The sequence below is a fragment of the Plectropomus leopardus genome, chromosome 2, assembly GCF_026936395.1.
Source record: "Plectropomus leopardus strain MGB_pleo_1.0 chromosome 2, ASM2693639v1, whole genome shotgun sequence".
Classification (NCBI taxonomy): Eukaryota; Metazoa; Chordata; class Actinopteri; order Perciformes; family Serranidae; genus Plectropomus; species Plectropomus leopardus.
The window spans coordinates 19,916,626-20,030,910 of record NC_142177.1 but is presented as its reverse complement, the minus strand read 5'-3'; the positions used below and the strand labels follow the sequence as shown (position 1 = coordinate 20,030,910).

At 40.3% G+C, this 114,285-nt stretch overlaps 1 protein-coding gene across 3 annotated transcripts; it reads left to right on the top strand.

The window, feature by feature from the left end:
* Positions 1 to 38,775: 38,775 nt before the first annotated feature.
* Positions 38,776 to 113,511, top strand: col7a1 (collagen, type VII, alpha 1). 3 transcript variants are annotated; one of them, XM_088087578.1, is made up of 114 exons: positions 38,776 to 39,244; positions 48,761 to 48,833; positions 49,320 to 49,497; positions 49,613 to 49,769; positions 50,698 to 50,791; positions 50,913 to 51,071; positions 51,226 to 51,383; positions 51,699 to 51,828; positions 51,962 to 52,081; positions 53,661 to 53,816; positions 54,072 to 54,191; positions 54,276 to 54,425; positions 57,726 to 57,842; positions 58,247 to 58,393; positions 58,559 to 58,687; positions 58,803 to 58,949; positions 59,931 to 60,053; positions 60,267 to 60,533; positions 60,728 to 60,871; positions 60,989 to 61,120; positions 61,331 to 61,477; positions 62,322 to 62,459; positions 62,554 to 62,703; positions 62,798 to 62,934; positions 63,066 to 63,192; positions 63,285 to 63,428; positions 63,751 to 63,920; positions 64,258 to 64,299; positions 64,439 to 64,465; positions 64,554 to 64,598; positions 64,709 to 64,828; positions 64,913 to 64,984; positions 65,512 to 65,547; positions 65,638 to 65,691; positions 65,834 to 65,905; positions 66,115 to 66,228; positions 68,149 to 68,175; positions 68,274 to 68,327; positions 68,437 to 68,508; positions 68,592 to 68,651; positions 69,456 to 69,491; positions 69,573 to 69,617; positions 71,013 to 71,048; positions 71,158 to 71,202; positions 71,327 to 71,362; positions 71,504 to 71,539; positions 71,678 to 71,710; positions 71,806 to 71,877; positions 71,984 to 72,040; positions 72,232 to 72,267; positions 72,349 to 72,429; positions 72,926 to 72,961; positions 73,078 to 73,122; positions 73,229 to 73,300; positions 73,438 to 73,482; positions 73,569 to 73,604; positions 73,734 to 73,775; positions 73,934 to 74,014; positions 74,184 to 74,219; positions 74,342 to 74,377; positions 74,753 to 74,833; positions 74,945 to 74,980; positions 76,617 to 76,688; positions 76,837 to 76,881; positions 77,284 to 77,319; positions 78,314 to 78,349; positions 79,898 to 80,002; positions 80,096 to 80,161; positions 80,588 to 80,623; positions 80,719 to 80,754; positions 80,851 to 80,898; positions 80,986 to 81,021; positions 82,000 to 82,125; positions 82,286 to 82,495; positions 82,853 to 82,888; positions 83,007 to 83,051; positions 83,712 to 83,828; positions 83,930 to 84,001; positions 84,457 to 84,501; positions 86,025 to 86,060; positions 87,704 to 87,739; positions 87,830 to 87,874; positions 87,981 to 88,013; positions 88,352 to 88,414; positions 88,532 to 88,567; positions 89,148 to 89,228; positions 89,336 to 89,404; positions 96,198 to 96,233; positions 96,451 to 96,510; positions 96,622 to 96,666; positions 96,755 to 96,790; positions 100,241 to 100,276; positions 100,360 to 100,419; positions 100,487 to 100,612; positions 100,701 to 100,772; positions 101,529 to 101,564; positions 101,651 to 101,710; positions 101,804 to 101,848; positions 102,209 to 102,244; positions 102,386 to 102,421; positions 102,761 to 102,817; positions 102,932 to 103,003; positions 105,155 to 105,226; positions 105,324 to 105,359; positions 105,463 to 105,543; positions 107,527 to 107,580; positions 107,864 to 107,917; positions 108,030 to 108,092; positions 109,314 to 109,376; positions 109,508 to 109,624; positions 112,056 to 112,133; positions 112,838 to 112,891; positions 113,034 to 113,082; positions 113,307 to 113,511. In XM_088087578.1, the coding sequence occupies exons 2-114, from the start codon at positions 48,770 to 48,772 to the stop codon at positions 113,321 to 113,323; spliced, it is 8,676 nt and encodes a 2,891-aa protein (XP_087943704.1). In that variant the 5' UTR covers positions 38,776 to 39,244; positions 48,761 to 48,769; the 3' UTR covers positions 113,324 to 113,511. The 3 variants fall into 3 exon arrangements, with proteins under 3 accessions (XP_087943704.1, XP_087943709.1, XP_087943699.1); XM_088087583.1 differs by lacking the exon at positions 86,025 to 86,060 and adding an exon at positions 85,667 to 85,702 and having other exon boundaries at positions 58,806 to 58,949; positions 113,307 to 113,447; XM_088087573.1 differs by lacking the exon at positions 86,025 to 86,060 and adding an exon at positions 85,667 to 85,702 and having other exon boundaries at positions 113,307 to 113,447.
* The last annotated feature ends 774 nt before the right edge of the window (positions 113,512 to 114,285 follow it).

Sequence of the window (114,285 nt, the reverse complement as noted above, 5' to 3'; positions counted from 1 at the left end):
AGTTATCAGGAAACTATCACTCTGGCCCTTACACATCACAGAGTCCAGTGTAAACTGTTGCAGAATATATTCACAGCCGACAGAGATGTTTTGAACTAATGTAAAGTACAGACACAGTGTAGCAGTATTTTAGCAGCCAGCTTCTGGCTGGCAGAAAGACGCATCCTCCTCGTGGCCCCTGTGTCAACACACGGCCCAGTGGAGGTGGCTACTGCAGGCACCAGATGGCCGTCTGCTGCACCTGGACTGCTGTTGATTTTAAACAAAGCTGTCAGTCTTAATGCAGACCACATGACCGAGAGACCGCCTCAGTACTGATAGAGTCAAATATTAAACTTGGAGTTTAATAATTCAACCTCTTTCACCTCTTGCTCTCTCTCACTCTTCTGTGAAGATAACTGAGACTGTCCTCCCGCCCAAAAAAAACCCAACACCACGGGTCATTCGTACAACCAGCTTATTACGAACTATAGTTCTGCTTACTGTAGGCAGTGCCCTATAGTAGCTGTAGTAATTAAGATGAGAAAAGGAGGAAGTTACATGGAAATGAAGTAGGAAAATAAATGCCACAGGGAGGAAATCGGGTGGTAGATGGGTCAAAACAAACACAGGAGTTTGACCCTGGAGAGCGTTGTTCATGGCCCCGGTTAAACCAAAAGTCAACACTGAGTTATTTTAAGCTACATATGTACATAACATGTGGACTTATAAAGAGAACTGGATACAGTGTTGAAGATGAGGCCCTGTTCATTTTTATGAAAATTGCTCAGTGGCCCCTGAGGTCAAAAAAGTCTTCTGCCAGCTGAGTCAGCTAACTTCTGTTTTTTGGACTCTGATTACAAAAGCTAAAACTAAACTAAACTTCAGACTTTTTAATGTTTAAAAAACGTATGCACCAATTTAGAGAGGTCTCTATCACAATCTAAGTCTAAGGTTTAAAGTCTTTTTGGGCCACAGGGCATGATTGATGTGGAAATTGGACATCTGTTTGGCCGCTATATCAATTTGGCTATTAGGTGGTGCTGTTCCTTGGGGGCTTGACGTAACGTCACGTTGTGTTACTTACTTAACGTTAAGTCATTACGTAACATCTTGTCGTGATGTTATGTGAAGTATCCTTACATACAGAAGTTAGTTGTGTAAAAAAACGTACTTATTTGAACCCAAATTTATTTCCTTTTCTAAAACCTAACTTAACCAGAAAAAAAACTGCTTTACACAAGCTGGAACTAACAAATGTCTGGTACTTTTGCTTTAAAATGGACTCTACAGTATTTTTTTTTAATGCAATTTAGCCACGAAAACAATCAGGATGATTCTATTCTCAGATGCTCAGATTCTAGACAAAGCTTCTATTTCTATTTATGATAAGTAATATTATAAGTCAGAGTGAAACCTTAAACGTTTGTCAACAACAGCCTGTTTTTCAGCTTCATAACCAGTATTTCAAGCCACAACATGGCCTTTGATTAGTTAGCTGAGTCAAGGATGCACAAGAAAGTGACAGGTTGGGTGACTTGTCATAAAAAGATTGTTTTAATTGTGCATATTAGTCATATGTGGCGGGACAGTTACTCTAACTGAACGATTGCTTTCATTTTTAAACAGTAGTTTTTGTTTGTGTACTGGACTCGTCCAGTGATCTCTTTCAATAAACCAGTTTAATCAGAGTCACATTTTTGTGTCAGAGGACAGACAGACAGACGGACAGATGGACAGTGGCATGCAGTCATGTGGTAACTGGTTTTGTTTGACCCTCTGATTGGTTTCATCTGACAACAGTATTTGAGAACTGATCCTGGCAGGACTGAGTCTATCACATGACCAGACATTTTCACATACATTCACAAACAGATGCACACATGTGACTGTGATAATGCTCGGGAACACAGAAGCTTAATGACCTTTACTAGAGGTTTTGAGGAGGATGGAGAGGATGGGAAACTGAGATAAAAGACCCACCACACAACACAATCACAACATGGGTCCTCAATACAATTTTTTCAGAGATGTCAGGAGACAGTTTTGCTAATGGTTTAGTTCATTGCTCTGCAGTAAACACTTTAGTTGTAATTTCCAGTCACCATCCAATCTCTAGATGGAATAAAACTTCATGCATGTGCTGTTTTTTGTTACATATTTGTTGATCTTTGCTCGCCTCGAGGCCTCTCTCAACCAAACTGCCGCCGCAGATCAGATCTTAAAATAACCTGCTGTCCCTCCTCTACCTGCTGCCCCACCCTCTGTCCCTTAACAAGGATGTGAATGGCAGGATAACCGAAGATCTGATTTGGATGATGAGTCAGGAAACGGGATGGATCAGTATTCCACCCAAGGCAGAGCAATGTGGGAACTGCGATCAGACTTTAGACCGGCTAAACCAGCTCCGTCATGAGGGGAAACGGCAAGCAGGATGCAGCGTGGGAAAAATATTACCAGTGTCATTGTCACTTCACTCATGCATGCATGTTGAAAAACGAAAGTTAAATGTTGGAATAGATTTTACCAGAAATGCTAGTGGCACGGCTCCAGAGGTGGCACTGCTATTAGACTATTAGATTGTTGTGAAATTTGGTGCAGGATAAATTGTGATTGTGATTTGGTACAATACTTTAATTTATGACTAAGTACTTAAAAATTAAAGAAATTTCCCATCAGCCTCAGGTGCCTTCTTTGTAAATTTTGCCATGCTAAAATGCTAAGATGCTGAACATCGGCTATCATCTGATAATGATAAAGCTTCTGGGGGCAATGACCAATATTTTTGGAGATTCGGTGTAGCCAGCTGATATCCAGCCAAGACCTCGTCTTTCATGCACCACCATTGTTTATATTTAACAACGTTAGACAGGTTCAGACAATAATTCTGCTAATTTCTACAAAGAGATATCTGCATGCGAATGCAGAAAGCTAATAAAAACCTTAATAGTCTTTATATGATAGCTGATGTGTTCCCAGATTGCGTTTTAGCCAGTGTGTTTCGCCTTTTTTGTTCTCCACATTGATTTTTTTTAACAGCAGGCAACTGCTGTACTACTTAAACTAAAAATTACAACCAGAATGCTTGCGATATCAAAATACTTTACCAGTTCCTACAGATTGTGCATACATATGCACATATCTGTGCAGTTTTGTTGGATTCTAGACAAGTAAATTGAATCTCTTCAGACTGTTTGGGGCTGCTATTTGGACATTATTTTTGGTTCAAACATGGAGAAACAAAGGTGGACAAACTCATACACACACACGCACACATACACACAAGCAATTATTTTGCGATGTCGACCACTTTATGACCGTGGCACCGAGGCGTCTGTGTAGCTGCAGGGCTGAACCGTACAGCAGCTTTTACATCTGACAACACAGACTGACCACTGTGTTGCTAATTACTCGGCTGTTGAGCTCCGTCACCTCTGTGTCCCCTTGTGACTTGTCACCACCCACCCACCACACAGCCGTCAACCCTCCCTCACACAAAGTGCCTGACCCACGACAAAGGTGAAAGTCTTTGACTTGACAGGAGAACTAAAACTCTCACTCAGACCGGATGATAAAATATGCAGGAAGGAGCTTTTCAGCTTCTAAGACACATTGCATAAATAGATTCCCGCCTAGCACAATGTATGAAAACGGAGTCTCCCTTTGGGGTTTCCACAGCACCACATCAGCTCAAATAACAGCCCTCATTTACCCCTGCATCATCTCATCAGCACTATTAATCACATTAATAATCTGTGATCTAATCAGGAGTCAATTTTTGTTCCATTTGTGTTATCTGCGCTGCTTTTTCACCCTCTGTATTTGAATACAAACACATACATCAGCCAAACTAGAGCAAATAAACTCCCAGATAATGCTTGTGTTTACACAGGGAAATCAGGCTGCGCTCTTGGCTGGTTTTCAGAGATGTGTCTCTGCAAGGCTGAGTAATGCACGTCGCTTAGTTCAGATCAAATGCACTGGCTCAGCGGCAATTATCATCCACATTCCTACTGAGTGGTAAACCCACAAGCATGCTGTGTTTGATGTTTTTACTGCAAGTTCAGCTGAATTATGCCCGGAATGGGTTTTACTCTCGGGACCAGATGAGGTTTTCAATCTTTCGATCAAACTGCAAAAGAAAAACAAAAAACTTTTTTCATAGTGGGATGTATATCGATTACTGCAATATGGTAGTGACCCCTATATTTTGTAAAGGAATAGTTTCACATTAGCAATTTATAAGAGGGATATTATTTGTTGCCATGGTGACGACACACTTCAGTGGGTCCTTAAATTCTGTCACAATCAATAATCTGAGAACACTGTTTGGGCCAATTGTTTCACGTAACAAAGTTACAAAGTCTAATGTTATCTTGCTTTGTTAACTATTCGTAAAATGCGTTAAATGTATTCATTCATTCATTCAAACCTTTATTTAAGACTCAAATCAATAGGAGACTCTCATTTTCAAGGATGCCGAGCATCACAACGTAACAATCAAAAAGCGAACAAATAACAGAATAGTTAAAAATCATACAAAATAACAAACAATAATAGCAATGTAAATAGACAAAAATAAAAAAAAAGGATGTTATGGTGTAGAAAGAATTCAAAACATTTACACTCAATTAAAACAAGATCTAAAAAAAAGGCATTTGAACAGCCATAATGGTGGAAGAGTGTCCAAGTTAACGTTCCTTTGCACTGTAAGAGAACTTCATTCAAACTCAACAAAAACAAAAAAAAAAAAAACACTCATCAAAACCGTCTTGGTCAGTCATGTTAGTCATTTAGTTAGTTAGTCCACTGCAACAATCACCAGCTCTGGTTTGGTCAAAATCAACCCTAAATAAAACTAAAAACACCCTAAATAAATGTAAAAACACATTGATCTACATGCTGTTTATCCCCACTGTTGATTTGATCCTCCTAACTGTCAGATGAGCAGCGGCTACAGTGTCATGGTCTTGAATTACACTTTGTTTATTTATCATTTATTTACTTATATGGCTTGTTTATGCATTGCTTTTTAACTCGAAACAGAAACTGTCATTTCTGTCTCTGTCAACTCCTGCCATTCCCTCGTCAGTAGATTTTCTCCACCTGCTGATCATCACCTGCTTCGCGTTCCCCCATTAGCTCCACAGTATTTCTACAGCTCCACTTTCACTAGGTCTCTGCCAGATTGTCTTTGTGCCCCCGTGTCTTAGCTCTTCAGCATTTCATATCTGCTTTGTGATTCTGATCTAGATTTCTACCTCTTGTTATTTAGTCGACCACCTGGATCTTTTCGTAATCTTGTATTTTTTCTCAGTAAAGACTCCTTGCTTTGTTCATCTGGCTACTGAGTTGTACTCTTGGTTTTTTTAATTCTCTGAACTGTGACATAGATTAATGTTAAATCATGATTAATAAACATGAAAGTAATGGCAACAAAAGAAACAGGGGAATAACAGTTACAGTAATATCTTAAAAGTAACGCATTGCTCATTTGAAAATGTTAACTCCACTGCTCATTTGGTGCAAAACCTCAGCTCAGTGAGTTTGCAACTCGACACCAGTTTTTCTGTTTACACAGAAGTTCATATTGAAGTGAGCCCACTACAATTGTACACATAAAAATTACCGTCACTCTGATTATCCAGCTATGCTGATTTGAACTGGAATGTCCGTTTTACTCTCATTTAATTTGTATGGTCAAACACTTAATTTCCTGCATTCTGCTGAATTTTATGCACCACTTTGTGCATTTACTGCATCAGTATATGGTTGAAATGTCTGATTTAATCAAAAGTCACATGCTACTTATGTTTATAAAGAGGAGACAATTGAGGTGGTCGATGTCAGTGTCAATTATGAACTGAATTAACCTCAGACCTGCAGGGCCTGTTGTGGTAGAGTGCAATATGACGTGTTGCTTTCTCTCCTAATTTCTATGGCAATAACTGCCATGGCATGAGATTTGTTGTTTTTCCTGAAGCGAAGACTGCATATGCTTCGTCAATCACACTTTGACCACACAGGTGTTAATTGAGCATGATCCAATTATGAGGATTTCAACCTGGGAGTTGTCATCAAGTCAGCAAGATGTTCCCTTATTTCACACATCTCTCTCAAAGGGGGTGGGGGGTGGGGGGTGGGGGGTATATTTCCACAGTAGGTCCAAAATCTGTTGCTTCCACATAAAATCTCATGACCAAAAAGTCAAAAAGTCAGAGGTGATGCTTCTTGTTTACTGCTCTGCCCCACTTCCTCCATGAGGCAAATGAGAAACCACATTCCCATCACAACCATCACAAGTATAAATGTACATCATCTCCGATGGGAGCAGTCTGAAGTGCTGCCTTTGATTAGATGCTAATGTTATTATCACACCGGCATCTGGAAGACTCTATCAGACCAAAGAGGTGAACACTGTGCTCCTTTGTCTACAGCTGCTTTTCTCCACATGCACTCTCTTAATAGGGTTGATGTCATCACATTAGCCCCCCTCCCCCTACTATGCATACACATCCTGACTCTGGAGCCCAGCAGGCAGCAGCGGGGTGGTGATCCCGCAGCCCTGACTCCAGAATGACAAGAGAGCTTTCATGTCACATCATCAGACCACACCAGAGTCTTTCTCACAGTCTCCGTGCATCGCTCTTTCTTGCTCCCTCTATCTTTATCTTTCTCCATCTCTTTCTTCTGACCTCGGGGGACTTTCTCTCACCCACAACAAACATAGAGCTGCCCCACAGAACGTCACATAACCAACAAAATGACTTAAAATGAGCTGTGCATACTGGATTCTGACAGCTAAATTATTGGTGAAATGCATGTTTTATGCTATACTTAGCCATAAACTGTTGTTCATGGACTGGGTACAATACCCTTTGTAAGTCTCAAAAAATATTATTCAGTCAAATATTTGATGACAGAGGCCTTTACTCAGTTAAGAGCTTGGAAAGTATTTTTTACCCCCTCACATTAGTTCAGTTCAGTCAGTAGGCTACTGCCAAATACGTCATGTCAGTGTATAATGTGACACTCTTGTTAACTTATCAAAAGACAATTAATAAATTTAATTAAGCTCGTTTATGTTCTTTTCAATCAACATCTTAAACAGAAAGGACATCGTATGAGCTATATTATGAAAAGGGACTTGTTTGCATTAACCTGTTATGCAATATGTTATCTTAAAGTTATGCAATATGCTTTCTTTTTAACTGTTTTAACATGCTATGTTGTTTAAAGTTGTGCAATATGTTTTAAAATCTAGAATGAATAATGTTTCTTAAATGCAGAGACACTATATATATATATATATATATATATATTTGCTTGCACAAAGCATCTATGTCTGAACTTTTTTCCACTTCATCTATCAGTTCACAACAGTATTACTGTATTTCTAATTCTTCCAATGGGGGATGTAGTCGGTTTAATTAAAACCATAGCAGGAATGTCTAATACCTGTATCGGTCCTTTCATTTGAGTGCTTTATGCTGGCCGATGACATCTAAACCTTATTCACGAGCCCATCAGTCTTTCATGCACTTTGTGTGCTTCAGTGACAGACTGCACCGAGGACTCTGTCAGGTGAAACATCTGGTTTAGGGTGATGCTCTTTGGTCTTTAATGGCCTCTGCGAGAGGCCACATCAGTGGCAGGGATGATAAATCTGAACAATGAGAGAGCCAGTAAAGCAGTCAGCAGGGGTTCGACGGTGCAAGCTACAGGAAGTGTGGCTCCTCATGACCCCTGAACCCTGAGGTGATGTGTGCCCTTCAGTCTGCTCTTTTTGCTGGGATATCTGATGCCCATGTGCTATACAGTGCAGATGACAGGCTGCACAGCGAAAAGACTTTTCAAAGACTTACATGGTCACTACTTGCAAGACTACAAATAGATTCCTTTTGATATTATTTTCCATCCTGCTCTGGGTTGAAAATATAACGCCTTTTGAATTACAAAACTGTTTCCTCTGGCCTTTATGCTAAGCTAGGCTTAGCCAGGCTAGCTAGGCTAGCTTAATACTTGAAAGTCTTCTCATCCAACAAAATTGCAAAGAAGCGCCTTTCCCAAAATACCCTGCGTGTCTTTGAATTTTCATAAGGAAAAGATTTTCTTGATTTCTCCTTTAGTACCTGCCTGGTGCCTGTCAGTAAACAACACAGACTTGTTAACACAATTGAGAGAATTAGTTTTACAGCAGTCTGGCAGTATAGTGGCTGACAGTTGTACACATGAAACTTCCCTCAATTAGTGCCGAGCAGATGTCACAGTAGTTGGAGAAGATCAATAGGGTCAGTGGTGACAGACTGGTCCTCAGTGAAGCCTGGCGTTTTACAACATGGGCTCCTGCAGACCACTGGGGCTTCAGCTGCTAATAACATGAGAGGGAAGTGTGGCAATATTAAGAGCACAAGAACAGAGGGACTCTCACAAAGACAAAAGGCTCCGCTCGGGCTAAAAGGCGCCCGCAGCAAGTGACCTCTTGGACCCTGAGAGCTGCCCTTTGAGAGGGGCTCGCTGTCCGCTGCTCTGGCGGAAATGAGATGCTGTGGCCAAACTAACTGATGATGAAGGTCTATATAAGGAGAGGGCTGAGGATGCTGCTGAGTTTAAACGCTGTGGCTACCTTCTGCCAGTCCTCCCTGTGGCCAGACGTTTACAGCAACTTGTCTAAACAATAGCAAGTGAGGCGGATATGGAGAGGAAAGGTTTCACTTTATGTATCCAAAACCATATTTGGATGAAAGTGACAGCTGCAGCTTATCATGCTGTTTATGATAAAAGTGTACCTGAGCGCCATAAGCACGACATGGGAGTTTTGAACAGATAGTTTCTCTATAGTTTGAAAAGTGCCTTGTCTAAAAAATGGTTGTATATAGCAGCATATTTTAGCATTTTTCTAAATATTTGGCCTTGGGCTGCAGGATGAAGTACTTCCTGTTTGCAGATATTATTGAGCAGTTAACTCTGCTGCCTCTGGAAACACTTGTATGTTTGTGCTTGCCCAAAATTAAATCTGGCTTCAACTTAATCTTCTGTGTCCACTGCTATTTTTCAAGATAAATGGGCTGCACTTCCAAGGAAGAAACACATCCCACATATTTGTTTTTAGTGCAAACCTCCTTGTAAAATTGAGTTTGGTGCAAGCATCAGGGAAATGAGAGCGCTCTGCTTTGACACTTTTGAAAATGCACCGTTTTGTGAAGGAATCCCATTTCAATTACTCTGGCTGTGAAGACTCTAATTTTGTTGAGTGAATCACAGCTGGATTGCACCAATGTCAAACTGCCTGTTCCCCCCACCCTTTACTGCCCATCTCTTATTTCAGGTTTTTCATGTGATCCCACACCTGATGGTGTGTGGCTTTGGTGCTGGGTTGTAATCACCTTCACACAGCAGGCCCCGGCCAATCAGGATAATTGGCACCAGACTGCAAACTACAAAGAAGGGTTTGGTTCTTTGGTTCTTTGCTTCTTTGCTTCTTTGCTCTCGTTTGTGTTTATTAGTGCATAATCTGGATCAAGAGAATATACTGGCATCGATTAAGTCAATGCTGTGCTATGGTGGTAAAGATTAATTCACAACTATGTTCATGTGTTGTTTCTGAAACTCTGTTTATCTATCTTTACATGTTTCTACAAGGTATGGTGTACATCTGCTGTGAGCTTTTAAGCACTGGGAAGTATTGACCTTAACTCCCCCAAGAATGCTCCTTATGCAATACGGCCGTAGTTTCACTTCACAGTTTATAAAGGTAATTGCCATGTCTAAATGTCAGCGACATGCAAACATGTTATGTGACCACATAGATATTACACATAAAATGCCAGCTCATGTTCCATCAAATTCCCTTTATCAACATGCAGTGCACATGCCTTAATATCAAACACTGTGGAAGTTACAGCCAATCAAACCACTTTGAAAACATCCCTTAAAGGGATATTTTAGTAAATATATTTACATATTTGCTTTCCTTGTGAGAGTTAGGTGAGAAAATCGATACCACTCTTTGGCATTTAAGGTCCAGTGTGTAGAATTTGGGGGCATCTATTGGCAGCAATGGAATATAATATTCATATCTGTGTCTTCATTAGTGTATTACTGCCCAAACCAAACACTGACTCTAGATATGGCCATTTAAGTTTTTTTCATCAGCCTCCATGATTCTCCTACACACGCCAGAGGTTCTGTAACCTCATCGCTAGATTACACAAAATCCTACACATGAAACATTGAAAGTTTTGCACATCTTAAACAAACCAGAGGAGCACTCATAAAGCGCACATCCACCAAGACCAAATGCCCCATCTTGCTACATAAATGAAAATGAAAAATAAATCTTTTAGCTGTCAGTGATAAAGTTCTGCTCCACAATTAAACAGATTCAACTTTGGCCAACGCTACACCCTTCCATCAAGATTCAATGAAAACTGGGCATGTAGTTTTTCCATAAACAAACCAACAATCAAACTGAGCACCAAAAAAATAACCCCTTGGTGGAGGTAATGATGCTTATTGGTGAGCTTTAGATGTGCTGTTGAGCATTTTATTTCTTTTCTTTACCTTCGGACTGATCCAGGCTAGCTGTTTTCCCCTACTTTCAGTCATTATGTTAAGAGCTACATTTGGTGTAAAGACTGAAGAGTGGCTTCAACTCAAGTAACCCTCATTAATGAAGCACATATCTTAGGATAGCTGTTAATAGGAGTGCTGCACTGGGCTGTGCAGCCGCTGCCCCTCCCCTGACACCCAGGTGTGAAAAGCTTTTGAATGCACTGGGGGACTGGGCCACCCTCCCTGGAACCAGGCCAACCAAATCACAACCATATGCACTCTCAGGTTCACACGGGGATGACGGACCTTTATAAGATAAGGGTGATAGCTAGATGGGGATACAAAATAGAAACTATGCGGAATGAAAATAGGAGGCTGCAGTATAAACACAGTGGCTCACTTGCTTTTGCTTAAAATCACTTTGCTGAACTGACATGTTTTTCTTACATTTGCATTACTATTATAAACAGATGTATGTTATTTACAGAGGCCTCCTTATCTTATACAAATGCACGTGTTTGTCATATCGTACTTGATAAGGGACAATGAAATGTTGATTTATTATTCTTTATCATGGTCAAACAAATAAGGCATGAAATGTAAAACAAAAAATACTTTGCATACAGCAGTTTGTAAGATAATAGCGTTCATGTAGCTGTGACCACAGGGCAGGTTGTGCAGTTTGGGAATCCTGGCTTGTGGTGAGAGATCCAATCTGCTCAGCTGCTCTCCTCTCTCCCAATATTTAATCACCAGGCCACGCCAAAGGAAACCTCCCAATCTGAACCCAGAGCAAAGCATCTGGTTTACCACAGTGGAGATTCTCATGTTCAAATATAGACAAGAACAGAGGCACAAAATGACACAGAGAGCACATTCTTTCCCAGCAGGTCACAGTACACACCCTGAAGCCGCGTCCAAAAAATCAACATGTAGTTTGGCAGCGTGGCACTCCTGTGAATAAACTATGATGGAAGGTAAACCTCTCTCCCACTAACCTCTGATTAGAGCTCCCTGACTACATGTTAGGGCTTTGCGAGCACACGCACCCTCTCCCGCAAGGAAAGCTGGAGAAGCCTTTCCTTTCCTGCTGCAGAGGCACCCTCTCTCCTGTGGTACATTTCTGTCCTCATTTGGTTATCATGCATCTGTGTCTTGCTGCGTGGGGTTGATTGTCAGGATTGTGCCATAATTAAAGCATAGCAGTTGTGGTGTGGTGTGGTATTTGAAGCGTGCATGCATTTACGGCTTGGTGGGAAAACCTAGGATCCAGCGGTAGAGTTGTTTTGAATGATTTCAGTGATGGAGGGTGTATGTGTTGTGCACCCACATCTGCCTTGGCGCCCTGAGATACAGCTCACTGCCAGGTTGCTAGGATACCTGCGGCTCATTTAGAACACCTGGAAGGTAAGATGAGGCCTGGCCCACCACGGCAGGACAAAAGCTATGAAGTCGACCAAATCAGTACACAGCAGGAGGGAAGAGGGCTGGACTGAAAGAAAATGATTCTAACTGAGATGAGGATTAGTGATAAAAAAAAGACAACACCAAGAGGAAAAGGTGGGAAATCCTCAAGGATCGAGCAGCAACATTACAAACACCAACGGACCATTCACTGAACCCCTCTCTGCACTGCTTTGAAACAAACAATCTCTTTTTCAAATTTTTCATATCTTCATGGATCTTGAACAAGTGGAAATGCTGACCTTTTATCTGAAAAGCATGCAGCTTTAACCTAAGTCATAAAGCACGATTATCATGGATGCAGCCATGACAGGCCTATTTAAGATTCCTTTTTCAGACTTCTTTGTTTTAAAATAAGTCGACTGGACACATGAAATAACATTTTCAGCTATGAAGGTGGCCAGTAGATAATGCAACGTTTATAAACTATTAGCAACAGTTGTCATTTCAGCCAACAAAATCTACTATCAGGGTACAAATACGATGTAAAAGAAAATGAATGGAGACAGGTGTGCTCAGTGTGTGTCGAGTTAATTGCAGTAAAACAAGGTGCTCTGTGGTGGGACGTTGTGACTGCATTGTGAACGTTCTGACAAAGGCTGCTGTGCTGAAACGCCTCAGCGTTTTTTTCCTACCTGTCTATCTTCTCCTACTTTTTTCTCTCTGATTACTAATTTATGATTCTTACAAATGAGATGTCTTTTGTCTGCAATTTGATCTCATCCATACTTGCCATATTTTGTTGCTTGGGCAGAAGCCCAGGCAATACCAAAATAACATGGGGAGTAGCCTTTTGCGTTGTAACTGGATACAGAAGAGGTCTGTGGTAAGAAGAGTTGACGGTTAGGTTTAGGCAACAAAACTATTTGGTTATGGTTAGGAAAAGGTCACAGAGGTCGGCAAAAAAAAAACCAATATCCCGGCTTTGAGTGGCAAAAACATGGCTGGAACGGCTAAAAAGACTTTAAAACCTACACCACTACAAAAATGCCAAATTTTGTTTGTTGATCTTGAATACAGCTCTCCAGAGACAAATTCAATATTTGTTAGACCCCTCGCCCAGCCCACACATCCACTCTGAGCTGACTTTCTCTTCTTTGAACTACATCTGGGGGCTCGGTGTTTGCTTCCCGAATGAATGTAGAGCCAAACCAGGATGTTTTTTTCCTAAACCTAACCACCCAGGGCTTTATAACCTAATCCTGACCATGTGCTTTTTGTTAAAGTAAGTCCTGGCATTGGTTGCCATGTGCTTTTGTTGTCAAAACATAAATGCATGTTTTTGTTGTCTAAACCTAACCATGTGCAGAGTGTCAACAGCAGGAAGATACCTAAAGCATAATATGCAGACGTGGAGGTCCACTGACAGAGCGGCAATATGTGACAACTTAGGATAAGCACGTGTTTGACAGTCAGTTAAAATAATGGAAAATACTGCATTTAATTGGGAGACAGATTGGATTTCAATCTGTCATATTTTTTTCAATCTTAGTAGTTTAAAAATGCTGAGGCAACAGTCAAAACATCACACAAATCATACACTGTTCATAGGGATTATTAAGTAATCCCAATAAACTGAAAGGCTTAAGAAACCTCCCACACGGTTAAAGACTGCGTTACTACAATGAAATATTTTTCATCAGTATTTAGCCAATAATAGCAGTGCTGTAAGCACAATCCTCTGGACAAATGCTTTTCAATAATTTCCTCCCCAAAGAGCTTGTGACAGGAGAAATTATTACAGACCTGTTGTTTGTATTCTGCTTGGTCCATTTGGCCACTTTAAAATAACATGAGGTAAACAATAGCCTCCCAAGAGGCAACAGTGTGGCCCCTGGGGTCCCTGCCTGCAGCGTGGGGGGTCCCACCCCTGGCACACTTCCCTTGACCTCAGGGTTATCACCATGGTAATCCCAGCTACAGCACCCATGAGGAATGGCTACTGGGTGATACCTGGACAGACTTACAGCTGTTCTGGTGTGGTACTCACTGGAGAGTCATTTTCTGCATCGATATAGACGTAACCGTATCTGTCATTCTCACATTAGGGTGTTGGTAACAACACAACCAGACAACAACAGAAGAAACAAAGAATAATGATTGAGAAAAACGTTCTCGTTACTTTCAGATCCAAACAACACATTGTACTGATTTATTTTAATGGTCTGTGGTGTTATATAAGAATGTACCCATGTTCCTGCACAATCCCAACATGTGCGTCTTCACATGCTGCACACAGCAGAGAGACTGTTTGGGTTTAGGCCAGGGTCAGTTGGTTTCTCCTGACAGTTTTATATACCCAATGGATGACAGGGCGCTTGCACTGCAACGCTCAGATGTTAACTTCCTCTGTTTGAGGGTTTTAAAAGCGTGCTGTGATGGTGTGTCGCATGCTGTATTTACGTTTGGGCCCCGGCTGTTCCATCTGACCAAGGCTCTGCATGGACCCTCACTGTGCCGCTGAGGCTGGGGTAACTCCTCCACCCAGGCAGACTCCTGTGTGTTGACATTTGAAAAACCAAACAGCACTCAGCAGTGAAACACGAGCCCTGCACGAGGCGGAAAGGGCAGCAGTTTGGTGAGGAGAGTGAAACAAAGAGAGAGACAGAGAGAGAGAGAGAGAGAGAGAAAATATGTGGCTGTAAAACTGAAAAAATAATGAAGGAAACGCCACACACCCTGTAAGATGAGGGAGATGAGTTTCAAAGCTTCCCCCTCCCTCAATTCCTTCCTACTTTTTTTTGCAGACAGGCTGGAGCAGCTGAGATTGGTTTCAGCCGGGCTTTGGCTCAAATCAACTGTCAGAGAAAATCTGTTTCCAATATGAGTGTTTCCTGTGAATGCAGGAAGCAGCCCTCCATACAAAGCAGAGCCTGTGAGGAACTACTGGACTCCTCTCTCTCCCTTTCTGCTCTGGAGCCTGCAGAGCCACTTGAATCCAAAAGAACACCAACCTCTTAAATAGATGTGCAATGGAAAGTTAGGGGAAAATGGTTAAAAATGGTAATATTTGGATTTCTGATCCAATGTGAAGATTATATAACAAAGAAATTACATTTTTTTACCTCCACTGCTGCAACTGAGGAGTTTTTGAATTGTGGAGACTAATCTTTGATAGCACCTCAAACATCACTTTCAGCAAAATAATCAGTATTTCAGTGCTGGAAATCTGGTCCTTTTTTTAATATAAAATTGGGCTGTCTATGCAATAGGAATGCTTTGCCTTGTAGGATGTTATGAGGAGAAAAAAATCCAACTACTGCATCAGTCTTTTTAACATATAATCAGAAAAGCATTTGTTTTGGGGTTTTTTTTTTTAAATACTTTCCTCTTTTCTTAAGATTTCCTCTAACATGTGGCTGATCTAACATGCACAAAGACACTGATGATCCAGGAATAGGGTAATCTAAATCCACAATCCCTGGTAGCAGAGTGGAGTTTATCATTATTTTATTTGTATGTTTATTTTTCTCCTCCCTCCAAATGTTCTGGGCTTACACTTTTATTATATGCCACTGGAAATTTATTGGTTGTTTTTCTTTCCATGTTCTAGACTGCATATGGCTCATGTATCCAAATGTCTCACTGTGATATGCTCTAATGTGTTCTGCCAAAACTAATAAAAACTGATCACAAGAAGAAATGTTAACTACAAACACAGACCCCACTTAAAGGAAGGGAATATATGGAGGAGTACAGTATTTTGTCTTCTCTGTTTCAGCACATGATGACAAGGATTATTATCCAAATGTGACATCAGTACTCCTCTTAAAACCCCTGCCTGATCCACTGATCCAAAAAATCCTTGCACCAGAGTATCCTGAATCCCATTTCTGATCTGAAAACCAGCAGTGTAACACAATATTTCCCAGGGGACACGCCGTCATCGCACCCACCACATACCACACTAGGTTTCAAGGCTCGGGGCTCAGCCCAGAGGATGTGACAGGAATCAAAGAGGCTTTTCCTGCTATTTACATCAGCAGATACAATACTTACTTGTGCAGATGCTAAAACCTGCTTTGCTAGCCAGTATTTGCCTTCAGAAGTCAAGGTCAGATGACTTGACTATTTCTACAGATAAAATACTCTCTCATAAGCTACTGAAAGTAATATGAAGACAATTTAATGATTTGTGAGTTTGAAGAGCTCTCTGCATTTAAAATTTACTAGGAATCATATAATTCTAACACCGAAAAGTGGCTAGTTTTGAGCCGATTAGACTGATTGCCTTCAATGACAATATAGATCACAATAGGCCACAGCTGGACAGTGGTTGCAGAAACTGTGCAGTATGACAGCTGGAGGCCTCTTCCTGTTCCAGATTTAAGACAATGCAACAGGGAAGGAAGGGTCTTCGGCTGAGGGGCACACATTATCGCTGCACCAGTCCCGCCTTAACAATGAGCACTCCTCATTACTGATCCTTCTCTCTCACGTTTAGCTTTATGACTTGCAGCACTTTGCTGAGTAGTTAACCCTGAGGTCGGGCCCCCTAAGGGCTAACATGACCCGGCTCCATCCAGCCACATATTATAAGTTCAGTTTTGTCACTGCTCACACAGATTACTTGTATTTGTCACTCCACTCTGACCATGAAATGATGTCTCAACAATCATGTAGAAATTGCTAAAATATACCCTAGAGAAATGTTTTAGGATGTTTAAAATATTCTGCTTTCTGTGTCTGATATGGTTTCCCCATCAAAAAAACTTAATTTACGCTTTTAAAATTCTTAACATCCACTTCTTTTCCCTCATTGAAAAAAAATACAGAATTTATGAACATGCAAATATTTTCCATTTTAAAAATGTAGTTGCTGGACACAAGATGTCTCAGTGTATGTGTATGGGAAGCTTTAAGTGTCTGCATCACACATGTTGCACACATGTAAGTTGCATGTTACACCATGACCAGTTTACATAAAAGTTGTAATGTCACAAAATCATGCCTATACATGCATGTGTTAAATACAGATTTAAGGTGAGCACAGAGAAACTTTTCCCCTGCAGCATTAATGTGAAAACAGCATTCTAGTGTCAAACTCATCTGCACATTGACATCCAACTGACGCAACAGTAAGCAAAGTACAGTTCTGACTTTAAGGATACTTTACATATCATATATTATCTTTCAGAAAAAATCATTAAGGCAGAGTTAGGCTAGTTCCCCCATTACAAAGCTTAGCACAGATATCTTATTTCATGATAAAAATAAGAGAACAAACACTGACAAATTCTCTTTGACACTACGTGAGCGCTAAGTGACCCAGTTAGTCTGGGCACAGGATCAGATACAGACAGTGAACATGAACTCGTGCTGCTTTTCCATATGGAACAGGTCAGTCTATAGATATATGCACACACCTCAGTTTCACTGTGGTGTCCACTTTTATTTACACCTTAACAAAAGTTTACTTATAAAACATCCGTCATGCACTTGGACTTAAACCCCACCACCATAACTTCTCTCTAGTCTTATGTCCTCAGTCTTGTGCTGGCACCAAATCCGTTTATATTGTATTGTTGGGATCACTATGGATTACTGAACACGTCCACCAGGTGCAATTTTTTTTCCTTGGATTGCGAAGGCGTGACCGGCCCTACTCTGCCTCACTCTGGCTCTGATTGGCTCACCCTTACATTCTTCCTCTAAAGGCCTAGACACACCAAACCAACATCAGAGAACTCTTAGGGACAAAAGCCCGAAAAAAAGATGCAAAATAACTACATATACTGGGGGGAAAAGACAAGGATATGTAGGAGAGATGATGGAGCCTTGGACATATCTCTGTTCAGGTGCCCATTGTCTCATAATGTGCGCACAGTTCGGATACTTTGAGTTGGGGTGCTGGCTTTAGAGAAAATTAGAGGTATGAGGGTTATGTTGAATATATTTAGGATGAGTGATTTTAAGACAGGTCACATGGCCCAGGGTGTAAACTACGAGTGCTGTTAGAGTGTAATGGTCCTGTGAGTGCTGCTGCTTTAAATTTCGGATCATTAAGCTCATGGATATCAGCCAGGTTAGACCTTGAGAGAGGGAGCAATCACTCTGTGCTGAGATGCTGCACGGAATAACTTTACGTAGAGTAGCACTGTGCCTCCGGACATGCTCTATCACTCGGTACAGGGCCTAATTTACATCCAGATGATATCCCATGCACACTTTTTCCCATAAAGCACGCTGAGCATTTCAAACACTTTCCTAAATGGAAAAAAGAGGGCCATTGGGACATCTCAGTGGCTCCTTTTTCCAACACAGCTGCGATGCTTAGCACAGAGGTGCATGGATGTGCATGTGTGTGTGGAGCTTGTATGTAATGGTGATCCTCATGATCATTCCTATTCATACGAGTTGTTCTTCCATCTGGATCCTGCTCTCTGAACACATGTCAGGTAAGTCAGTGCCGAGTAACAGAATACAGGCACAGATGATGAGCTCTTACATAGAGCTAACCTGTCATTTATCTGATTCTCCATGCCAGGTCAAAGGACTGAGACAGCGGGGTCATACACGCGCAGGCTATCCAGGGGTGCTCGAAGAGGCATAAACAGTCTGTCACATGTATTAAGTTACATATAACATGTAGAGTTTCTTGACATTTCCTATGTATGTCAAAAATTAAAAGAATAAAACTAGACCGAACATTATACCTTTCAGCTTTGCAAAAAATGTAATGACGGCGGCTGAGGTGAGAATTGTTTTGATTGCTAAGTAATGAAAACCAGGTGAGTATCAATCAGGCACTCTGGTCCCGACACAAGGTCACCAGAGGTTGGAGAGAGAGGTCATAGAATCGGCCGAAACTCCAGGAGTCGGTTTTCAATTAAGTTGCAGCTCAAAGTGTCACAAGGATATATGAACGCCGAGTGGCTTCCCTTAAGATTAAACTCCTAATCCATCTTTCTATTTAAAAGCTCAAAGGAATCAGAGAAAGCTCAAATCTTTATCAAACATGACCGTGACTTTCTCTCAGTCTTATCTGTCACAGTTTATCACTTTAAGACACGTGCGCTCCCCTGTGTGTCATCTCTGATCAGCCCGATCTGTGCCTTGCCCTCAAATTCTCTCATATGGCTCCTGAAAACTGAACACAAGTTTTTATCTCCAGCACATCTTTCTGCACAATGTCAAATTTAAATAACATACAGAAATGCAGTGCGCGAGGAATGTATTGTTACTCTGGTTTGCATTATTGTTCTTGTATTAACCCCAGGAAATGAACTTTACCCTCAGTAGCTGTGCTACATTAAATGTGCTCATTTGATCTGTTTGCATGTGTATGTGTGAATGACTGAGAAAGAGCGGTGAAAGAGGCCCAGACATAGCTGAAGACAGAAACACTAACAGAGAGATCATAAAATACAAGAAAGACAGAAAATTCAGGAGACTGCAATCTCACTGATGGATGGCTCCATGTTGAAAACGCAGGCATGTGAACCAGATGGTGGATCGGCTCGGAAACAGGACTCTGCTGATGAATGGGATGACAGTGAGGTTCAGATTTATACTACAGCGCTCCCTCTTATTTGATCAGTTGATGACCAGTTGCAACGTCATGGACAAAGATTCTTTATGAAGTGTTTTATTAAAGAATTAGCATAGTAATTGCTGGTAAATGATTGTCACCCTTTTCTGCATTACTTTAACATACACCAAATGCTTTAGTCCTTGGGCATGTATAATCCCCTCTGCATCACTACATTTCCCTGCAAAGGGGAAAATAATGTAGAAAGAGTCTGACAGAGTTATCAATTAAATCAGTTGACCAATTATTCTGAAACTCTGTGACTTTTAGTCAGCTAGTGTGGTGGAAGAACTCCTGAGATCTTATACTTCAAGGGATAGTTCAGATTTTTTTTTATTACCTATCCAAAGTCAGTTGTCATTTGTAGAAGTTATTTTCTACGACTGGCTAAAAAAATCTCTTTGGTAGATGACTGCTCTTTTGTGTATGCTGCAGTTCATCCTGGAGGTCACTCACTGGTCACAGGACTAACCTGCGTCATTTCATAGTCAACTTCAATCACCTCCTTGTATCAATGTAGTTTTCTACATATCATGAGTTCTCTCTGTGTCTATACTCACAGAACATACTGATCAAGAGAGTTTGGGGGGGAGTTTTGGCTCCGCCGCTGACTAGTAATGAATGTTAGAAAAAAATACAATATGTTGATGGTGTTTATTTTTCTTAAAGATAACCTTCAAGACCCTGAAAACAATCTGAACAGGCTACATTGGTTATAGAAGAAAACAAAAGACAATACTTTTATCCCAGTTTGATGAAGACTCATTATAAGAGCCTTGGGCTTTTGGCACCAGAGTGAAAAAGAAATTTCTAAGCAGGAGAGCCCGCTCCAAGGCAGCAGAGCTAAGCATGACATTGATTAATCAACAGTAAACAGATAGGGTCTTCATTATCTAGTCTCTAAGGACCTAATGATGGCCAGAGCTTGGCAGAGAAAGAGGGCAGATAGGAAAGAAAGACTCATTGTCAGGGTATTTGTGTGTGACTTTTTTCTTTTTTAACCCTGACAAATCTTTGTGTATCCAGCACCACAGGGCAAAGTGACGTAACATTGGAGCCCACAGACTGCTGTGGTAATCATTTGAGGATGCATTTATCAGAATGCATAATTCTAACACACATATAAGGTAGACTTTGCTATTACATGTTGGGAGCATTTCACAACTGTATGACTTGCCTTCTAACATGTCCCTTATTTTAAATCAGATAAACCAGCTTGTATCCCATAGTGGAAATATGAGCGTGATGTTCCCAGAAGTCGTGGAAAGTTCAAGAAAAAGAAAGGTCATGATGAGACGAGCATAAAATGAGATAACACAGGGGGATCAATCTGAAGTTGCAATGGAAGGTATTTTAAACCAGTTTTATTATGTACTGCATGACAAAAGTTATCTCAGGACATTTTCTATATGGAGCAGATCTAGACCATACTCTCACATTTGCAGAGCTCCAGCAATTTCCCCATTAACAGGCAGCTGGCAATGGTGGCGAGGACAAACTTTCTTTAAACAAGCAGAAAACCTCAAACAGAACCAGGCTCTAGGTGGGCAGCCATACGTCTTACTGGCTGGTTGGGGTCAGTCGGTTTTACCACCCTAAATATGCACGAGTAGTGCATAAGCTTCTACACATTGTGAGAAAAATGTGCAGAAATGCATTTAAGTGTCAGACAGTTTCACATGCAATCCCAATTCACAGTAAGGTATATTTTTCATAAGTCTAGTTTTGTAACATGTTAATATAATGACACTGAATTTGTGAAGCATTTTTCAAGAAGAATGGTGAACTCAGCCCTGACCCCTTCCTCCCAAAAACCATATTCTGCTCCAGGGCTCATGGTCTGGAGGATGCGGGGTGAGGGGGCTGGAGGGTGAACAGGAGACTGTACACACTGCAAAGAAATTAGACAGGTTGTCAGCTGAGTGTGCAGCAGGGCTCTGGCGGCCGGCCCTCCCAGGGGATCTGGAGCAGAGGAGTGCAGGAACGGAGGAGTGTGTGGGTCGTGCACAAGGGGTTGAGACATGGTTTCCTGTGTGTATTTCCTGTGTGTTTAATGTGGATCTCAGGGCCAGGGCCTGTTTCCTGTGTGTGATGGGTGCCAGGCCCAGGACCCCGACACAAAGACAACACAAGAGCCCAGCAATGTCAGTAACAGGCCAGGCAGCCGGTACACACATCAGGACAGTTTCACAGGCTTCTATATACAGACTCAAAGTTTACAAAATGTTTCTCCTGAGAGGCAGAGCTGTCTCTGTCTGTCTGCGTCTCTTATTATCTCTGATAGGCTGAGTTCTGTCTGTAGGGCTCCATAGGTTTGCCAATTTATATAAACATGGTGATGGATTTGTTATATGACAATTAAAGGATTGGGTTACCAACAATGTGTTAGTCCTATTGATACTTTCTGACTTTCACTGCTAATTTGTGAGTCTCAACCCAAGCCAATTCTGTTCCACTGAAAATGAACCTATTAGTAAATAGGTTCTTTTGAAGGCTGAGTAATTTCTTAAAACAGCTGGGTGTGCAGGTTTTTAGGCAAATAGATCTCAAACAAAGGAAGTAGTGCATTTGCTTTTGACTATTCTAAGCAAATGAATTCATATTTGGTGCACTAGTGAGTATTTACAGCAACAGGATAGGATGGTGTATATGGTATTGACCCGAAAAAAAACTACAGTTCTCATGTCTGTTCTGATGATGTAACATGCCCGTCAGTGTGGTGGTGTGGCTTACTCATATGTTTTTAATAGTTTCATAGTTGTTGGACAACAATGGATGTCCTATGATAATCATGCAGCTACTGAATTTGTCTGCTGTTTGGTGCTGAGCAGGAAGTGTATGGTGTTTTTTTCCCACTAAAAACAGCTCCCGGCCACCAGTTAAACAAAAGGCTTAAAGATGGCGGAATAAAAACAAACAACAGCCCAGTTACCAGGAGAAAATGTTGCTTTTATAGATTTCTGCAAACCACGGATATGTTAGTACATTTCATATGATCATACAAGTGACAACATCCAAGGCGGAAAAATTTAGCCAGAGCAGAAGTCGCAAAAACTGCAGTTCTTCGGATGGCCACTTGAGGCTGGCTCCAAAACAGAGTAGACCCCATAATAAAATGTTCAACTTTACAACAGAAATAGACATGTTTACAGCCTGGTGCAAACAAGTTATGATCTATATCACTAATTTCTCCATTCCTGAAAACTGTAAAATTTTAATGTAACTCATCTGTTTACAATTTATGATTAAAGTTACAGATAGTTAGTGAAGTCAGATTCACCTCTCGCTCCTCCACAGCTCCAAACTGTAACTAAACTAAATTTGGTCACTTCTGCTTCTGGTTACATAGCTGAGATTAGTTTCTCATCATCATGAGGAGGGGATGTGCGAAATTATGTGAGACCTAGGCAAAACAGCTGCCAAGCAGCAGACCAGACTTTGAGACCAACACTGGTATTTTTTAAAAAGAGTTTGCCACATTTGCAGCTGTGATGAAACGGGGTATTTTAAGCCAACACATGATATTTTCCAAACAATAACTGAGTGGGTTTTGTGCCTAAACCTAACTACATGTTAACCACAGTGTTGTCACAAGATAAAAATGAAAATTCACACTTAAAAAAAAAAACAACAACAAATAGTTTCAACATATGAAACAAAAAAATCTAACATATCTGTGGTTTACAAAAGTATACAATGCCAGCATTTATTTTGAGTACTGGGATGTAAAACAAAAAAAAAGGTCTGTGTCAGTGATGATTATCTGAGAGTTCATCAATGCAAGCAACTTGACTTGTTACAATAAGAATATTGATTATAGCCACTTTCTGTCCAGACAGACTGTGTTTGAGCTTGTTTGAGGTGTGTGTTTGGACATGTGGTTGAGTGTGTGTGAGGGTCAAGCCAGGAGCTCTGACAAAAGTGACAAAACCTCACTCAAAAAAACGGAGCATGTTTGTCCAGTAAGAGAAGCCTAAAACACACAACCAACACAAACAGAGACCCTGATCACACAAGGACAGGCAGAAGGTAAAAAGAGGACAGAAAAACCAGAGAGAGGGAGAGGGAGGTGAGGATAGCGTGAACATGACTGAAGCTGTTAATTCACCTCAGACAAGCTCAGACACACACACTGAAACTGTGACGCACTGGGAGGCTCTTCCTGGAATTCTCCGCTGTGTGTGTCGTGAGGAGGATCTGTGCATCTAAATCCAGGCCCGTGACCCGTTTAAGGTGTGACAGTGTAATTACTGCTTTGCTTACTGATTTGTTGATTTCTCAACATAAATCCTCAGGATTAATTCATCCAGCTAAACACAAATACATGTGAATATAGAAATAACAAGCTCACCCTGAAATGCACACAGACACGCAGTGATTTATGGGTATATGTGGTGGTCAGCCAAAAGCCAGTGTTTTTTAGGAGTCTATCATACAGACAGGTGAGGCAGACCGCTTCCAGAGGGAAGGCCTCCAAAAAGAGAGAGGCAGCCAGTCTTCTGTCATTGCATGGCAGTGCAGCACAGTCAGGAATAAACACATCGAGGCAGGCTTGGACTCTTCATCTGTACTATAAAATATCTGAGCAAAGATAGGGGGCTAAAGTTTTTAATGGGAGAGCAATGAGGATAAGGGAATGAAGGCCAGCTGCAGTAGCTGAAAGGTGGTTTCAGTGAAGGGGTGCTAGAGCTCATTTTTTTGTCTATGTCAGACAAAAAAATGGTTGGATTAGTGTTTTAAATGACAATCAGTGCCATGCAACGTTATAATTTACTTTTGCAAATTTAAGTAAGGAGTTTGCATGCTTTTTCTACGGGTTTTGTCTGGCTTCCTCCCACAGTCCAAAGACATGCAGGTTAAGTTAACTGTTGACTCTAAATGGCCTTGTGTGAATGTTAGCATTCACACATATGGGCAATATGTGTGAAACAATGAATAGGATCAGCAGTTATGGATAATGACTCAATGAATGAATGACGTTTTAAACAAGGTGCAAGGAGCCAAAATTATGTAAATAGGACGTCGGGTTACATCATTTATCTGCCCTGGAATCGCCTGCCAGAGGCCTTTACACAGGCTGAGTCTGATGCTTTTAAGATGCACTTTAAGTCCCAGTTTTATTCTCTGTCTTTGAATTGTCTTTAAACCAGTTTTTTTTTTTATTTGACCTGATTCACTGAATTTAATCAAAATGTGTTTAACCCTGTTTTGTTGTTTTGTTTTGTTTTTTTAATTTTGCAGTGCTCATCTATGCACTTTAATGCCTCTATGACTCTATATCTTTGTGAAGCACTTTGGTGCTTCACAAAGATATAGAGTTATATGGATTAGATAAACTTGAAGATGTATAGGCATTAATGAATGTGTATTTTATTCATGCAGGTATGAGTTCAAAGACCAGCTGCACGTACACACAAATGTCTGAAAACACCATGTCAGTGTGCATCGCTGGTAACAGGATATCACTATAACCCTCAAAACTCTCCAACATATCCATAAATCATTAACCTGAGCAGGTATCAGAGCCATAAGACATAAACCTCATCACAGACTTCTCCCCAAAGCTATAAGTCCGCCATCACTCAGCTCTGAACTCTTTTATGTACATGTGTCCACCCTGCAGTTCACTGGAGGGGGGGAAAGCTGCCATTGACTGAAGAGTGTGTGTGTGTGTGTGTGTGTGTGTGTGTGTGTGTGTGTGTGTGTGTGTGTGTGTGTGTCCATCCGACAGGGCTGAAAGGATTGTAGAGGGGAAGTCTATGTGATTATGTACAAAAAAGAGCAGGCTGGAGTCTTTTCAAAAGGCTCTTGAGGATAGAAAAGACCTCTCACCCAATACGAGGAATCCCTGAAGCCTTTTATTTTTTTCTTCATGCGTCGTTTTGTGCTATTTACTGCAGAACTCATTTATCAGAGGACTGAAAGGAACACATCTCTATGGGTGTGTGCATTATTAATCTGTGTAAGAAAAATGGATATCTATTCATCTGCTCTCACAACAAGTATGGCTGATAAAAGCGCAGCGGTGGCTTGTAGTCACCAGCTGTGTATGTCTGAGAACTGAAGCATAATGATGCATCAATAACTCATTAAATTCCCGAATTGTATTTCACAAAAAAACATTTGGATGGGCAGGAACAGGGACTCTCCAGTCCACAACTTACGCATTCATTGCTTCACTTTTTGCAGTGTCACAAACTGGCAGGTCTGAACTTGACGGCGGCATCATTGGGCGAAAGCCAGATGGGTGGAAAACAAGTGGCATTGAAAACTATGACTGTGTTTGTTTTACAGTGGAAAACTTCACCCATGCACAGCATGTGACAGCTAACTGTATATGCAAAGTGATTACAACTGCTTAATTGTAATCACTTTAAAGTCTGTGAGTAAATGTGTTGTTGGTCAAATGACGAGACAACAACACACTCATCCTCAGCTGATGGGACAGACTACTTTTTAAGTTGGTTTTAAACAAAAGGTCAGGGAGACTTGGCTTGACTGCTGACTTGGTGTAGTACAAAAGCCTGCCTTTCTGCTTTAAGTATCTTAATCCTCTGAGTAAACTGAACTTTGACATTAACAGCATGACTTCATCTGGGTACTCTGCTTGTTGTTTTCCTCATGATATATATGTGGCCATTTTTATTGGTAACTACACCAGCTGAGATATAATCAATACAATGTGAACAAAATTATGAGTTCCCGATCCCGAAACACTTAAAAGTCTCTGGCTGAATCACTGCTGCTCTCTGGAGACAAATGGGTTTAACTGCATGCTGTTAAAAATAAGGATGCTTGACTGCCAGACTCTCTTATTCAAGTATGTTCAGTGCAGTCTTCTCATGTCGTCATCTCCAGATATTCACCTCCAGAATATCTATATTTTAAATAAAGAATAACACCATAGACAGCCTCTGTCTCTGTGTCTACACTGTTTTGGACATAAGGCATCACTGGAAATTAAACAAACCGTCCTGTGGTTCCCTCTACTGGTAGTGTGGTGTATTTCTCAACAGGCTATACACCTGAAAAACATGTCACAAGACCCATGTTTTTCTTAAGTCTTTTAATCAGCCTTAAGAAGACTGATTGACCACAAGAATGGCAGGAATTAATAAATTAGTTGTCAGCTATTTAGGTAATTGCCAACTTATTTAATAATTGATGCATCGATTTGAGTTTAAAAAAAAAAGTTAAAATACTTGATTTCAGCTTTTTGAGGGTGAATGTTTTCCAGTTTCTTTACTTCACTATAATAGTGTGACAACTCCTCCTGTGTCTCTGCTCTGCCTGGCCTGCTTTGTGCTCTCTCCTCCCCTTGCAGGTGGTGAGCTGGCAGTGCAGGTCGTTATAGGAAGCTGGCTCACCTGAACTGATGAGCCAGCAAACCTACAAAGCTCAGCATTCAGGCGGCTCCTCAGTCTGATACAGCTCCCACATGGTCCTTTCGTTTGGTTGATTTGCTTTGTTTTTCATTTTAGCACGCAACATCTTCATACACCATTTTCCACTCACCCCGACACTCACACACCAGTGAAATTACTGACTGCTCACATCTCATTCATTTGTTTTTTCATTTTTTACCTCTACCCTGTAACTGCTCTCCCTCCTTATTGTCTGAACCCTGAGCCAGTTCATGACAGGCAGTGAACTGAATATTTTTGGACAAAACAAGACATTTGAGCTTTGGGAAACACTGATTGGTCTAATTCACCATTTTATAGATCAAACAACTACTCCATTCAAATAGGAAATAGCTGAAACATTAACTAAAAATGGGGGGAAAAAGTGCAGCCCTACTGACCACTCTATACAGTTTGTGTTTTATTTTATTGTTTATGCAGTGCTGTTTATGCTAAGATTTTATCATGATATTCTTTGCTTTAAGCAATTTGTCCTTGTACTGTATCCTCATTCCTCCATTTCATTTAATGTCTCTGTAAAGCACCTTGGTTGGCGTTTGTCTTTTTTTCAATGTACTCTATAAATAAACTTGACAAAATCATTTACAAATATGTATAAGCTGATCACATTAGGAGCCTTTTAAAAACCACTGACCTCATATAAACAGCTTCTTTTAGATAATTATGACTTTTTAAAAATCTTAATTGTATAGCTTCAGTTTATATCAGAATTTTGATTTTTATGTGCTCGAAATGAATGTTTTCTATTCAATTGTAACCGCTAAGCTTTGTCTTTATCAACTTATGATGATGATTATGATGATGATGATGATGTTGATGATGACGATGAAATTGATGTTACCATAGGTTGCATAGACGTCTAGGATTCTTTGGATCATTAAGAAGACTTCAGATACTGTAAGATACGGCAAACACCCACCAATAAAAAGGTAAAATGATTTTATCAATGCTCCAGGCTTTCTCTGCAGGAACCGCTGATGTAAAATGAATTTGTACTTCTAACTGAAAACACTAGAGGACCTCAGAGAGTTTTGTGTTTATTCATTGGTTTCAACCCACTTCCATTTCTGTGGGACAGATGGATGTCTCAGAAAACCCCCAAATGTTTGTTTGAGACGAAGCAGTCTGAGGATTTTCTTAGTCATCTGTCTGAAAATCAAAGTCGGGATTATACAGTCACTTCACACACCCCTTCAGATAAACCTCAACATTTTCAACATGTGACTATCAGCGCTGATTTCCTTTAATGTTCCTGACTAATGTTAAAAAGCTCCATGTGAGCTATTTTCCCTCAAGATCCCAAATCTAAGATGATTTACTCAATTTGAGCTGAAATCTGACCAGTTGTTTTTGTCTGCCACATTTACACTCAATATTTTTCACTTTAATTTAAGAAGGATACAGAGGCTGATCTAGTTGCAAGAGGAAGGCTAATGATGATAAATGTTTGCACATGTTCTCTAATGCATACAATGACAGTAGTTCTTATTAACAAATGCCTTTTGAAATTGATCACTACATATTTATTCAGGACTTAGACCAAACAAAAGCTTTGCTCATATTATATTTTAGCCATTTTGCTTTGTGTGACAGTATAGCTCACTAATAAGTAAACAGAGCAGAGAAGGGAAATATAATGCAGCTTTAGGGCCATGGCCATTTGAACCATATCCGTGCTCTGCCAAAGGAGGCCTCCTTTGTGCGCTCTCATGAGCTGGCAGTGCAGGTCGTTATCGGCACCTGGCTCAGCTTGACTGATGAACTAGCAAACCTACAAAGCTGAGCAGTTCAGTCACAGCTCACACATGGTCCAGCATCTACATATGCCATTTTCCACTCACCCTGGCACTCACACACCACTGACATTGCAGACTGCTCACATCTCATCCGTTTGTTTTGGTAAATAGCATTATTTAATGACTGTTTTCATTTTGACTTCCACTCTGTGTGTGTTCTCCCTCTTTTTGTCTGAACCCTGAGCCAGATCATGACAAGTCTGAATTCATCATGCATACAGAACAGATCAGGACATTCTGCAGACATTTTAAGGACAAGTCTAGATTGTGATATAATGGACAACTGAACATAAAGTACTTTACATTTATAATGTCTTTATCTATGAGCTTTAAAGGTGATGGCAGGTGAATTTTGTTACCTTTCAACAGAGCCAGACTAGCTGTTTTGGCCTGTTTCCAGTCCTTGTGCTAAGCTAAACTAACCAGCTGCTGACTGTAGCTTGAAATTCACCATACAGAAATTAAAGTGCTGTCGATTTCTTTCATCTAACTCTTGGCAATACAGTGAATATGTGTATATCCCAGGAGTTTTACTAAGCTGATTCCGTGTGTGTAATGGTAGGATTTAAATGCATTAAAATGACAAAAATGTTTATGGTGCACTGTCAACTGAGCATAAATGATCATTTCATCTTTCATCTGAAAGACATGAGGGGTTGATGGGTATCTGCGAGCACATAAGTCTTGTAAGAAAAGCAACACAGCTCATCATTGTGGTATTTGCAAGTAAACATTGACTTGAAAGCCTCCAAACCCTGTTGTTATAGAGAGTTATGGCTTGAAAGGTAAAGTGGTATTTTTTCAAAAAACTTAAGTAAAAGCAGAACCACACCCAAAATGTGAAGGTATGAGATTCCTGAGAGAACACAGTTTAATGATGCAAATGTTTATCCATAAAGTAATGTTGTAAATGCTTTCACAAAAATGTGAAAAAGTTGCTCCACCTTCCCTGGAGGCTCAGAGATACAGAGATTAAAGAGAAAGGTGTTGCCAGACCCACAATGTTGTTTTACTTCTTTTTCTTTTATTAAGGATGTGAAGAAGACTGCCACATTGGTTTAATCCTGAGGTTTAGATCTTCCAGCCAACAGCAACAATGCCCACCAGTGCTTTTACTGAGCCAAACTGGTGAATCATCAAAGACAGTGCCATTGTCTACATCATTTTGTTCAGACATGTTATCTACTCTGTTATTAGAAACTCAATATTAACATCAGCTGCAGCTTTCTGTCTGCCCCTGGCAGCGTTTCCACTGCAGGTCAATGGGAACACACAGAGCTGTAAAGTCAAGTTGTTACAGTAAATGAGCTGTGACCTGTGGAATAAGTTGGAGTCTTGATCTCTTAGTTTGGAAGCACGATGTAATATTTAGATGTAAACAAAAACCAATTAGTGATATCTGATACCAGTTGTTGTTAGGTTGTGAAACACTGAGAAATGTTATTTCTTCCAAAATGTTTGCACACTATTTTTTAAAATCCTAACAACTAATGTTGTGTGACTTATGTGACTTAACCTCAAAGTTTTATTGATGTAACTAATAGTTGAAACATGTATTTATTTGCATTCTCAAGCTGGCATGTCAAGGCTTTTTTTTTTGGCAATTTTTCAAAAGCTATTTGACATGTTTGGGACTGTCAGGTTGGACATGGATGAGCAGTTTGGTATGATAACAAAATGTGATTGATTTTAGCCTGTGTGTACACAAGCCTCATGCCAGAGGAGATTGTCAGCACTGCACGAGTTCTAGACAGATCCAGGTATGACGTTCTTCCATTTCCAAAAGAAGATAAAAAATATTTTAATAATGATGTGGGTCAATTCCCACAGAAAGTTATGACAAATATAATGAAAAATGGTGTTTCAAATACATAATAATAATAATAATACCAGTGTAAATGACATTTATTCCACTTCCTTTTACTAAAAAAAAAATCTTTTTGCTGGGACTACATTTGAAAGGCAGATTTTTATGCCAACAATGTCTCAACCTGACCTAGATACTGGACTCCAACCTATCAAATACTGACGCTTGTTCAGTGGCCCGTGGACATCAGACACCCAGAGATCATTTTAATAAATTAAAAAAGAAACTATGGAAGACAGAAGTAGTGTGCCACTACTATGAACTTACTGACTGGCTCAACCATTTTACTGCAATTACAGCTAATTGTCCGAATATGTTTCTATTGCCTGATGACTGCAGACTTTAATCAAAGCTTTTTATTCACTTTTAAGTACTTATCAGTAACATTTGAATGTTTTGAATTTGCCACCCACCAATTGTTCTTTTGCTTCACTGTTATGCACGATATGTTTGATTCATGTTTCTTCTCTTTTTGTTTTGTTTCTGCACAGCATGTGCAGCGTCTTATGTCCATATGTGCTGGGTGAGTGCAAATCTAGCCATGCTAACATCATATGCTTCACTACAGAGCAGAGAACAGCCTCTAAACACTACCTCTCAGCTGTTTCTGCTTTTATTTCTGAGATGTGAGATATGTTTCTCTGTGGTAATTTTTGTATCTTATTACATTGTACGCATTTGTAAGGCAGCCTCATGTTTCCAAGACAATCAACATATTCTGGAGTAAAATTATTAACAAAAACAAATTGTCCCTTATTACTAATGCATCTGTACATAATTTTTAATAATAACCTTAAAACTTAAGGGAAAAAAAATCTACATTTTTTCGGAAATAGTGTTTTTTGCCTCCTTACAGAGAATAAGATGAGAGGATCAATACTGTAGTGACAAATCATTCAAGATGAAAGAATTTGAATTTTATAATGTATAATAATAGTAATTGTTTGGATGTATGAGCCATCCATTTGTTACATATCTACTCATGCTTATGTTTGTCTTGTACATATAAAAGATACCACTAGCAGCCAGCTAACTTAGCATAGAACTAACTAGCATAACTTTTCTTGTTAAATCTGTTAAATTGATTGACAATTTTCAATATTTTCTACTTGTCCAAGCATATGCAATATACAAAGTAATATAATTGGATAATTGCAGTTACATTTCTTCGCTCCTTTCCCTTATCTTAATCACCAGCCTCTGCAAAGAAGTTATGAGAGCAGGTCACTGTGCTATTTGTCACCTGGACAGGTGGTATTTGAAGAGAAAGCTGCAGGCGGTTGAGGATGAAAACGAGTGAGCCTGGCTGTTCCTCCTCTCTACCTCCGCCAGTGAATTCCTGCCTCGTGATAAGGTAAACCATCCCTCTTTCCTGTCGCTGCAGCAGAAACACAACCAGGATCACAACCAAAATGTTCTTAAGGATAAGTCTATAAGCAAACAAACTCTCTGATCTTTGACTCTGTCTCAGGCAACATGAACGTAAGCCGATTTGTTTCATCACTGGCCTGCACTCAGACATGCACTCACATTCAGACAAAAAACTCCAAATCCACCCACACAATAGTATATTTATAAAGCTGAAAGAGAAAATGACTCCCCACAGGGAAAAACACTCTCCTGTAATCTCTCCTATCCCCCATGTTGTCACACATCTTTAAATCCAGTTAAATAACCTAAACATGTGGAGCAACCAGTGGTGGAGAAGAGAGAGAATGCGGAGATCAGTGTCAATCATGAAAGAAAGAATAGCAGACAGACATCACATGTCATCATTCAGTCCCTCTGCATTCCTCTCTCCATATGGAAAAACACAAATCTAATGTGATAAATCCATCTCCTCAAATCTTTTCTTAATTACAAATTGGTCAAATTTCAAGAAAACAGCAAATAAAATCACTCATCCCCTTTCCAATAAAACAAAACTGCAAAACAAAAAACGTTTTTAAGAACGGAATGAATCTTATTTGAAAATCAAAGGTATTGTTAAAGGGATGGCAGTTATATGTAATTATAAGAGGGTAATGAGACAGAGTGTAGCGAAATGTTGATTTAATATTTTTTAAGTGTCGAACTCCAACCCATAACCTTGTAAAAAAGAAAAGAAAAGAAAAGAATAGAAAACATGCTCACACCTGTTTGTTGACAGTAGCTTACCAGTTTATTTTCACATTAGGACAAGCCACATATCCAACCCAGTTACCAGAAAAAAATAATGGTATTGCATGTTTCTGCAAACCACGGATATGTTACATTTTCATGCCATTGTGTAGCAGATACATTGAATCTGTGCAATTTACCAATGCTGTAGTTAGGTTAGGGATATGGTTGGTTGGTTGGTTGGTTGGTTGGTGAGATGGTTTAGGCACAAAAACCACTTGATCATAGGAAACGATCGTGTTTTGGACTTAAAATACCTGGTTTGGGTGGTACAATTCTAGCAAGTAAAAATGTCTGTGTAAAAAAAAAATCATGTTTTGTAGCACTATCCGCTCTGGGTCATTATAAATACCCATGTATGGAACCTAAAAAGCAAATGGAAACACAGCAATTACACTAAAACACAACAGGATTTTGTCATTTTTTTTGCTCTCTTGTCAGGAGTAATCCATCATTCCCTTCATCTCTTGATGACAAAGTCGGCTCATAAACAACAAAACTTTAGAAAGATTGATAGCACAGGTATTAAAGGTGCAAATGTAACATATTCATTGTTTGCAGATACCTACAATGTCAACTTTTTATTCTGCTGACTGGGCTGACACATCATACTTCACTTTGGGTCCGACTGCCTGCCCTCCAGACTAAACCCTCGCATGAGAAGTGATAGTGCTGGCAGACAATGACAGAAATACCTCACTGTTGGCTGTTGAGTTTGTTGGAGATGTTTTAATATCTCTTCACTGACATCTTCTTTTGGCTACACATCTATGAAGCATTGTCAAATCCTTGTAGTAGTGGTAAAAGCATATCTTGGAGATGATCCCTCCAATGACATTCCACTACAAGTCCACCAAAACAGCTGAAGGTACATTAACTGTCTTGCTCAAAGGCACATCAGTGGTTCAATGCTGACCGGATGATTCCAGCAGATCTGGGTATTTGAGTAAAATGCACCCCCAGCACAAATTTGCCTTCCTAACCTTTTTACTGTCGCAGCCTGGTTATGATTAAGATGGAGGGAGGCCACATGACACAATGTGAAGGAGAAGATTTAAAGGTGGGAACTTGTGTGCAAAGTGCAAATTGAAGCAATTAAAACCACAAGTCATCTTGTCTCTATTGTCCCTAACCAACACTGGCTAAAACAGCAGAGTCGGGAGAACATACATTCTAGTGCTGGAATGTGTTTTTATTAGTGCAGCATGGTTACGGTTTCAGTTTTGCTGGCTGGTTCAAAAGATCCAGAGCTGCATAACACATCTGCCGCGCACAGATTTCTTCAGACCTCTGTCTGCTCCCCTGCCTGCCTGACTGTTTCCACCAGCATCTGTGTCCTTTCCCTTGAAAAGTACACACTTTAATTCAGTTGCTATGCATGAATTAACTTTTCATGATGGTACACACTGGTACTTCTATTTTTGAGAATGTGAGAAACAACAGATACAGGTCCTGCATTCAAAATCTTACTTAAAGTAATAAAGTATTCGCAAAAAACACCTAAAGTACCTTAATTGAAATACACATGCAGAATCATTCTAGAACAATATACAGTATATCACATTACTGGATTATGACTATTGACTTATTCATGTGCTCATTGCTTTAGAGTTGCAGAAGGTAAAGGTGGAGCTCATTTTAATTACTTTATATGCACCTGGGTAACTTAATCTATAATAATGAATCATAATTTATTAGTTGCTGTAGGTCAATGTAATTCTTAGTATTGCAATTTGTTGCACAGCCAGCAATAATACAATCATCAGTCCAATTAGTACACAAACAATTAACACAAACAAAAAACAAGGAAATACATAATGTTATTCAACAGACCAATAGCAGCATGAACTAAAGAGATATTAAAGCTTTATTCTTAGCACATTATATCTGCAACCAGATGGAACCAACCTGAAGAACAGGTGTCTAAGGTCAGCGAGGACTGAGCATGCTTTGTGACTCTTTGTACACTTAATCTGACTTGGCAAAAACAACTAAAGTTTCCTAACAAATGTACAGATAGGGATGAAAAAGTACAATATCATCATATGATATAAAGTAGCATAAAATAGAAATGCTCAAATCACACACAAAAACCTCAAAATTGTACAGTACAGTACATGACTTAATGTACTTTGTTTACATTCCACCACTGGATGAAACATGTATGATTGTCAAAATGTATCACACCTGGCATTACTGCTACATGGCATCATTTCAGCTCCACCTCTGACAAACAGGACATAGCAATGGTAAGAATACTCTCACATACAGAACATAAAGAAATGGAGGATAAGAATGTGTATGTTAATCCCATGGCTTTGCTTACAAGAGTCTTGTGCCAGCACGAATAATTAAAGGAGAAAGTTGAATGCTTCAGTAATCCAATCAATCTCTATGTCAGAGTGGCCTGAAGGAGCTCAGAAACAATCTGTATCAAAATCAGAAGCACTTTATCTGCTATAATAAATACACAGAAATGTGTCCTATTGGTGCAACCATATCTGCAGCTTACAACAAACTTGACCTAATAGCACAGATGACAGGACCTCACGCAAAATGAATCCCACAAAGGGTGCAAACTCACAGTGTAAGACAACAATATACAATTCAGAAAGTACAACACACTGCACTATGTACATTTAGTCAGGTAAAAATGTGACATGGTTTACCTAAATAAAATGCATAAAATAAGAATCATGCAGTACTGAAATTGTTCCACCATTGAGGGTAGAATGGGGCTGTGCAGGTATTGCTATGGTAATAAAAAATGGCACACTAATTAAAGGTAACAGCAGGAAGTTGTCTGTCTGTAAAGCATGAAGAGGAGTCTAATTTGTGTTGGTGTAAATTACAGAGGTTGAGCCGAGAGGCTGGTGGGCTGACAGATTTTGGCAAGAAGAAAATGGAATCAAGGAGTGTCTGATGATTGACTCTGTTACACTAATAATTATCACAAACAACAATATCTATATTATGAAGAATACATTTTCATAATTGGAAAACTGAGTCCATACTGAGCCTGAAACTGAGCCTTTGATGTATATGGTCAAAATTTTTATTTAGCATGTTTGCATGTTAACATTTGTTAATTAGTACTAAACACATAGTGCATCTGTAATCGGTAGTGATGATATTAGTTAAGATGGTATTTAGTCATCAACCAGAGTATTCAACTATTGAATTTTTGACCTAAAGATAGTGCAAAAAAGGTTCCAAAAGGGTTAATTCTGAAGGGCTGAGGTTCTACCAAGGACCATTTTCTTCTCATGAACCCTTTTTTGAAGAATGGGTTTTTTGCAAGACAAAGAGATCCATTAAGAACTAAAGAACTACAATGGTTAGTGTAAGAGAGACCTATGGGTAATGTCACTATTTTTGAGCTCCCCTGGGTGGGTTCTTGATGAAACCCTTGCACTTTAATTGGGTTCTTGGTAGAATCCTAAGGGTGGTTTCTAGATTACATCCTTGGAATATAAATGGGTTCTCTGTAGAACCCTCTGGGTGGGTTCTTGTTAGCATCCCTAAAAGTTTGAAAGGTTCTGGATATTCCTCTAGAGAGGGTTTTGGGTGGAAAAATTGCACTATAGAGGGGCTCTCAGTAGAATATCTTATATGGGGTTCTGGGTTAAACCTTTCACAGATGGCTCTTGGTATTTATGTTGGGTTCTATGTAGATACCTCTGAAAGGGTTCCTCTATAAAAGCTTCATAAAAGGTTCTTCAAGAAAGCGATGAATGTTCTCCTTTGGGAACTAACACCTTTGTTAGCACCTTTATTTCTAAGAGTAGGCTAGAAGTCAGGGGATTACCTAAATTTGTCATGAAACTGACATGAATGTTCTCCAAATTTCATGGTAAACCATTGACCTTGCACCAGTAAAAAGTACTGTACAGAACCATCCACATTTTAACAGATTATTTAGCTGCAGATCCTTGTCACTGGGGGGCAAAAATCATAGCATCATAGCCCTTGGCATGCTTTTAAAACCTCAGATGCTAATGGAGGATTACTTGGAAGAAGTGGTGGGAATCTGACTCTCTATTATAGAGTGCATGGGAACAGTTTTTTGTCATTTGGGTAAACACTGCAGATTAATGTTAACCCAATCTTTGGCACATATCTTGTGTGTATTGATGAACAAACTGTCTGCTATTCGACCTCAGCTGCTGACACCTGTGAGTTATTTTTTGTGTGCAGTCATGTACCACCATCCTGTGACTGTTTCTTCTCTGAAACCGGGCATCTTCCCAGGCTGTCCTGGAAAACACTGCTAAACAACCACCTACTGCTACAGCAAACTCACAGCTTGTGGTTGATGCTGAGGAATCTCCTTGATTCACCTCCTTGTGTTGCCAGGATGGTATACCTCAGGTTGACATTTAGTATTTGAGAAAGCTATGTTGAATTTCAGCTCCTTTATAGTAGCCTACATGCGCGGTAAGTTGAGCATCTGTGATTGGGTGAGAACCTTGCTTCAATAATTACTATATTTTTACTTGTCACAAAAGAAAAAGCACAGGTGTAAATGATGAAATCAATGATGCCTAAAATACATTAATGTTTTTACATCAACTCTAAGTTGCTGCAAATGACAAGAACTGTTAGATTCATGTTAATGTGTATTTTCAGACACATTTTATTTATTTATTAATAGAAATCCAAACTGTCAATAATTTGGTGACCCCCCTGCAATAATGTTAAGGACCCCCTCTGCTGAGGACCCGGGATATAATTAGTAACACCTGTGCTGTTCCTACAATGAGTCAAAATGTGGGCTGTGTTCAGTCATGAATCTCAACAGGTATATCACACATTTTTCTCTCTTTTTTTTGGCATTTTGACTATATTTGACTGAGGGCAGTGTAGATATGGAGGGAAAAGAGAGACAGAGAGGTATGACATGCTGCCAGAATCAAACTTCAGAGGTTGTGTTTGTATGACATGTAACCACTGGGCTACTAAGGTGCTCCGGTAAGTGTGACACTTTTCACAGATAGACTGCAGCAGCAAACTGCTATCAGGAAGAGTATTTTAGTTATTCAAATAAACAGATAAATAGATAAATAAGAACAATTGAAAGCTAGCAAAGGCTCTTGTAGAGGTGAGCAGTTGGCCAGCTAAGCTAAAAGGTGCTAACACAGGCTAACGTTTTATTTTGTTTCTGCCGTTAGTATTAGCTTAGTTCTGAATCTCTGAAAAATAGGCTAGCTGTGAATGAGTTTTTGTCAATGAATATTAAATATGAAAATTGTGCTTTGAGAATATAGTCTAATGAGTTTATTTGCTTACAAACAAACGCAGATAGGCAGAGAAATGACTCTTCTCTCTGAGGTGGGGAAATGCGCTGTAACGTAGGCTAACTTACCTGAACTTAAAGGTGATGTATGCATTTAAAAGTACACTGTGTTTAGTTTAAAAAATATTTTGGCTACGTAAACACTTAAAATAGAATCTCGTTCAACTTTGCACATTATGAAATTTAAACCTGTTTTGGGTGGAAGCTTAAAATAAACCCACCATTTTTTGTCTCTCCTTGCACTGTATTTATTTAATTTTTTGTCATTTTGTGTATCCTATTTTAAATTGTGCAAAAATATAAAATCTAAAACAATGTTTGTAAGGTCACGAATCGCTTCATGATGTAACTAATTTGGCAAGTGGTGTTCAGGCTGTTATGCTAACAATTTCTCCTTGCAAGTGTCATTTGTGAAGTACCAAATGAACAAAGTCCAGAAAATAATGTATTTCGATCTCAACATCTGAGCTGATCCCACTTATTTTAGAGTAATTCTGAACCAACAAACAAACAAAAAATAATTAAATAATTAAACAGTGGTACAAGTATAGCTTTATTTATCAGAAAAAAATGTGAAAAGTATTCTGACCCTGCACTGTGTGCTTTAAAAAAAAAAAAAGTTCCTGCTTCAAATTTATGCAGACAGCGGAACCACGTGGGCTGCCCGTAAATACAGGCAACCTGCGTGAAATCATGTGACCTCGAGCGTGCTGTTTTACCTGTAGAAAGTAGCGGAATTATTAGATTGTTTCAGCTCCAGATGGTTACATGGGTTGCTTGCAGGCAGGAGCAGGGAGGGACAAGAGGCAAAGAGAATGAGGTGGGGAAAAAAAGCAGAAAGAGAGAGCTTAGGACTCCCCTTCAGGCATCCGAACAAGTCTGGACTGTTCTGCTGCTTGTGTTGAGCTAAGCGAGGCAGCCTCGGGATTCAGAAACAGCGTTTTACAGTCTCCTGCAGGGATGCAGCGACAGGAGTTCAGTTACTGAGCTGCAGCGGATGATCGTGGGGTTGACTTGTGCTTTCTTTTTGAAGCTTTGACTCTGGACACCGGTAACTGGGAGTACTACGGTGTGTCCAGACCACTGCACGGAGAGCTAGGGCTGGATATGCCACAGGTGGAGAGGTGAAGAGCGGCAGGCTGTGGCCCGGGTGCACGGAGCAGAGATCCCCAGGTAAGATGAGGCAGAAGCGGAGAGATGAGGTGCTACGCTGGGCTCTGTAAAGAGACATTTGTGGGCACACCGGTGCTATTTGGACTTGGAGTTGTGCACAGTTTACAATCTGGATTCCTGATTAACAGGGCCATGACTTAGTCTAAAGATATGTCTAAGATATCACACATGTATATGGAGAAAAATTTGGGCACTGGTTTTCTCTGCATGTACATGCTGGTAAGTGATAACTCTTAATCTTTACATATAGAGGACACTTATCTGAATTGTAGCCAGGACACCACCCCTTAGCCATTTGCTTTCCCTGCAGCAAAAGCCTTGACTTTGAACAAGACCAAGCAGAACATCTGTCACCTCTTTTCACCCTTTCTGAAATGTTATTGTAAGAACAGACAGCTTTGCAACAGCTCTGAGTATCAGAATCCCACAGAGTCATTAGATAAAAAAAAGCATATAATACCGTTATAAATTACAGTTTGCCAGTCCTCACAAAACTTGTAATTATTCTCCTGTGCTCTTTCAAATGCTCTGTCTCCATTAGTCTTATAACAGTTGCACAGGACAACGGGGGAGTGTACAACCATGCTGACCTCAACTGAACTCATTTAGTTATAGGGCATAATTCCTGCTACACACCATGATGCTGCTCCAGGAGAGCCTCACTCCTCCTCTTCCTCCTCTGCCTTTGTGTCTTGATTGGTTTCAATTGTCTGTTCACTGACTTTTAAGTGTATCCATGTCTTTGCTGTGGTTTGGCTCATGCAACAGCAAAAAATCCCCTATTAACATGGAATTGTTATTCATGTCTGAAAATAACTCTCAGCAGGACTGAGTGAACTCTTCCTCTCTGCCTCACTTACACCCTCTCACTGTCTCACTCATCTTTTCATTCACTTCATTGCTGCAGCCATACTTGGTTAAGTTTTTGGCGTGCCACTCTGGAAGTGCAGAGCTCTGGACGCATCCCAAGTGTGTCATCTATGGTGGACTGTTGCTGGTTACTGTTTGTGTTTGATGTCTTTGAACATTTTCTGTTGTCCTCCAGAGAACATCCTGTTCAGATCATCATTTTTTAAGAGCGGCACTTAAATAATTTTCATCAACAATGGGTATTGTATTGGAAAACTTGAACAGCCAGCACTGTTATTTTTAGCGGATATGTGTGTATTTTGATTGTTACTGGTGTTTAAATGGCCCTTTATATGTTGGATTAAACTAAGTTACAAGCAAGGGGATTTTGACTTTATGCCTCCATTCAATCATGACTTTGAAAGAGAGTAAGATAACCCATTGACGAATGCCGTTATTTCCCTGATTTATTCCATCTGGCCTTTGTTAATAGTAATGTCAAGCTTGTAAAATAAATAGGAAGATAAGATCAGCACTTCTTGTGAAAAACTTGTTCAAACAAGGGGTCAACAACGATTTTCAAAAGCTGCCTGTTTTTAGTGGTTTTGTTTAGTTTGGATGTAGAAACAGACTGATAATCCCTTAATAGCGGACGTGAGTGATGCTGTGCTTGAGCTGAGGGTTGGGGTCAGAGGTGACAGGATCTGTCTACCATGTTTTTCTCTTCCAGACAGCCTCAGAGTGAGGCTCTAATGTTCTTGCTACCGGCACTTTTTTGGCCACCAAGTACACACACAATCCTGGTGTGTGAGCAACTTTACAGGGGTCTTTGGTAATTTAATGTGACACCTCTGCACTCCTTTGACCCCTCCACCCCTTTGTCCACTTATGTCACTTTTCGTCCCTGATGACTGATGTTATGCTCAGGGCCTAATTGCACAATCCTGCACTCTGTCACATTGCAGTGGCCTGTGGCCTGCCACCCCCCTGGGAGAATGGCATCTCTACTAAACCACAACTCTGTGATCCTGTCTGAGCTGAGCTTTCAGAAAGCACAGCCCGGCCTCTGTACAACTCCCACCAGAAGCTCTGGGATGAGTCCTAATCTCTCTTTCTTCCTGTCCCTGAAAAGTCCTTTTCTCCTTCTGTCGTTGCTGTTGCGTACAGGTTGTTTTTTTTCCCACTAAGTCCACTTGACTCCTGTTGAAGATGGTTCTTACCTGCATTTTGCTACTAATACATTGACCTTTTAACCCATGTGTTGGGTTTTATTCCCAGGTGGCCTATAGTGGGTGTGGCCATACCTATAAGCCAGTTACTTCATCCTTTTAAAATTCCAGGTGTGGAGGCCACCCAAGGAATGCACTTGATGAGTATCTTTTTATATGCTGTAATAAAGAAGGAGTGTATCGGAGGAAGTGGGTTCCTCCCACATGATCTAGCCCATTGCATTTATTATTTAAAAATATATACCAGCAGGACTTTTATGTACTCACAGATTAGAATGGAGAAGGGTTTAGGGGTGTGTTGTGGGGATGAGTGAAAGAAATAGAAATCAGTTTTTTGTGATGCATTTATTTAGACTTCTTTAGTTGTCAGCTGGTGTTTTTTTTATCAGCCCTTGAATAATTAATGCCTTTCAATTATAATCTGTTAAGTTAGCCAAGATGTAAGTGCTAAGAATAGTCTGTGGGTACAGTTTGTGGTCTTAACACCTGGTTAGTTTAACAAAACCAGAAACAGACATGGTTTCATTAGATTCCATACAGGAAAAAGAAAAATAACATCAAAGGTGCGCAAGCTGATGTGGCCTTTCACCAGATAGTTATATGTAATTTAATTTTATAGGTGTAGATGTCTTAGAATAAATCCTTTAAATCTTTAAAAGGGATAGGGGCATTACATTTGGAACGTATTAAAGGGTAATGTGTGTGCTGCGTGTCTGGGATGAAAACTCTGACGCTGTTGGGTTTGTGGGCTCTGCATCTTACAGAGGGAACAAACAGTCATGGCTAATTATGAGCTCCTGGCTTCAGGCAGTGTCTGAAAGTTTTTGTACTTGAACAAATTAAAATAGGAAAAGGCCAGCGGTTTCCGGTGTCTATTTTTTGCCTTGCAAGTTTTTAGGGTATTGCTGCACCTTCTGTACTATATACTTGGTATGCAATGTATGAAAGTACTCAAGTATAGAAAGAACCAGATAAATTGCTTCAATACTGATATCCTAAAACTGTATCAACATAATTCTTAAAGGAATAGTTCAACATTTTGGGAAATTTGCTCATTCACTTTCTCACAGAGCGCCTCTGCACACCAAGTCTGCATTTTTTGTTTACGTTTTTTTAGTCCATCATATTAAAAAAAAAATCATTACACACACAGAAACCTTGCACACTGAGTCCATGTCTTTTATTGTTCTGTTTTCTAAATTTTGCAATACAACACAAAATGTGAGACACATTTGCTTCCTTGCTTCTCTTGGATGGAGGTACATCTTCTCTGGCTGTCGCTGGTCTGCCCGCTGAGGGGCTGAGCTGCCCTCCCTCTCTGTCTCCACACTGTTGCTCTCTGTCTGTCTGTGTGCGGTCCTCATCCTCTATTACACCCTCTGCCTCCTCATCATCATCTGCCTGAATATAACCATCTGACTTGTTGAAAGTAGGCTGTCAGAGTTATGAAATGATACTGTGCACCCCATTCTTCTCCCTTGTTGTCTTGACATGTGTCCTGCAAGTTACACCACTTTTTCCGTGTGCGCTTTGAAGTCAGTTTGCAAATGAGATTTTCGCAGTGTGAGGTTGTGTGTGTGTTTTTTTTAATGTGCAACAATCTCAGATGAAATATACAGCCTTAGAACAGTCAGATTACAAGATTGATGCCACTTTTTTTCAGTTGGTAGATTTATTTTCAGCCAGGAGACATTTATCTTAGTTAGGCATAAAGACTGAAGAGAGGGGAAGTAGCTGGCCTGGCTCTTTCCAAAGGTAACAAAATGCACCTGCCATAACCTCCAAAGCTCACTATTTAACATGTGGTTATCTGGAGTACAGGACTTTTTTCTCCCCCCTCTGGCTGTGAGAGTAATAACATAAACACTGTGCTGAAGCGTGTGCACAATGTTTGCCTGCAGGGGAACTTGACAAACCCCAGGAGTGCTCTCTTAACTCTCTGGTTGGCTTTATCCTTCCTTTGAATGATGAGTTTCTTTTTTTAACTGGAGTGCCCACTCCAGAAACTTCTCTTAAATGCTTTTGAGGATTTTCCGCCAGTGTTAGCTGCTACTTTGTCGCTAGCTATGCCTCCTGCCTGTTTAGCTTTGGTTGATTTATATAAAATGCATCATGTCTCGTGTGCTAGTACGGGAAAGTTGCCCCAGCCAGCAGACACCTCAATTTTGGTATACTGCAAAATGCAGAGAGCTTTCCGTGGCAGCGATAGGCATAATCAGCATTGCGTGAACTAAGCTGACAAGGGTTTGAATATAACTGATGTTCATTTATATATGAAAGTCCCACACTTCCACAAAATTACGGTCCCAGTTAAAAAGAATTTAGAGCGTCTTATGCATATTTTGCTTCTGTACCTTGATAAACTAGGATATTTGAGCAGTATGCAGTTACAAGAGGGATTTAAATTAAATCTTTTGCATTTGATTGGACTGTTTAAAAGTGTGATATGGAGCTACAGTGAAGTCCACTGCTGAGCAGACTGCTGACTCCACAAACACCTCTCCTTGTTAGATCAGGAGGAGGACAAGGGAAGGATGAATGAACACGCAACTTGTAGCTTCTAAAGCCCACAGATAGTGAAGTGCAGTTTTAATGGTGTGGCTAGGTAGTCAGTGTCAGTCTCACTGGATGTAAACTGGGAAAATGTATGTTTTTATCCATGGGGACTTTGAGTGCAAGGATGAAGAGTTATAGTTTTATTTGGGCATTTTGTGCCAAATGTTTTAATGCCTGGGTGTAATGATTAAAACTGAGATAGCTGTTATGTATCAAGTCTTTATGCTAAGCAAAGCAAACAGGTGGCTGGCTATAGCCTCATATCTATTAGATATGAGCGTAGTATCAGTCTTCTCATCCAACTTTTAGAGAGAAATAGTGTAGTGTAGAATATTGCAATAGCTATTGTAAGCCATAATATCATTACTACATCAAAGTGGGAGTCCGTAGATTTCTGTCTGCTCAGTGTTATTGAGCATGTCAGCATGTTTCCACTCATGACCGTCTTTCATGTGGTCTGGTTCTGACGGAAACACACTGACAGTCCGTCTGTTTCAGGTCAGTGTTCCGACAAAATGCCAGTGCAATGAAAATGAGCAAATTCCAGATGATGCTGATGTTCTTTGCATTCCTATACAGGCTCGGAAAATCACTTCTGTCTGCCCTTATCCTTCTGCACTCACTTACATACATTTGGTTTCATCAACTTAAGTGGATTCTTATGGTTTTGAACCTGGCAGTGTTTACTGTAGCTACAGTAGCTCTACAGAGTAGATCAGAGGTTTTGTTAGTTGGCTCAACATCTGTCAGTTATTTGCAGTAGCCACTGTGTCTTGCATCACTTCTGGGAAAAGGTGAATGTGAATCGAGGTTGTCATGAAGAGAGGTGCCCCACATCTATATTGGATTTCTCTCACTGCATGATGTCTGTTACTGAGATGGCTGAGAGTGATAGTTTTGTTACATAACTTGTAAGAAGTGGTGCATGACATCAATACTGTGTTAATGTGACACAGGACCAAAGTTAAATCTTCAATGAGAAAATCTTGTGTTCTCTATTTCTCAAAGGAGAGAAAAGATGTGTAATTTTTCCAGAATTGGATGTTTTGTCCATAAGATTATGGCATCTGCATTCCAGACACTCTGTAGTAAAGTTTGAGAGTGTTATGGGTCATGCTCTGGAGAGCGCTATGATCCACTTTAGTCCCAAAACAAAAAGAGGACGATCAGACCAAAGGACTTTGGAGAAGTTTATCTGCTCTAATGAGGGCAAAGAGGAGAGAGATAACGTTACAATGTACTGGTTTATGCCTCTTGGCTAATACGTCTTTGTGTCTCAGGCCCTGTGTAAAATATATTTTTTTAAAAACAAATATTTGTGTTTAAAAAAAGTGCACAAGCTTATGTTTTTTTTCGTTGTAGTTTTTTTTTTTTTTTAAATGATGACTGGATATCTCATCACTGTTGATTCCCCTCCAATATAAGGATGACTGAGCTCTTTTGAAGATAAGAGTGATGCCCACTCTCAAAAGTGTCCCATTATTAGCTGGTTTGACAGGGTCTGATCCAAAACTTGTCTGGCAGACTTTAAACTGCGGACACTGAGGTGGACAAACTCACTTTGGGTGCAGCAGACTCCTCAGTTTGTCGGTGAAGTGATGCAGCAGTACTAAGTTTAAGTGTAAAGAAGTCATTAGATCAAGCAGTGCTAAAATATATGAAATGTAAATAAACTGGTCGTCTGTTGTTATTTTTTCTGGCACATGGCCATGACACAATGCAACAATGGGTATGTGTGAATTGGGCAGATACTGTCATTGTTTTCCAAATGCTCCATCTTACACGTCCAAACAGATACCAAATAATTTGAGTTTAAAAAATTTTCACATTAGAAAGCTTTTTAAATAAATCTCAGTTGTAGTGACTGAGAAACTCTGTTTGCTTGTGGACAAGAGACCAAAACATAGAGAAAAATGTTTATAAAATATCAGTATGGACAGGGCCGGAGTGTACCTTGTATGCCCTTTAAATGTGATGATAGGCATGCACATTTGTGTTATTTAGAAACATCTTGAAATGTCCTTAAGTATTTTTTTAAATATTATTCAGTTGGAGCTTGACACTAGATAAAGGGGCAGATTTAATCTCCTAAAATACATTTTTTTATTTTATGCAAGACTCTTGTAACAAGTTTAGTGACTAGTGACTAAGACTTTTATGTTGTGCTCCTGCCTCACCAGATGGGTGCGTATCAAAGACATTTTAGTACTTTCGATTTGACATTTTAGGAAGACAATTTGAATGAGCGTGAATTTTGCGTGCAGCTCTGTATTATGAAATTGTGATGGTTGATATTCACATCCAACTGACTGTCAAGTTCAGTTTAATGCATTTTAAGGAGTTTAGCCTTATCATACATGAGTCTGCTATGGTTTTCATCTTGGATTTTGTAATTTTATCAGATAAACATGCAGATATCATAAAACACAGCAGCTTTTTCTTGTTTTTCTCCACAGTGTGCAGTAATGTTACAAAGAAAGACTTTCCATCTGTGGTTTAACTCCTGGACCACAATTGTTTGGAACAAATGTTGAATGCAAAACAAGTCCATACAGTAACATTGCAGGGAAAAAAAACTAATTTCAAGTCAAAAATCTAAAACTAAAACCTGATGTATCTAATGTATGTACCTAATGCCAAGTAGGCATTATTTTCATTGATATGGAATGGGATATGTTGGAAGAATTGTTCAAAACTAAAAACAAAGTTCAGAAATGTGTTGTATACACCTTGAGTTATTACAAATTCAGGATTTTGTTTGTAGGCAGTACAATCAAAAACATAAACATCACAAAGACAATGCAAATCAAGGAAGATTAAGGGTAAGCACAACAAATACTACAAGTCGTGAAGAGTAAAACATGAACAGATAATATACATCATGACTTTGTACAGTGTGTTTCCAATACACATGAACAGGTTTCTGGATGGACAGAAGTAAAGAGGAAATAGCTCAGAAATTTCCAAAAAAAGAGGACCAGATGTCTTTGAAAAGTTTGATGTCATACTTTGAATTTCTGCTTAAGAGATGATGTAATTCTGTCTTCCCAGTTGAGAAATATTTTCCTCATGACGCCATTAAAGCTATCTTTTGCCTTCTTTAAAGTCACGAGTCTTGATAGAAGAGAAAAGCATGTGGGAGGTGCTCGTCTAACTGCTTCCTAGATTGTTTAATTTGTTTGTGTTGTTGTGTGACTGAACAAATGTGGCGTCCAGAATCAGAATAAGAATCAGAATTGGGTTTTACAAACAAGGCCCAACAAACTGACACTTGGCCACAACATTTTCATAAAGCCTCGATCTCACCTGAGTGCTGTGATTTTAGACGCCCATAAGCGTCCCCAGCACAAAAAATAAGAAGAAACACACTGCCACACACCTCTAGTAAGTCATAAGTGGCGTTTGAGAGAGATTACTTCTATATGAGTCTATACATTGTTTTTTAGGAAATTTCTGCATTGTATATCTTGGATTGGAGTAAGCTGTGCAAGGGATAAGACTTTCTGTTTGTGTGTGTGTTATGTGTGTATATGGCAGCATGATAGACAAGCTTTTAATGATGTGTCATGGAAATGCTAGAAATAGTATTGGGATGTGGTATAATGTGATTTGTTGGTACTCAGAGAGATCAGCTAAGTGCTAATGTCTTATTTTGTGCCTTAACTTGCACTACAAGCTCCAGTTTTAATCATATGACAGTTTTGAATTGTTTGTTCAAAGTGTTACCACAATGCAAACATTTAGTGGCCCTGAAACTGTAACATGCAAAAAGAACTTTTGAAGATAAACTGAAAAAAATAATGGTAGACTTCACTCTATATTCAGACATGTAGAACAAGAAAACGTGTTGAAAGGGACAAGGCTGGCAGGCAGGAAATCAAAGACGCTGTGTGGTTCAGAGCAGGCACAGGCAGGAACAATGGCTATAACTCTAAGACAACGAAGACAATCTGACAAATAACAGGGCTGAACTTCCCTCAGACACATACGGAGGAACAAATAACTAATAGGTTGCAGCTGAACAGGAAAGTGACAAGATCAGGTGACTTGGAGGAACAGGAAATCCGATGGGGATGAATAGTAAGTAGCTGAGGGATGGCAGTGTTTCATTCAACAGGAGATGATTACAACACAGGGACTAATATGACCTGGGGACACAAGGAAAGCAGGACTGGAGTAGTAGTCAGAACAAAAACAAGGCCTTTCAAAGTCTAAAAATATGAACACTGAAAATGTTATGTTTTCACCTTTGGAGCCAGTTTTGTTTAATATTGTTATGCTGGACAGTTTGCACCATGATTTACTCAAAGCACTGTAATCAAACATGGTATAAATAATGATTAAAATTTGAAATGGTAGCACTAACTGTTGGAAATTTTATTTTGGTTAATAGTGAAACCAATAAATGTTTCATTGGTGGTATGTAATCTTTCATACCTTTATACCTTCCTGAAGTGACACTGGAGTATATCACATGTGATGGTGTAAGTGTGCAGCCCTAAACCCCCAATAAATCCTTAATTCATGGAGTTAGATGTGAAAGTATTCTGATTTTCACTGTGATCTCTCTGTCTCAGGCCACCGGCTGTTTACTGTCCTGTAACTTATCCACCACTAGGTGACGCTGTGTCCTTTAGCCAAGCTGCCTGTTGACTGAGCTGTGGTGGTGCATACTGTGCACTACATACAATTAGTTTAACAAAGAGGAGTGCCTGTATATATGACAGTATTTGGAAAACATGAATTACCCACAGTACCCTTGTATACTGTGATACAGTCCAAGCCTACAAAGCACAATTTTGTAATGTGGTCCGACATTTTTGAAGTGAGTTAAAAGTGTTTCAGACATAATAAAAGGTTTATCTGCTCTTTGTGTGCCCAGGTTGTGAAGATGTGGAGCTGTTTTTTCACTGTGACTGTCCTTCTGTCCTTCATGAAGCAGGCTGAAGCTCAGGGTATAAAACACTTTAATTCTCTTCCCAATCACCACATGAGCACCAAACGTTTTTTGAACATGTTTGTGTTAGTGCTGCTACCTAATAAATACTCATTATTTATTAATTGGCCTATTATTTTCTTGATTAATCATTTAATTGTTTAGTCAATAAAATCCCCCAAAATAGTGAAACATACCCTGAAACATCGCATGGCATCTTCAAATTGTATGTTTTATTCAACCAGTCCAAAAAACCAAAGCTTTTTAATGAATTATCATCTATGACAAAGAAAAACCTCAAACAGTTACATTTAAGAAGCATGAAAACAGCAAATGTTTGTCATTTTGCTTATAAAATAACTAAAACAATTATTTTATCATTGAAATAGTTTTCGATTAATTATCTGTGAATCAACTAATTGTGGCAGCTCTAGTCTGTGTGTTTGTAGAGAGAAATAATATCTTTATTTGCTCACCCTTATTCTCCATCACATTGTATTTGCAGGCAGGTGTAATGTGCAAGCAGCAGATATTGTGTTCCTGGTTGATGGGTCTTCAAGTATTGGCCGAGCTAACTTCCTGCAGGTGAAGGGCTTCATGGCTGGAATCGTCAAGCCATTCGCAAGCTCTGTCGGCGAGTCAGGGATACGCTTTGGGGCCATACAGTACAGTGACACCTCTAGGTGACTTACAGGATTAATATTCATTCTATTAACTCCTGTGCATGTGATGACAAAAAAAAAAGAAATTACTGCAGGTGCACAATTACATATTTAATGCACATTTCCCTCCCTCCAGACCTGAATTTTCATTTACTGACTACCTGGTTGGCACTGAGCTGGTCAATGCTGTAGAGAACCTGAACTATAAGGGTGGAAACACACGCACAGGTGCTGGTCTCAAGTTCGTCGCTGATAACTTCTTCAACCCTGCGTCCAGTCGGGATGTCCCTAAGGTCTGAGGGCAGTCATTTTTTAGTTAGTTTCCTAATTTTGAAACTGCATATTTAAAGGAATACTTTGGCTCCCCCAACTGACCATTTTATATCAATTACCAATTATGTATTACGTTGAATTTGTAAAGAAAACTTGCCTCTGGTGAACAATGAATCCAAAAATGAAGAAAATTCTTGATGAATTGAAGTCATAAGGGTCTGCATTTAATAACAGGAAAACTATGTCAAAAGATCGATTCAACCTCTACACAACAGTATAATACAAGTCTCAGTTATCTTGTCGTATGATTTGTACTTGCCAGACAGCCTTGTCCGATGGGAAACTGAATGGAGAGTGAAACTTACCTGTGCTCTCTTCAAAGCCAGACTCTCACCGCCATACCTCACTGAACATGGAAGCTGCTGGCCTACCACTGCTCCGATCAGTTTGTTTTATGTTATTGTGTGACTTTTTTGTCTATTAGTTCGGATTCACCGACACATTAACACAAACTAACTAACCAGTCAAGGCAGCAGTATACAGAAGTCCCTGTGTTCAGTGAGGTAAAGTAGAAGTTGGTTTTAAGAGAGCGTAGATAAGGTAAACTTTTAATTCAGTTCCCCGTCCGAAAGGGCTGTCTGTTTGGGTAGCACTGAGCATACGACTGGATAAATAAGACTTTAATTATACTGCACAAGCTGTGTGAGAGTTTGTAAACTGATGTTTTGATATAGTTCTGCTTTTGTTAAACATGATTGCCTGTGACCTCAGTCCATCAAGGATTTTCTCTGTTTTTGGATTCCAAGTCTACCCGAGACATGCAAGAAAAAAAGTTTTCTTAATGAATTCAAGGTAAATGAGGTGAGCAACTGACAGAAAAGGTCATTTGGGGGATTAAGTATAAGTATGTGTTTCTAATTTTACCTGTGGGTCTTCCTTAACCTTCAGATCACTATCCTGATCACAGACGGGAAGTCCCAGGACAGCGTGCAGGAACCAGCACAGAAGCTGCGTAGTCAAGGAGTGCATGTTTTTGCGGTCGGTAGGTGTCTCACCTGAAGTCTCCCCACTCTTACTCAGAGTAGTTTTGATTTTTTTGTAGACATGCTTATGAGCCACTGTGATCTTGTTTTTCCCTTTGCTAATTTTCTGTGGTTTGTTAGGTATAAAGAGTGCAGACAGGAATGAATTGGCTCAGATCTCCTCCCAGCCCAGCAGTGATTTCACCTCCTTTGTTGGGGACTTCAAACTGCTAAACACTCTTCTTCCACTTGTGAGCCCCCGAGTGTGCTCCAAAGCAGGAGGAGTCTATGTTAGTGATGGTATGTGGATGACCTTAAATAACATCAGTATATTAAAATACATACAGACGCACTTGTGTCAGATCTTTAATAATCTCAAACTTTATTGTCAGACCGTAAACCTGCTTTTACTTTGATCTATGTCTCATCCTGCTCTCACCCTGTCCTTCTTTAGAGGCATTTTCTGGTCCGTCCAACATTCAGTTCACAGGCCAGACGTCTGATACTCTCAGGTTTCGCTGGAGTGCAGCAGGAGGGCCTGTGAGTGGCTATGTGGTCCAGTATGTGCCACTCTCTGGCCTGGGTCAGCCTATCACGGCAGAACTGCGCCAGGTGCGTCCAGGTGTTGAATATTCCTGACAAAAGGTGGTGACCTAGATTGAAGTCGCAAATTGCGTTTTCAGGAGCCAGAGTCAACACTGCTTTGGAAGAAAAACACGTGCCTTCAGGCTGAGTATAAACATGTCTAATGGGTGGATCTTCTCCATGTAGATGCTGTAGAGATTAAAATTTGGCAGAGTAAAGGGTGAAATTCCCTCCCCCTGGCAGACATGATGAAGATAGCAGAATGTCATGGCTCACCCCTCTATTTCAGTCAATCACTCTGCAAAAACTTGTCTAAGGCTTGACCTCTGTCTTTCTCTGCAGGAAACTGTCTCTGCCAGTCAGAGGACCTTTACTGCACGAGAGCTGAGGTCAGGAACCGACTACCTGGTGACTGTCATTTCCCAATACCCCAACAGTGTGGGGGAGTCTGTTTCTGCCAAGCAGCGAACCAGTGAGTAAAAAGTGAAGGGTGCAAATGTCAGCAGATAACATTTTCCAAAAGGCTAACAATTCTCTCTCACAAAAGATAGAACCCCTACTGCCGAACTTATACGCCTCCATTTTCCTTTTTTATCCTCATTTAGGATCTTTGCCAGGGGTCACCAGTCTACGGCTTGTCGAGGCAGGCTTCTTCTCTCTCTCTGTGGGCTGGGATCAACCCTCATCTCCTGTGCAAGGCTACAGACTTACATATGGACCACGAGGTCAGCCACGCATATATACTTCTGTTTCTATTTCCCCTCTACCTTTCTTTCGCTTTCTGTCTGCCTCTTATCTGACTCGTGCATGTGCATTTGAGTAATACATAGCAGCATCTCTTCTTTTGCACTTCAAAATGCAAATTGTTTGTCGGTTTTGGAAGAATTATCTTGTCATGTAAAAAAAATCTTGACAGATTGAATGATTTCAGACAAAATGAATGAGGAAAAGAAGCAACAAGCCAAGAGAACCAGTGGTTGACAGTGGTTTTAGAACACTTGAAGGGCATTTGGCATCGTTCCTAAAACCCCTTAGCTGTTCAAAAATCACTATAAACACAGCTTCTTGTAGCTTATTGCTCTTGGAAAACTGATACTATATAAAGGGTTTCCACGTTCATGAAATTCCTGGAAAAGTTACCATAGGCTGTTGCTGTAGTTTGTCCGCTTTGGATGGAGATAAAAGGCCAGTGGACTGGATGGTGCACAGGTTTACCTGGTTGCTCAAACACAAATCCCCACAGGCTTTTTGTGTCTTTCGCAGCATCTTTGTGGTTTCTTGTGTGCTCATTGAATGAGCGTTCTCGTCCTGGTAAATGATAAATGATTTAGGTTGATTCAGGCAGTTGCCCTCTCAAGCTCTGCTTCCCACATGACAATAAGTGACTGATTGGCAAAGTAATACTGTCATTTTAATGTGGTCACAGCTGTGTGTTTATAGGGTATTTTACAACAGCTTCAAACGTATAATACAGTCATATAATATAGTATAATAACAGTTACCTTTGGTGGCAAGTTGGAAACATGTAGAGAATGTACAGCAGTCAAGGCTGAGTATGGGGAACATGATATGCTCTAACACTTTACCTCCCTCAGGCTCTGGCTGTCAGTATGGATTTTTATTGCTCAATCATTACCTAAAATATCAAATGCATTTGATCATCACCAGACTTAAGATAGACAGTGAAAACCTTTACTTATGTCACGGATTGTCAGTAATTTTGTCCTTATGTTTCTAGAGACAGGGTGTGGCACAGATCATAACAGTGTCAAGATGTCTGGGTGCTTATGCAGTGATTCAGGAGAGAAAAGTGGCCCCTGAGGGCTGATATAAACAGTTTCTCCCTCCGAACATGTGGCAGGAGTGCCAGTCTCACATGGAGCTCCTCTTCTGACTAGTTAGGCTGGGTATTTAAATAAGGTCAGTGTGTATCCTGTAATAAGAGGTGAGTTGTTTCTACCTGATCCTTTTTTGCCGGTACTCGCAGTGATAATTCAAACGAACGAGACAGATACTGACAGAGACCCAAGCAACATACAGGACAGGCACATACACAGACTGTGCTGTGTCTCTGAACAGCACATCTCTACAGCTGGCTGCCTGCCATGCTTTGTGCTCTGAGGTGAGAGTGAGGTAAAGTTACTGAAGTGAGGACACATCCCATATTTTTGCAGCTTATTGTTAGCTAATTTGTCTAATGACATACTGTACAGTATAATTTGTCATTGATGTTAGTGCACTAATTGGCCTTCTGCATGGCCCCCATGTCTGTTTGTCCTGTCTTTTGTGTGCTTGGAAGAGCAGGTCAGCCAGCAGCCCAGCTGTTGGAGCAGTCTCTGTCTGCAGACTCCACGTCTGTCACCTTGGAGTCACTTCAGCCGGACACAGAGTACGTTCTCAGCCTCTACCCCCTCTTCCCCAGAAACTCTGCATCCCCGTCCATCCTCAATGCCCGCACATGTGAGTCCACCCTGGCGCCCATTATTTATTCCTTTGATACTGTTATAAAATGATGGTAAATGCTTGTAATTTGATCAGTAGATGCGATGAAATACAAAAGAAATGTTTTAATAAAGTTACAAAATGGAGCAACAATTGTTAGATACAGTATATGTACATAATACAACACACACACACACACACACACAAATGTTTTAGTACAATTTGCAAATATTAATCAAAGTGTCTGTGCGTTCATGTTTTTGCATGTGTCAGTGCGCCTTGAAGCAGTGCAGCAGTTATCAGTGGAGACAGAGTCAGAGGGCAGCGTTCGCGTGCGGTGGAGAGCCGTCAGTGGCGCACGAGCCTACCGTCTGGTCTGGGGACCATTTACAGGTCAGGACAAAGCATCTTCCAATTCTGCCAGTCAGTATTTTGCACACACGTATCATTACATTTTTTGTTTTTCTGTCCACAAAGGTCGAAATGTGGAGACGGTTGAGGTTCCGGGTGGCAGTGAGTTTTACACTTTGTCCAGACTGCAGCCTGACACCGAGTACATCGTCACCATCATCCCACTGTATGAGCGTAACACTGAGGGCCCTGTAGCAACAGCCAGATTTAAGATAGGTAGGTGTGGTTTCAGTAGTTTATCACAACACCAAATATCTGTCTCTGCTCTCTGTGGATCTCTCTGTGTTCAGTGTGCCCTCTTCCCTCTAAAAACTCAGTTACACACAGCAAAACAGCTAATTGCCACAAAACATGTCACAGTTTGCATTCATCCATGCTTCTTTAATTGACAATAGTAGTAAAATAATTCCCCAGCATTGCTGAAGAAATTTGAGGCCCTTAAGAGGGTATTTTTTTAAAAAGCCTTTAATATCTCATGGTTGTTAAGTTAATGACTAATCACTTTAGTCAGACCACCAGAGAGGCACCTTTTTTACAACTGAGCAGCACTTCATACTGTTTTGTGACAGAGTAAAATAACACTTTCTGAGTAGGTGCCTTTCTTCTGTTGTGTCCCACTGAGTAAAAGGACAGGGAGTAGAGATGAAGATAATGGCCAGAAATGTTCTTCTGTTTGTCCCTCTTCTGAAAACCTGCATATGTTACTGTTTATCTCTGTTTAAGGAACATTTTGAGCACACCTACACACTCATTATACACACACACCATCTGTCTATCGTGAGTAAGGCCCATTTGGCGTCACTTCAGTCGCACCAGTGTTATTTGCATGAAGGTTGAGACACTGCAGGGCTCTCTGCTATCAAAGAAATAAGATGTATACAATGCTCTATATACTGTGAACCACAGAAACCTAAACTTTAGCAGAGCTTGTTTTTCTCTTGTTTGTTTCTGTGTAAACTAGAGGAGCAACAACTATTTGTTGTCTGTGGTTTGTGAAGAGTCCTTTGCTCCTTCTCATTAGGAAAAAATGTTGACTTTGTTTTTTTGCTTTTAGTGAGGACCACAATGAATGAAGCCTTCACATGTATTGCAAATATATCATAAATATATTCAGCAATACCTCTCTGTTTTCTAACATGGAGGATACCCAACATAAAGTTCTAAACAATATTTCAAACAAAACATCACATCTAAAGTTGTTTTTTTAATGGATTTTTGAAGATGTTTAACATCTCCCACATTCCCAACAACTTCAACTGCTTTGTGGGGCATCCAATCAAGCAAGTGTGTTATAGAATACAATGTAGATAGACAGATAGATATCACAAGGGAAATTCCAGCAAACAGCTGCTCACGTTTTTAATTTGTCAGTGTATTGTCTGACTCAAAATCCGAAAGAAAACATAAAAGTGGGCGTCTGTTGCGCAGCCACCGCTCTGCATTCTTTGTTCTTTGACCTGTTTGGCCCCCGCTGACACCTGCCAATTTCTTGATGATTTGTTGACATGTTCAACACACAAGCAAGAGAAGACCTGTGGCCACGTACAGTATACAGATGTTTTTTTCTTTTTGGTACTGAAAGCATTTTTTTTAGAACTAAGTCCACTACATCTGCAGTATAAGTATTACCTCAAGACTGTGTAACTTTGATTTATTTAGCCGTTAATTATAGAATATTGGCACTGCCTCACAACAGTAGTTTTTGAATCACTTCACAACAGATTCCTGAACCCTTAAGATAACCAAAGTACTGGCAGGCATATCTGCAGGTTGCATGTGGATGTGTTAAAATACTACATCTGGCTTTTGAACAAACTAATTGTGGGTTTGGAAGTGTTTCAAATTGCATGTGTATTCACGATCACTGACTTGCTTTCATTGTTCTCTATTGTTCTGACTGCCGGGACAGTAAGATATATCAGATAGAAAAGTTCAGGTGCCTCAATTGCAATTCTCCAGATATTTTTCTTCACACCTCAGATAATTTCTACGACACTTCACATATTGGCAAGTGACACTGACAGTTGTGCTTGGAGCAGTTATTTTCCCATCAGTCTCGTTGTTGTCAGCCTTCAGCATTTGACATGATGCCATGCTAAATTGGAAGTATCAGGGTGTGAACTCTTAAAAGCAACAGAAGGATGCATTCATGGGGTTTGTGGGTATCTTACAAAGTTATAGGCTTTTTGATAGCAAGTTACCACTTTGTGTTACTATCCCTCAGCCATGGCTCAGCAAGGTAACACTCAACTCTGTCACCAAGCTGACATGTGCTCAATCAGAGTAGGTTTTGCACTGAATAGGCACATTTTGGTTGCTGTAGTTCTGTTATTTATTCTGTCCTGCCTGCGGAACAGATCTGTAGTACTCGTTGTTCTGCTGGGTTGTGTAGCCAAGTCTATGTTGGCATGGTAGGCACATGTGGATACAGCATGCTGTCTTCATAAGTCACATCAGGTCATTTCAGTATGCATACTATCACCATTCACATTCTGAATGGAGTAACCACTTTGCACATTCATTTGTAAATTCAGATTGATTTATTTATTATATCTGACTTCAGTTAACATGTTTGTTAATAAGCTCTCATCTATATTACCTGCTGGTCACGAGTCCAAAGTTCCAAACAGGAAGTGAGTGCTTTTAATTAGTTTGATTGGGAAAATGAGTTTGACATTACACTTTGAAATTAAAAATACATTTTTAGTTGAGGGTGCTATCGTGTGAGGGATTCACTCTGTTACCTGTGCCTGCTATGGTGGATACCTGCTTATTTTATTAATTATTGCTTGGCTATTAAGTTACATCAGTGTGGTCTGATGGAGAAGGGGGGGGGGGACCCTGATTGCACTTACATAGCCAGATATTGTACAGTTCGTTTTTGGATTGAGTGCATGCATACACTTTGCATGAGTTAAAGCAACAAATCCTTAAAAGCTCAACAGTTTTGCAACAGCAGGGTGTAAGATCTGCTAATTCACAAGTAAACTGCAAGGGCACAGTCAGACTAGCAAAGGCAAGGCGGGGCTGCTCTTTTTGGCCATTTACCCTTTTTAAACCAAGGAAAATACAAAAGGTAAGCACTGTAGCAGGAACAGATGTTTTCCTGTCATCTATTTTCACAACCTCACCTGTTATGTGAACTTCCAAGTTACAATTACATTGGCCTCATTGTGATCTCTTTCCACCACTTAGCCAATCTTTTCAATACCAACTTGATATGACCAGTGTAGAAGCCTAAAATTAACTTGAGTTGGACTTCACAGAAGAGGGACTGTGGACTTCTGTCACTTATAATGACATCACTTTAGGAAGGGATCTCTTTGTGGCCGACATCGACAGAAAGAATTAGAGCAACCAATAAACCTTCAGTGTACATTTAAGCGTTTCAATATTGTTTTAAAACAGATTTGAAAAAGTGTGAACCTGCCCTTAAAACGTTTAATTGATGTATTGATGGGCTCTGTGTCATATTACATAATTACATGCTTAAGATATAACATGTGTTTCCCTCAGAGCGTCAGGAGCAGCAGGTCCTCAGAGCAGCTACCACTGGCCCTTCCTCTATTCGCCTCACCTGGAGAATCATTCAGTCCTCTCGAGGGTACCGCCTGGAGTGGAGGGAAGGGGAAGGTCAGATGCAAATGCTCAAAAATTTACTTGTCCTTTTTGTAGTCTTTTTCTGGTTGCATTAAAACATTTTGTAGTTTTAAGAAAAGCTGTGCAACATGAACATGTTATTATGATTACAAGAAATGATGGTGATATGATTATGTGCTAACAAATCCAAAGTCAAGCTTTAAAAGTGCATAGTGTAGTTCTCATCTTGTGGCAGATTCTATTTGAACTTGTTTGTGTTATTATAGACACCAGTGTTGTGCTGTGTGCTCTATCATTGTTTTATCACCACATGATTTGACTGAAATATAGCCACATAAAAAGCCAACTCCATGGTTAAGTTGCAGGTGGTAGGACACCGATATTTTGGGTAAAGTGAAGATGAATCCACTGATTTGAGATCGTCGTTCTGTCTGCAGGAGGCCGTGTCCAGAGCCTGACCTTTCCTAGAACCACCACTAGCCATGAGCTAACAGGCCTTCAGCCCAAAACTGAGTACATCATCACCCTTTACACCCTGTTTGAAGGTCGTGAGGAGGCCACACCTGTCTCTACCACATCTAGAGGTCAGTAACTCAGCCTGAGGGCACAAAACTCATTCATTTTGGGTTGATTTTTGAGTTATAAATGCGCTCGGGTTGAATTCCAACTCTTCAAAAATGTTTTCCTGCAGATATCTGTGTAAAAGTTTTTTTGCTTGTATCTGTTTTTCTAATCCTCTGATGCTGCAGAGGAGCAGCCAGTGGGGAGGGTGTCCAACCTGAGACTTGTGGAGTCTCTGGGTAGCACTGTCAGACTCGGCTGGACGGGTGTAGCTGGGGCCACACAGTACCGTATCATTATCCTGAACACAGAAGAAGGTACACTGACTGATTTTTATTTATTATTTTATCATTCATTTAGATGTTTTTGCCCAAATATGAATGGAAATATGCTTGCGAAAATAGTTTCTCTGCTTGTTTTATGTCATGTCAGTAGGATCAGAGGAAATACGGGTTATCCCTGGCAACCAGACGACCCTTGACCTCAGAGACTTGTCAGTGGGAGTGTCTTATGGTATCAGTGTTACAGCGCTGGTGGGAGAAAATGAAGGAGACCCAGTTACTGTCTACATCAAACCAGGTGGGTGAGCACATGCAGCAATCACCAAGGCTAAGAAATGAATCCCGTGCTGTGGATTGTGCCAAAAACTGCAGTTCACCGAATGTCCACTTGAGGATGGCTTCAAAACAAAGTCAGTTTGCATAGACCCCCATGTTAAAATGCCCAGCTTCACAGTAGAAACAATACATTTACAGCCTGGTACAGAAAACACAGTTTTGGTCCCTATAGCTAACTTCAACATTCATGTCAAGTCGGGGGGTTAATTTACACAAGTCAGCCCACTTATTAGTGTGTCTGCTTGGAGTGACAGATTAGCTGCAATGCATTACCACAGTCTTTGAGTCAGATCCTCCATAGCTCCATCCTCTCCCACAAATATGGTCACCCCGGGTCTATTATGGCTCCAAAAATCCAAGATGGCAAAGGCCAAAATGCCAAACTCGAGACTTCATAAGCCAGTCGGTGATGCCATTGTGGCTACTTTCAGCATTTTTCAAAGTTTATGGTTGTGCAGAGACACTGTGCTTCATCCTGTTATCCTGTTCTGAAAACTGGCAATTCTGAAAAGCAGATGAAAAAACAAATCTGTTTTAATTTTTCATGCAATTCTTCCTCTACTGTTTTCATTTAACTTTCCGTGCTTAATTTGTTTCAGATTTTTTTTTGACAATTGAAAATAACTTTGTGATCAAAGTACCTTATTAATTTTGCGATAATGACATTACCGGATCTTTTTAAAATGCTGTTCATGAATACTGTATTAGTGTAATAGGTATACATATAGATATCTAAATGAAAGCACAATTGCCCAACATACAGTTTGTTTCTACATATTTGTGAATATGTAGAAATAATCAATAGCTAGCAGGAATTGTTGGTGTACAGCTTTTTCTCTGTGTACTTGTGGTTTCCCTTAAACATAAAATACTCAGGCTTGCTTTCTTAAAAGATTTCTACTTTGAATTTTGCCACGAGGCCCTGTAATGCCTTTTATTTCAGAGCAAGGTGCTGGCAGAGTGACGAACCTCAGAGTGACAAATGCAAACAGTCGGAGAATTCGAATTGCCTGGACAGCTGCTACTGGAGCAACAGGTTACAGGGTTACTTGGAGACAAGGCAGCAGTAAGTGTTACATTTTGTCATGTATTTGCAGGTTTATACTTTTATCTTGTATTATTGTATTTGTCTTTTACATCAACATCAATGTAAAATCTGTATTTTTAGATCTTATTTCATGGTAGCAGCAGACTTTGAAGCAGACTTTGAAGTTTTATGTCTTTACTCAGTACTCAGTTTTTTTGTGTGCATGGCATCATATTATGTTCTGCCTTGCAGGTGCAGAGCAGTCTCGTCTTCTGGGAGCAGAGGCCACAGCCTTCACCATAGATGGCCTGCAGCCAGATGAGGCGCTGGTAATTGGTGTTGCACCTGTGGTTGATCAGCGCGTTGGAGAGGTGGTCACACTGTCTAGTCGAACCAATCCCCACGGTGGATCGGTGTCTGGCCTTCGCATCATTGACGTCACATCCCAGAGGATACGCATTTCATGGTCACTTTCCCCTAGGGCAACTGGCTACAAGGTCACTTGGCGCAGTGATGATGGTATGCAAACTTTATTGTTAATACTCAATATTTTACATGCACAAAATGTATCCAGATACAATATAAATACTAGTAAGGCTTTGTGTTTAGATTTTGGTAGTGATTTGGCTCTCAGTCTCTTCTATCCTTATGTATCTGAAGTTGGAGAAAAGAAACAAACATTTCCATCTCTGTGCTCGGTTTTGCTGGTGCAGGAGTTGAAACAACTCGTAACCTGGCCGCTGATGTCACATCTTTCACCATTGATGGACTACAGCCTGATAAACCCTACACTGTGTTAGTTTCTTCACTTACTGGCTCTCGAGAGGGTAGTCCTACCACCCTGAATATCAGAACAGGTACCACACTGAATCTGTCAAATGCACATTGTTGCGGTTGCCAAAAAAAAATTGGCTTTCAGGAGGGTAGTACAAAACAGAAAAACTCACTGATAGTTTTACTGTCTCAACCTTCAGAGTCAGATCAGTCTGTGGTGGGCACTGTGACGTCACTACAAGTCCAGGAGGCCCGCGGAGAGGTTGTCCGAGTCACATGGGTTGGTGTGCAGGGAGCAACAGCTTATCGAGTGTCTTGGAGGAGAACGGACGGTAGATATATTGCTGTTCAGTTTCACTTTTGTGATAAAAATGTTTTATCTAGATCTCAAATCTTTAGTGCAACAATCAAAGTCTTAGTATTCCCTTAAAATGTGCATATCATGTTAAACTTAGACTTTAATAAAAAGTTAGTTTTCTCCTGTGATGGATGTTTTCAGACTGTGTTACTCTACTCACTGTTGCAATGATATACTGCTGCAGGTGGTGAAGAGAGGAGTCAGCTGGTGGGCGGAGATGTGACAGCAGTGGATTTAGACCGGCTGGATTCTGGAGCCCAGTATGAGGTTCAGGTCATGGCTTTAGTTCAAAACAGAGAGGGAAACCCAGTGTCTGTCAGAGTCACAACACGTGAGTCCTGTCTTTCCATATTCAGACAATATTTCAGGGTTTACACACGTTTAAATAATCCTCAAAAGTGTGTAGACTGTAGAAAGTAAAACATTGACTCTAAATTCTCCTTAATAGAACTGAATGGTTAAACATTACCTGGTGTTTCTTCGACTGTAGGTTGACTGCTTTGACCTGGTGAATGGGCTGAATGGGGGGTACTTAGGCTACTTTTCGAAATATTTATCAATGTCTTTTTGAAACTGACAAGAACCACTTTCACATTGCCATGAATTGGATCCACCACACGGCCCTTATTGAAGAAAAGAAAATACATCACTTTTAAAGCTGGTTTAGCTGTTACCTGCTGCACGGGGGATAAGGGCAAAGCAGCATCACAGATCTGTTTTAACCGAATATTTGCTGGTCTAGTTAAATTAAAAAAATCTGCCAGCACTTTAGCATGTCATTCACTAACAAGCCTGTTTGTAACTGGTCCTCTTAATATCACCTCTTAAACTGACTTCAGCTAATAAGATACTGTAACAGACATGTGACTGTCTGACTGTAATAGCAAACATAACACTGCCTGGCAGTGGTTCTGATTACAGTTACAGGGGAAACACTAGCACTAGATGTATTTGAAGACAATGTAGTGCAAAAAAATTCTTAATATAATGAAACATAACATACCACATATTACATTGTAGGCCTCAGTAATATCATGTATATTGTCAAGTCTTACCTTGAAACATGCAAATTATAGGTAATAGAAATGCACCATATACTAAATTAATGAACAAATCTTGTTAAATGAAATGTCACATTGAATGCCCATGTTGATTATTTGCGTCTCGATATACAGCTGGTGCCTACACCCCCGCTCCTTCAGTAATTACCACGACTTTACGAGTGGCGGAGATTACCCGGGATTCAGTGCGGCTTGGCTGGACTCCACTACCAGGTGCCACCGGATATATTCTACGCTGGAGAGATGAGACAGGTAAAACTTACTATTATGTGATTTATAAATAATTTCTTTCAGACTCATAGGCCTGATCTACAGTCCTACCATTTTAACTCTTCACATTTCTCAGATACTGGTCGAGGCTTGTCTGTTACACTCCCTGCTGCGTCCAGCTCTTACCAGGTAACTGGGCTGCGTTTGGGCCGTCGTTATCGCTTCACAGTGCAGCCCACCTTTGAAACCGGATTGGGAACAGAGAGCTCTGTAGATGAGCGCACTGGTAACACACCAACACATATCCTTTCATATACTCACCATACGTGTAAAAAACGTACTTACTTACTACTTACGACTCCAAACCTCTCTGTCTACAGTGTGTGTGGGCGGCCGTCTAGATGCAGTGTTTCTTGTGCCAGCATCTACCGATCGGGTTAGCCTAGCAAGGCCTCTGCGTGCACTCCTCACAAGTGCAGCAGGATCACTGAACACTATTGGACCCCGTGACTCACAGGTACAGCTCTTTAAAAATAAGTTTAAAGCAGGGCATTGAGAGGTACAAGACTGTTAGCTCACAGAATCTGCTGGCACAGTCCTGTTTATCCGTCCGCTGCAAACATTTTGAATATTTTCTGCCTGTTTCAGATGGGTGTTGTAGTATATGGCTACAGACCCAAAATATGGTTCCTGCTTAATCGCCATAGCAGGTCGGACTCACTTCGTCAAGAAATCCAGTCTACACCGTTTGATGAAAGCCCTGGGAATAACATTGGTCAGTTTTTTTTCTGATACATTTCCTGTTATGAACTTGCTGCTCGGTATGTGTGTGGTAGGAGATGTTATATTGTCTGTCTCCCTCTGCAGGTGACGCAGTGACATTCACCAGGCAGTACCTTCTGGCCCCCTCAGCTGGACGGAGACCAAGGGTCCCTGGTGCTGTTGTCATCATCGCTGACAAAAAGTCAGCTGACAACCTGACTCGGGTAGCCAGCAGTCTCAGGGCTACAGGTGTGCTGGAGCAAACCAACAAGCAGTCACAATGCAGTCATCTTTGGGATGAAACTTAGGGCTTGCTTTAACCTGGTAGGATGTAACTACCTGCACCCAACGGATGATGAACAGTGACTTCATCGGGGCAATTTAGTCTTCTGAGTTTACAAGAACCATAACTATATGGAAAATTTTTTTACACAGGCAACCCTTCCCCATATGTGACTAATACCGATCCCAAAATCTGCCTCTGTTCCATTAAATAAATCTGTTGCTCTGTGTGTGTGTGTGTGTGTGTGTGTGTGTGTGTGTGTGTGTGTGTGTGTGTGTTTTCTTTTAGGTGTGACAGTGTTAGCAATTGGTATAGGCCAGGCAAATACAGAGGAGCTGCGGCAGGTGGTGACGGACGGCAGCACCCAGAACATCCTGTATGCCCGTGATGCAGCCCAGTTGGACAATGTACACACTGAACTGGCAGATTTGCTCTGTGGCATTGCCAGAATACCAGACGTAAGAAGAAACCTGGGATAAAAAAAACATGTTTTGTTTATAATCTTGTTTTTCAAGCATGGCGTGATCTTTTTTACAAGTCACATAGTAATGACCAAAAGCAAACAACGCGTCTTCTAATTATTGTGTTTAACGATATTGTGACTGTCCACTAAGGGATCTTGCTATTTTACAAGCAAATGTAACATTTGGACGCAGGTGCAGACAAATGTTGCTCGTGGTATTTTGCGTTTTTTTTTATGGAAATAAAAAGGGATGTAATTACTGCAATAAAGGATGATATAGTACTAAAACCTCTCTCATCTCAGGCTAATGTTTCTGTCCTTCTTTTGTTTAGGTAGGTCCAGGTCCAAGCCACTGTACCGTTCAGTGCCCTCAGGTGAGTTCTTGACATTTTTAAGTCATTAAACCTGTGGTAATAATGACAGTTTATTAGACAGACTCTAGCCTTGTTGAATGTACCCTACTTGAAGTTATACAGTATGACATCCAAGTTTAATCTTTCCAATATCTTGTAGGGTGAGAGGGGAGAGCGTGGGGAGAAGGTACAGTGCAGAGTTGTTAAATTTCTCACCATTTGTCTTGTAACTTGTATTTTCAGCTATTAGAGTGCCTTTTTTTTTGACTCTACAGGGTGAAAGAGGCAGAGATGGTGTCGATGGACGCAAGGGAGATCCTGTGAGTCAGTTATCAACACTGACCTGTTGACAGCAATGTACTGACTTGTCAAAAGTAGTATTGATTTTGCATACTAATGTAGTGTTCAAATGTGTGTGCGCGTGATATAGGGACGTGATGGTCTGCCTGGGAGGGAAGGCCCAAGGGGACCTGAAGGACGCCCAGGTCCACCAGGCCAAACTATTCCTGTTGACCGCACAGGGGGGGTGAAAGGAGAAAAGGGGGAGAGAGTGAGTGCAGCCAAGGCCACACCGAAACTATACAAACTTCGCTAATGAGGACCGATGTAATGCACATTTTTTTTTTCTGTTTAGGGTTTTCCTGGAATTGATGGAAGTCCAGGGTTGCCAGGACGACCAGGTTCCCCTGGAAGTGCAGGGGTCCCGGTGAGTAGAGGCATAGACTGAATATAAAGATGGACAGTGTGTCTACATTTCCCCCACTGTATGAAAATGAAGCCATAATATCCCGGCTGCTGGCATCTCACCCTGGTGACGTTTGAGTCGGCATAGGCAGGTATTGGCAATCAAAGCCAGGGTATCGAGGTCCCAGCCATACACTTGTCTGTCTTAATCAAGAGTTAATTACATCAATCATTATGTCACACCCCCTTTTTATAGCACAAAAAAATAATAATTGAAACCAAGCGTAATAGAAAAAAATAATACTCACTATAATATACATCAGTATGATAACAACTACCCAAATGACAGAAACCATCTTTGGGAAAATTTGGATGGGCCAGAGGCGATAACTTATACTGCAGCCAGCCACCAGGGGGCTATCCAGATGTTTCAGCTTTACATTTGAGGAGCTGTCATGTCACCATTTTTATATACACTCTGTGGGAGGCACCAAAACGTAGTCATATTAGCGTAGAGGTACTAAAATTATGTTGATTTTGTATCTGCAGGGTTCGCAGGGCCTGCCTGGAATCAGAGGAGATCCAGTAAGTAACTCGTTCTCTTGACCTGCAGAGCTGTTAGTTGGATATCTGAATTTGAAGTACAGTGTCTCATAACTGATTTCTATTTTTTAGGGTGAACCAGGTGGGACAGGGCCACAAGGGCCAACGGGCAGTAAAGGTGAAAGGGTAAGCTGGTTGATTATTTCTCAACTTTTTCTGAGCCCACTTCACAAGTATTTGTATTTTTTGTGCCAGTTTGAAAGCAATGCAGAACAAAGTGATGTGTGAAGTGTGTGTGTGTGTCTGTTCACGGTGCTTTGCTCTTCAGGGTGAACCTGGCTCTATATCAGGAGGGGGTCTACCAGGAAGGAAAGGAGAGCCAGGTATCCCGGGAATACCGGTAAGAAACAAACTGGAGTGACTTTGAACAAAATCCTAAATTTGCTTTGTAAAGTCACATTTATCTAAGAGGGCCTGACTCACACAACCCCCCCCACACTCACCCATGAAGTGAAGTCCAGCTGCAGTAGAAAGGACATGTGTAGATGTCCATATGTTTTCGTTGGACTTTTTTCTGTATACTTATCAGTGTCTGTGTTGTGTGCTAAGGGTACTCCAGGTCGACCAGGCAGTGACGGGACCAAAGGTGCCTCTGGAGTGCCGGGTACACCTGGTCAGGATGGTCGCCCAGGTATACCAGGAACACCAGGACTCTCCATCAAGGTCAGTCACCTTCTCTGTTTTTTCCCGTTTTTACTCAATTTAGAAAGTAACTTTGGTACTCTAAACTCCCAAAAAAATACCTCACCCCCCCAAATGATAATCTGAGTATCAGTTACTCACCTTGTGTAACTTTTAATTCTTAAACAAAATTTTTTGTCTTGCATGCCTCCACGATAAATAGAGAATACCAAAAACTTAGAATCTTTTGATGTATTGAAGTCAACTATTTTTAACAACAACAATATTATATCAAAACTCCACTTTACAAACTCTCACACAACTCATGTAGTATAATCTAGGTCTCATTTACCAGTCAAATGCTCAGTAGTTCCCTAACATATGCTCAGAAGTTCCCTAACGTATGCTCAGTAGTGCATTCTAGCTTAAATCCTTCTATTTATAACTGAACTTAAAGTGAAACTTATCTTCGCTGTCTTTAAAGTCAGACTCCATTAACAAAAGGAGTAACTTTACCTGGCTGAACATGGGAGCTGCCAGTCTACCTATTATTGTTTTTTTCCAAACTAACCCTTTAAAAAAGTTATAGTGAAAATGCATGTGTTTGGGAAGTACTGAGCATATTACTGGATATATGACACTTGGATTATACAGCACGAGCTGTGTGAGAGTTTGTAAACAGATGTCTTGGTATAGTTTTGCTGTTGTGGACCAAGCATGGACCCCTATGACTCCAGTTCATCAAGAATTAAATATGATTTTTGATTCTTTGTTTACTGTGGAGGCATTTTAGAAAAGCAAAGTTTTCTACACCAATTCAATGTAACAATAAGTAAGTAATCAGGTTCAGCTTTAGCTTCAGGTTACCTTATTTGTACCCGTAGGTACAGTAGATTAAGTTTGCAGTATAAAGTGAAAGGCAACCATTCAACAGTTTAGTTTTCAGACACCACTGACAACATACAGGATAAAAACATGACAAAAAGTGATGGTCATTTGGGGATGGCGGGAGAAGTATTCCTTTGAATAGTTTCTAATGAAAATACCTTTGTTCCAAATACTGACATAACTGACATCAAGTTATTCAGTAAATAATTTAACTCCTTTAATTAATAGAGATATCTTGTCATTTTTAATTTTATGTTAATTATGTCATAAACTCAGCTTCAAATCAATTCAGATTATTGTAGTAAAAGAAGCAGTTCAGAAATCACTGTTTAAAATTCATACTTCCTCGATACATCCTTTCATTTACATTCCCTCATACTATAAACAAGAAAAAAAACTTTCCTTAGATTTCTCAAGGTATTTTAGAGACCTTAATGAATTCCCAATGGGATCTTTTGGCCCCAACCACAGCTCTAACATGAAACTGTGATTATTAAACTTGTGCACTTGGTGGTAGCATTGAGCCACTTATATATTTCTTGAGTGGAGGCTCAAGCATTTACTGTATGTGCCAGGAAAGCTAAGATTTTAGAGCTATTTTTAATGTATGATTTTAATTTTAAAATTTTTGTTTTTTTATGAAGATCTCAATAACTTATTCACAAAGACTACTCTTTTCTGCATGTTGCAATACCCAATTTTGATATTTGATAATTTAGATGGATGTTATTCTTAGTTCATATCAGGAAAGTCACATGAATCACACTGTTAAATATTTTAGTATTTGTATTGATTCTCACTCTCACCAAATAAGTTTTACATCAAACAACAGTTTTATTCACTCGATTGTTTCTGTCATGACGATAATTTAGTTTTTGTCCTGGTACTGCATTGTCATTTTGTTGGCTAAGATTCTATATGGAGTAAAAAGAAAGATGGGATGTTAATAAATCAACCTTTGTTTAAGTGTGTATATGCAAAAAGCATGTCAGTGTCTTGTGTTACCATAGAGAAATGTTTCCCAAAAACAATGTTCAGCATCCTCTCTTCCCCTCTCTCTTTCTCGCTCTGCAGGGAGACAGGGGCAGCCCAGGAGACAGGGTGAGTCACATCATCACCAACTTGCCCTCTCACGGCAGAAATATCCCAAGGACCTTGCGAGCATAATGATCTCAGCTCTTATCTCTCTTTGCTGACAGGGACCTCCAGGAGTAGGCAGCGGGGTGGCCGTGAAGGGCGACAAGGGCTCCCCAGTAAGCGCTGTCAATCACTGCCAACGTGCTGACATGTTTAGTTTGCAGATGAACTCGGAGTGGATGTGAGGGTGTATTTTGCATTTGCTAATTGCATTTTTATTATCAGGGTGCTGCAGGACCTCCAGGGGCTCAGGGTCTTAGAGGGCCAGCAGGACCACAAGGCAGCAAAGGAGACAAGGTAGCTGCAGACTGATAAATGGTATGAGTGTTTGAACATGTGAGGTGTTTTTCCCAGAGTAATGGTTTTCGGATGTTTTTCAGGGTGATGGTGGTGATGGGGCGGCTGGACCTCCAGGCAGGCAAGGAGAGCCTGGGGACAGGGTACGGTGAACACACAGCAATTTTAGATTACTGATGTCATGATGAAAAATCCAGATTTCACGCAATATATATACAGTAAATACTAGATAGCACTGATAGCACATACCTCTGCTGTGTCTGCACAATCCTTATCATACCAATCACCATTTTAAAATTCTGGATCAAGATCTGTATCATATAGTAAGAGACAGTTACACTGATTTGTGAAGAATCCCCTAAATCTTTGACTTCTACAATTTGCACAAAAAAAGATTTAAAATATACAAAGTACAAGTGAGACTAATAGCTGTTATGTTGAGGTCATTTGAGTTCATTGTGATGCTGTAGCAGTGCCTAAGAAGAATGCCATCAAATTTTGCATGTTCTCCCAAAATTACTTTGTGTAAATGCCATTAAAATATGGCACAATAAGTTGAAGAATTGTGTGAATTGATGTCAGTTAGGCTCTATAACCATTTGTAAAACAGTTCATCAAGTGGCAAAATGTATGTCATGAATGATCTATATGGATAGATATACATTTTAGGCAGAGGAATAGTATTTATTCTTCTTCTCCTCACAAGTAAGGAGTTTTGAGCAAAGGTATAAAGTGCTTCATAGATGGCCACACAGTGGCACTATCAAATTTAAAGTATTCACTTCTTTTGTGGGCCATAGCCCAACTTTTAACCAACTTTCACTGAAATCTCTTTTGTCATTTTTGAGATTCCCTGCTAACCAACAGACAAATACATACGTAAATAGGACTGATATATAACCTCCTTGATGCAGTTAATAGATACATGTTTTGCTCATGTCTTTCAGGGTCCCCGTGGGCCTCCAGGAGAAATTGGTAGCAAGGTAAGAAAAAGGTAAGAAAATCACTTCTTTTGTACGTTGTTCATGGAGGAATGACATCTGTCATGCTCTCTATTTTGATAGGGTGACCGAGGACAGCCAGGCGAGCCTGGATCACAGGGAGACAGGGTGAGTGGTGCGAAGAAGGTCAAGTATGTGGATGTCTGTGTCTGTATGGTGTAAGTGCAGGTTTTTAATATTCTAACTGACCTTGTTAATATGTGTGGCACCAGGTTTAGTCATACATTTTACCACATAGAAAAGCACATGTAATTTCAACAAATTAAACAGTCAAAATGGGATAATAATATGAACTATATTGCTGAGCCAGATCACATAGGTCTGAAAAGTTCACATTAAGAAATGTAATGAAAAAGGTGGAGACACAGCTCTTCAATCCAGTAAAAAATATGCTGCGGGGAACTTGCTCATGCCTGAAATGAAAGGCGGTTTTAATGTAGATTTCAAGGTCTTATGATCCCAGTTATTATTATAAAATTATTATTTAATATTATTATAATTATTATATATCTCTTTTTTTTGGGGGGGGGGGGTCTGATCCATCTGTGAGAGATGAGTCAATGCACATATGCACATTGAGAATCTCTCAGTTTCTGACAGCAAACCCTCCCAAGCAACAGTAGCGCATTTACAGTATGATCATTTTTAAATTTACATTAGTACTCCATATGCACAGAGATCAGTAACCCTTTTCTGTAAGATGCAGGTTTTGTTGACAGTATAGGTAGGTTCAGAATACAGGAGTTATGGGCAGGTTTATCCTTGAATCACCCTCCTGAAAATCAGAGGAGAAATCCAGTCTGGGACCTTGGACAGTACTGATTTGCAGCTCAGATTATGTGCTAATGTGAGAGGTATATACATCCAGTCTCGAATCACCTGAACTGCTCTTACACTGATCAGGGCTGCCCTGATAATATCATACATGTTTGATATTTAGGATTTAAAATATAAGCACTTCTAAACATATTAACCCTTGAGGCTAATGTTACCTAACATACCACTGTTGACAGATATCAAACTGACATTTAAAATCTCACCTCCAGTTCTTGCTGAAGGATACACGGTCTGTGTTGACTGCATCTGCCCAAACATTTTTTCATCCAAACTAATTTCGCCTTCTGCTTAAGTTTTTTTCTCATTGCAGAGCATTAATAACATTATAGCAAGTTGTCGCACTGCGTCAGTCCTCTGGCATGATAATTTTAATAATATCCTATGTGTATAATGTGCCATTATTTTCAAATCTTGTAGTGTGTGAATGCTTACGATTATAGAGAAGAACATCTGTGAAGCTTCTCCTAATGTGTGTGATGCAGCCTACTCCCAAAATCAGTTAGGATTTTTAAACTCATGTAGTCTGAGCCTGGCTTAAGTCGAACAATCAAAGACGAGAATCTTCCAGCGATACTTGGAAAGACTCCAGTTACAACAGTCACAGTAACTGAACATGCAGTTTGCCTTGAAAACAATCAGTGAATGTGGACATGTGTCTCTTTGCAGGGGGAGAGAGGACCGGCTGGTGAAACTGGGGAGAGAGTGAGTACCACCATGTTTGTTCAGTTTTTAATTTAAATTAGTTCAACTGTTGAAATCCTTTCCTTTTAGTGGGATTGTGTGCTGTCATCTGAATAATGTTGTCTCACAGGGGGACCCAGGGAAGCCGGGGCTCACAGGAACACCAGGGTTAAGAGTGAGTGACTTACTCCCATGTATTATTGGCTAATCAGTGTGCCTTTTTGTTTCATATTTGCTGCATGGTCTGACTGTTATAAATGTATAGATTCTCATGAATGAATCTTTCCATTTGTCATCAGGGTTTAGCGGGGCCCGCTGGAGCACCAGGAGAAAAGGTGAGACTGATTAAATTAAGTGTAATCATACGAGAAGCAGCAGGTCAATGGGAACGTGATTCCATCACAGAACGTTTCATAATCTGATGTAATGAATTTCTAAGCAAAGATGAAAGAACAAGTGCACCTGTCTGTTCACAGGGAAACGACGGTGCGCGCGGGGAGCCTGGCAGGAGTGTGAGTTATCAGATAAGAAAAAAAAAAAAATCATGACATATAATAATTTATCAGTCCTTTTATTTTGGATATGCATTTAATGTCAATGACAGTCTGTCTGTGATGACAAGCCCTTAATGTATTATTCAAATCATGCAGGCTCCTGGTTTTCCCGGCAAGAAAGGGGAACAGGTAAGACATCAAATTCTTTACTCATAAAACTAAGAACAGAGCCCACTGTTCCTTCACTCTGTTGGATTTTTTTTACCTTTGCCATTCTCCCACAGGGGGACCGAGGCCTGCCAGGTTCGGAGGGGCCAAGGGGAGAAAAAGGAGAGCCGGGACAGAGAGGAGAAAGAGTGAGCAACCAGAGGATGACGATGCTCTAGAAAATATGGAATGTTTGTCTGTGCAGTACACTTACAGTCTGTCTAAATGATGTTTCCTTCTCCGTCACTTTGCAAGGGGCTTCCAGGGGTGGGAGGGTCCGCTGCAGGATCTAAAGGAGAGCCGGGAGACAGAGTGAGTTGGCACTTGAGTCATCTTCTTTATAATGATAACAACAAATGACACACTCATAATGCTTGCTGTGGTGTATTCCTGACAATAGCATACATTATTCATCAAACATTTTCTTGTGCCACTTGTCAGTGTAAGTCGTGCCCCAAAACCACTCAAACCAAAAATGCATAAAACATGTGCTCTCCCCTCAGGGACTTCCTGGTATCAGTGGAAGGCCAGGTGCCAAGGTGAGAGGCCTGGCTGCTTTTTGTTTGTTTGTTTATTTTGGTTTATTTGATTATTGAACTGGTTACTTAACCTTTCTTTAGGGAGATCAAGGTGACACAGGAGAGAGGGGGGAGAATGGGCGGCCAGGAATCCCAGGAAAGCCTGGTCTTCCTGGGAAAGAGGTAAGAGTTGTGTGAAGGGTCTGACTGTATACTATATATAGTTTTAACTGTGAAAAGTAACACTATTCCCTCTTCGACAATAACTCCTCTCCACACCTCTTCCAGTATCTTGTAAGCATTCTCGACATACAAAAGAAATTATTTATCGTGCCTTTCTTTTAGTGGTTTTCTTCACACAGTGAAGTGAGACATTGTGGTCTTGTAAAATCATAATCAAGTCGTTATTGTTCTTGCATGTTGCTCTTAGTGCTGTAATCAAAGATCAGACCGCCTGTTAAGCTTCCTTCTGTTCCTTCCTACATGCTTCTCTTTCTAATGATGCCATTTTAGAGGTATGAACAAACTCTCTTTGTGTGCTTGGCATGACATTTTCTCACATTTTTTTGTTCTCTGTTTTTATCCTTTAGTCAGTTGGTGTTGTAGATTTTGAAATGCAAGGCCCTTAAAGTTTCCTTTCAGTTGAAATCAATGTATTGTATTTATACGTGTTTTAAAGGGAGAGCGAGGAGAAAAGGGTGATGAAGGCACACCTGTAAGTATGGTCTCTTCTTCTTATATTCTTAATGTCTACTTTTTTTATAAATAAAAAGTCAATTTTTAAAGACAAGCATGTAAATGTCATCGCAAATATTTTAAACATTTTATCAGGGGGAGTCTGGGCTTCCAGGGAAGTCAGGAGAAAGAGGACTGAGGGTAGGGCAACATGTCTTTGAACCATTTAAAAGTATAACGCTAAAACTTTAGAACAACCATTGATGGAAAGTTCACTAAACCGACATTTTGAATTGACCTCCTTCAGGGATTGGCTGGTCAGCCAGGACGACCAGGAGAGAAAGGAGACATAGGAGACCCAGGAGAGCACGGACGAAATGTGAGGCACACATTTATGTATCATCGTACAGACAGCTTTTCAATATGTTCCTGTGCTTTTCCACTGAAGCCTTGAGAGCAGAAACAGTATGGAAGGTCAGCTGCTCAGCATCTTTATTGATCTGTGTTCGATCATAGGGCAGCCCTGGACCCACAGGACCGAGAGGAGAGAAAGGAGAACTGGTTTGTTGTTTGCTTTATTTTTTAAGTGCTTATATGTCTCTATACCTTTTGTAAGTGGATTCACATTTGTCACTCTCTTCTTAAAGGGACCTCAAGGGCCTCCAGGACCACCAGGAAAAGTGGTGAGTGTGTCACCCTGTACTGTATGTTGAAAAAAGAGTTAGGAACACTGCAGAATGTATTATCTTCTTACGATTAAAAGAACTTCCTACAATCTAGTTCTGATGCTACATGTTTGTTCTCCTCAACAGGCCGACATCCAGGGCCAGCTGAGAGGAGAGAGAGGAGAGAAGGTTTGTGTTGTATCTCTGAAGAACTTATGAGTCATAATGAGTGCTCCCCGAGTCCAGTCTTATTGCAGCTATTGTAGTTATGGTAGACACACTGTAGAAAAGCTGAAAACATGTCATGATCAGCTGAAAGTTACAACCTCCATCATTTCGATATCCAGGGCGACGCTGGTGACCCAGGAGAGCACGGCAGCAAAGGTCAGAAAGGCGAAGCAGGGACTCCCGGAGCTGCAGGCCTGCGAGTGAGTTTGCCTCATTCTTGCAATTTATAAATGCTTCTGTGAGCATCTGATGAGCCGCAGTACAGTATATCCATCTGTATGCGCACTGACCTCTTCCCCCCTGTAGATTTGGTATGCGTGACTGATGATGCTTTGTGACGACTTTTTCTTTTTCCTGCTGTCTATAAAGGGTCCTGAGGGACAACGGGGACCTGCAGGCACAAGAGTGAGTTTGCTTTCGCTAAATCTCTATTTCAGTTTTTATATCTACGTATTTGTAAACACCTCAATTATTTTCTCATTTGCTTTCAAACACGCTTACATCACTTTCACCTCTAACATTTCCAGGGTGACACAGGGGAAAGAGGAGTGCCTGGAGACAAGGTTTGAAATTAATCAGTGTGGCTGGTCCTCATGATCTCACCTGCTTAAGTGACCCATGTTGTTTTATCAATTTTGAAAAAGATGAATAGACTGGCTGGTCTTGCTTTCCTTCACTCCATTGGATTCTGTTTCCCAGCTGGTAGATTCTCAGTTGGCCAGAAGTTAAAATTAATTAATTAATTAATTTAATTTTCATCATGCTCAGGTACAGTGGAAGTTTGCAAGGCTTCTCTCGCCGTAGTAAGAATAAGGCAAATAATTAAAATCAGTAATAAAAGCGGAAATAGAAGCATAATGTTTTGAATGATCCTTTGAGCCACTTAAGCTGTGTCAGGCTGTACTTTAAATACAGTTTTCTAACATCTGTGCATTCAGGGAGAAAGGGGAGCATCCGGTTTAGATGGGCGTCCTGGTCTGGATGGTAAACCAGGTGCTGCCGGACCACCTGGACAGAGGGTACCTGACCTTAGCTTTTCTCCAAACTAAAAAACACACTGTGTGGAGAGCTGCATTTGAAGGTGAATGTGTACAGCTGATTGTATTTGTTTTTTTTGTTTTGTGGAACAGGGTGACCCTGGGAAGCAAGGGGATCCTGGAAGAGACGTGAGTTTTCTTTTTCCTGTGTGGTTGTTTCGTTGTAGTTATCATGTGAAAATAAATGCTGATGTTTTTGTTGCATGCTTACTTACGTGGTGGTATTTGTATTTATTCAGTTAGTTGTTTAAAAACTCTTCTATAATCCTAATTCTGTATGAAATACATTTTCAGTGAGCACACAGCTGCCCCCGAGCTGCAACCACATATGTGCACGTGATGTGTTTGTGCAGTAGAGGGCACTGTGGAGGGGTATAAATTCGGTCTTCACTGTTGTGGCTAGTTGTGTAAGCCAACTGTAGGGAAAGACATCTCAAGGCCAGTCCAGTTTCACAGGAGACTGTGAAATGTTAATATGATCATAACATTGATTCTGAAAGTCCACAACTTACTCAACTTACAGTTTAGTTAAAAAATCTAAATCCTTTTTCAAGGGACAGACACATGGCCACTCTATTACTGCTGTTGAACAAGGCCATACAGAGGGCATAAAGAGGGCAGGTGCTCAAACTAAAAAAGGGCACTTTGAATAATCTTTTAAAATCCCATACACCAGCATGATTTACAGCATAACCTGTTTAATTATAGCAGCCCTTATCCATATAAAATGTAATGTATTGTAATGTGTTGTTGTTGTCCTACTCCAGATGAAATCAGGGGGTTATGATCATGATAAATAAATATGAGGAAACTGTGACTGTTAAAATGTCATATGAGCTGGCCTTCCCTTTAATTACAGTAAAATGACATTAAATTTAAATCAAGGATTTTTTAATAGAATTTCTAAAATGTGGAAATTACCGTGTGTGATGATGTAATTTAAGGTGACCTTACCTTTATATTCTCTTAAACTGTGCAGTACATAACATGAACGTTTGTATGATCATAGCCACGGTCATCCTTTCAGCTAACCCATGAAGGAAAGGTTTTCAAGACAGGTCAAGGATGATTAGGCTATCTGACAACACTTCAACTTTTGAGCTCCACTTTTTAAATAATTAAAAAGCAATTTAATTTCTAATTGAATTTCATATAATGTGCAATATAATGGTGTTTTACTCAGTAAATCAAATCTGACAAATGTTTGCTGAAAAACAGAACTTTGCGTGTGATTTTTCACCTCTTCAAGCACCTGTAACACACAAGCGTCCAATCCAAGCGTGTCCAACCTCAGCTGCAGTTCAAAAATGATGTCCTACTTGACCCCAGTAAGAACCAGCAGTCGGGGCCACTATTAAACCTATGTTGCGTAACTGATGCACGATTTGAAGGTGACGCTGTGTAATGTTAGTACTAGAAATATAATGTCATAATCAATCACACAAATGAAACTCACCATCTAAATGCCACAGCTGAGTGTCTGTGTAATTCTATTTATAGAAAATTATTAATAATTGTTCAATGTTCTACTTGGTAAGAGCCATCATCAAGGGGCAGGTGCTTGAACACCCTCAGCCTTTCCCTCCACTTGTACCTGCTGCTGTATGTCCAAACATGTTAAACCTTTTCTTTAAAAGTCCTTACATCACCCCAATATGTGTAAAATGCGCACAAATCTGAATTAGTTTCATTTTGGCAAGCACGTAGTCTGAATAAAAATAAGTTCAAACCATTCACTGTGGTGTGTGTTGGTTTGATTTATCAGGGTTTACCGGGACTTAGGGGGGAACAGGGCCCACCGGGGCCAGTTGGACCTCCAGGCATTGCAGGGACACCTGTGGGTACAAACACATACACCCACACACAAACTTTATTTTAATATTTCATGTATCTATCCATCGGTCTCATTCATTCTTTACATCTTTGTCTGTTTTCAACCACACTTACCTTTTTTTTGTGTCATCATTCTTGTTGTCGTATTTCAGGGTAAAGCAGGCGAAGATGGAAAACCCGGATCTCCCGGCAAAGTGGTAACTCCTCACTATAACTTTTCCCAGCTGATATAACATCACCATCTTGAATGTAATATACATTCGTCATTCTCACAAACTGTAATATGACACCCAGCACATTATTTTATCGTGACTTGACACATTTTGATATTTATTGTGAACAGTCAGAAAACTAATCTTCTTCAGGAGTGCTTTTTTGTTTTTTCTCTCAGTTTGTCTCTCTATCATTCTCTAATTGGTAATGGCCTTGACAATAAAGCAGTGGGGACATTTATTTCGGGGTCTGCTGCATAATGGCTGTCTCTAAGTGAGTCTCTAAGACAGTGGAGCTGAATTATCTGAGCGCTCCTGCAGCAGGCTGGCCATTATTCAGTTTGTGTGTTTGTTAGAGTCTGTAATGCATTTTCTTTTGACTTACAGGGGGAGGATGGTGTGCCAGGTGAAGATGGGAGAAAGGTTTGTGGCTGCTTCTCTGTTGATACAATCATCTGGCACTAAGAGCATGAGGTTTAGTCAAGTAGGTTTTCAGGATTATTTTCAATAAAAGTAACTTAAGATGACCAACAGTGTTTTATGTGACCAATCTATAAAAAAATGTTTAAGTCTTGGTGCTGGTGACAGCCGTGCCAAGTAGCATTATGATTGCAGGTTGTGGGTACGTACATCTCATTCTCATGAACTCAAAATCTAAGGAATGCTTTGAGGGAATTTCCTCAAATTTGGCACAAACGTTTACTTGGACTCAAAGATGAACTTAAATTTTGGTATTTGAAGGTCAGGGCTACTGTGACCTTTTCCTTCTAATTCTTGTGAACATAATTTCTAAATACCACATTTGGAGAATTTCTCCAAATTTGGCACAAGCATCCACTTGGACTCAAGCTGGACTATTTTAGATCGTTTTGGTCAAAGGTCAAGGTAACTGTGACCTCATAAAACCAGCTTTTTGCCATAGATCAAGAATTCATATGGTTATTATCACAAAATTTTATAAAATAATGAAGTGACGCCATTTTATATCCAAGAGGTCAAACGTCAGTTCCAGTCATTATTTAACATTAACTCAGGAACAGAGGAGGAGACGTTTGGTCAGATACTGAACTGATGCCTCTAATCTTTGGTGTCCACCACGAAACTGAAAAACTGATTGTATAGATCTGTGCTGTTGGGGCATCCACAACTTAAAATTTGTAGATTAAAATACTGTTAAGAATGTTGTCATGTGAAATGATCTTTTGAAGTGTCTTTGATAAATTACTAAGTATTTGTGAATTTTATTTTTGAAGTGTTTGCAGTGTATTTAATACTACAGGACACAACTCATGTAAGATAAAATCAAACAATACATCAGCTTGGTAGGAGTCCTGTGTTTTTTAGAAGATTATTTATGAGATTGTGCTTATTATGTCTGTATATCTGTGAATGTGACTCTGGTGTCTTTTATCTGCAGGGCGACAAAGGAGAATCAGGAGCAGCTGGAAGAGATGTCAGTTTTGTGTTGTCTCTTTTATATCATTATTTCTGTGTTTTGTTGTCAGTTTGTGTCTCCGCTGCATCCTGTCCTGTCAACCTGCCCCGTCCAACCCCCTCCTTCCTGTATTGATACTTGACTTTATTGTATTACACATAAGCTTTCCTCTTTGCTTTTCTCCTCATCCCTTTCCCACTCAAGTGTGTATTTATCAGCTGTAGTTTGCTCTGACATTGACATTACCATCACACTCTCCGTTGAATCAATAGTCTGCTGAGAAGCAGCTATATAAATTCACCAGCCTCTAATGATCAAGCTTAGCCTTTAAGAGGGAGCCACTTCTGAGAGGAATCCAGGGGGGCACCAAATGTGAGACTGCTGTTTTCATGTGCAAATTCATATTAATTATCTCCAGAACATCAGTGGAGGGGTGGCAGTGGCCACCTGCTTTGATTTTATAGTTCAGCCTCCACTATAGCGCAAGAGGAAGTAACCCTGTGGAGAGAGAGTCGCAGGCAGCAGTTGAATCGTCCAAAAAAAATACATCCTATGTCCGTATCTAAACGCTTTTCTTTTTTTGTGATGGAGAATTCATTAGGGCGTTAGGAAAAAATAACCATGGTGCTTAGAGAATCAGGTTGCACTTATGCTACGCCTCCCAAATAGCATGAGGTTACAGCCGAGGCAAGATATCTCCAAACATAGTTCAACAGTAATACAGCAATTAAAAACACCAACCTCTGAATATATGTCCTTTCTCCTATATATACATAATAATAATTATTATTATTATTATTATTATTTTTAAAGTTTTAACTTTTTTTTACTACCATTTTTCCTCCTCCTTCTTTAAATTTGCTAAGCCCCCCCTGGGGCCCCGACTTTGAAAATCCCTATTCGAGGCTGCATAATTATGTGTCGGCTGATGTTATTGACACGTGTCTGCTGTGGCAAACCACAGTGTTCCGAAGGCCGGCCAAAAACGGATCTGAGATACTTCACCTCATATGTTCTTACTGTGATGTTTCATTCAGGCTCTATAAAAATGAAAAATATTACTTAATGATTGGAACAGAAATAAATAAGGAATATAGGCTACCAGTTACAAAAGTGAAACACACTGGGAGCAGCTGCTTACATTCATCTTTCTGTCCGCTTATATTTGTTGATGTGAATCCAAATTAGTATGATTATATGAAAAAAAAGTATGTATACAAAATAGGCATATCGTTTGTTTTCATTAAGAGCCAAATGTATTGTGTGCTAACGGACATAAGACAGGAAACATTAAAGCACCTTTCCCTTTACCTGATTTCAGATAGAATTGTAAACTCATTTTACTCTATTTCCATTGTCAGAATCAGTCAACTCGATTTCAGTAGAGTGGGTGGATTCAAAGTCGGGACCCAGACAACTTTTCCTCAGAATTTTGAAATTTCGACCAGCTCTTGGTCACTCACTCATGGTCACTTTGATATTTCTGGGTCATTTCACCCAGTTAGGAACTTTCCTAAGCAAAAAAAAGACTGCAGCCTCTGTTGTTTAATCACATTTGTTTTCCAGGGCCGAGATGGGCTGAAAGGAGACCGGGGCCTTTCTGGGCCTGTAGGCCCCACTGGCCCTCCCGGGGCTCCTGGAGTGCCCGGCAGCATTGGTCCTCCTGGACAGGTGGGACACATGTATGCACCTTTTGAGAAATATTATAAATCAGAACTATAGTTTGTTAACTTTACTAATCTATACACTGTCTCTGCCAATCAGGTGGTGTATGTTAAAGGAGTTGAAGCAGCACCAATCCCAGGCCCCCAGGGGCCTCCAGGAACTCCTGTGAGTGAGCAACACTTTGACATTGTTTTTAACTACGTTCTTGAAATGCATATTAGAATTTGACACACATCAGTGCTTTTCCTGAAGCGTAGTGTGCTAGGAATCATATAGACCTTCAAGGGCTAATATGCATTAATAAAAGATAAAATAATTATACACAAAAAAATCTTCTGCATCTCATTATGTTTTCATGTGATTGTTTCTTTTTGCATACTATCACAGACAAGGTCATTTTACAGAAATATCAGTCAGAAACCTCGAGCTTATATCTAGCCCTTGTGTGGCTATGTTGTCCCCAGCAGCATTGTTCTCACATGTAGCAGCAGAGATTTGTGATTTATCTCCATCTGTCCCCACATGCTCCTGCAGCCCCCCCACAGTCTTATCTGTTGATGTTTTTATCATTGCCCTTGCTCTGTCCTTCAGGGCGTACCTGGGATTCATGGAGCTGTGGGAGCCAGAGTAAGCTGTGGTTGTCTGTATTGATCTCAATTTGCTTAAGATTAATAAACACTTACTCAGGTTTTTTTCTGACCTTCTTACTTTCTTTTTTTCAGGGGGAAAGAGGTCCACCTGGCCTCAAAGGTGATGCTGTAAGTTAAACTTTCATTTCAATTGTATTGAAAGTGTGACGTGAGTGAGGTTTTACGCACTTTTTTGCTGATACTTTAATATCTTTTTATTGGCAGGGAGACCCAGGAGAGGACGGGATGCCGGGCAAACCTGGGACAGCAGTGGTGAGACGTCAGCTCATCAACTGCCATGAATCAGCTGGGACTTTGTGTTCATCCTTTTTAATTGTGTTTGTGTATTTCTCTTACCAGGATGTACAGAAGGCTCTTGCCAGTTTTGGCATTCAGGTATGTAGACAAGTAAAGATTCTGTAACATTTTTGTTTGTTGAACCTTAAAAGGTACACTATGGTAGGCGACGCAAAAACGTGAATGGCCCATTTTCAAATTTTCTCAAGATATTGTGATTATCTTCATGTTTATAAGTCATTTTTCAAAAGTCAAATGTAATTTTGAGTTATGGACTCATATTGAAACTAGATTTGGCAAACTGTAGATTCCCAAAAGAACAGTAAGACCTTTTCAACTAAACTTTTAACCGCCTTAATCTCAGTTATTGCTCATATGTCTATCATGGATATGTGGCTGAATATTTTAGCATAATTGTTTTGCTAATGGAAAATGTTCTGGGTCTAGTGCAAAGTGTTTTTATTTGTCCATTTGTTCTTGCAAATGTCATCCTGCTATTTACAGCTTCAGCATTTATTTACAACTCATGTTCAGCTGTTGTCAGTTAGTGAGAAAATAAAAATGTCGTCAATCTAGTAGAAGTGGATTAACAGAGTTGCCATGTTCAAACATGAAATTGGCTCCTGTTTTTTATAGGTATTATAAAAATAGGACAGCAAGTAGTTAAAACCCACAGCAGTACGTGGGGATTGATGTCATAGATGTCGACCAACGACAGACGTAGGTTTATAACGGATTTGTCACCTCCAGAATAAATGTTGCCCCAACAGGGTGGAGGAGTTAGCAAACCTCATGAAGTATTCCTGCAGATGAAAAACTATCTCAGTCTTTCATAGTAGAACCATATCTTTCAATTTTTTGTGCAAACATATTTTAAAATGACCAGTAGATATTGCTTTTATTTTGGATTCATGTGGAGCATGTAAAAAAGACACTGATTACAAGCAATTCCCCGGCTGCTGAAATGAAATCTAAATGACTGTCTTTCACTGATGTGTAAAGCTTTTCACAGACAGGCGGCTTTGGCTGAATGTTTAGAAGCTCCTGCCAGCTTTCCCTTTTCTTGCCTCCACACAGGTGTCTGATCTGAAGGTGGTTGTGGACAGGAAGGACACACCACCGGTTTCTCCAGCAAAGGAGGCAGCAAAAGGTGACAAAGGAGACAGGGGTGAACCTGGACCAAGAGGACCATCTGGTGCAGATGTAAGTATGACAAAGGATTTCTTGGAGGCTTACGATAAAGGCAAACATTTTGATGAAAACCCCCAGGAAGATTATAGCAAGTCCAGATGGTGCGCTACAATTTGATGTTTATTAACATTTAGATTTTGTTTATCTCCTTCCATTTCCTGTTGTGCACCAGGGGTCCCGTGGTTTTCCAGGAGAGAGAGGATCAAAAGGGGATCAAGGGGAGCGAGGACTCTCGGGAGCACCTGGGCCTCCAGGTAGAGCCATTGGAGAGCGAGGGCCAGCGGGACCCCCAGGGGCCACCGGCGAGTCAGGCAAACCAGGAATACCGGGAGTTCCTGGAAGAGCTGGGGAATTGGGGGAGGCTGGAAGACCTGGAGATAGAGTGAGTTGAGGATTTGACTTTTAATTTGAATATATTCGCAAATAAGATGTGACAAAAACAAGCAGTTAATAACAAACATAGCAAGAACTGTACAGTAGAGGTAAGAAACCCAAAGGGGCTTATAGTGAATACTCCATCTAGAATTTACAATCTATTAAAAACATAACACATCAACTCAGTTAATTAGTTTAAGATGTTAGACTTAAATGAGAATAATGATGGATGAGTTTTAACAAAGTGAGGTTTGGTATTTAAGAGTAATAGTCCTCTTTATTTTAAAGCATACTGTCTGTTGAGAGTTGGGTAAACAAAAGACTGAACATGATCCTGCTAATGTTGTGTATTTCTGTATTTCAGGGGGAGAGAGGGGAGAAGGGTGACAAAGGAGAAGCTGTAAGTGTTTATGTTACATTGACATTGTTTATGTTCCTTCACATCAGGTTAGTGAGAAGAAATTCATTTTTTATGTAAACATTTTCACGCTGAAGTGAGAATTTCTTCTGTTTTTTAGGGTAAATCCGGGCTAACGGGACCAGCCGGCCCTCCAGGTCAAAAGGTAGACACCTTCTCAGCCTTGTTATTAATGCCGTAAAATGCATTTTGACAAACTGATATGACTCATATCATGAAGATTTAAGATACACAATGAGATATGAGATATAAGATACACAATGAGATATGAGACTGTTCTTAGCTGCCCGTGGGATGGATGAACATGTAAGAGTCTGTCCATTCCTGATTAAAAGCTTTGTTATGCTGTCTACTTTTCTCTCTTTAGAGCATGCCATATAAAATTACTTTCCTCTTACTCAGGTATTTCTTCGACGCTTCTCTCTCATATGTGTAGCTCACTGACTGACTCAAGTCACAGTGCTAATCAGAATGCACAGATTTGATTGGCTGAGTAGCATTACATGAGCTGATTTACAACGCATGCAATTGGTCCGGGTTTCCTGGACTGCTATACCACTGCCATAAAGGCTAGAAATGCTGTAGAGGATACAGTAGAAATGCTCTGTCAAAAATTAATAATTCTCAAAAACGTATTGGTCCAATTCAAGGGTACGACTGCATCTTGGCATAGTTAGCATGGGGTAGCATTTTGGTAATTTGGCAAACAAGCAATATAGCATCCCTCAACATCCCCCCTCATGTCACCTACTCACAGTACAAAGAATGGAGTTCATAAATATTTGTGTGTATATGTGTACTGTAGGGAGCATCTGCTGACTCAGTGCTGGTTGGTACACCGGGGGCCAGAGGCCCTCCGGGAGTTGTAGGACCGAAGGGAGAGCCTGGTGCTGCAGGACCAACAGGACCTCAAGGAGAACGGGTAGGTTTTAGATATAAAACAAACAATACAATCACATATGTCATCTGATGTACTGTCATATGTTTCTATATGCAAATGTGATACTTAAATGTGTCCTTCAGGGTATTGTGGGACCTCGTGGTGATAAAGGAGACAGAGGACAGTCTGGAGAAAAAGGACGTGATGGCTCACAGGTAAACTGGCCTTTAGGTGTAATCTGCAGTAGATTAGACTAGAACTAGATTTAAAATAAATGCGTGCCGGGGCGGAAAGTCGGGTGGCCAATGGTCCCTTCCTACCAACCCCTTTACTTCAAACCCCTTACACTGATTACAACTATCTTCGTAGTGATGTTTTTGTCCAAAATATGTTGGCTCTGTGAGCCGGCTCCTTTACGTGAGCAATGGGAACCGGCCTTAAAATCTGTCCACGGACAGACAGAAGGACATTTGAACACCTGGTGAAGTACTCAGAAACACTTTTGTAGATGTTCCTACTACAATTGGTGAAAATTGTAATTATCACAGACTCCTAAAGTGAGAAAAGAGGAAAAAAAAAGGAAATTTTGATTGTACTGATACGACACTAAAGACATGATGAAAAAGTATGACATGTTTTATAAAACACAATCTGTGGTTTGTCATTTCAGGGAATACCAGGAGAACCAGGAAAACCTGGTCAGGATGGTAAACCGGTAAGTGTGAAGAACTGGATGTAAGCTGAAGTGAGTTATACGTTTGAAGACAAAATTTTGCTTTTTGTTTTTAACAGAGCATGATATAGCAATGACTTTCTTGGTTTAGAGACACGTGTGTAACTTTTAATTAATATTTCTTTTAACAGACTTGGTAAGTGTGTCTTTTTTTCTTTAACAGTATGTAGTCAATAATATATATATAGTTAATATGTTATCTTCTCATTTATTGGGTATTTATTGATTGACAGAATTGTGATATGTAAATACAGGAGTATTAATTCATTTGAGACACATAATGCGCACATGGTGCTTCTTGAATATAAAACTAACAGGATTCCCATTCCAATTTTTTCTTGTCATATTGTTTACATTGATCACTAAAAGCCAGTACGCATACTGTATGTCATAATCGTATGGTCGGGTGCAGGAATAAATTTAAAGAAAGGAGAGGAGAGGTATTAAAGGAATACTTAACCCACAAAATAATACTTTGTATGTCACTAACTCACCTCGTGTCACCTTGATTTAATGAAGAACAGTTAGTTCTTCTTGCATTCATCTGTGGTGATAGAAGAAAACAGAGCATAAAAGGGGTGGCGCATTTAATTACAGCAAAACTGTATCAAAACATCTGTACCAACACTTCCACATAAACAGTCTCACAAACAAAAGAGTAGCACATGTGTTTATGCTCTGTGAGATGTACATATAAAACAAATAATACAACAAAAATACAACTCTGCTCAATGGAAAGCACGAGCAGAGTTCAAACGCATGAGCATCCCCATCACACCACTCACATGCACATATGTTTTAGATAGGTTAAATAAAGGTTTTAGCAAAAATACGTGTGTTGGGGAAGCACTGATCATATGAATGGATAAATGAGACTTTGCTTATACTGCACGAGTTGCGAGTGCGAGAGTTTGTAAACAGATTCTTTGATATAGTTTTGCTGCTGTTAAGCACGGCCATCCTTTTACGTCAGTTGACCATTTTCTTTGTGTTTGGATTCCTTGTTCACATGCAAGGCATGCCAGGAAAACAAATTTAACATAAAACAGAGGGAGTGACTGATAGATAAATTATTATATTGTGGGTGAAGGATTTCTTTAAGCACTTGCTCACACTTTTTGTTTTCCTTCCCTCCATGTCGGAGCAGGGCCCACCAGGGCCTGTTGGTCTTCGAGGTCAACCAGTGAGTAACCAGTAACCCAGCAAAGGGGCCTCCTTTCAGGCTTGATCTTCAGATTAAACCACTGGATTGGCTGCAAACTCTTAAACTGACAGAGCGCTCCTTCCTCCCTCTTGGGCCGAGGCTTCATAGACCCTTAGACAGTAACCTTTTGCAGCTGTGCGGCTAACACTTCACTCTCTCATTTCCTCTCTCTCCTCATGTATGTCTTATCTGTCCTTTTCCTTTTCTGTGTTGTTTGTTTCCCCTCTTCAAACACTGTTCTCCACCCAACTGCCCCCCCACCCTCTTGTATCCACCTTCCTCTGTCGTCCATCCTCTCCAGGGCTTGCCTGGGTTCCCAGGAGTTCTAGGCAGACCGGTAGGTTCTCTGCTGCTGGCTGGCATGCTTGAGCTCTGGAGGAGGGAGGGCTGGGAATGCCTGTCCCCGTGGTGTCAGATACACGTGGGAAATGGACCAAAGCTTCAGAGACACCACTGGGCTTTAGCTTAGAGAGCAAGTAGCTTAGAGATGTATCTGCATTTAACAACAGGAAACAGCCTATCATCAGGATGCACACATCGTCATGTACCACCCAGGCAAATTTCAGCCTCTTTAATCTTTATGCATTTGTATTGGAAACATCCTTCTGGGAGCTGGGGTCTGGGTAAGAATAAGACCTTGATCAGTTCCTCCATAAAATATTAATCGAGACCCTCTGTCCCCAAGGCATTTGTGTCAAACTATAAAGTTGAATTTTATACGTGTAAAACACTACAGATTTGTTGAGGGAGATGAAAGGAAGTCAGCTGACATCGTGAGCCAAAGCTCTCACCAGGATCCAGCGTACAATAGTAGAGGGGAATACGAAATTGGGTTATTGTTACTCCATAAAGTATTGTGTCGTCAATTCGCTTGAGTCTGCTTATCGTGCATGCAGCTGTGCCTGCTGTCTGTTGTGTGCTTAGCCTTCTCACAGCACTGATTTTTCAGAGCTTGCCATGTGAGTGTCTCTTTGTTGATATTGTTGATCCTCTGTGTTTGTACTGTCCTACCTGTTGTCACGAATCAGTCAGATGTTTCTGTGTTTGTATATTTGTTTCTCCTAGAGAAACGCTTATATCAATTAGAAATACATCTGTGTATTATTTATGTAAACCCAATGTTGTCAAATGCTTAGTATATAAAAAAATAATATAAATCTTTAGTGCTCATTTTTTATTAACATATTTATGCATACATATGTTTCTTAAAAAATAGATTGATATTTTTGGAAAACACAGATATTGGCTTTCTTGCTGAGACTTTGACGAGATGGTCGATACAACTATAAGTTCATTAAATGTGTAGCTAATGCCAGCAGCAAGTTAGCTTAGCTTAGCATAAAGACAGCAGAAATAAAGATGCTTACAGTCTGGTACAAAAAATGTTATGGTCTTATGGTTCATGACAACTATATGAGGAGGTGTTTATTTTTATAATTCACCTGTTTACATTTTATTAAGCCTTAAAGTTATACATCATTAAGAGTGTTGTCACTTTGAGTAACAGGCTGTCTGCAGATAATCTCCTGAGGCGTGTAGTCAGATGCACTTCTTGACCAAACATGATCATTTCCCGCTCTGAAAAACCAAGACGGCAACAGCCGAAATGCCGAAATTGAGGCTTTAAAACCGGACTCCACAAACCAAATGGTGATGGCTATGCCCATCATTTTTACACAGTCTATGCTTTCATCTTGTTTGTTTAATGCAGGACTATTTGTTTCCTGGGCCATGTGGCTCCCTGCAGTTTTGTCATCACCATGAAGTTGCCAAGCAATCAGTGGAGACTCCAGGAAGTCATATTTAATGATAAACCCAAGAGTTATATCCATCTTCTTATCTGATTTTCAGAAACAAAGCTAATATGTTTTTTCAAGATGTCAAAATATTCCATTGAAATGTGGCCTGTGCGCTGTGTGCAGTTTTAGTGAGTGTTTTATGATGTGAATATACAGTGTATGACTCGAATTTTGCTTCCAGGGAAACCCAGGAGAGCCTGGCATTAGGGGGCCAACTGTAAGTATCGCACATGACAAAGTGCATACACATTCACAGACTCGTATTAACAGCAGCAGTTAACATGTTGGTGGTTTGTGTTTCAATTAGGGCCCCATGGGTCCCAACGGGCTTCCAGGTCCAGCAGGTGTGAAGGTGAGTTAACTGCAAGTGGGTTTGCTACCTGTTACGGCATGTAAACTGAAACTGTTTTGTTTGTTGCTTGCTGGCCAGGGTCATAAATAGTTTTTGTCTCTCACAGGGTAATCAAGGAGAGCCAGGTGTTGGCATCCAGGTAAGACAATATATTTATTTTACATCTTTGCAGAATAATGTGTATTTCCAAGCAGTTTTTCACTAACAAGGAATTACCTTGGGGTGTGGTGCATACGATAAACATATGAAGAGGAAATAAAAATAAAGGCAGAGTACTGCAACAATAAAAAAAAAAATGTTACAATAAAATATATGAGAAAGAAACCATAAAGATTACAAAATAAATATGTACAATGTAGCTGTTTTACAAATTAGAAAACTATAGAGTTTTGTGCAGGTTCAGTTGTCCTAGTACATAATCATATTACAGTTGTATAACAGATATACAGTGCGTGACTTCATTTCTCCTGTCTGCAGGGTCCTCCTGGTGCCCAAGGGAGCACAGGTTTACCAGGACCACCGGGCCCCCCTGGAGCTGTAGTAAGTGTCTCCACAGGGAAAATCTGCTTTCATGTTTCCCCATGAAAATCATCTAAAATTTCCTGCTGTGTATCATATTGTGCTGCTCCTTACCACTGTATTTATTTCTCTCTGCAGGGTCCACAGGGCCCTCCAGGACTGCCAGGGCAGGTGGTGAGTATGCAACCCTGATCTGGCTGCCACTGTTGCTGCTGCTGCAGTGTGGAGCTCAGCGAGGAAGTGTAAAATTGTAGAAATGTTCTTTGCCTGAGGCATTTCTATTATAACTGAAAATGGGATGGTCATTAAATAAAAATGCCAGAACATGTGTACCCAGCTTTTGTTGACAAATGGAGGCTTCAGCTGCGTTTTGTGCTCATGAAAAGCATGTTACAGAACATGTGATTTGTTGTACCTTCGGCTGATAAACAAACAATGTCCTCAGCATATCGTACACTGTAATGACTGAGTGGCCACTGTGACCATTTCCTGTTTTTCATCTGTATTGTAAACCGTTGATTGTAATATCTCTATCACAAAATATATATTATATATATGAAATGTGTAAAATAAGTTAAGACCCCATAATTGATCCTTTTTAACTGATCATTTGTGGTGTTCTAGGTGAATGGGACAGCTGCACAGATTTTTTAGATGACATACAACCTTTGTAATGCACTCAAAAGTGAACATGACTGCACAGGCTTAAGATTACACACATATTACATATACTGAATAATGTGCTGTTCCTCAGGGCGAAGCAGGTAAACCAGGAGTCCCTGGAAGAGATGGGGTGCCAGGCAAAGAAGGAATACCTGGATTACCAGGAAAGCAGGTGTGTTCATGTGTCACAGTGTGCTTGTGTTTTTGTGGGTGTAGTGTGCACTGTGCTGGTTTTATCAGCTCCCCCTCGGTGTCTTCATTGTGAAATTTGTTCTTCAGGGCATTGCTGGACCTCCAGGCCAGAGCGGCTTAAAGGGGGAGCAGGGAGACAGCGGTCCTCCAGGAAAGGTGAGAACATGCTGTATCTACCGAGCCGCCTCTGGCTAAGAGGACAGTCAATGAAATTGGTTTTGTGGTTGCTTTTATTGGATGTGATCCCAGCTACAGAATGATTTGCTGCCTGAAGTGATAAAAAGCATTTCTGCAGTGCTATTATTAGCTTCCTACTGCAAGAGTTTTCATCTGATGGCTATTCCGAGTCTTCCCTCAGGGGCCATGGTCGGGCTGCTGTTGTTTGTCCACCTGGGGCTGGGGCTGCCTATAATAACCCAAACGGTGCTCCAGAGATATTCCCCAGAAATATGAACACTTCTTAAAGGAATACCTCACCCCCCAAAATGACCATTTTTATATTTATGATTCAAAGTTTGTTCGCACACCTCAAGAAAATTCTCGAGAAAATTCTTGATGAACTGAAGTCATAGGCAACCACATTTAAAGAAACACGGCTGGATTTAACTAAAAAACAATGTAGAGACTCATACGAAAGTAATCCATCTCAGTCATCACTTAAGACCAACTAAAAGTGTGTAGCAGTGTATTTTTCTGTGGAGTCTCTGCCCTCTGCTTGTTTTTTTTTTTTTTATTTTGTGTGTTCAGGGCGTTTATGGGCTTGTACCCCCCCAGCGATCAGTGAGGCCATGGCTTTATAAAAAGGTAGTAACCAGGTGCCAGACAGTAAGCAGCAGGCATCAAAGAGACACAGCGCCAAAAAAATACAGTGAGGCAAAACACCAAACGAGAGAGAATCTGGGGTTGGCTTTTACTTTCACTTTTGATGGTGAGCATGTTTAGAAACAGTAACCAACAATAGTATACCTTTGACTACAGCAAAACTATGTCAAAACATCCATTACCAAACTCTCACACAACTCGTGCAGTACAATTCAAATCTCATTTATCCAGTCCTATTCTCATTTCTGCCCAAGCAGACTGCTTTTTCTGATGTGGAATTGAACTGTATGTGAAACTCATCTATGCTCGTCATCAAACCAGACTCTATTGTTAAAAAACAGTCATTTTGCTTCGCTGAACACAGGAGCTGCTGTTCTGTCACTACCTGAATCAGTTCCTTGGTTTATGGTAACGTGTGACTTGAGTGAATCCAAAATAACCTTCCAAAGTACCGAATTTGCACAATAACACAAACAAAGACCAGCAGCTCTTGTAGTCAGTGACGTAATGTTTTTTGTCAAAGAGAGCAAAGATAACTTCCATTTTTAGTTCTGTTCACCTTCAGAAAGGGCTGTCTGTTTTTGAATTACTGAGCATTTGACTGGATATGTGAGATTTTGATCATGCCACGCAGTTTATGTAAGAGTTCATAGACGGGTGTTTTGATACAGTTTTGTTGTTGTTAAATGTGGACTTGTGTCTTAAATTATTAAATTGTTCACCAGAGGCATGCAAAGAAAGAAAAAAACAGTTTTCTTTACAAATTGAAGGCACCACCAATTTACAAATGGTCAGTTAGGGGGTGAAGTTTTCCTTTAATGTTGTCTGAGAGTCCCACTGTTGGCTGGTTATAAGCTGCTGCTAGCTCTCTCTGTAAACTGAAATTGTAACTGATACCTCTGAGTAGGCTGCAGCGGTTTGAGCCATGAGGCTAAAAAAGGAGGAACATGACGAACGCTCCCAACAGGTCACAAACAGGAGACATCAGAATATAGACATTCTCAGTCAGTTGTCCATAATTAAAGTAAAATAAATACAAGTAAAGTCAATACAATGGGCTGGCAGACATTTGGGGTGTTTAAGGGTTATTGAATCTTGCACAGTAACATTGAGCTGCAATGGAGTTATGCAAGATCACTGTGGACATTTCTGTTTCTCATTTTGCCTCCTTGGGGTCAGCAGAATTCCTCTAACCTGGGAAATATTTGTGTGGTGAAACTTGTGTGTCCTGGTGAAAATGGGCCCAAAACACTCTGTGGTAACACAGCTACCTCCACTATGTGGGCTGTTGAAATTGAGATCTGCATGAAAGCATTTTTGATGATTTGGTATTCATTAATTTCTCTCAGTTTTCATGCTTGTGTTAATTAAGAGAAATTTTACAAATTCTAGTGTTATATTGAATAACATTATGTCTATCAGTAACTTACATATTATAATATTAAATACGCATCGTAAACATTTAGTGCCATTTGGTGTTTGTTTTAGCTGGGATTAGGCAGTGATACAAGAGCTCCATCACCCTGAGCAAACTGTCTCAGTGCGAGTTCTCTGTTAATATAACTACTGTTATTGATTGACATTTAAAGAGCAAATTTTCCCACACTTGCTCACCATGTCTGGAACATATTTTCGTCTTTCTTGTGCTCACTCCACTCTCACAGGTCTGTATTATCTGGTGCAGTACAGCCCTGGAGTTTTTTGCAGAATCGGAGCTAAATGGGGGGAAAACTCTGTGGAGGCTTGTAATGCCTCCCATTCCAAAAATAACATAGAAGCCAATCATAAATGTGAATCTGAGCTAAATCCTTGCATACATTTCTGGATAATTGGCTTGAGTGTTCTGTTAAAGCCTGCACCAGCCTGTCAGTCTGCAAGTGGCACAAGCTGGTCTAGATTTCATCCATCTATCTATTTCCATCCACTTATCCAGGACTGGATTTGGGGGGGGGGCAGCAGGTTAAACAAGGCTTCAGTTGGAAGTGTTTCACCAAAATTGGACAATAGACGATTGGAAAACATTACCTGGTCTGATGAGTCTGGATTTCTTCTGTGCCATTCAGATGTAGATTAAACAACATGAAAATATGGATCCATCCTGCCTTGTATCAACAGTTCAGGCTTTTGGTGCTGCTGTAATCTCTTTAGAACCACTTAAAGGGATATTTCACAGACTTTCAACCAGCTTTGTATCAAAACAATGTGAGTAGTATGTGTAGATGAATTGTGCTAAATCTCCCTCAGTCTAACCACTGCCTAGATATCTCTTCTCACCTGGTCGCGAAACTTCTCCAAATGACATATACAATTGGGATATTCGCAGACTCTCGGGGCTGTAGCTGGAACTATGGGCTGCATAGCGTTTCCAGTGCAGACAGTAGTCTTACATGTAGGCGGGGTTTTTGTCACTCACTGCTCCGACCAGCAGCATTCTTTCTACCTATTTTATATTTTTCAATTTTATATTTTTTGCATTGTATTTTCTTTTTCAGTGATGATTCAGAGGGAAGTCTGCACCCTGTTTATTGTCCACAGATCGGGGCGGCAAGCTGGAGTAGAGTCCCTCTCAATAGGATATTTATAAATAGCGGGTTTGTGAGGATTAGAATATATGTGGTTCACAAAGTCTGGTCACAATTAATGAAACATTTCTTTAATGCTTGTAGATCCACCCATCTCTAAAAATGCATGTTATCCAGGATAGACGGAAAAAAAACCACAGATGGAGTGGTCAGAGTTGTTATATCGAAATTTAAGGTGTGTTGATGGATTTACATTATTTCATGCAATTATCCACCTTAAAAGATGCCGGTCTACAGCTGGTGCTAGATGCTGCAAAACATGCTTTCATTTTACAGTTGTAGTTTACTAATGTATGTAAAGCTTTTCACGGTATAAACAGTGAAGAAACCAGTCATGACTCAGCCCTGAGCAAAAAGTGCTTTTTCTCTACTGACCAACAAACAGACTGCAGCATTTCTATCTTCACCTTTTAGTACAGGATCTGTGTGCTAGGTACCCCCAAGCAGAGGGATGACAAAAAAGGGGGACGGTTCCAAAGGTACTAAAGGTACCATCCACAACTTTTCACAATAGAAATGCCAAAAAAATTGTACTGAACTCAACCAAACCAACCTGTCGGTGGAAACACCCCATGATGAAGTGGCTGTCAAAGTTTATATCTTCAAGTAGGTACAACAGCATCCCTGGCTTGTCAGAATAAAGCTTTAGATTTACAAAAGAAAGAGAGCCTGGAGAACATTCTTTGCAGATTTATTGTGTTGTGGTAATCAACACAAAGGAATGATCCTGCGTTTTTATGATCCCACCTCGCGAAGAGCTCCTCATCTTATCATGCATGATGAAGCACAGTAAACCTCTAGTAATAATGTGTATGTGTTCCAGTGTGGCTGTTCTCGTTAATGCTTAAATTTAGTATTTCTCATAACAATATGCAACTCCAGCACTTGGCACTTGGCCTTCAAATGGGGACTACCTTACCACTGACACTGAAATGTTATTGCTTGCCAGTTAGTCTGTATTTGAATGACTGCAGACATCTGTTAATAGGGATTGGCTTGACATGAGGAAGCCTGTGCCAGTTCTGCTGATGAGGATCTCAGTTAAGCCAAATTTCAGCTCAGTGTGACAGAAAATGACAGAGAAGGTCATGCACATTCATAACTTTCTCTGCACAGGCAGCATCACATCATCATCTCTCTTCTTCTCTTTTTATTAGGCATGCAGCTCAATACAATTATTTGAATCATTCTGCAGCCAACTAATTTGTTAAATGTCATCATATAAACTTTTGTTAAACTACTACCAAACTTTTAGTAAACTACGGGTGCACCCGACCTTATTTTGTAAAGTATGCACAGTGCTTTAATTTGCTGTTGTGTAGATTCCCTCTTGTCTGAGCCAGGAGCAGTCAAACCTTTTAGCCTGGAGGCGTGCACCTTTTTGTAATGCAAAACTTGAGTCTGTCAGGTTTGCTGCCAAGATGACATGTAGTAGCTCACACATTTACACTCTGTTAACTCAAAACTGCAGTGTTTTCCAAGCATTTTGGTAGGAATTTAGTGAGTCACTCATACAGATTTGAAACAGCTGTTTCACGAATTAAATGGCAGTTTTTCAGTATGTAGAGAGACTTGAGCTGTTCGGTAAGCATCCAAAGCACATCTGAAAATAGTTTCCTGTGTTTCTTCATTTCCAGTAGTGTTTGCTGGTCCAACACCTTTTCTTCATGACAAGTGCTGCTTTGTAAAACTTCCATTCTGTTGTGTGATGCCTCTGTGTCACAGAGCAAGATCACTTTGCATTTTGTTTCATTCACTTCATGCTGGCAGGTCTATCATACAGAATGTAGACGTGCACCAAGTAGGAACTACGCAGGTGGACCTGGTGTGTTTTCATAGACAGACTGTAAACAAGCAAACAAACAGTTACCTAACACCAGGTGTTTTTTTAATAACCCATATGATGCGAGAAGCAGCTGGCCCCCAGGTATTTTCACATTATCTAATATTGTTTGGATGTTTATTAATTGTACAGGAGCAGGTAGCAGAGCAGTGATCACATATAGAGATATCAATACATTTAAAAGTAATGAATTAGGCACAATCATTACCAAACTGATATTTGGGGACAGTACAGTGCTGGACATTAATTGCACCTACAGCAGTTGAGCTGCAGCCTCTGCTGGGGTGTAGCAACACCACCAGCAGATCTGTAGTACACCCTAAGACAAAAACCTGTGGTAATAATTTTATTTACAGTTATGATTAGCTTACATTTTGAGCATATTTGACTACTGGGGGTCATGTGTCCCCAACAATATATGTTATTTTACTGCTTAGGCAGGAAGCTGTTTCACAAGCTCACATGCTAGACTAAAGTAGCTTTTTGTGTGTTGTTTTAAAAAGCATTTACATGATACTTAATTGAATATTTGTTATTAGTTCATATCATATCATCACATTTGTCCGAGACAGGGCTATGACATGTAACAAAGGTCTCCAGCTGGAATAGAACCAGGGATGCTGCGATCACAGCATATGGTTTGCGTCTTGAACCACCAGACAACAGTTTAAACTCCTCGTTCCGAGGAGCTTCTGATTACCCGTGCTGTTGTTTTTCTCCGCTGGTAAAAAGTATTAAGAGAAAAAGACCCAGAGATCTGAGCTTGCTTGTCAGGTACTCGGTATTCACTGCCATTCCCGCTGTTTGTAATGTTGACATGAATCGTGATGAGTGTCTCAAACAGCTCCCTCACTGCTGACTGCCTCGGGTTCAGCACCTTGGACAGAGCCTCGGTGACACTGTCAGTGAGTTCACTAGTTTGATGAATAACCCAGGCAACACTTGCCCATCTGCTCAGCAACTCCACCATTTGTTCACACACACACACACACACACACACACACACACACACACACACACACACACACACACACACACACACACACACACACACACACACAGACACACGCACGAGCACCAGTCAAGTGACATAGCATTTTTCAGCTCCACAGCTGCAATGGACTTTGATAACAGCCGTGTGACACTTTATAAAATACAGCTGCATATGTTTTTTTAAGGTTCTGTCTTTCTGAGTTCAATAACAAGAGCTTCCACTTTGCTTTATTTAATCATTCTTGACCGAGACAACTTTTTTGGAAATTTTCTTTTTTGTCAAGAAAAGGCTAAATATTGAGGGAGATGAAAGACACAGTACTTGATCACAAATTAACTTTTGAGCGACATTGTTGGTGAGTTGCCCCTTGAATTATCAAGTACAATTGAATAGCTATATTATAAGAACAAGATGTACTTCTACAAAGTAAAAAAAATGTAAGAAGAGCAAAAGTATAGCTTGTCAAACACTTTCATCGTGGTGTAGTGCCATGGTTCAGTAATAGAGGTTGTGCACTGGTTAACTGTCCTTTCCAAAGAACACATTAAGGCTCTTACTCTTTAAGAGCTGGAAAAACTAATGGCTAATACATGTTACTTGCATACCAAGGCTTTTAAGTACACATTCCTGTCTTTTCATGAACAAGAACCCATGCTATGCTGTACATGTAACCACTATTATTTTCTCCATTTTTATGCACTCACACAGGCTGTGGCTGGACTCCCTGGACCTAAAGGAGAGAGGGTGAGTCACTGTAATTGGCGTTAACGTCAAACGTTCTTTTTTCCACTTCAGCTGTAGCATTATCTGCTCTGAATAAAAGTTTAAGATATGAATGTGTTCCATACTAAATTACTGCAGCTTGTTATGGAAATAAAAGATTAAATAATTATATGTGATGAAGCAGACCAGAGCAGCTGATTGAAGCTGATATCACATTCCTGATTATGATTGGTGGCAGGGTCCAAGTGGTATAACACTGCCAGGCACAGCTGGAGAGAGAGGTCTACCTGGAGAAAAGGTGAGTCTGACCAAACCATTAGCACTGACGGCTCTCTCTGTGTGCCAAGAGACAGAGTGAAAATGTCAAGCGCTTTTTCATTAACACTGTTTGATAACTGCTGCCTTTCAGGGTAACAGGGGAGACAAAGGTGTTGCTGGCAACAAAGGAGAGAGAGTAAGTAGCAACATGCTGCAGAGCAACACATATTCTTAATGTTAACACAAACAACATCCTGACATGGTGTTCTCTGTTTTCATACTAGGGAGTTGATGGTGAGCCAGGAGAGCCTGGAGAAGATGTGAGTAATCAGCTTCCACTGTCATTGTTAGTTTTCTGGATTTCGACTCTGATGTTATTTTTTTAATGGACACTCATGCGTTATGTTACTGAATTATTTTATTTTTTTTTTATTTATTTTTTTTTTACTTACAACGGTAAGCCGTAAGGTTGAATCCACTGACATCTGTAGTGGATAACATTGATTATCTTGTTACTATGCAATGTTCTGCTGGGAAACTTTGGCTTCGGGCATTCATGTGGATGCCACTTGACACGCACCACCCACCCAAACACTGTTTCAAACCCAGGGCATGGCAACAACATTCCCCAGGAATGTGACAAAAGAGCTCCAGATGTCAACCTGGGCTCCAAATGCCCCAGGTCCCAATCAGATTGAGCATCTGTGGGGTGTGCTGGTACACCAGAGGTCTTGTGTCCATGCAGCGACAGATTGGAGCCAAGTCCTCTCTATGGTGGGGTGTCTGACCTGCTGAGGCATTGACACAGGACCTACAGTGTCTGGCATTAAGGTGTTGGTAACGGATCCTCTGCGTCCTGTGGGTTGTTAGGTGGGTTACTGGCAAATCCCCGGGGAGTTCATTGCATTGGGATCTGGGGACTTGGAGGCCAGGTCAGCGCCTTGAGCCCCTTGTCATGTTCCTTAGGTCATACCTGAACAGTTTTTACAGTGTGACATGACTCATCGAGCTGCTCGGGTGGGGGAGGGGGGGGCACTGCCATCAGGTGGTGCTGTTGCCATGAGGGTGTGTACTTGGTGTGCAACAGTGTTTGGATGGGTAATGCATGTCAAATGCAATCTACCAGAATGCCACACCCTCAGGATCCCAGGAATAAGTATGCATTGTAAGAGATGATCAATGTCATCCACTTAACCTGTCAGTGGTTTTCATGATGTGGCTGATCGGTGTATATCTTCACATTATTCCCAAAAGTCAAATGTAATCATCTGTCAATGAAGGTTTAATACCAACATTATAATACCATTAGCATGGTGTAATTTAAGGTTAAATCTTAATTGGGTTGGGAAGATCATTGTTAGCTTGTCCATTATTAGAGCTGCAACAATTTTATCAATTAGATGTCTATTGACTATTAAATAAATGGTCACCTAATTACGATAATTGATTAACTGAGCAATAAAACAACAATAAGATAACATAACAACACAGTGATCATGAAAGAAAATATGTAAGCACTGAGGGATTAAGTACTGGGTGTCATTGAATTTTTCATGAACTTGATAAATCACTAAACAAAGTGTTGCACTCCTGCTTCATTTAACATCCCTTGTGATAATGTGAGCAAAGACTCCAATTCAGCATCCGGCTCAGATTTCTATATTAAAATCTTCAAGTGCAGCATATTGGTATTTAACGTGTTTCTGCTTTGAGGCCCTGTGCAGTAATTAGCTCTTAAGTTACGTTAGTTAAGTTAGTTAAGTTAGTTAAGTTTTACTCATCCTTGTTGTGTAATCACATCCTACTTAAGCTTGTGTTTTAGTGGCATTATGTTTCTGTTATTCAGAAATCCCACAAGAAGTGCAGTAAATATGTAATGGTGCAAGTAAAAAATTTGTTTTTTTTACCACACAATTTTAATTTTAAAGGATTCTTTATGTCAAACTTTCTTTCTCTTTAGTACAATGATATAATCTTACCGTAATCCACCATTTTCTACAGCAAAGTCTCCAGACTTCCTATCTAAAGGTGTCAACTATAATTGAGATCAATCTCTCCTGATGCTCGAGGTTTTGAATATTTATCATCCTTGTGGTTAACGAGGCATGTTAAGTGTAAAGACAACCAAGACGCTGACACAAAACACTAATGCGATAAAATGTGTCTTCACCAGCATAATAATGAATTTTAAACAGATATTTGGGGGCCATTCAGAAATTTGTACCACTATGTTATTTATTTTATTTTATTTTTTAGAAGGTCAATAGTATATGCCACATAGAAGTAGTATGCATCATGTAAAAGCTGGAAGGTTGAAGATTATTTTGAGATGCAGCTTAGCACTGAGTTTTGGTTGGGCACCTATTCAGACTTTGAAGAGTGAATGGGGGCTCAGAACATTATGGTGGAAGTAAGTTAGTAAGTAAAGCTTTATTTATGTAACACTTTTTTAAAAAAAAAACAACACAGTTGCAAAAGGCTTCACAAACACATGTACACACACTTAAAATAAATGAGTAAATGAATTAATCAAGTTTCAATTAATTACAATATGCAACACAGTGCGATGAGGAACAGACAAGCCCAAAACAAAGAGAAACATAACAACATGGAGATGCCATGGGAAGGCTTGCCTGTAAAGGAGGGTTTTTAGTAGACATTTAAAGCAGTCCAAAGACTCAGCAAGTCTCACTTGCTGTGGAAGATTGTTCCAGAGGATAGTGGCTAAAACAGCAAATGCACGATCACATTTTGTTTTGTAGCTGGAGTGGGGAATGGATAGGAGGCCAACATTTGTGGAGCCAAGTGGTTGAGAAATAGAATAAGGAACAAGGAGATCAGCAATGTAACTTGTGGTGAGGTCGTGAAGTGCCTTGTATGCGATGAAGGAGGATGTGTGAGGATCTTGAAGTGGGCTATATGATATGATGTCATTCCCATGCTCAGTGGTGTGTCAGAAGTTGTTGCAGCATTTTTTGATGCAAAATTTAACCTTTTTTTTAACCAGTGGAGAAATGATAAAAGATGGTCAGAGATCCCTCCAAATTACCATGTTTAGAGACCAAGACCTTAAGGAACACCATAGAAAAGTCTGTGTTATAATTTGTTATAAAAAAAAAACATTTGACATTTCAAGACTGTTCTGTGATTGGATGGCAACACTTCTGTTGTGGAAACTGCTGAGAAACCCTGTTATTATCAGTTTATCTTTGACAGGAAAAAATCCTCTGAGTACAAGGTTTCTAGTTTTTCCTCATGTTTTTTTTGTACGCTATGGTCAAGTTATAAAAAACTGTCTCACTGCATAAAATGGCTGCAATGGGAGCTGACATCGTCACACATGTATAGCACTGGACAAATAAACAAGTGTTAGAATAAGCAAAAATAACACATTTATACTGCATGCAAAAAACTGCATGGTTTTTGCCATAAACTGTTTGATTAGTATCAAGTGGTCATGTATGTAAAAGGGAGACTCATTGGCGCCCATAGAGCCCTTTTCCATTCAAATATTTTGAGGTGACAGGTCAAGGGACCTCTGTGAAAATAGCCATATACGTGTTTCCCCCACTTTAGCCCTCACTCTCACAAGATAGTGTCACATGAAGGGCACCACTAGATGCCCTAAGTCATTTAGTTCACATGATACCACTACCTTAAAAAGTGTCCATAATGCAGCCTTTTAAAGACAGTAATGTCAGCTGAAATCGCTGGTAGTTCTCTGCTAGTGTCTCTGCTATGGTTTATTAGTTGTTCTTACTTTCATACAGGGAGCAAAGGGATCTGCTGGACCAAAGGGGGATAAGGTAAGCTTCTGTCATGTGTTTTATTAATTTGCCTGAAATCAAACCCAGTTCACATGACAGTCACGACAAAATATGTGTTGCAGGGAGAGAAGGGCATAGGACAGGCAGGTCCTCCTGGTCGGGATGGACCTCTAGGTTTAAAGGTGAGTAACAGCATGTGGTAAAGCACAGGATGATCTACGGTAAAAACTAACTTTGACTTGATTTTAGGGAGATCCAGGTCTTCCTGGTCCCGCTGGTCCTCCGGGGCTACAAGGGAAGCCAGGTAACACTGGGCAGCCTGGCCTGAGAGGAGAAATTGGACAACTGGGACCTCCTGGACCTCCAGGGGAGAGGGTTGGTGGAGCTGCTGATTATATAATACTGTGTGCTCCCTTTCTTTAAATGTGTGGTTAATTTTCAACTTTTGAGATCTGGTTTTCAGGGTCTCCAAGGGTTTGTAGGACGTGCAGGAAATCCCGGACCCCCTGGTCCCTCTGGACCTCCTGGAGAGGCAGTGAGTTTAGATCCTGTTTTTACTACACCATTGATTAGTAGCTAGCTTCAGCACAAATAGCCATGTTAAGTAGAGGTGTAATGGTTGCCAAAATTTCATTGTTCTGTTAGATATGACACATTGGTGTCAAAGTACGGTACATTTTCGACATAGCAAAAAAGTGGAAATGGCAGAGATTTTTTTAAGTTTAGTGTTATTCTGATATATTTATTTATGAAAATATCATTATAAAGTATGGTGTTTTTTGACCTTAGGGACCCATCTTCTGAGGTGTCTTATTAGCAGTGCTTTAACAAAAAGCTCCTTATACACTATAGGATCGTAGTGCTATACAAATACAAACAAGAAAACAATTCTGTTTCTGGTGTGTCAGAGAAAATTAATGGTTTGTTTTTTAAAAGCATTAAAACATAATTTGGGCTTTTTGTTTTTTTGTGCAAAGCGAGAGCTGTGGTCTGACTAAAATAGGTTCATTAAGGAATATTGTAAATACTTTAAGCATTTGAGTTTTCCACTACAGAATCAGGTCTCAGATCTGCAGCTATAGACACAATTTAAGCAGCATCTTTTATTTTTCCAATGTCATAGTGTAGTTCTATGTATCATTTTGTTTTTAGTGCATGTTGAACCAAAACTCTTGTACCAAACTTTCAAAAAAGTTTTTAAAAAGTGAAAGATCTAAGAGAGACACAAAGAGAAATGGACAAAAACTGATGCGTAATCACTGATTTATACAATCAATACTTTGTTTTCTAGGGTTCTCCTGGTACTAACGGGGTCAAAGGAGATAAGGTGACTATCCAAGCCGAGACATATTTCTGTCTACTTGTTTAAATGCTGATGGATTTTTGAAGGGTGTACATTATTTCTGTTGCCAGGGTGAAGTCGGTGTTGGAGTCCCTGGTCCCAGAGGAGAGAGAGGAGAACCAGGGCCAAGAGTAAGACATCCTTTACATCTGTTTATAATTGAAGATCTAATTTGAATCAGCCTCTGGATGGAACGCTGGTCTGTGCATTTTTTTCTGTCTTAGGGAGAGGAGGGCCGTGCTGGTTTGGATGGGGAAAGAGGCACAACGGTAAATAGAAGTGTTTCCGTTTTTATCTGTTGCTCAGGAACAACTAACAAAGCTTCTCCACCTAAGCTTTAAGAATCCATTTGAGTGTCCAGGAGGAAGTCTGCATGCTAACATAAAGGGAAAAACACAATAAATCTGTTATGAGAGAAGAGCTTTTACTCACAAGGACACATTGTATTTGATCATGAACTAATTATTCAACAGGCCTTTTCCGCCTTTACCCTTTAAATCAAACTGTAAGCCCAGGAGTCATGACATCATAGTGATTTCAGTTTTGTTGTCGGACCAAAGAAAACATCGCCTGGAGTTATAAACATTCATGGTGGAGCAGTATATAATGTGTGTTTGTGTGTTCATCAGGGTCCACCAGGGATCCGAGGTGCTCGTGGAGAGAAGGTGAATTCTACCTGTCCTTTTCACATTTTTATGTGTCATAACGCTAGCTGCATCCCTCAAGCTTTATGCTCATGTAAAGTGGTGAATTAAATCCACATGCCTGAATGAAATTTTTTTCTCTCAATCTTTTTTTTTTTTCAGGGAGACATCGGGCCGCAAGGTGACAAAGGAGAGAAGGTGTGTGCATTTTAATGTCTTATGAGCTCCACCACTGCTCCCTCTTTCTCTCTCTCTCTCTCTCTCTCTCTCTCTCTCTGGTGTATTTGTTTATGTTTGTAAAGACAACATTGACAGAAATTGAGAAAAGAAAATAAGGTACATTGTGTTTGCAGTGGCTGTTTTTTAAAGAGCTCTTGAGAGAGCAGGAGGAATATATGAATACACACAATGTTAATGAGCTGTGATACTATATGTGACACAGCTTCAGAAAAGTGTAAAAAGAAAAAAAAACATTGTGTGTTGATGCTTTGTCTTGTGGGTGAAGCCAGATATTTACAGCTGTACTGTCACTCACAGGGGGACACTGTGCTGGTGGGAGGACCTGTTGGAGAAAAGGGCAACAAAGGAGAAACAGTCAGTGAACATCTGGATGGGTCCAAATGTTGCATATATTTGAATATCCACTGTTGTTCTTAAAGTGTATGTTTGGTTTTGCTTGTTGTGGATGTCACTATTGTTCCATTTTAGGGTGACAGGGGACCCAAAGGTGTGCAGGGAGAAAAGGGAGTCAAGGGTCAAGAGGGCCCTCCAGGGGAGCAAGTAAGTTTGTACTTGTCAGAGGAAGAAGCAGTTTGCACCTATTCTGGAATTATTTTGATTAAATGGTCGTTATCAGCCCATTGAATGCCCGTTCACATCAGAAGCAGTTTCATTAAGTATCACTTTCACTTTCATTAGGCACCAAAAAATGTGTTTACATTCAGAAAAAGCATCACAGTTTGGGTTGGAATGTTTGGCGTGTAAAATCGGTGCTTTTGTTGCTAATGTTGCGTGACGCATTAAAATAATTTAATGTTGACTTTTGGTTTCACAAAAGACACAAACCCTGGTCTCCTGGATGAAAGTCCTGTGTTTGATAAAACCATCCACAAACTATGAAGACTTTCTTGCTCTATGTACCAATGTAGCATCACCTGACTTCCTGCATCCCTGCACAACCATATACAAGACCACTTATTTTGACTGATTATGCCATTTGGAACTGAGGAGTCGGTGTGGCAGGACCTTTCTAGCCAATCATTAAGAGGCTGATAACCACTAATAACACCCATTTAGTTAAGTTAGACAATAAGAACTGTGTGCAGTTTTATGACTGCTACCAATTATTTTTTCTCTGTTAAAGTTTTTGTGATATAATGACTAATTATTTGGTGTAAAGAAATGCCAGAAAATTGTGAAAATGCCCTCCAACATTTAAACAAATTCCAAGGTGACATCTTAACATTTCTCGTTTTATCCCACCGACAGTCCAAAACAGCTGCATACATTCAACTTTCTCTGATATAAAGTAGAGTAAGCTGCAGGACATTTGATAACAACTATCAAAATTGATGTTTATGAATTTTCTTAATTTCTTCATTAACTACTGTTTTTAGCATTACATATTTTGTCTTTTAATAGTATTTAATCTGCACTAGGGGTGGCTGATATATTGTCATTAGTATTCTGGATATGATGGCCAAGTAGGCTTAGGCATCCGTTGGTTATCCTTCATTCATTTTCCATAACCGCTTGTCATCGCAAGGGTCGCGGGGTGGGCTGGAGCCAATCCCAGCTGTCATCAGGCGTAAGGCGGGGAACACCCTGGACAGGCCGCCAGACTATCGCAGGGCTGACACATATAGACAGACAACCTTTCACGCTTACAGTCACACCTAAGGGCAAGTTAGAGTCATCAATCAGCCTGAGCTGCATGTCTTTGGACTGTGGGAGGAAGCCGGAGACCCCGGAGAGAACCCACGCAGACACGGGGGAGAACATGCAAACTCCGCAAAGAAGGGCACTCGCCCACGGACCGAACCTCGTCCATTGGTTATTTAACGCAGAAATATTCATCATTAAAAGGTTAAGTGTGTAATACCTGGCTACATGCTTCAAAAAATAGGGGACAGCATTTTATCGATCTGCTTCTGGGTCCATACAGTCTTTATCTACAGTCATCGGTTAGTAAAAAAAGCCAACAACTACTAACAGCAGTAAAAGAATACCCAAGATTCAATCCAACTGCTTAAACTTTGAAATCAGCTCAAATTAACACTGCTATTTTTCAATCTTTACATGTGCTGCTGGCCTAAAGTTTACATTGTGGCTTACTTTGCTCAGTTTTAGCAAGACTATTATAGCAAGAAAACCAGATCAAAATCATATAGTAATGCCCTTTAATGTTTTTTGCTGTGGTTTGTGTTGTGATTAGTTGCACTAAAGATATATTTCACTAAATAATGTTAGATATTATCAAGCCTAAAAGAAACATTGCAAGGTCAGCATTTAACCTCATTTTTTGCCTGCCAAAAGCTACCTCAAGCATTGGAAAACCCACACCACTGTAAACGTTTGTTTTGCTTCTTTTTAGCATATATCACTGCTTGCCTTTGACTGAAAACGTCTTCACTGCGTCACTGATTAGTGGTTACAGCTAAAATTCATCATTGTCTCATATCTGACTGAGGGAAGACTGGACACTTGAGTGACCCACTATTACCTCTCAATGTACAAGTGATATTACAATACAGAACATACTAGCTGGTTATCATGCTAATTTCAATCTAGAAAACAATAAACATATGTCTTTGACATATCCTAAATGTTTAAAATCTAAAATTCTGGCCATAACACTAAATGCAATGCAACAAGGAAATGCAATATTCTAATGATACATATGTTTCTGTGTATGTGTTTATTTGACCTCAGGGTCTAAGAGGAGAGCCAGGAGAAAGAGGATCCACTGGATTTCCAGGTGCTCGTGGCCCCGGGGGACAGAAGGCAAGTCACACTGAGGGTGGATGATCATAGTAATTAAATCAGTGTCATGTGATAATTTGATGGCTCTGATTACTGTACTTCTGCCATCTCTCTGCAGGGAGAAGCCGGTCAACCTGGAGTACCTGGTGAATCGGTCTGTGATTTTAATTAAGTTCATATTCAGATTTTCGATACTCTGTTTGTGGTTTCTCTCTGTGGTGGACAGAACAAGGGAAGATTTCTCTTTTCTCTTTCAGGGTTTACCAGGAAAAGATGGTCTGAAAGGGTTTCAGGGGGAAAAGGGAGAGTCTGGTATCGTAGGAGTGAGAGGAATCAAGGTATTTTGTGTGTGTGTGTGTGTGTGTGTGTGTGTGTGTGTGTGTGTGTGTGTGTGTGTGTGTGTGCGTGCGTGCGTGCGTGCGTGCGTGCGTGGGCGCACGCATGCGCTAGAGACAGTGATTGTTCATTCTGTGTGGTTTCAACCTTGAGGCATCTTTCAGGAGTCGGTGAGAACGGTCACAACTTAATAACAGCTGAAAATTGATAGGACTGCAGAGGATTAATACAAATTGTGTCAAAATATCCACACAGAATATTTGCCTTCACCCTAACGTTATGATGATTAACACCCCAAAATTGGTGTTTTGCTCAGCCCGATGGAATGTTTTCCCATTTTCTTGCACTTTGTTCATTAATTTGAATTCTATTTGAATCACTGAACCAATTGAAGATGTGGGCGACAATTCAGAGGGGAAGAGGATAGCTAGTTTTATATATATGTATACATTTTTACATATGTATCCATTTATATATATGTATACATATATATCTCATTGAGATTAAGATTTCTTTTGCAAGAGAAACCAGAGTAAAGAACACTGTGGCGGGGAAAGCTGATATTGCGACGGGCCACCACAAATAAATGAACCCTGAGGTCCAACAACATCTGTACCTATTGAGGAAAACAAACTCTCAGCTCAAACACAGCACCCAAATTTGAATTCATGTATTTGTGGCGGCCCGTCACAATATCACCATTTCCTGCCACATATCGATTTCCTATTTTTGGATTTTTCTGCTCTCTCTCTCACTCACACACACATAAAGGGTGCACTCGTAAATATTCACTCCACGGCCAGAGCACAGTCTGGCACGAACTAGACTGTTTGTAAATTTGGAACACTGTTGGAATATACCATTCAATTCTTCAGAGTCTAGTGGGAGAGCATACTCTGGCCACTGTGTCTGAGTAAACGCAGCAGCAAACTGCCAAGCGCAGTGAATGTGTGAAGAACGGCAGCCACATCTCCTGTATACTAACAGATTTTTATGCCTCTGCACCGGCGATAGCCAAGGCTGAGACCTCACAAAACATGTTTTTAGCTATAACACAAGAATTCATTCATCATTCATCATTCTTAATTATGAAAAAAATCTATAGGATATAATGACGGAGTGATTATGTTTTATGTCAGAAAGATCAAAGTTCAACTTCAATGCAACATCATTATGTTTTGCAAAAACACTTTTCCAGCAGTTGATCAATATCATATCTCAGGAGGAGAAGGGGATACTTTCGGTTAGATACTGAGTTGGTGACACCAATCTTGGGTGTCCACCTTGAAACTGTGCTAGTTGTATGGATCGTCTGTGCTGCTGGGTTAAAGATGTGCGTGAAGCATCCATGTTTTCACAGAAAGATGTGCAACTTGACTGCTTTGCGGAGGCATAAAACCACAAGACAGTAAATCTTATTAATTCATATAGAAATATAATTCTCTGTTTCTTTGAACATCTCATTTTAGTGTTGAGGGTCTTAACAGATTTACCAATGCACCCAAACTCTCGGACAAGTTTTTTGAATCACTATTCAGGTCTGTGTGTAAAAACTGTGTCGAAAAAAATCATGTACGTCATTTCAAGTTCACTCTGTGCGCTTGAAGTGTGCTTTCAAATGTGCCTGTGGATTTAGCACTGCTGGACCAGACAGCGTCGGCCACTTTGAGTCCTCCGCAGCTGTATTGCCACTTGTCTCAACACCTGTTATCAGGAGAATGATAGCTCCCAGTACTGCATCACATCCACCACTGTTTGGAAGTTGCTGGGCAAGTTGCATCATTGTTCACTGTGTGTGTGTGTGTGTGTGTGTGTGTGTAAGTGCTCATGCACAATGATTCAGCCTGAGTGGCATGTGAAAGGACTGTCTCTATCTATAGATGGCCTCTCTGTCTGGCTGGTTTGGAGCATCTTGTCTCTTTGTGACTCACAAGGTCTCTTTCTGTGCTTCTGTCAATGATGAACTTGTTTCCATGTGTTTCCAGGGTGACAGAGGACCCAAGGGGGCTTGTGGAGGCGATGGACCCAAAGGAGAGAAGGTGGGATTGAGACAAAAATGCAACTTGGTAGCAGGAAGAGGAGAAGAAATAAAATACAAATGGAAAACTGTACCACGATAATTTCACACCCATTGTGATTTTGACAGTGGGTTTTTATTCTGTCCAAATACTGAACAAAGAAACGGAAGCATGTTAATGTTTAACTAATAGCTGGTTGGTGTCTTATGATTATATGTCAGACTCAAATAAGTCAGTCATCTATGACTCATATATTGTCTGCTAATTAGTTGGAAACTGAATGAGTTTGAGTGTTTGTGTTCAGGGGGATGCTGGTATTCATGGAAGGGCAGGACTACCAGGAAGAAAAGGTGAACAGGTATGATTAATATCTGTGGTATTTCTGTTGGAAATATATCAGGGACCATGTTGTGAATTATGTGTGTGTTCCTTAAGGTTGCACATCTAGAAACATAATATCTGTTTTCCAGGGTGAACTAGGACCTTCTGGAGCCCCAGGGACCCCTGGAAAAGAGGGATTAGTTGGTCCCAAGGTATGTGCTGTATAACTTTTCCTTAATGGTATACTGCATGGATACTCAACTTGTTTTGCTTGGGATTGCAGCAGTCCCATTAGAGTTTAAGCCCGAACCCAGCCCATCCAGCATCATCACAGAAAATGCCCAACCAAGCCTGACCCCCCAAAAAGCACCAGTCGGCTTCTAATGCCCAAACACACCAGCTGTGTGGCGGCGCAAGTCACATGCATCTCTGGTGGAAAATGGGTCAGCTCGGTGGCTCACCAACTCTCCACACTGTATTGCCCCGCCAGAGAAGCTCTCTGCCCCGCTAGGAGGCAGGACAGACAGCCAGACACTGGCCCCATACATGTTCCTAGGATTTTAGGATGTTTCTACAACTTTAGGATCTCCTTACGATTTTAGGACCTCTGTCGGGGGATATGGGGGATCCTCCACTGGCACTTTTTTTGATAAACAAGCTCAATTTTGATGCTGTTTTATTCACTCTGAAACTTTATGTTTACTAAAAGTTAAAAGGTTCCTCTTGTATTTATTCTGCTAGTCTGGCACTTGTTGGCTACCTTTTTCTATTGTTTCAGGAACGTCCCGAACACAGCAAAATAGTCTTAGGGCTGGGTATTGGTGTTCAACACCTTGAAAGTATCCCACAAAATAACACAGAACTGAGTAGTATCAAAATGTTGAAAATCAAAAAATGCCTGCAGTTGATCCTTTTGCACCAGGGGTCTGATCCCTGACTGTACCAGCTCCCTGTCAGATCCGCAGACTCTGTGTTGCTGCCGTCTCCAGAACCACTCTTTTCTTGGTGAACAGTCAATGCTTAGCTTGGCTCTGCTCAGCTGTGTTTTTAAATCCATTAATAACCATTAAGTAATGTTAGCCTTGTGATGCTAACAGTTAGCCTTGTCACTGTGTTTGCTACCAGGTAGTAGAGCTTACACTCCAGCAGCAGCAGCTACATCGAGCATGGTGTATTTGAAGGAGTTGGCAGTTGAGCATGCCAAGATGCCACCTAAATGTTTGAACGTACAGCTATACTACATACCACTCCATTCACATTGTGGCTAACAAATGAAGTACTCTATTGGCATCAGTACTGGTATTGGTATTGGTATTGTCATTTTTTTTAAACTGAGCCCTGTTGAGTCTACATAGTTTTTAGGTAGGAAATCCTCTACAGTTTACTTTTATCTAACTATAAAAGTGTGTAACCATTTTTCTTTATCTGTTTAGGGGGACCGTGGTTTTGATGGGCTTGCAGGACCCAAAGGAGCTCAGGGAGAGAAAGGTGAACGGGTGAGTTTTCAACTGCAACTTCTGCAGTGTGTGCATACATGTTGTACCTAATCCTCAGCGCAACATTGCTCATCCTCAAAACTACAGGAATCCTTGAAATCCAAAACTAACAGTCTCTGTGCATCATGTAGGGCCCACCTGGTATACCTGGTCCTCCAGGTCCCAGGGGAGCAGATGGGGTTCCAGGTCTGACTGGACCTCAGGGACCAGCTGGTGCTAAAGGCCCAGAGGGGCTCCAGGGACAGAAGGTGACTATCTTTTCTTCCACTTGATAGCGATCCATTTAAACTCCCTTAACATGTGAAAATAGATTAATCCATTTTAAACATTGTACACGTCACTGCCTTTATACTTCCATACATCCTTATGGTGGCAGATACAAAGAATAGATGGTACTAGAGGGCAGAGTCAAAAGTTTCAAAACAGCAGCAATAACGTACAGTCATAATAACGTACCTTTTAACAGAAGCAGCGTTGTAGACAGCAGTGGTGGACAAGGAATTGTTTTCACCAAATTTCCAATGTGTTCCACTATACCAATTTTTTGTCATCTCCTACAGCTGTATCTCACTTGAACTACATGACACTGCACCCGATTTCTGTTGTACTGCTTCATTTTGCTTGTGCTTAAGATTTTAGATCACGTACGCAGTTACAGACAAGGTGAATGCAGAGTATGGACAAAAGGCTCCGTCCATGTCTAGTATCTAACGTTTAGCATAAATGAGCTCTAATTCTACACATCTGTACACATCTGTGGGAGCAGAGGTCTATTAAAGATAAGACGAGATAGGTCATAATGGCATTTCAGCAATTCCTACCAGCTGATAAGTGCACCATCAGTTATTCTGATGATGATGACTGTGCAAACATTTGATGTTGATCTAGCAAAGAAAATAATGAAAACAAGAATAGACAACAGTGTCAATTGCTTCACAAGGCGAATGCACAAAATAACACGGTCAGAGGTGTGAAACTTTTGTTTTTGACAGTTGTGACATTAAGAATGTGATGTAAGACTGCTATAAAAAGAATACAGTCTTTCTGTATTTTTTCCCCGAGTTTTTTCTCTTTCTTCTTCACCTGACTGCTAGTTTTGTTTGATTGCTGTGTATTGCTTCATGGTGACTGACAGTTAGATGGGTCCCTGCGTTTGACTGGCTTGTCTGCTGCATCATCAAGTAAATAAAGAAAGCTGGTGACAGGAGAGCAGGGCCATATTGAGTCTCTTTGATGGGCGCACCTTTTTTTTTTCCAAACTGAGTCAACATTTCTGCATTATTTTCCCAAACCAATATTTTTGCTTTGGTGTAGTCTGAAAGAAAGGCAGAGCATCTCATTTGCGAATAGAATGGAAAAACAAGAAACTGTAAACTTACGATGACACAATACATTAGTGGATTATTGTATATGAAAATGAATATGAAGAAAGGGAAACATGCACAGCAGACTGTATGTAGGCTGTGCAAACATTTCCATTCAGTACTTACTACTTAAGTACAAATTAATTAAAGCATGATCTCAGTGTATTTATTTTTCTCTCTGTGGCCTCTCCGAGGCTTCTTAGAAAACAAATGTAAGTGTAAATACAGAGAGCCAGCACAGCATGCTCCTCGGCCTTCAATACCCTTTGTGAAACCACCATCAGACCGCACTGAAAACACTTTACACAATTCCTTGAAAAATTGCAACTGGGACAACCTATAACTCACCTGGTAGAGTGTGCACCTCATGCAGGCTGAGTCTTTGCAGCAGCCAAGGTTTGACCTGTTACCCTTTGCTGTGTGTTTCTGTTTGCTGCTGCCTTCAAATGTCTGTAAAGTACTGAGGCAAAACAGAGAAGAAAAGTGTTGATTTTACATGTTACAAAGAACCCTTCCCAGTGCCTGCAAGCTGAGATAACTAGCCAGCCCAAAACAGCTCAAACTCTGTGGGAACATTCATTCTCCTCACAACATGACATCATCAGGCATAACCTATATTTTTTGCCCCTCCCCGTTATTTTATGTCGGCGGCTGTGGTCTTCTAGCTGCAGGGAGTGAGGCAGAAGGACAGTGAAATGCATTGTGCTGGCTCTCCGTATATACACTTATCTCACAAGTTAACCCAAACATAGGAAACAAATTATATCTTGGGCACATGATTTATTAAAATTTGGTCTTGATTGATTCAGTTTTTCTCTCTATTGGCCTCTCCCAGGCTCTGTAGTTTTCAAAATCAGCTTCAATGGCCAAGTAAGTGTGCACACATATTAGGAATTTAAGTTTTTGTTAATGAACTCACACAAAATTAGATGTTCAGTTAAAACAAGGATGACAAAGCCTAACAAGGTAAATGTAAACATTTGATTACTAAAACATATCAACACAATGGAATTTGGAACAGTTAAACAGGGAAGCTGTTTGCAAAGGGTGCTGGGATAAACAAAAATTAATAAATAGTGTAAAGGGTTGCTTTACATATTTGCTTCATATAGGTAGGTGGAATTGACAGTGCATACAATGTATACAGCGATGCTTATATTGATGATGTTTTTTTTTTAAGTTTTGAGTATTTAGACTATGAAATACATAAATTACTGTTAAAGTGATGTGTTATAGGGGCAGTCCACTCATTGATGTTTTAATGTCAGTTTGCAGACATGTTGTATGTTTTAATGTTGTTTTGCTTGTGTTTCAGGGAGAGAGAGGTCCAATCGGCCCTGCCACGGTGGGTCCACGCGGTATCCCAGGGATCCCCGGGGAACGAGGAGAGCCGGTAAGTGTTGCACTTTTCTCATGGTTGTTTCATTGACAGCCATCTCTTGTAAAACCACTTTCGAAAATTCGGAAATTCTTAGCAAAAACTCTATAGTGTGCCAAATGCATACATTTTTTTGAATTCCCTTAATTCCCTGAATTTGCATGGACAAAGATCAAGGACCAAGACTGAGAAATCAGATATACATATTAGGGCTGTCAAATGATACATTTTTTTTAATTGCGATTAATCTCAGGATTTCAATAACAATCGCCAATCCTTAATCGCTATTAATCACATTTTTCTAATCATGTTTTCAGTTCCATTATTTTACATGACAAATTTTACACTCTTAATTAGGAATCAAATGACAGCAAAAAATCCACAAGACTACCATAAAGTGGAAATGTCTGTTCAGGGAAGACTCATTGGTACCCACAGATATCTTAAGGTCAGAGGTCAAGGGACATCTGTGAAATGACCATCCCACTTTTCCACTGCCAAAATTTAGCCTAACTATAATATAATATAATACTATAATATATATATATATATATATATATATATATATATATATATATATATATATGCATGTATCTGTTTAGGTCACTTTGACTTTGCATTTAGTTCATGTTGTGCACCAGATCTCTGCCTAATGAATTACTGAGCTGCAAGCCTCTCTGTGGGTTGTTTGTGTGTCCTAATACCTGTCAATGTTGCAGGGAGAGTTGGGTCCAGATGGAGCCAAGGGAGAAAGAGGAGAGCCAGGCATGACGGTCAGTGCTTGAGCCTTACCGCGGGGCTCAATCTGAAGACGCCGACACCAAACCACACACACACGTGCACAGAGTTGATGTTAGAGTTGTGTTTGTAAGTGCTTGTTTTTTGCTCTGTTCCCCATCTTTATTTTGATTTCAGGAGTTTGAGGTCAGAGAGTACGTTCGCTCAGAGATGAGTCAGCACTGTGGTGAGTCTTTCATGCGGCTTGCATTGCTAATTTATAATTGAGTTGTCCCCAAGTTGAACTTCAGATGGTGATCGCAGCATATGAGTCACAGCCTCAGCTAAACTCTATGAAAGTATGATACAAGAAAAGCTGCAGATAACTACAACAATGCCATGATTCTTTAAAGTAACCTTTTTTATTCCCTCTCTTTTTGCTTCCTTCCTGTCCATCTGTCTGATCCTCAGCGTGTGGAGGTGAGTGAGCCATTCGACTGCAGCGGATGAGAGAAGGGTGGACAGAAGGGCTGTGATTTGGCATGAGTCACAACTATACCACATATGCTGCTGCAGAGTCTGTAGCAAGAGCAAGCAGCCACTCTCATATATTATATATTTTTAGAATGCTTTAGGGCATTTGCCCTCATTAGGGCTACAATTGGTAACTTTTATAAAAATAACTTTTTGTCATAATAGCTGAAACTTTCACTACATCCAGGAATTATTGAATGAGACAGATAGTAAAAAAAATTCCTGGCCCTCCTCCTCCTATTGCCCCAGCAACCTGGCTTAACTGCTGCATCTTCCACGATTGAATGGATTCTGTCAACAGAAACGTTGTCAAAGTTTTTTTTATTTTAAAACAAAACATGAAAGGTTGGGTTGAGTTCAAACAGATTTTTTTATTTTTTCATCTCTGTGACATATAAAATCACTGAAAATGTAGCAAAAGGTGCTATAATGTCAATATGATTATCAGATAACCATTTCTGTTGTCCTGCTGAGCAGCAGCCGAGCTGTTTTGCTGAAAAATGAGAGTGTGTTACCCGGCTGCCATGTTGGCAATAGTAGAGCGAAATGCTAAGCAGCATCCACCAGCTGGACCAATTTTTTTCATAACAGCTTAACAGAACACATAACATGTTTCTGAAAACATTTGAGGAGAGAAAGAGGCAATGCAGTGGTAGAATCTTGATTCATATTTGATCAACGCTGCCTAGTTCACAAGCAGTGATTGACATGATTGAGAGCTGCGGTAGAGTCTGTGATTGGTTGTTTTTGTTCACATGTTGTAAGGCCGTCAGTAACAATCTGAGGAGGCAGAGGTGTATGATTTATTTTTTTTCACAAATCATCTGACTCATGTGGATATAGTGACAGATTCAGGAAATATAACAAAATCATTTTCATAAATGTTTGCAACTACAACTTTAAGCATTTGTGTGCT

Excerpts from the sequence above, each read along its gene's own strand:
- col7a1 (XM_088087578.1), top strand. The coding sequence starts at position 48,770 with ATGTGGAGCTGTTTTTTCACTGTGACTGTCCTTCTGTCCTTCATGAAG. Across the intron at positions 58,394-58,558 it reads TGTCTCTACCACATCTAGAG|AGGAGCAGCCAGTGGGGAGG; the intron begins GTCAGTAACTCA and ends CTGATGCTGCAG. Across the intron at positions 58,688-58,802 it reads TATCCTGAACACAGAAGAAG|TAGGATCAGAGGAAATACGG; the intron begins GTACACTGACTG and ends ATGTCATGTCAG.